This window comes from Adiantum capillus-veneris, chromosome 25 (assembly GCF_014529385.1).
Source record: "Adiantum capillus-veneris isolate H3 chromosome 25, ASM1452938v2, whole genome shotgun sequence".
Taxonomy (NCBI): Eukaryota; Viridiplantae; Streptophyta; class Polypodiopsida; order Polypodiales; family Pteridaceae; genus Adiantum; species Adiantum capillus-veneris.
Window position 1 is genome coordinate 43,217,963 of NC_140955.1, and position 144,179 is coordinate 43,362,141.

Sequence of the window (144,179 nt, forward strand, 5' to 3'; positions counted from 1 at the left end):
CCCAAATGAGCTCCTTTATTTTGACCTGCATAAAAGATATGAAACATCAAAATTGAAATTGATTATACTTTACCTTGACAATTTAATGTGCAGAAGATCAACTATTTAAAAAAGTTACAAATAAAATGAAAATAGTTGTATATACATTGTGCCACATTGGGACTTTATGAGAGTTTTGACAAATAAAATTCTATCTAATCCTCCTCCTCCTCATCGTCGTCCACATGCACGTACGTTTGATCACCCTGATTCTACATAAACCCAAACCAAAATAAACAAATATCAATAGCTCAAAACAATTGATACAATATTATTTGTTTAAACGTACCACTTGTAGTGATCCAACCACTGCGTCGAATTGCAGCTCGTGAGAGATGTGTTTGTTCTCCAACAACCATCGCCAAGTTTCAAATTTTGTATGTCACTTCCAAAACTTGACTATCTCTCTGGTTGGTTGACCAAGAGTGATATTTTTCTAAGTTAGCAATAACAAAAACAAATCATCAACTAAAATCTTTATAATCATCGATTTAGGTTGTAATTTACCCAATCTTACATATTTGTCCTTCCATGCTGCTTTGCCTTCCAAGCCATAGTGCGTGGGAGTTTGCCTAGTCCAAGCTTCGCGTTGTTGTCTGTAGGATGAGCCCGTTGCAGCCTGATTGCTCTTTTCTTGGATTGCCCACTCCCACTCCACATATGCTATGTTGCCACTGCGATAGCTCCTATCTGGACCTCTAACTTGGTTGGCTGATGCACGCCGTACACTGGACTGCTTGTTTTTCAAAAATATTTTTATGTAGCCCTCCAACCATTGTTGTGAAAAATGTTGATCAGAGGCATTTGAAAATCTAGCATGCAACACGTCCTTAATGCAGTGTGCATGATCAGACAATTGGTCTCTAAACTTTACAAAACAATTCTTATACATCGAATGTATAAGAATCTGAAGATGGCATCAAAACGCCCTGCCTTGTGCTGTACCGAAGTCCACCTCCCCGCCATACTTTACCCTATAGTAGCGTCTATGCGTGTCTGGCACGGGTGCATTAGTATCCTTGTCCTCTGTATCTGGGGCGTCACACTCTCAAATAGGAAACCCTCCCTCCCTCCCTCCCCCCCCCCCCCCCCCCCCCCCCCCCCCCCCCCCTTTTCCAACTACCAAAACAAGCGAAGCCACAAGATCCCCCACCACTCCATCTCTCTCGGCGCTCGCTGCACTGAGACGAGCGTCAACAGTGCTCGGGCAAAGCAGGAGCGGAATGGAGTGGCGTGGGACCTTGCGATGCCATGGGAGTGGGATCCTGCGATGGAAGGGGAGTAGGATGGTAAGAAGGGGCAGTAGACTGTGGTGCCATTGGTGCGAGGCTCTAAATGTAAGGAGTCCTTCCTTGACTCCCCCATGGTGTGGACTATGGAGAAAGACCATAGCTCGCACGCTGTTGCGGAGTGTACCAGCCAAACAATCCCTCCGTCAAACAAAGGTATCGGTCTTGTAAAGAGAGTGTTTGTTGTAGGTCTGGATCTGCCACCGGTGGAGGAATCTGAGTAGAATAGGTGTAGAATGGCCATGCCTGCAAATAACAAAGAGAAACCTATAACGCTCATGGTCACAAAAAACTAGCCACAAATAGTCTTAATTTCTTTTCTTGGTCTCACTGCCTGAAGACTCGGGTCCACTAGAGGCGATATTCACCCCGGATGGGAGCCCATCTGGGATGTGAACCAACCAGAAGAAGAACCAGATGGCTACTCCCCACCAGGTGGTCTCTCGTCTGGCATCTACATTACAGAGAGCAATATGAGATTTGGCTTTCTCCCCCTACTCACTCATCTATATATATGTACGCAAGTATATATGCACACAAGCATGTAGATACATATACATACCAGTAGACCATAGGAGGGGCTAGTAGTATCAAAGGTCATTTGGCATCTCTTTAGATATCATCACAGTTTCAACAGTGGTAAAACCAAAGGTACGTTGCAGTAATCCATGCATGAGTGGATCAATGACCGCAACGCCACAATTAAAAAAGGAGTATACCCAAGAGGAAGCATCTAACCTTTGGGTGCTATGGTCCCGTACTTAGTGCCCACATACATTCATATACAAATATATACGTACATCCCCCCTATAATTTAAGTATATACAATTACATAAATGTAGCCATTGGTTTGAGTAGAGTTAAAGAGCTGTGGTTGTAAATGTAGCTATTGTTTTGTGTTGTGCGCAATTCAAGAGTGATTTTGCCTCTGTAGAGTGCTTTGAAGAAGAGCTTCTATATTGTGCTTCTTGCGCAACATCTCTTCACAGCAGCTCCTTGTTCGAAGGATTACTGTGCACATTACATGCATGCCTCCATTCTGAGGTACTGTGCCGTTGAAAGCTTTCCAACCTAATGCCGCATGAGTAGAGAGAAAGAGAGGGAGAAAGAGAGAGATAGACAAACAGAGAGAGAGAGAGAGAGAGAGAGAGAGAGAGAGAGAGAGAGAAAGATAGAGAAGGTAGGGATAAGAGAGTAGAAAGTCATTTCTGAACTCCATCTTGGGCACGTAAAAAATATATTTTTCAAAACACCGTATAGAAGCCTCTGCACTCTCGCATGGAGCGCCCCACAAAATGGTGGCCATCACTTACAATCAATGCTCTTTACTTACTTGCAAGCTCACATGCGCAAACGGCTTGTCCATGAGCCGTTTGCACATGTGAGCTTGCAAACAACTACATACCTAAACTCATTTAAGCTACATGCAAACTAATGCGAAAATAACCATAAACCTAATGCTAAATTTAAACCATAATAATCCCTCTTTTTCTCTATCTCTATATATATATCTCTCTCTCTCTTTCCCTCTCTATCTCTCTCTCCCTCTCATTCTATCTCCCTCTCTCTCTCTCTTTCTCTATCTCTCTATCTCATTCTATCTCCCTCTCATTCTCTATTCTCTCCCTCCCTCTCTATCTCTCTCTCTCCCTCTCCCTCTCTATCTCATTCTATCTCCCTCTCATTCTCTATTCTCTCCCTCCCTCTCTATCTCTCTCTCTCTCTCCCTCTCCCTCTCTTTCTCTTTCTCTATCTCTCTATCCCTCTTTTTTCCTCTATCTCTCTCTCTCTCTCTCTCTCTCTCTCTCTCGCTCTCTCTCTCATTTTTTTAAACTCTATTTCTTTCTCTACTCCCCCTCTTTTTCATTTCTCCAGTTTTTTCCTCTTTTATTTACTTTAACCTATTTCTTTTTCTATTCTAATCACAATCCATTTGCAAACAAATCTACTCTTACATCCATTTGCAAACTAAGCTACTCGAGTATCCATTTGGAAACAAAGCAAACAAGTTTACAACAACATGCGAGAAGATTTATCTACTCCACTAAGCAACCTACATCAAAAAATCATTAATGACAATCCTTATTTAATCAATTGGTCAAATGAATGAGATATGTACACTTCTTAATCTCCTATTGTTTCTATCTTTATACATAGGTGTGTGTGCACACGGGTGTGTGTGTGTGTGTGTGCGCGCGCGTATGTGTGTGTGTGGAGTAGAATACAATAGGAAAAGAGGGGGGGAGGTTATGTGGTTACCTTAAGTCATAGAGACGGTTGACCTTTAAGTTGAGTGTCCTATGTCGATCATGGTAAGCCCCTTTGAAAGACTCCTTCCCAAACGATCCGAAATGTGTGTGTGTGTGTGTGTGAGAGAGAGAGAGAGAGAGAGAGAGAGAGAGAGAGAGAAGGAGGGGAGAGATGGGCAAGGGAGACAGAGGTAGAGGGTGTGGGAGGTAGAGTAGGGAGGGTTGGGCAAGTTGCAGGTGCGATAGCGGAGAAGAGGAGGACAAAGTATGCAGCAAATACGTGGCATACTCTGTCCTTCTTTCTTTTTTAGGCACGAGTGATTCCTGCAGATATTACCGTGTCTATTACCACATGCATTACCACATCTATTACTATGTAACGTCATTTCAAACAGATACAAATGTATGCGAGTTAGCGGGGGGGGGGGTACAAACCACCCCTCTCTACCCTTAGATAGACATAGGTTCATACATAGCCTTTTGAATTTTTTTTTAAATCTTTTCTTTTTTTAAATTATGCCTATTGAATATTTTATACTAACATGTACTTAATTAATTAGCATATGTTTATTTGTAACACTTTTAGATGTTTTTTATATGAATTTTTTAATCCTTTTGTATCATTTACAATTCAAAATTAAGCCATTTAGTATGCACTTTGTTTAAAAAATTTATAGCATTCATTGCACTTTATTCTCTTTGTATTTTTAATAATTTCTCTCTTTTTATTGAAATATGTAATTGACACTATTTTCTCTAGTTAATTGTTTATTTTTTAGGACACATATGGCTAAATTTATTTTTTTGAATTATAATCTCTCTTCTGCGCGTGTGTCTCTCGCTTGAGGAGGTGTCCCATTGGTTTTTGTTTGGTGGTGGTGCGTCGGTGCGCAAGGCCAAACGATAGAGACAAGAGCTATTGGACGAATTAGGTGTGGTGCATGATGACCCTCCTACTAGCTCTACTTCAACACATCCTCCGCCGTCTCAGAAGCACTTTGAGGTAGAGGATGAGCACATATTAAACATGTGTGACGAGTTATTGGCTCATGAATGCAACGTGTGCGAGGAGGATTGTTAGCCATGCACTCGACGGGCAAGTAGAATGAAGGACAGATTGCTGATGAGTGCCCGAACACCTCTTTACGATGGTGCATAGTACTTGATGCTCCGGGCATCGTTGGAAGGTCTCAACTTGCAAGCAAAATTTGGTTGGAGCAATGCAATTGTCGATGCACTCCTTGGATAAGTTCATTATATGGCTTTTTATACATCTCTCTCGCTTCATGGTGCCTCCTTGCAATTGTATTAATTTGTTTGTTTGTTGTAGTTTGATGGGTGCCAAAAGATTACCACATGCCTCCAGATCGTCGACAAGCTAGATCATATGTCACTACACTTAGCATGGAGTATGAGTGCATCCACGCGTGCACCAACGATTGCATACTATACCGCAATGAGCATGCACATGCTACTCATGTCCCTTGTACGGGGAAGCACGCTACAAGACCGGAGTGAGCGGAAGGCACCTACCCCCCAAGGTATTGAGACATTTTCCATTAATCCCTTGCATTCAACACATGTTTAAAAGCAGGTCTATCGTGGAGCTTCTCACATGACACGCCAACCACCGCTCAAATGATGGAATGATGCGTGTCTCTGCCAATTCACCTACATGGAGGCACATTGAAACTCAATGGCCAGAGTTTGGGTTGAAGCCTCGACACTTGAGACTTGGGCTAGCAAGTGATGGTGCTAACCCCTTTGGCACTAAGTCTACTTTATGGAGCACTTGGCCTGTGGTGATCGTCAACTACAGTTTTCCACCATGGGAGACAACCAAGAAGGGCGATATACTTCTTTCCTTGCTTGTGACAAGAAATTACAAAGTGGAAAATATTGATATCTACCTCGAGCCCCTCATTGAGGAGTTTGAGGAGTTATGCAGAGGCATCCGTGTTGTAGATGTCTCACTTACAAAGGGGGGGAGAGAAGCCATTGTGAGGGGAATCCTTATGTGGACTATGCACAACTATCTTGGTATCTCCCTTTCCCTTCTCTCTCTGTTTCTCTCCCTTTAGTTTGAAGCTTCTCTCTAACGATATGATATGTATGCAGGGTTGTCCACATTGGGCCACAATGAATGTCCTATTTGCGGGTCATCATTGGTGACACAAGGCCGGATGCCTTGTGCAAGGTAATCTATCCAAACAACCATTGTTTCTTACCCCAAGGTCATAGCAAACACAAGGCTCCAACAAATGGGAAGACGCCTCTAAAGCTCACGATGGCAAATTGGGCAACTATTTGAGAAGAGCACTCTAACAACAATCTGGCTCCAAGTACTCCACCAAAAGGTATGTCAAGGTATTCCATATTTTTAAGGCTTCCATATTGGAAGGACTTAAAAATACAACACCTCTTGGATCCCATGCACATATTCAAGAATTTAGCCCATACTTTGTGGGACCACATTATTGGCAAAAAGAACTCATTGGGAGCAAGGGAGGATTTGAGGGTCTTGAAACGTCTCACCACCTCTGCTACTCCAGGCGTCGTGACTTCAATGGGAAGATTGTGCTTCCAAAACCGCCATGGATGCTAGCCGAAGAAGAATTGGACGAAGTGAAGGGTACCATTGCGTCTATTCGCACACCAACATGTACATGAGGTTACTAAAGGGAGCTTTTACAAAATCAAAGAGAGGTGGAAGCGTTCAATTGTATGGGTTGAAGTCCCATGATTGGCACAAGATGCTTCAGGTAATGTCTCTTTCTCTATACACATATGATTTGCTTGTATGAATTTCTCTCACTTTCCCTTCCTATAATTTACATTGTAGTTCATTCTGCCGGTGAGTATGTGTATATGCCGGGACAAGAAAGTCAGGGATGCTATTTTTAAACTTGGAGAGTTAGTAAGATACACCACAAGACTCCACTCAACTACACTTTTTTATGTACACAATAACCTCAACTAGCACTTAGTGTATTCTTGTGTGTTTTCTTGCAAATTTGTGAGCTCCAAGGAAATTAAAATAGATGCTATCCTTATTGCTCAAACACTTGCAGCAAAAACTATGTGTGCCATTGAGGATGCATTTCCTCGATCTTAATCAAATCCACCTCTTGTTTCACGTGGTTAAGGAGATCGCTATATGTGGAGTAGTACATACACGATGGATGTTCTTTCTAGAGAGGTTTTTAAAGACTCTCGAAGATTTTGTGCAGCTACGGTCTCAACCAAAGGCATGTATGGCCAAGGGTGGATCGTGCAAGAGGCATTTGTTTACATCTCAGAGTATTTGGCACAAGTTGATCCTTCAATGCCTCACATGTGGTTAGACAAGGAGAATGGAAGGATGAATTCATACTTGCCGAGTGGAATGGGAAAATTATTTAACATGGATATGAATCTATCATGAGTGGTCAATAACTTTTGTATTCTCAATGCAAAGGTTATGACTAAGTGGCCGGACTTGTAGACAATGGCAAAGGCAAGGCATTTGCAAGAGAGAGAAGCATGGAAACAAGTACATGGAGGAAGGAGAGCACCCCCAATGCCTAGACACCTAGCATGTTTCCTAGATCTTATTGGTGCAGAGTGGATTCATGAAAGAATGACCGAAGCAAAAGCCCGAGGAGAAGACATCACCGACAAAGAATGGGAATATGTACGAGGCTACGTACCAAAGGTAGAGTACTCATAGACCTAAACCATATTGTATAATTTTTTCTTGATTTTATTTTTGTAATTGATAAAATATATTTTTTTATTTTGTAGTGCCTTTCCTTTAACTCTATGTGGTCAAAGGGTCGTCACTTTCATACGCGCCATGGACTGTGGCATCATGGGCAATTTTGACACGGACGGTGAATGAGCCAAGTACTATGGAACTATTGAAAGGATACTAAAGGTTGATTTTAGAACCTTTCATACCTTCATCTTCGAGTGCAAGTGGTTTGAAAATATGTCTAGACGGCATGAGAATGGCCTCTACATGTTGGACTCTAGTGTGCATCACACAAGAAGGTATGACAATTTAGTTTTTTCGTGAGTGACTATCTTTTTTATTCTTATTTGCTTGTAACATTAATTATACCAATGTTACTCACTTTGAGCTTCTCTTCTATAGGTCATCTATATCCCAACAATCCACCAACCAAAACCTTGGTTCGTAATTCCCATAACACCTCGAGGGAGAACCATTTTGGCTACTAATGAAGTGGAGACCACTTTCGACCCTCTTCCACCTCTTACTTTGGATGGGGGGGAGACAGAAGAGAGGGGGATCAATGATTTAAGTCCAGCAACCGCAAGTCTTAGCGAGGATGATTGTCATGATGATGATGATGATGAGATGGAGGATGACAAATTCGAAGATGATGAAGCCAACGCATCCACAAACGACAATTCCATTTCTTTCTTTATTTATTTAGGAGCCACGGGCTTACAATTGGATGACGCTTCTTGTAGAGATCTTTTGGAAGATGATTCATAAACATTTTGTATACTTTAATTAGTTATGAATTTTTTTGGTCGTGTCATCCATTCATCTCTCCCCCCCCCCCTCTTTAATCTCTCTAATTTTGTGAAGCATGCTAAATTATGTTAATCAAGTGATAGTGATTAGTTTAGCTATAATCAAGTGTAATCCCACATAGCTAACTATTGTTCCATGTTTTCATATCTTTCTTTTATCATTTAAAATCTCATATAATGTTCTTTAATTTTTATTAAGGGGAAGGGAAACACCAAAATTTGAGAGGGGGGGGGGGGGGGAATGCTTAAATCAAAATTTGAAAGTTTAGGCGCTAAATTGGGCTTCAAGAATAAACATGGTAGTTTTTGCGGCAATAACAAAGGTAACTATCATGATAATAAGCGCGAAAATAAACTTGGTAATATTTGAAATGAAAAAAAGCCCTCCCCCACCCCCCCCCCTCTTCATTCTCTAGATGATTTTGGACCCTCTCTCTACAAACCGCAGTAAAAGGCCGCGATAAACAATTAGAGATTTTCATAGTGTCAGAAACACCATGATCAGTACTCCAAACACACTCTTAGGTGAGAAAATCTAAACACACTTTGATAAAAAAGAATCTCTCTCTCTCTCTCTCTATCTCTCTCTTACGCCTAATTTTAATGTCTCTCTCACCCGCTCCCTTTTCCTCCCTTTGTTAATAAATATCTTAAGACATAAATAATAGCATCTTAGACAAGCATAGTGACTTGAGAGATCATTTGGCAAATATCTGCTCATTTGGCATATAATACTCTACTAGCTCCTACTGGCTCTACTTTAAATAAAATCCCTTGTTTCATTGGAATATTCCCCCTATCGTGTACTCCTGTCTCCCTCTCTTCATCTCACCCGTGTCCTCCCTCCTCCTCCTAGGACCTAGCCACGGCTCTCCCCTCCAGTCCCCTCACAGACCTGCTCTTCCTCCTCTCTTGCTTGCCCTTCTCCTGCTGCTCCTCCCTCAAGAGGCATCTTCTTCCCCTCTGCCCTGCTCTCTTAAGTATTGACCAATCCACCGTCCAACAAGACATGTTTCTCTAGCAGTCCATGACCGGCAATCTCATCGTGAATACTTCCACCCATATTAGTGTCTGTACATCGAAAGCATAGGGGATTGCATTTGGAGTGAGACAACTGGAAGGAGAGCACCATCTGCCGTTAGATGAATGCAAAAAGAGCGAAATTGATGCATGTGTATACACATACACATGTCATTTTCATCAGTGGCTTACTATTTTGAGAATAGATACTTGCTGATATTTAACACTGCATGGATGATAGGTATAAGTTAAAAAGGTTTTAAGTAAAACATAGATAACAACTAATAGGTTTGTTGACACCTGTAATACATATTCAAAGCTAACAAATGTGTTGTTTTGTTTATATGGATATAGGTGAAGACTCTATCTTTACTTTGGATCTTTTTGGTTTTGTTGCTGTCCATCATTATTGAACATGGCCTCTTTCATTTAAGAATAAATTGTTCTTGACTATATTATGTACAAAACACTAAAATGATACCTGATGATGTACAAAAATGAATCAAAGTTTGAGTTATTTTTGTGCTAATCATTGTCCTTTGTTGAAAACCAACTGTCTTTTAAATTTTTATGTTCTTTTGTATATAAGTATAAGTCTAAAAACATCAACACACACGTTCTAAACACAAAGTTATCTCAGAAAGATGAAAAACCAAAACATTGACTTTGAAGATTTTTGTTTACACACACGTGTGCGCACACACACACAAGGAGAGAAAGAGAAAAGCGAACCACTTGTAGTTCTACACATGCAACAAGAAAGGCGGCATGCACAAACTCATGGAGGAATTTCTTGCTTGAAATCACTCACCCATGCAGAGATTCTACCTATTGTTGACTTTTCCATTCGCGAAGTGTTGAAATGGCACATACAGCTAACGAAGCACTGAGATAGTGGACAGGAGTCGGGACCAATTTACAGGCACACATGATTCTCTAGAGGTCTAGAACATCCTGGTGCGAACTGTGGGTCGGCTCACTGCTTACAGCACACATATACACGCCTACCACACACACACACACACACACACACACACACAAACAAAATGAGCTGGGACGGGGGCGATGAGTGGAAGAAGCGACCGACTACTCCCTTCTTTCGACTGGTCAACCCAGAACTATATGCAACACCCAACTTGAAAATTGGTATTCTGGGCACATGCGCCTTCCTTTTTGTGATAGGGGGGCTCTTGTGGCAGAGGCACACCTATGAGCTGCAGCAGGCTCCCTTTCGCAGCGCTCCCAAAGCTTCTGATGATCGTCTCAAGGAAAATCACTAGGTTTTTGTCACTGTAAGTTACACCTTCCTCATAGCCAAATATCTTTGCGTGCCTGGAACATCAGTTGCTTGTTTATACATGAAAATAAAATTTTTGCCCTATTCGGTACTCCCACCTTGGTGTAACGATGTCTATAGTGGGTGAAACACGGATAATCTTTGTGGATTTTGTGCTATCATTTTGCCGAGCTTTGAGTCGACCATATCGTTTTCATGTACACGCCCATGTGCGAGTGCATGTGCACACACAAGGCAACACCCATTACGATGTTTTCATCAAGGGGCGCCCTCCCATTTCTCTTGGGTAATGAATTTGTGATTTTTGCTTCATAGGAACTTCAGTCAAGTGTCATGATATCAGGATCAAGGTTGTGTGTCCAACAACTCTTCCTCTTCTCCATTTGGCTAGGGCTCACTCGTTGTGGTTGAGGCCAAGTCATAGAATAGTAAGGTAATTATTGAAGCCTACATGATTAATCACCTTAGGATGGTAGTAGATTTGATAGGGGCTCTTAATCAAGCTGTCCATATAAGTAGTCAATGATGTCGAGTTTCAGCGTAGCTTTGGCATGTGAGCTGCAACATAGCTGCAGCACAATAGTCACGCCATATGCAAAATGAAAAGCAGTGAAACCCTTGACTTTGAACAAAAAAGCCAAAGTGTTGATACGAAGCTGAGAAAGAGGACTGAATCTCTAGAGAGAGAGAGAGAGAGAGAGAGAGAGAGAGAGAGAGAGAGAGAGAGAGAGAGAGATTTACTTTGTTTTAGAGAGAGGAAATTGGCCTGCATGTAGAGAGAATCTGCTAGGTGAGAAAATTCAACGTTGCGCTTTTTAAAGGAGATATTTTAGGGAGAGTCACCACGTAGCAGGAGAGAACTGGTACTTTGACTATAGTTTTCAGAGGGTTGGATAATCATAGATAGCCAGAAAGAGCAATAACCAATTTCTTTTTGGCCTAGTTCCTCACACACAATGCACCCATTGAATAAATAATTTGAGGTTCACTTTTCTTACACATAACTTAGGTGGTGACTTCTGGAATTCAAGGAGTTGTGCTCACTTACAAGGTTGCACTGCCAGTGGCCACCTTTTTGCCACCTTTAAACCTTTGAATTCTATCACATTGCATGTGCAAATCGGCCCTAGGTCTTCACCGTGGTGGCCACAGCAGCCCACATTCGGTCGATTCAGATCGTGGATAATATCAGCCTTGGAGGTGCTTCATGTTGAAGAGTATTTGGGGGAATATTTTCTCTAGAGTCGAGATGAGGTATATCATTTGCTGTACTTGCCATTATGCAATGAAAAGCAAATACCTCTCCGGTCTTCTCCCCAAGTTAAGTGGATGTCCACTCAAGATGGTGGTGTCTTTTCTGGGAATGTCAGAATCCCATATGCCATGAGCATGGCCATATCTCGTGTGAACTCCTCTAATGAGTGCATAGGTGTGTCCATAGCAAACCACAAGTCACCACCCCCTCTGGAGTGCGCAACCGCCAAATGATGGCTGGAATGAATGGATCTCCCAAGGATCGTACACCCGTAGATGATCAAGCCAATGTCAAAGATACCGTGTACTGCAGCAGTCACTGAGAGATCGCACGGACCACCACCGGATGGTGTCCTGGCAGGAGATTACTTCTTCCTCTCTGAAAAACACAAGCCAACGCACTTGCGATGTGATGAAAACGCTCTCTTCATCTACTACAAATTTCAGCCATAAACACCTGCTGTTTTCTCTGTTTCCAACCCTCCGACGGCTGTGCACACAGAGATAAACTGTAACAGACTTGGACACTCCCAAGTCAAGAATCAACCGCGACAGCACCAAATAACCACTTCAAAACAATTCACAGATCACAATAGATTTGCACTGGCCCGGCGGAGTTCCGTGCCTAGAGATATTGGCCCCAAAGACTGGCGCCCCTTTCGGTATTTCTTTTTGTATTAATCAATCATCAAAGTACAAGAGAGCGGTTAGGGTTTCACTCTCAGACTCTGCGTCCAGATGCTCTGAGAAGTGAGGCCCTCACCACTAATTTAAAGGTTACAAGGGATGCCCAAAAGCAGAGCCCCAAAAGCTTTCAAAATCAAAAGCATCAGTTCTCTCTCTCTCTTAGAGAGTCTTTTCTCTTTTTTTTTTTATAAAAAAAAAGCAAAAGCAAAATTCGCGTCGCTCATCATTTTCCATTTTTTTTTTTTTAATAATCCGCCTCCACGATTTCCGGAATTTAGGGTTTTTGGCAAAAATTAGGGTTTGCAGGAATTTTAGGGTTTCTGGCAGAAATTAGGGTTTCTGTTGTCCGCCACGTCATCACTTTGTGACATACCCCCCTCTTGAAAGCATTGTAATCGACCGCGATTACGCCTGCAAAACCGACAAAAGCCATAAACCGTCTTAGCAGACACTGACTGTTAGTACCTACGTACTAGGAACGCACATCTAGCACATGTACAAAATCGACAGTCACATCACACGACATCACAGGACATCACCAGACATCACAGGACATCACATGACATTCAACATTCATTCGGATCTTAGACCATGATTTATCGGCAATGTAGCTAGCAATCACATCTAGGTCCAATCGGGACCTCATCGATGTCCGATTGACTAACCCCTATTGCAACCATGTCTATTCGAGATCAATCAGACCAAAATGCTGCAGTCATTTCGGCTATCAGTTCCTGCACTCACAAGAAGTCAAGAACAAATCAGTATCATAATCAGGAATTCCATTTCATAAAGTCATCCAGCAGAATACTGTCAGCTCTCAGTATCCCTGAAGCTCAAAGAGACATCAGTGACTTTAGTATCAAAATCGAGGCATCTGTTGACAAAGGAGTGGAGTGACTCCCCTCTTGTGCATCCCACTGCACCAGATCTCCGGCCAAGCTGAATTCTGGGTTCCGTTTGGAGTAGACTATGCTAAACCAAAACATCGAGGTAAAGTTTCACAATCCGAGGAGTATCTGCTAGGTCCTCCTCCTCCATCCACTTCGCATCAAATGCAGGAAAGTTCTTGAACTTAACCAAGAACCGCCTTCGGACTTTACCTTTCTTCGTATCATTATGTGCCAAAATCTGTTAAGGAACAAGGATCTCCTCGTTTTCTTTCACTTTGGGTTGCTCATCAGGCTCCCCATCATCAGGCACATCACCCTTAACAGGTTTCAAGAGACTCACATGCAATGCATTGTGAATCCTCCAAGTATCTGGCAGTTTCAGTCGGAAGGAGACTTCATTTATCTTTTCAGTAATCTGGAAAGGGCCGTAGTATCGCATACTAAGCTTTGGAAAAAGCCTCTCCTTTCCCTTGTTCTTTCGTAGGCGTGCCTTCTCAAAATGTAAGAGCACCCAATCATCCTCCTTCAATTTCATGTCGCGACGATGGCGATCCGCTGCCTTTTTCTGTCGTTCTTGAGACTCCTGCAAAGTCTCGCAAACCTTGGCAAAAGCCGTATCCAAATCTCGCGAATATTCATCCGCTTCAAATTTCTAATCTTTCGTGCTCAGGAAGGATGGAACCTTCGCAGCAGTTTCAACGATCTCTCATGGCGTCTTCCCCGTCGAAGAGTGTATCGTGTTATTGTAGGCAAATTCCACCAAAGGTAAGTTCTTTTCCCATTGAGTCTTCTGATGCGAGATACAAGACTTCAATAAATCTAAAATCACTGAATTGGCAATCTCAGATTGCCCGTCAGTCTGCAAGTGGAACGATGACGAGAACTGCAACCGCGTGCCAATGTTCTCCCAAATTGCCTTCCAAAACAAACTCATAAATCTGGGGTCTCTGTCGGAGACAATCGTCTCAGGCGTGCCATGTAATCGGAAAATCATCGTGATCATTCTGTATTCTCGGGAGATAAAAAAAAATGAAATCCATTTCAATATTTTCCCAGGGGCGGGTGGGTATGGGTAAAGGCTGTAACAATCCCTGTGCCTTATGCCTGTCAAACTTGACCTTCTGGCATACCAAGCAACTGCGCACAAACTCTTCCACATCCTTCTTCAGTCTCCGCCAAAAGAAATCTCTCTCTACCCCTTTCATGGTGGTAGCAATGCCGCGGTGACCCGTAAAAGGTGGACAGTGGCAATCAGTCATAACCTTTTCCCTCAACGGCTGTGAAACTCACAACATAGTCTTTTTTATCAAGTAGCCTTCCCGAAGGGTGTATCCAGCTACTGTCTCCCCATCCCGTATCCGTGTGAAAATATCTGCAAAATCTGTATCTGTGGCATACTGATCGACCATATCCTCGAAGCTCCTATGATGTATCGCGGAAATAGCCAGAACCAACGGTTTTCGAGACAAAGCATCTGCCACCACATTCTTCTGTCCCTGCACATGGACAATCTGGAAGTGGAACTGTGACAAGATGTTCACCCACCGCATCTGTTTTTCCGAAAGCTGCTTCTGTGACAAGAAGTAGCGCAAACTCTGATGGTCTGTAAAGACAGTAAAATCCGCTCCGTGTAGGTAATGCCGCCACTGAGTAAGAGCGTGGATAACCGCCAAAAGCTCTTTCCCATAGATCTGTGCTGTCATCTCCGGCCTAGAGAACAAACGGCTCTCGTAAGCTATGACATGGCCTTCTTGCATCAAGACCGCACCCAAACTACGACCACAAGCATCACAAAATACTTCAAATGACTTCTGCAAGTCCGGCAAAGTCAAATCTGGTCCTGTAGTGAATTTCTCTTTCAATGTCTGAAAGGCAGTCACCTCTGTGGGTCCCCACGAAAAAGGTACTCCTTTCTGTGTCAAGGTATGCAAAGGGGAAGCAACCTCTGCAAACTTTCGTATGAACCGCCTGTAGTACAAACAGAGTCCCAAGAAGCTTCTAGCTTCATGGACATTCCTCAAATCGGGCCAATCACGGATAGTCTCTATCTTGGCCGGGTTCATTTGCACTCCTGCGGCTGACACAATGTGTCCCAAAAAGTGTATCTCTGGTAGGAAAAATTCACTTTTCTTTGCATTAATCACTAACTTGTGATCTCGTAATGCCTGAAAGACCTGAAGCAGATGATCTCTGTGTTCTGCCTCATTCTTGGAGAAAACAATGATGTCGTCAAAGAAAGTGCCAACAAATAGCCTGTACTCTCGAAAAATCCTATCCATCATCCGGTTAAATGTCGCAGGAGCATTGGTTAAGCCAAAAGGCATCACCAAAAACTCAAATAACCCAAAAGTCGTCCGAAAAGCTGTCTTGTAGACATCTCCTGGCGCTATCCTGATCTGATGATATCCACTCTTCAAGTCAATCCTGCTAAAGCATGAGGATCCCTGTAACCTGTCGAGTATATCATCGATCCTAGGAATCGGAAATCTGTTCTTGATGGTGATTTTGTTGAGAGCTCTATAATCGATGCACATTCTCCAAGATCCGTCTTTCTTCAAAACCAACAACACTGGAGAGCAATACGGTGAAGTACTAGGCTGGACAAGACCCTTTTCCAAGAGGTCTTTCACTTGGTTCATAATCTCTTCGTTCTGTGCTCGGCTGACACGGTAGGGTGGCCGGTTCGGTGGTGTACTACCAGGTATCAGATCAATGGTATGATCTTCAGGACGAGCAGGTGGTAACTCTCGTGGCAGGCCTTCGGAGAAGCAATCGGCGTGAGAGTGTAGAAAATCTTGGCGTTCTTTATCAAGTTTAGACATATTTGTCCTATCATCACCACTCAACTCTTTCATAAAGATCGAGTAAACAAACAGACTGGATTTCATTAATTTTGAAATGGCCGAAGCCGATACAATAGGGATAGACTCGCCCTTCAGTTTAATATCAAGTACAATTGTTCTGCCCTTTTCTGTAGTCAAAGTCGCTTTTCTCGCCCGATAATCGACCACGGCGTTGTTCTTGTGGTACCAGGGAATCCCTAAGAGAACATCACAACCCTCCAAAGGCATTATGAAGAAGTCCTCATGCCCCAAATACCCCTGACAATGCAATCGAAGTTTGCCAATGACAGGTGTAATGGCTACGTCCCTGCCGGGTGCCGCTAGAACTGCCTCTGCAAGTGGTCCCATCCGATCGGGAGTAATCTCGAGCCGCGCCGCCAATTCCGGTGAAATGAAGTTGGCCTTGGCTCCTCCATCAAAGAAAATCAAGGCCTCTTGATCTTTCACTTTGCCCCAAGCTCGGCAAAGTTCTGTACTCTCATCCATGGTGTCGGGATCAGTACCCACACAATCTGGAACCAGTCCTGTTTTCATCTTGCCTTTTCGTACACGGTCCTCAGCTGCTCTCGAACTCTCAGGCCTTTCGTCGTCCTTGTCATTCTGTTCTTTCTGTGCCTTTTTAGGGCACTTCGCGGAGATATGTCCAGTTTCCCCGCATCCAAAGCACTTCCCCTCCCTGATGTAGCGAGTCCGCTCCTGAGGAGTAAGTCTGGGTCGTGCATCCTTTTTCTCTGGGTTGCTCTTTCTTTTTCTACTTTCATTCCCAGAAGTCTGTCCGGTTCGTTGTGTTGTGACCTCATCTGTGGGGTAGGTCAGACTGCCAGAGTGAATTGCAAAGCCCCGCTTCGCATGACTCATCAACTCCTGAATAGAAGCTGACTTCTGTTCCAAGCAGTGGTCTCGGATCTCTGTAGGTAGACCCAATGTAAACCGCTCAATCTGTTCTCTGAACAAGATCTTCTTGAATGAAGAGGCAGGTAGAAAAGAGTTCCAGAATCTTTCACAATAAGAATTCACTGTATCGCTCTTGGTCATCCGGAGATGGTTCCAAGCAGCTCGTATATCTCGCTCAAACTCTTGAGTCAACCAAGAAGAAATAAAAAGCCTCTTGAATTTCAGCCATGTAATTGGCACAGTCTTGCTTAATAGAAGCGTGGACCACCAAGTGCGAGCATTCCCCTTAAAGTAAGAGGCAGCTCTCCGAATCTTGGAGTGCTCTGAATAGCGTCCTCCCGCGAAAGCGATAACTGCTGTATAAAAGACAAAGCCTTCGAAGCATCGGAGTATCCCGAAAAAGTATCAAACTTAAGTGCTTGGCCACCTTCCTTAAACTCTCGAACTTTCTTGCTTTTATCTTCGAGAAAGTCATACTGGTTGGCTTTGTAAAAATTCCTCTTGTTCGCATAAAAGTTTCCGTTGTCAGAGTCTGAACTGTCCGTAGACGAGTCCTCTGTAGAAGTGTCAGTCTCTGGGCGAGATTTAGCCTTCTTTGCCTTTCTCTTGCCCTTTCCAAAGCGTTGCTTCTTGCTTCGCTTTTTACCTTTTCTGTCTTCTTCGCTCGAATCTGAGCTGCTAGAAGAACTGTCAGAAGAAGAAGAAGAAGAAGAACTGGGTAGGTCTTTAAACTTGACACGCTTCTTCAATTTCTTTGCCTTGTCGAATGTCGACTGACGACCCAAATATCTCGGGAAGTCAGTACCTTTGTTCTGCTTTTTGCCGTGCTTTTTGCCTTTCTTTTGCACGTCGAAAAGCTGAGCAATCCGTGCATCAACCACGTTCTCCAGTTCCTTCTCCGTATATTTCTTGGAGGCAGAAGGTTTCTTGAGAGCGGGTTTCGGGAGTGGTGTTGTGGTTCTCTGCAACTCCATCTGTACCTCTTTCAAAGAGGTCTGGTTCATATATTTTGCCATCTTTGGGTCCTTGGCAAAATTGAGCATCATCTTTGTTGCATCGCCAATCAATTGACGACGGTCCATCTCTCTTTGCTCCGCCTGAGTAGGCCGAGGCGGGCCATACTCTGTGTCTGAATCTTCGTTGTGATCCCAGCCCGCATCTCCAGATGCAGAGGGAGTCGACTGATCATTGCCTGAAGCCATAGGTGCCGCGGAAAAAAATTCGGGAATCGGATTTCCCGTAGAAGAGAAATCGGCCGTGCTCTGATACCACTGTAACAGACTTGGACACTCCAAGTCAAGAATCAACCGCGACAGCACCAAATAACCACTTCAAAACAATTCACAGATCACAATAGATTTGCACTGGCCCGGCGGAGTTCCGTGCCTAGAGATATTGGCCCCAAAGACTGGCGCCCCTTTCGGTATTTCTTTTTGTATTAATCAATCATCAAAGTACAAGAGAGCGGTTAGGGTTTCACTCTCAGACTCTGCGTCCAGATGCTCTGAGAAGTGAGGCCCTCACCACTAATTTAAAGGTTACAAGGGATGCCCAAAAGCAGAGCCCCAAAAGCTTTCAAAATCAAAAGCATCAGTTCTCTCTCTCTCTTAGAGAGTCTTTTCTCTTTTTTTTTATAAAAAAAAAGCAAAAGCAAAATTCACGTCGCTCATCATTTTCCAAATTTTTTTTTTTTTTTTAATAATCCGCCTCCGCGATTTACGGAATTTAGGGTTTTTGGCAAAAATTAGGGTTTGCAGGAATTTTAGGGTTTCTGGCAGAAATTAGGGTTTCTGCTGTCCGCCACGTCATCACTTTGTGACATAAACCCTCCCGCCACCCTCTGCACCGCTCTGGACCATGCAGGGAGCGTACGAGCAGCTGACAATCACTGGACAGCGGCAAGGCACCGGATGCCAAGCCGGTGTGGAAGGCAAGATCTCTCGGAGTTTGGATAGCATTGCCCCCCTCTTGCAAAAACGCTGACCTGCTTGGCAATTCAGCCCTAAAATGTAGATCTGGTGCCCTCCAGCAAAAACACAAGGGTCTTCCTATGCATGTGGTGCGAAAACAATGATGTTCTTGCCCTGCACTTGCTGAAAACGCTGGTGGTTTCTTGCTGGACAGCTCCACCAAAAATGCAAGTGATTGCTGAAAACACAGGTAGAAGAGGAGGCATTTTTGGCGAGAAAACTGCCTCAGAATAGTAGCGCTGGCAGCCAGAAGCAAAAACGCAAGCAAAGCTGATGAGATCTTGCAAAAACGCAGGTGGCAGAGCATTCCTTCGCGAGAAAGGCTGTCCAATATGATGGCACCACCCCCTCTTGCAAAGATCGTTGGCTGTTTTGCAGAAACGTTGGCCCTTGGGAGGAGTACCCGATGCGGATGATGCGCCTTGGACTCAACTGGCAACTGATACCATGTGAGTGCGCGTGCGGAAGAGAGAGAGAGAGAGAGAGAGAGAGAGAGAGAGAGAGAGAGAGAGAGAGAGAGAGAGAGAGAGAGAGAGAGAGAGAGAGAGAGAGAGAGAGAAGACAAAACGTTGTGTAGGAAGAGGGGGTGATCAGGCCCCCATGACTACCACAAGCAGAAGACCTTGAGTACAATAAGTATATGATAGAAGTGGGTACCCCTGTGGCCCTATAAATAGGTGCCCAAGGGGAGGTAGGGCAAGGCTTATAAAAATCCCCACGACCCAACAGAAATATGAGATATGGAAATATATGTGGGCAGCCGGCCCCAAACTCGGGCAGCTAGACTAGGTACAACCTAGACTATGGGTTCTAGTTGGAAGAATACTAGCTGTACAAGTATGCCCTAGACCTGTGAAGTAGCAGAGTGGTGTAAGTCTAACAGAACCAACCAATCTAGGCAATGAAATGATGATAATACAATGGGGGCTAGGTGTGCTTATATAGCCACCTAAGTAAATGGCCCTACCTAGATTTTGACAAATAAGTAAAATAAATACCTAAAGGCCAAAATAAATATTGGGATCACAGTGGGCAGTTCACTTGAGATGCCATAAATTTAGCACCCTCTCTGCAACTCATAGTGGACATAAATAGTGAGACCAAGTCGATGAAGAAGCTATTATGGACACCCCAGCAGCTATACACTCCACTGTAGACACCTCGGATTTGCTACCCTCGACTTTGTTCCTTAGAAGAATGCTATCTTGAGCATCGGGTGCCTTTTAGAAAGTTGAACAGTAGACCACGCTACGCCCAAGAATCTCCATTCGTGAACTGTGAACACATCACGTCCAAAATACTCCAAGATAATGAACTTTGAAACACATCCTGTCCATAATCCGGCCAACAACAATGGATTGGTGCGCACGCATCCATAGCGTTTTAGATACGTCTGATTGGTTCCCTGCTAGATGCATGGGCCTTGAACTTCGACCCACAGGTTCAAACATCGGTAACTTGAACTTCAACACAAGGGTCCAAATTATTTATAGTGAGCACTACTTGCCCCTCTCTGCCATTTACAAGCCTCTCTCTGGATGAAGCTAGTGGTGGCAACTACCTCTTGACAGAAATCTGGTGTTGTGGCTACTGTGGTCACCACCACGTGTGCCATGCCAATCTCCTCTGTCAAATCTTTATCACCGTTATCTCTGTCCAGCTTGCCTTTGCCTTTGTCTCTTTGTGAGTTCTTGCTTTTTTCTTTGGCTTCAAACTCTCGAGGCAAACAAAGCTTTGTGTCACAATTATAACAGTGGTTTTCGAATCTCGTGGGTACCAAGGCAGCTAACTGAGTATTGGTATTGCCATCCTTGTCAAGCTTGCCTTTATAGAGATTTCAAACGGAGATTGATTTACTTATCTAGTGCCATGGAATTGGGTTCTTTTTCTTATAAAATATTTGAAAGGTATAATATAAGGATCCTATTTAAGCTCTTGTATACCCTTGAGAACTACTCTTATGAAGATTTGGAGCTAAGAGAGTCTCACAGTACTCAACTTCGAGTACTGTTAGGCAAATTTCTGAAGTCCAAATGTCCTAGTCTGAAAAATCCCTTGGTTGGAAAGAAAGATTTGTTGATAACTATCTTTACCTCCCCTGACTTAGACAAGATTGGATTAAGCTCTATTTTGAGATCTCAAGAAGCTTTGGATGCTCTCTCTCCTTGTGTGAGAAAGGTATGGAACCATCCTGTCGTAGCATTCAAATATGTGAAAACATTAGGACAAAAAGCTTTCAACTATAGTGACATAGGACGTAATCTTAAAAAGCAAGAGAGGCTTGCAATCTCAAGTATTGATTGCCCTTGTAGTAAAACTGCCTTTTCTTCTTACGTAAATGGAGCTTTGGGTCACGTAGTTACTGCCGATTGTTCTATCCTTCCTTCGGATTCTTTGAAAGACCTTTTCTCAAGAGGTACTAGATATAGGCTCCCTTCCTCAAACGACTCTTGCCTTCTCAAAGCCATAGAAAAAGGAATTTCTAGTTTCGTAGTAAAGTTTGAGGAGTCTTTAGGAGTTCAAGGTATTTTTACCCATTGGAAGTCTGTAATCCTCAAGAAAGCTTCTTTGAAATTAGCATCTTGCTCTCGGAACGTTTCTTCAGGAAGGAATAGCTTATCTTCTTCTGAACGTGATGCTCTTAGGAAGTTTCATCGTGATTTTGTAATCTCTTATGTAGATAAGTGCTCTAATAACTTTGTTGTTACGTGCAAAAAGTTCTATTTAGAATGCTTGTTAGGTGAAGTAAATTCTCAGACTTACAGTGATTGTGATCTTTCAATGCAAGAGGTTATCTTGAAACATGAAGACTTTTGTAAGTCTTTTGGTTTTAAGTGCCAGCCTAAATTACCTTTTTTATATACCGTTTGGAAGTTCCACAAGAACCCTATAAAGCCTAGATTTATAGCTGCTTCTTGTAACACCTCTTTGACTGAGGTTTCCAAATGGCTTAGTTATTGTTTCAAAGCCATTTTACCTAGCGTAAATGAATTGTGGAATAATATGCTAAAGGAAGCAGACGTACCTACCGATTCAAGTTGGATTTTAAATGATTCAGTAGGTGTGATTCCTGTTTTAAAGTTTTTGAACTCTTCAAGAAGCCTTAAGGAGAAATCTTCTCCTTTATGTCTCCAAACTTTTGACTTTACAACGCTATACACGAAGCTAAATTTGGAGGACCTTAAATTTAGAGTCAAGTCTCTTATTTCAAAAGTTTTTGCATTCAAGCTTGAGAAGGATAGGTACAAGGCATTGCTAGTAGAAAAGTCAGCCTTGAACTTTGACTTCTTATGGCTGAAAAATAAGAATGTAGATGTAGACAAAGGAAGAAAGAGATTCACCAGGATTGTAGATGACATTGACATCATATCTTGGTTAGATTTTCTTTTGGACAATTTATATATAACCATCGGCGACTCTCTTTTCAAGCAAACAATTGGTATCCCTATGGGTACCAATTGTGCTGTTTTTCTTGCTAATTTCTATCTTTTTACTTATGAGTAGGATTTTATGGAGCGTCTTGTCCTTGCTAACACTTGCCCAATATTTTTGCACAAGTTATGCAATGTAAGACGCTTTGTAGATGATCTTTTTGTCGCTGACGTTCCTTCTTTTCAAGATTTTATGTACTTGAATTCGAGTTCTGTAGGCGGAGGGATTTATCCCAAGGAGTTTTGTGAACTTAACTGTACCACAAATAGTGATTGTTGTGCGTTTTTAGACCTTAAGATTTTTCAGACTCCCTTGGGATTAGAAGTAGATATCTATGATAAGCGCCTTGAACCAGAATATGCCAATCTAAAAATCATCCGCATGCCTCACATTTCTTCGAACATTTCTCTTTTAGCTAAGTACGGTGTCATTTGCTCTCAACTATTTAGATTTTCTCGTCTTTGTTCTAGTAAATCTACTTTTGTTGTTCAATCTTGCCATCTTATTTCTTTACTAGTTGAAAAAGGATACTCATTCAAAAGAATCATGAAAAAAGTTCGTTCATTTTTGCATCGTAGTAAGTTTATTTTTAGTGTTTCTTCCTTGGAATGTTCAAGATAATCAGTAGTAAATTCAATAGAAGTGGGGAGCTAAAAAGCCAACTTATTGTTTGACTTAATAACACCTTATGTTGTTGTTTTGATCTTTAGCGTTTCTAGTATTTTCACTATAGCTTGACAATTGCTAGCCTTTATCATGGCTGAGTATGCCCATCACCTCTGGAGGGTGATAGAAACTCAGCTCGTTGGTTTTGTAGAGTACGTTCAAAGCATGAATGACCTCTATATAAACCTGCACCTACTCTTGGGCACTGACGACGTGAGTAGGGATGTCATAGCTGTTGTCCAAGCTATGCATGATAAAGGTGATAATCTTATTCTTCCTGTTTGGACAAGCAGTGAAGTTGAGATCACATATTGTCAAGTTTGGTTCTTTGCTCTTCGTAGGTTTGTAGTAGTATTCATTTTTCGATTTCATATTTAGCTTACCTGAGGACTTAAGAATGTGTTCCGTTATAGGTTGTTGTGTGAAGTTTGATTTCGAGGATTAAGTTTTTAAGATGTCTTATCCTTTTTTTTTTTTTTTTTTGCTTAAAGTTGAGTACTTGTTTTAAGCCAAGTAAGTTGCGTCAACTTATTTTACACATACCTTTTTTGAAAACATTTTTAAGTTAATAATGTTTTGTTTTATCTAGTTTTGTTTCGAAGCAATCAAAGTGATTTAGTTAGTTAGTTTGTTTGTTTTTGTTTTTCTTTTCTTTTCGTGTGTCCCTTGCTTTTATAGTTTTATGAGTGCTTTATTCCCTCTTATAATTCGTGAGTTCAGACTATTTTGAACTTATGAAGGTATATGTGTCCTCTAGCAGGCTCATCCATTTGCTTTTGGCTTCACAATCCCGAGCCAAACAAATCCACGAATTCCTTGAGAGCTGCGGTTGAGCATAGGCTGCTAACTGAGTACTGATCGATACACTTTCCATAGCTTTTAGTTGGTCTTGGTTCTTGTTGATGTCGAGGCTACTCGAGAGCAGTTCCCTTGCTATGCTTTTACTGCCAAATGCATGGCCATTGGAGCCTCTTTGGACCTTGCCGAAATGGGGCATCTCAAGATGCCGCTGCCAAGAGTGTAGGTGAAACACTCACCTTGCAAGACACTGCCGAAAAGCTTGCATCTGAAAAGGGTGCCAATCTGGCTCCTGTGACCCTGCATTTCAAGTAGCATATAAAAATGCTCAAGGGCCAAGTAGTCAAGTGCATACAGCGTTTCAAAATGCTCATCCTGTAGCCCACAAAAAAAGCTAGTAGAAGGTCTCTTACATTGCAGCACTTCAAAACACTTATCGAAATGAAGTCGGCAAGTGGCAAGTTGTCCCACGGCCTAGCATCTGAGCACGCTATTGCAATGTGCCCCGTTGCCTAGCGTTTCAAAACGCAATGCTAGATGGGGACTTCTGCTGCTACTGTGTGCGTCTCAAAACGCAACACGAGGGGGTCTTCCTCTTCCATGCCTTTCAAAATGCCATGCCTAAAGCTCAAAACGCTGGTCACAATGTCAGCAAAAACCGTCGTCTTTTGAAATGCTACAAAAAACGCTAGCGTTTTTGAAGACAATTCACCAGCGTCCGGCTTCTCTGAGAGCTTCTCTTCTTCGTGCCGATCCTCTCCCTCCTTGTGATCACTGAGCACAAAGCTCTGATACTATGCCAAAGTTGACGATGTGGAAGCGTAGAGCAATGGGGAGAATACACGAGAGAGAGAAAGAGAGAGAGATACTATTGAACCAACCAACCTAGGCAATGAATTGATGATAATACAATGGGGGCCAAGTGTGCTTATATAGCCACCTAAGTAAATTGCCCTACCCAGACTTCGACAAATAAGTAAAATAATTACCTAAAAGCCAAAATAAATATTGGGATCACATTGGGCAGCTCACTTGAGATGCCATAACTTTAACACGGTCTGCGTCGTTCAGAAGTTCTACATGAACAGTCATTTCAGGAAAGCGTGAGCCGAAGATATTCTAACATTATTGAGAGCAGCATCAAAACCAAGCAATCTCAAATCGGCACCAAAACAAGTTCAAAAAAGATAAAAATCCATTCCAAACAAATTCCAAACAGTATTTTCAAACAATTTCTCAAGAAAGATGGTTTTCCTAGCTTGTTGCAATAGAATGGATGTCCAACTTCATGCTTCCAAATGCTTATTCCTCGTTCCTAAAACCTGTTATCTGCACACAAATAACAAGAGCTTTTAAAACATTAATTTTACACTTGCTGAATTTTTTTAGGAGAAACCCTAATTTGTTGCTGGAAACCTTAGCTTTTCAAAATTGTTGGAATTAAAATCCACTCACGTCTGGCATAGGGCTCGTCGAGAGGATCAATGTTGACGTCTACTACACAACCGTTGAAGAGATTTTTAGAGACCTCTGCAAAACAGAAAAGCATCAAAAAGCATGTTTTTTTGTGCTTTTTAGGGCAAAAACGAACTCTTGTTTCTTCATCTCCTCCTTGTCTTGTCGTTTCTTCTTTATCCAACCCCATAGCTCATAGTTACATGGGACGACGGGTCGAGGTCAGGAACGGGGACGGGACGGCAAAAGTCAGGAAACGGGGACGGGTGTTAGGTGCAACGGAATGAATGTTTGCGCTTTGCTCAAGATGAGTGCTCCGAACTGTGCTCAAGGTTCCTTTTCATTCTTATGGAAGGGAGAGCCTTCCGTTCTTAATGAGAGAATGCTATGATCACAAACAAAGTGAATGGACACTGTGCGTGCAAGTGTTTGAGACTGAGAGATAGAGAGAGAAGAGAGATACGACACCAGAGACGACGTAGAACCCTCCTTCGAAGGCCCCACTCTCGTCGGCGAGAGTGGTCTACTTATGATTGCACAAACTGGTACAAACTGAATGCATAGGACTGATGCAAGTCTAGGCTATGTCGACGACGACGACGACGACGACGACGACGGGGATGACGACACCGACCTAAGGGCTGAAATCTGCAAGTTTAGGGCTGAAAACTGACATTCTTAAGGGCTGAATCTGCTACTCTTTAGGGGCTGAAAACTGCAGGTTCTTCATGGCTGAAAAAACGCTGCATGTTGAGGTTGCAAAAGCTGGAAATCTGCAAACGCTGTGGTCTGCAAAAACGCTAGGTTGATGTGTCTCCAAAAACGCTAGCTTGCTGGTCTTTCCGGGATGATACAAAACGCTAGGGCAAGGGGGTACTGTGGCTTGTGTTTGATGAAAAACGCCAAGGCTGATGCAGGCTTGGGCGATGATGCTTGATGCAAAAGGCTAGGTGAGGGGTGGTCTTTGCTTGGAGGAAATCCACCAAGTTCTTGCTTGAGAAGTTGCCTGCTGAGCTTGGTTCCTGTTGCCTCTTCTGCCATTTAGTGCTAGTGTAGGTTTGCTTATATACAAACTTACTCAATTTGCCCTACCTACTTTCTAACAAAAGTCACGTAAAAATAATAAGTGAAAAATATCAAAAATAGGTAAAATAGGCTAAATGCACTGGAAAATTCCCCTGAAGGATTCTGTTGGGAATGCTTATGATCATGGTGTGTGCAACCAGAGGATATGCATCTACACTAAGTGACTGGGCATGCACGGTCTACGAATAGACTGACAAAAGTGCCAGATCACTTCTATTCTAGGCTGATCGGACTGACTGAACCCTGATCATGTTGTAGCTTGTCCACGGACACAGGGTTGGATGTGTCACGTGACATCCCCTCCTTTTCAAAGTGAGGTACTGGTACCGAACTGTATGCGGTCGAGGGAGATCACCACTAGCATCTGGAATCTTGGAAGGGACTCTTCGCCGGCATCTTGTCTTCCTCGAAGACTGTGCATGCAATGTAGATGAACAAAGAGACGGAGTGCCAAACCGTTCACCACACACACGCAAACAATGAGATCGAATCTTTCTCTTATGATCTAGAGCAATCAAGTGTGGCAATTCACAACGGAAATGCTCATGCTTGGTGTTTATACTTTCATGTGCTCTGTCTACAACTGTGTCGTGCCAAGGAAGAGACATGAAATGTGACTTCTTTACATACATACTTTTCAGCTTTTCATGAACAATCCGCATACATTCGTGCTCATTCATGAGTGAAACGTGCTCAACGTACAATATGTCATGCCTAGGAAAAGGGATCACAGAAAGACGCTGACTGAACTACAAGAAATGATCATGAATGAAACACTCGAACAATGCGTGCGTATCAATCATGCGAACACATAATACTTCTTGTAAGGGCTCGTTGGACCTAGGCTTGAGAGCCAAGATCGGTTCTTCTTGAGGGGGTTCTTTGGACCTAGGCTCGAGAGCCAAGAGCGATCCTTCGTGATTGATCGAATCTACAACGAGGTTAGCTTCGCTAGAAAAAGCATCCACTAACACATCATCCTTGTGAACAATCACATCATCTTCATGCAACTCATCATGCTTGTGAGAAATCACATCTTGATCATGCATGTCAGTGTCATCCAAATCATCATGCAAATCATTGTCATTCAAATCATCATGCTTATCATTGTCATTCAAATCCTGTGTGTCATGCTTGGGAAAAGAAGAGACTGAGAGAGTCTCCTTTCCCCAAATCTCTTGCATCTGTGCCTGAACTTGAGAAAAGAGTCGCCAAAACTCTTTGTTGTGTCAGTCGCTCTGTTCTTGTCTTGCTTTGGCTTCCTTTCTTTGTGCTTCTCTTTCTGCTCTTCTTTCTGCGTTTCTGCGTTCCATTTCTGCCATTCTTTCTGCATGTCTTGCTTCGCGTTCTAACTTCCTTTCCATAAACATCTGGTCCAAGGCCTCCATAGGAGTTAGTGCAATCCTTGACGTAGATGGGGAAGGGGGAGGGTCGGAAAAACCTCCTGGTGGGGAAAATTCTACTTTGCCTCTCATGCTCATCACCTCCAAGCGAAGTATCCATTCCGCTTCGAGTGATGACCATTCTGAAGTCGTGGGTTCTTGTGGGTTCGTGTGGTCTGGGTTCTTAAGTTCACGAGGAACTTGGGTTCGTGGGTTCTTGGGTTCTGAAGTTCACGAGGAACTTGGGTTCTTGTGGGTCTTGGGGTTCTTGAGGTTTTCTTTCGCTTGCAAACCGTGTTCGAGAAGGATCTTCTCTTCACCCGAGTTTTGCTCTTTTCCGCGGGCGCACCCCTTGGCGGCCTTGCGCTCACACCAAGGTTGCTTTTTTCCACCTCACGTCGAGTGGCTGGCCGTTAAGTGCACGGTCCGCTCTCAATGAGTGAAAAGAGGCACAAGGGGAGGCTAGACAAGCCCTTGTTTCTTGGGATTCCTGTCACTCTTCAAAAACACGATTAGGAATCGACACGCCCAAGTGAACTTGGGGTCGTGCGACCGCAACAAGCAAAAAAAAATTCTTGTGATTCTTTCCTTGAGTGATACAGAGTACTGCCAGAGCTCTGATACCAATGTTAGGTGCAGCGGAATGAATGTTTGCGCTTTGCTCAAGATGAGTGCTCCGAACTGTGCTCAAGGTTCCTTTTCATTCTTATGGAAGGGAGAGCCTTCCGTTCTTAATGAGAGAATGCTATGATCACAAACAAGTGAATGGACACTATGCATGCAAGTGTATGAGACTGAAAGATAGAGAGAGAAGAGAGATACGACACCAGAGACGTTGTAAAACCCTCCTCCGAAGGCCCCACTCTCCTCGGCGAGAGTGTTCTACTTATGATTGCACAAATTGGTACAAACTGAATGCATAGGACTGATGCAAGTCTAGGCTATGTCGATGACGACGACGGGGATGACGACACCGACCTAAGGGCTGAAATCTGCAAGTTTAGGGCTGAAAACTGAGGTTCTTAAGGACTGAATCTAATATGCATCTATGCTAAGTGACTGGGCATGCACAGTCTACGAATAGACTCACAAAAGTGCCAGATCACTGCTGATCTAAACTGACTGGACTGATTGAACCCTGCTGTGGTGTAGCTTGTCCACGGACACATAGGGTTGGGATGTGTCACGTGACAACTTCGGAAAGGGCAAGAAAAAGACAAAGAAGGCTAAATCTCGCCCAGAGACTGACATTTCTACTGAGGACTCGTCTACAGACAGCTTAGATTCCGATGACGAAAACTTTTATGCGAATAAGAAGAATTTTTACAAAGCCAACCAGTATGACTTTCTCGAAGATAAAAGCAAGAAAGTCCGAGAGTTTAAGGAAGGTGGCCACTCGATTAAGTTTGATACTTTTTCAGGATACTCAGATGCTTCAAAGGCTTTGTCTTTTATACAGTAGTTTGACATCGCTTTCGCGGGAGGACGCTATTCAAAGCACTCCAAGATTCGGAGAGCTACCTCTTACTTTAAGGGGAATGCTCGTACTTGGTGGTCCACGCTTCTTTTAAACAAGACTGCGCCAGTTAAATGGCTGAAATTTAAAAAGATTTCTTCTTGGTTGACGCAAGAATATGAACGAGATATAGGAGCTGCTTGGAACCATCTTCGGATGACCAAGAAAGATACAATTAATGCTTACCGTGAAAGATTCTAGAGCTCTTTTCTACCCCCGCCTCTTCATTCAAGAAGATCTCGTTCAGAGAACAGATTGAGCGGTTCACCTTGGGTCTACCTACAAAGATCCGAGATCACTGCTTGGAGCAGAAGTCAGCTTCTATTCAAGAGTTGATGAGTCATGCGAAGCGGGGCTTTGCCATTCACTCTGGCAGTCTGACCTACCCCACAGATGAGAACATGACACAATGAGCCGAACCGACTTCTGGGAATGAAAGTAGAAAGAAAAAGAGCAACCCAGAGAAAAAGGATGCACGACCCAAGCTTACTCCTCAGGAGCGAGCTCGATTCATCAAGGAGGGGAAGTGCTTTGGATGCGGGGAACATGGACACATCTCTGCGAAGTGCCCTCAAAAGGCACAGAAAGAACAAAATGATAAAGACGACGACAGGCCTGAGAGTTCGACAACAGCTGAGGAACGTGGCTAGAAAGGCAGATTGAAAAGCAGAACGGGTACCACATGGCGTGGGACTTGCACCGAATCAAATGTCTGAAAGTACAAACTTTGCCGCTTTTGGGGCAAAGTGAAGGATCAGGAAGCTCTTTTGAAGGAGCCAAGGCCAACTTCTTTTCACTTGGAATTGGCGGCTCGATTTGGAATTACGCCCGACAGACTGACGCCACATGCGGAGGTAGTTTGACTGGCACCCGGATGGGATGTTGCCATTACACCGAGCATTGGCAAAACTTCGTTTGCAATGACAGGGGTGTTCAGGGCATGCGAGTGACGTTCTACTCAAGATCCCTTGGTACCACAAGAACTACGCCGTGGTTGACTACCAGGCCGAGAAAGAGACTTTGATAAATGAAGGGCTCACAGATTGTACTTGATGAACTTCAGTTTCTTTACTCATTCTTCTGGGGGAGAACTGAACAATGGATAAAGGTTGAATATGTTTTGACCTGATCATAAGAACGCCAAGATTTTTCTCCACACTCATGCCAATTGCTTTTCAGAGGGCCTGAAGATCAAACCATTGACCTGATACCTGGAAGCACGCCACCGAACCGGCCACCTTACTGTGTGACCCGAGTACAGAATGAAAAGATTATGAACCCAGTGAAAGACCTCTTGGAAAAGGGTCTTGTCCAGCATAGTACTTCACCGTATTGCTCTCCACTGTTGTTGGATTTGAAGAATGACGAATCTTGGAGAATGTGCATCGATTATAGAAGCTCTCAACAAAATCACCATCAAGAACAGATTTCCAATTCCTAGGATCGATGATATACTCGACAGGTTACAAGGATCCTCGTGCTTTAGCAGGATTGATCCGAAGAGTGGATATCATCAGATCCGAATCGCGACGGGAGAAGTCTACAAGACAGCCTTCCGGACTACCTTTTGGATTATTTGAGTTTTTGGTGATGCCTTTTGGCTTAACCAATGCTCCTGCGACATTTAACCAGATGATGGACATGATTTTTCGAGAGTATAGGCTATTTGTTGGCACTTTCTTTGATGATATCATTGTTTTCTCCAACAATGAAGCAAAACACAGAGATCATATGCTTCAGAGATACATTTTTTTTGGGACACTTTGTCTCAGTAGCAAGAGTGCAAATGGATCCGGCCAAGATAGACACTACCCGTTATTGGCCCGATTCGAAGAAAGTCCATGAAGTTGGAAGCTTCTTGGGACTGTGTTCGTACTATAGACGGTTCATTTGAAAGTTTGTAGAGGTTGCTTCCCCTTTGCATATCTTGATACAGAAAGGAGTCCCTTTTCTCGTGGGGATCCACAGAGGTGACTGCCTTTCAGACATTGAAAGAGAAATTGACTACAAGACCATATTTGACTTTGCCGGACTTGCAGAAGTCATTTGAAGTATTTTGTGATGGTTGTGGTCGTAGTCTGGGTGCGGTCTTAAAGCAAGAAGGCCATGTCATTGCTTACGAGAGCCGATTGTTCTCTAGGCCGAGATGACAGCACAGATTTATGAGAGAGCTTTTGGCGGTTATCTATGCTCTTACTCAGTGGCGGAATTACCTACCCGGAGCGGATTTTACCGTCTTTACAGACCATCAGAGTTTGCGCTACTTCTTGTCACAGAAGCAGTTTTCGGAAAAGCAGAAGCGGTGGGCGAACATCTTGTCACAGTTTCACTTCCAGATTGTCCATGAGCAGGGACAGAAGAATGTGGTGGCAGATGCTTTGTCTCGGAAGCCGTTGGTTGTGGCTATTTCCGCGATACATCATAGGAGCTTTGAGGATATGGTCGATCAGCATGCCACAGATACAGATTTTGCAGATTTTTTTTTTCACACGGATACAGGATGGGGCGAAAGTAGCAGGATACTCTATTCAAGAAGGCTACTTGATGAGAAAAACCATGTTGTGCGTTACACAACCGTTGAGGGAAAAAGTTATGACTAAATGCCATTGTCAACCTTTTACGGGTCACCGCGGCATTGCTACCACCATGAAAGGGGTAGAGAGATACTTCTTTTGGCCAAGACTCAAAAAGGATGTGGAAGAGTTGTGCGCAGTATGCCAGAAGGTCAAGTTTGACAGGCATAAGGGATAGGGATTGTTACAGCTTTTACCCATACCCACCCGCCCCTGGGAAAGTATTGAAATGGATTTCATTTTTGATCTCCCGAGAACAAAGAATGATCACGATGATTTTCCGATTACATGGCACGTCTGAGACGATTGTCTCCGATAGAGACCCGAGATTTATGAGTTTGTTTTGGAAGGCACTTTGGGAGAACATTGGCACGTAGTTGCAGTTCTCGTCATCGTTCCACTTGCAGACTGATGGGCAATCTGAGATTGCCAAATTCCGTGGTTTTAGATTTATCGAAGTCTTGTATCTCGGATCAGAAGACTCAATGGTAAGAACTTATCTTTGGTGGAATTTGCCTACAATAACACAATACACTCTTCGACGGGAAAGACGCCATTTGAGATTGTTGAAAGTGTTGCGAAGGTTCCATCCTTCCTGAGCACGAAAGATTAGATATTTGAAGCGGATGAATATTCGCGAGATTTGGATACGGCTTTTGCCAAGGTTCGCGAGACTTTGCAGGAGTCTCAACTTTCAAGAACGACAGAAAAAGGCAGCGGATCGCCATTGTCGCGACTTAAATTGAAGGAGGATGATTGGGTGCTCTTACGTTTTGAGAAGGCACGCCTAAGAAAGAAAAAGGGAAAGGAGAGTGTCACAAAGTGATGACGTGGCTACGGACAGCAGAAACCCTAATTTCTGCCAGAAACCCTAAAATTCCTGCAAACCCTAATTTTTACCAAAAACCCTAATTTCCGGAAATCGCGGAGGCTGAATTTAAAAAAATAAAATAAAAATTGAGCGACGCAAATCTTGCTTTTTCTCTACGCAATGAGAAAAAGAGAGAGAATGCTTTTGCTTTCAAGTTTTGACTCTCTGTGAGAGAGAGAGAGAGAGCAATTGCTTTTGCTTTTAAGCTTTTGGGCATCCCTTGTAACCTTTAAATTGGTGGTGAGGGCCTCACTTCTCAGAGCATCTGGACGCAGAGTCTGAGAGTGAAACCCTAGCCACTCTCTTGTACTTTGATCTGATTAATATAAAAAGAAATACCGAAAGGGGCGCTAGTCTTTGGGGCCAATATCTCTAGGCACGGAACTCCGCCGGGCCAGTGCAAATCTATTGTGATCTGTGAATTGTTTTGAAGTGGTTATTTGCTGTTGTCGCGGTTGATTCTTGACTTGGAGTGTCCAAGTCTGTTACAGTGGTATCAGAGCACGGCCGATTTCTCTTCTACGGGAAATCCGATCCCCAATTTTTTCTGCGGCACCTATGGCTTCACGCAAGGATCAGTCAATCCCTCTACATCTGGAGATGCGGGCTGGGATCACAACGAAGATTCAGACAGAGAGTATGGCCTGCCTCGGCCTACTCAGGCGGAGCAGAGAGAGATGAAGCGTCGTCAATTGATCGGCGATGCAACAAAGATGATATGCTCAGTTTTGCGAAGGATCCGAAATTGGCAAAATATATGAGCGAGACTTCTTTTCAGGAAGTGCATGCACAGTGGCAGAAGACCACTACACCACCCCCGAAATCTGCTTTCAAGAAACCTTCTGATCCCAAACAATATTCAGAGAAGGAACTAGACGAGGTGGTTGATGCACGGATTGCTCAGCTTTTTGACGCACAGAAGAAAGCCAAAAAGCACGGCAAAAAACAGAAGAAAAGCACTGACTTTCCAGGTTATTTGGGTCGTCAGTCGACTTTTGACAAGGCAAAGAAGCAGAAGAAGTGTGTTCGATTTGAAGGAGTACCCAGTTCTTCTTCTTCTTCTTCTTTTGACAATTCTCTAGCTCCTCGGATTTGAGCGAAGAAGACAGGAAAGGTAAAAAGCGAAGCAAGAAGCAACGCTTCGGAAAGGGCAAGAGAAAGGCAAAGAAGGCTAAATCTCGCCCAGAGACTGACAGTTCTATTGAGGACTCGTTTACAGACAGCTCAGATTCCGATGACGGAAACTTTTATGCGAACAAGAAGAATTTTTACAAAGCCAACCAGTATGACTTTCTCGAAGATAAAAGCAAGAAAGTCCGAGAGTTTAAGGAAGGTGGCCACTCGATCAAGTTTGATACTTTTTCAGGATACTCAGATGCTTCGAAGGCTTTGTCTTTTATACAACAGTTTGACATCGCTTTCGCGGGAGGACGCTATTGAGAGCACTCCAAGATTTGGAGAGCTGCCTCTTACTTTAAGAGGAATGCTCGTACTTGGTGGTCCACGCTTCTTTTAAACAAGACTGCGCCAGTTAAATGGCTGAAATTTAAGAAGCTTTTTATTTCTTCTTGGTTAACGCAAGAATATGAATGAGATATACGAGCTGCTTGGAACCATCTTCGGATGACCAAGAAAGACATAATCAATGCTTATTGTGAAAGATTCTGGAGCTCTTTTCTACCCGCCTCTTCATTCAAGAAGATCTCATTCAGAGAACAGATTTGAGCGGTTTACCTTGGGTCTACCTTTAGAGATCCGAGATCACTGCTTGGAAGAGAAGTCAGCTTCTATTCAGGAGTTGATGAGTCATGCGAAGCGAGGCTTTGCCATTCACTCTGGCAGTCTGACCTACCCCACAGATGAGGCCATGACACAACGAGCCGAACAAACTTCTGGGAATGAAAGTAGAAAGAAAAAGAGCAACCCAGAGAAAAAGGATGCACGACCCAAGCTTACTCCTGAGGAGAAAGCTCGCTTCATCAGAGAGGGGAAGTGCTTTGGATGCGGGGAACATGGACATATCTCCGCGAAGTGCCCTAAAAAGGCACAAAAAGAACAGAATGATAAAGACGACGACAGGCTAGAGAGTTCGAGAGCAGCTGAGGAATGTGGCAGAAAAGGCAGATAGAACAGTAGAACTGGTACCACATGGCGTGGGACCTACACCGAATCTAATGAATGAAAGTACAAACTTTGCCGCTTTTGGGGCAAAGTGAAGGATCAGGAAGCTCTTTTGAAGGAGCCAAGGCCAACTTCTTTTCACTTGGAATTGGCGGCTCGATGTGGAATTACGTCCGACAGACTGACGCCACAGGTAGAGGTAGTTCGACTGGCACCCGGATGGGATGTTGTCATTACACCGAGCATTGGCAAACTTCGTTTGCAATGACAGGGGTGTTCAAGGCACGCGAGTGACGTTCTACTCAAGATCCCTTGGTACCACAAGAACTACGCCGTGGTTGACTATCGGGCCGAGAAATCGACTTTGATAAATGAAGGGCTTAGAGATTGTAATTGATGAACTTCGGTTTCTTACTTCTTCTTTTGGGAGAGAACTGAACGATGGATAAAGGTTGAATATGTTTTGACCTGATCTAAAGAACGCCAAGATTTTTCTCCACACTCATGCCGATTGCTTTTCAGAGGGCCTGAAGATCATACCATTGATCTCATACCTGGAAGCATGTCACCGAACCGGCCACCCTACCGTGTGAGCCGAGCATAGAATGAAGAGATTATTAACCAAGTGAAAGACCTCTTGAAAAAGGGTCTTGTCTAGCCTAGTACTTCACCGTATTGCTCTCCAGTGTTGTTGGTTTTAAAGAAAGACGGATCTTGGAGAATGTGCATCGATTATAGCACTCTCAACGAAATCACCATCAAGAACAGATTTCCGATTCCTAGGATCGATGATATACTCGACAGGTTACAGGGATCCTCGTGCTTTAGCAGGATTGACTTGAAGAGTGGATATCATCAGATCAAGATAGCGTCGAGAGATGTCTACAAGACAGCTTTTCGGACGACTTTTGGGTTACTTGAGTTTTTGGTGATGCCTTTTGGCTTAACCAATGCTCCTACGACATTTAACCGGATGATGGACATGATTTTTCAAGAGTACAGGCTATTTGTTGGCACTTTCTTTGACGACATCATTGTTTTCTCCAAGAATGAGGCAGAACACAGAGATCATCTGCTTCAAGTCTTTCAGGCATTACGAGATCACACGTTAGTGATTAATGCAAAGAAAAGTGAATTTTTCCTCCCAGAGATACACTTTTTGGGACACATTGTGTCAGCAGCAGGAGTGCAAATGGACCCGGCCAAGATAGAGACTATCCGTGATTGGCCCGATTTGAGGAATGTCCATGAAGTTAGAAGCTTCTTGGGACTGTGTTCGTACTACAGGCAGTTCATACGAAAGTTTGCAGAGGTTGCTTCCCCTTTGCATACCTTGACATAGAAAGGAGTGGGGACCCACAGAGGTGACTGCCTTTCAGACATTGAAAGAGAAATTCACTACAGGACCAGATTTGACTTTGCCGGACTTGCAGAAGTCATTTGAAGTATTTTGTGATGCTTGTGGTCGTAGTCTGGGTGCGGTCTTGATGCAAGAAGGCCATGTCATAGCTTACGAGAGCCGTTTGTTCTCTAGGCCGGAGATGACAGCACAGATCTATGGGAAAGAGCTTTTGGCGGTTATCCACGCTCTTACTCAGTGGCGGCATTACGTACTCGGAGCGGATTTTACCTACTTTACAGACCATCAGAGTTTGCGCTACTTCTTCTCACGAAAGCAGCTTTCGGAACAGCAGATGCGGTGGGTGAACATCTTGTCATAGTTCCACTTCTAGAGTGTCCATGTGCACGGACAGAAGAATGTGGTGGCAGATGCTTTGTCTCGGAAACCGTTGGTTCTGGCTATTTCCACGATACATCATAGGAGCTTCGAGGATATGGTCGATCAGTATGCCACAGATACAGATTTTGCAGATATTTTCACACGGATACGGGATGGGGAGACAGTAGCAGGATACTCCCTTCGGGAAGGCTACTTGATGAGAAAGACTATGTTGTGCGTTACACAGCCATTGAGGGATAAGGTTATGACTGAATGCCACTGTCCACCTTTCACGGGTCACCGCGGCATTGCTACCACCATGAAAGGGGTAGAGAGATACTTCTCTTGGCCGTGACTCAAAAAGGACGTGGAAGAGTTGTGCGCCGTATGCCAGAAGGTCAAGTTTGACAGACATAATACACAGAGATTGTTACACCCTTTTACCCATACCCACCCGCCCCTGGGAAAGTATTGAAATGGATTTCATTTTTGATCTCCCTATTACACAGAATGATCACGATGATTTTTCGATTACATGGCACGTCTGAGACGATTGTCTCAAACAGAGACCCCAGATTTATGAGTTTGTTTTGGAAGGCAATTTGGGAGAACATTGGCACGCGGTTGCAGTTCTTGTCAGCGTTCCACTTGCAGACTGACGGGCAATCTGAGATTGCCAATTCAGTGGTTTTAGATTTATTGAAGTCCTGTATCTCGGATCAGAAGACTCAATGGGAAAAGAACTTACCTTTGGTGGAATTTGCCTACAATAACACGATACACTCTTCGACGGGGAAGACGCCATGTGAGATTGTTGAAAGTGCTGCGAAGGTTCCATCCTTCTTGAGCACGAAAGATTAGATATTTGAAGCGGATGAATATTCGCGCGATTTGGATACAGCTTTTGCCAAGGTTCGCGAGACTTTGCATGAGTCTCAAGAACGACAGAAAAAGGCAGCGGATCGCCATCGTCGCGACTTGAAATAGTAGGAGGATGATTGGGTGCTCTTACGTTTTGGGAAGGCACCCCTACGAAAGAAAAAAGGGAAAGGAGAGGCTTTTTCCAAAGCTTAGTATGCGATACTACGGACCTTTCCAGATCACTGACAAGATAAATGATGTCTCCTTCCGATTGAAACTGCTAGATACTTGGAGGATTCACAATGCATTGCATGTGAGTCTCTTGAAACCTGTTAAGGGTGATGTGCCTGATGATGGGGAGCTTAATGAGCAACCCGAAGTAGAAGAAAACAAGGAGACCCTTGTTCCTGAACAAATTTTGGCACATAACGATACGAAGAAAGGTAAAGTGTGAAGGCGGTTCTTGGTTAAGTTCAAGAACTTTCCTGCATTTGATGCAAAGTGGATGGAGGAGGAGGACCTAGCAGATATTCCTTGGATTGTGAAACTTTACCTCGATGTTTTGGTTTAGCATAGTCTACTCCAAACGGAACCCAGAATTCAACTTGGCCGGAGATCTGGTGCAGTGGGATACACAAGAGGGGAGTCACTCCGCTCCCTTGTCAACAGATGCCTTGATTTTGATACTAAAGTCACTGATGTCTCTGTGAGCTTCAGGGATATTGAGAGCTGACAGTATTCTGCTGGATGACTTTATGAAATGGAATTCCTAATAATGATACTGATTTGTTCTTGACTTCTTTTGAGTGCAGGAACTAATAGCCAAAATGACTGCAACATTTTGGTCTGATTGATCTCGAATAGACATGGTTGCAATAGGGGTTAGTCAATCGGACATTGATGAGGTCCCGATTGGACCTAGATGTGATTGCTAGCTACATTGCCGATAAATCATGCTCTAAGATCCGAATGAATGTTGAATGTCATGTGATGTCCTGTGATGTCTTGTGATGTTGTGTGATGTGACTCGATTTTGTACATGTGCTAGATGTGTGTTCCTAGTACGTAGGTACTAACAGTGTCTGCTAAGACGGTTTATGGCTTTTGTCAGTTTTGCAGGCGTAATCGCGGTTGATTACAATGCTTTCAAGAGGGGGGTATGTCACAAAGTGATGACGTGGCTACGGACAGCAGAAACCCTAATTTCTGCCAAAATTCTTGCAAACCCTAATTTTTGCCAAAAACCCTAATTTCCGAAAATCGTGGAGACTGTTTTTTTTTTTTTGTTGAAAATTGAGCGACGCAAATCTTGCTTTTTCTCTACGCAATGAGAAAAAGAGAGAATGCTTTTGCTTTCAAGTTTTGACTCTCTGTGAGAGAGAGCAATTGCTTTTGCTTTTAAGCTTTTGGGGCTCTGCTTTTGGGCATCCCTCGTAACCTTTAAATTGGTGGTGAGGGCCTCACTTCTCAGAGCATCTGGACGCAGAGTCTGAGAGTGAAACCCTAGCCACTCTCTTGTACTTTGATTAATATAAAAAGAAATACCGAAAGGGGTGCCAGTCTTTGGGGCCAATATCTCTAGGCACGGAACTCCGCCGGGCCAATGCAAATCTATTGTGATCTGTGAGATTGTTTGAAGTGGTTATTTGGTGCTCTCGCGGTTGATTCTTGACTTGGAGTGTCCAAGTCTGTTACGGAGAGGCTTTTTCCAAAGCTTAGTATGCGATACTACGGACCTTTCCAGATTACTGAAAAGATAAATGATGTCTCCTTCTGATTGAAACTGCCAGATACTTGGAGGATTCACAATGCATTACATGTGGGTCTCTTCAAACCTTTTAGGGGTGATGTGCCTAATGATGGGGAGCCTGATGAGCAACCCGAAGTAGAAGAAAACAAGGAGACCCTTGTTCCTGAACAGATTTTGGCACATAGGGATATGAAGAAAGGTAAAGTCCGAAGGCGGTTCTTGGTTAAGTTCAAGAACTATCCTGCATTTGATGCAAAGTGGATGGAGGAGGAGGACCTAGCAGATACTCCTCGGATTGTGAAACTTTACCTTGATGCTTTGGTTTAGCATAGTCTACTCCAAACGGAACCCAGAAATTCAGCTTGGCCGCAGATCTGGTGCAGTGGGATGCACAAGAGGGGAGTTACTCCACTCCTTTGTCAACAAATGCCTTGATTTTGATAAAGTCATTGATGTCTCTTTGAGCTTCAGGGATACTGAGAGCTGACAATATTCTGCTGGACGACTTTATGAAATGGAATTCTTGATAAAGATACTGATTTGTTCTTGACTTCTTCTGAGTGCAGGAACTGATAGACGAAATGACTGCAGCATTTTGGTCTGATTGATCTCGAATAGACATGGTTGCAATAGGAGTTAGTCAATCGGACATCAATAAGGTCTCGATTGGACCTAGATGTGATTGCTAGCTACATTGTCGATAAATCATGGTCTAAGATCCGAATGAATCTTGAATGTCATGTGATGTCCTGTGATGTGACTGTCAATTTGGCACATGTGCTAGATGTGTGTTCCTAGTACGTAGGTACTAACAGTCAGTGTCTGCTAAGACGGTTTATGGCTTTTGTCAGTTTTGTAGGCGTAATCGCGGTCGATTACAATGCTTTCAAGAGGGGGGTATGTCACAAAGTGATGACGTGGCTACCGACAGCAGAAACCCTAATTTCTGCCAGAAACCCTACTTTTGCAAAAACCCTAACCCTAACTGCTAGCTGAAACCCTAAGTGGTTGGAAACCCTAAAATCTAGCAGCAGGTACGGAATCCCGGATTTTGCGGAGGCTAAAAAAAAGCACTAGCGACGCAAATTGCTGATTTTTGGCTACGCAAGTGATTTTGAGAGAGAAATTGCTTTTGTTCTGAAGCTTTTGGGGCTCTGCTTTTGGGCATCCCTTGTAACATTTAAATACACGGATTAGGGCTCACTTCTCAGAGCATCTAGACGCAGACTCTGAGAGTGAAACCCTAACCGCTCTTTGTACTTTGACATTGATTAATACATAAAGAAATACCGAAAGGGGCGCTGGTCAATATCTCTAGGCACAGAACTCCGCCGGGCAGTGCAAATCTATTGTGATCTGTGAATTGTTTTGAAGGGGTTATTTGATGCTGTCGCGATTGATTCTTGACTTGGAGTGTCCAAGTCTGTTAGAGCAATGTTGTCAGCCTTAGTCCAAACCTCAAAAGGCTCCTCTCAAGAGACAAGGACGAGGGATGGTGCCTCCATGAGTGATACTTTGAGCGCTTCAAAAGCATTCTTAGCTGCATCGGTCATAACTACGCGCGAGTCTTGACACCTTTTGACAAATCAAACAATGGCGCGGCAATATGTGTGTAACAGACTTGGATACTCCAAGTCAAGAATCTACCACGACAGCACAAATAACCACTACAAAAACAGTTCACAGTTCACAATTGATTCAACATTGGCCTGACGGAGTTCCGTGCCTAGAGATATTGGCCCCATAGACTGGCGCCCCTTTCGCTATTTCTTTTTGTATTAATCTGAGTTCAAAGTACAAGAGTGCGGGCAGGCGCTCACATTCAGACTCTGCGTCCCGAATGCTCTCAGTTGTGAGAAGTCTGCTCACATTTTTAAAGTTACAAGGGATGCAAAAAGCAAAGCCCCAAAAACTGAAAATCAAAAGCCCATAAATAAAGCAATGGCTCTTTCTCTCTCTTGCTTATAAAATAAAGCAAGTTCCAAAAAGCTGTCCAATCAAAAGCTTTTAAAATAAAGCAGAAGCTTTTTCTCTCCCATTCTTCTATGCTTTTATAAAACAAAAGCAAAAGCTTCTCTCTTTCTCATCTCTTGCGTTGTGTAAAGCAAAAGCCAAACGGCTATCCAAAATTGCCGTTGCTTTAATTCCCAGCGCTGGCATCTGTACACAGTGCCACATGTCAGCGTGAGATGTGCCGTAAATCACGAAAGCCGTTTCAAGAATTTCAGCCACGTCAGCATTTAGGGTTTCGGGTTTCTGCAAAATTAGGGTTTTTGATTTTAGGGTTAGGGTTTTCTATAGAGCGGACATCCACGTCATCATTTTGTGGCATACCCCCCTCTTGAAAGCATTGTAATCGCCCTCGTTTACGCCTGCAAAACAGATGGAGGCCATAAAGTGTCTTAGCAGACACTGACTGTTAGTACCTACGTACTAGGAACACACATCTAGAACATGTACCAATCGACAATCCCATCACACGACATCACAGGACATCACTCGACATCACACGACATCACATGACATTCAACATTCATTCGGATCTTAGACCATGATTTATCGGCAATGTAGCTAGCAATTGCATCTAGATCTCATAGATGCCCGATTGACTAACCCCTATTGCAACCATGTCTATTCGAGATCATTTAGACCGAAATGCTTCAGTCATTTCGTCTATCAATTCCTGCACTTACAAAAAAGTCAAGAATAAATCAGTTTCATATTCAGGAATTCCATTTCATAAAGTCATCCAGTAGAATACTGTCAGCTCTCAGTATCCCTGAAGCTCAAAGAGACATAAGTGACTCTAGTATTCAAAAATCGAGGCATCTGTTGACAAAGGAGCGGAGTAACTCCTCTTTTGTACAAACCCATTGCACCAAATCTCCGGCCAAGCTGAATTCTGGGTTCCTTCTGGAGTAGACTATGCTAAACCAAAAGCTTCAAGGTAAAGATTCACATTCCGGAATATCTGCTAGGTCTTCCTCCTCCATTCGCTTCGCATGTCATAAAATCTAATATCTAATATCTAACCAACCCAAATGATTTTCTCATATTAAATTGATCACTTAATGTGGGAGAATAAACGGGAACAAGGGTTAAGATATAGACATGTGCTTATAGATCTATCTCAACACGGGGCCAATGGTAAAGGGGCCCAAATGAGAGGCGGTCTATCAAAGAGCAAGGCTAACCAATGGAGCATAAGACCTTAGGGTTAGCTTCATTGAAGACCTCCAATAATGTGTGTAAAATTCCTTTGACCTTAGGTAAGCTAGGGCTGACCTTGAGGCGCGGGAACCCGACCCAGCTTGAGGTGCTTGTTCTGCTTGTCATGCTTGATGACTAAGGTGCTTAAGGTGCTTAATGATTGAGATGCTTGAGGTGCTTGACATGCTTGAGATGCTAGGGTTGCACTTGAGGTGAGAACCTAGCCCAAGCTTAAAGTGCTTAACGGCCAAGCTTGTGGTGGGAACTGGGCCGATGTATGAGGGGCTTGAGGTGTCAAAAAGTCAAATATTCAATCCCTACAAGGAGGGGGCGAGCCTTACATGAGGGGAGATGAGAGAGAACACCCACACACTCACACAAGGCATGCATGGTACAAAGAAAGCAGAAGGGACACTTGTCAAGTTCCTCCTCATGTTGCCCTCATGGTGTGCCTGAAGCCTATTGGTTGGCCACCCAAGGGGTCCAATAATTATTTAGGAGATTTAATTAATTGATTTAGCATTTATCTAGCCCTCTCTCTCAAAGGGGAAAAGAGGATACTTGTCTCAAGGCTACCCTTGCTGCTTGTAATGCCTCCTGCTTATGATTGGCTAATCCTGGAGGGGTCCAATGATCTTCAAGCATGAGCTACAAGGGGGGATCGACCCAAGCAAGCTAGGGGGTTGCTTAGGGGGTATACTCACCCACACACACACTCACAAACACTCTCATTGTGTACTATGCAAAGTGCAAGAGCTCCCTCTCCTTCTCCAAGCAAGTAGAGGTTGAGAGCCTACACCAACACTCTTGGATATGGAGTGCAAATCCAACCAAGAGCCATGCTTCAATGCTTAAGCTTGCCATCTCCTTCTTCTTCATTACTATGCTATTATGTATACTAGCAACAAGAGTTATGATAAGTGAGGAACTAATTCTTTCTCCTACGAAATGTTTCTTCTTCCTCTTCCCTACGCTCATTCCCTGCTAGCTCTCTCCACCTTCGAAGGTGTTTGAGGTCTTGGGACTGAGGCTTGGGATAGTTAAAGCTTTCTTCAAGTTTATGTTATGTTTGTGATGCATGAAGCTTTCCATCTTCATTGCATCACCTAGGTCACAAGGAACACAAAGATTGTATTGTAACAAGTCTCTCTTAATGAGAGAAATCATAATACAAATGCCTATTGGAGGGGGGACCGGCTCCACATAAATCCAGTCCTCAATTGTTGTCATGTTCTCTAAATTCTCTCTCTTGCAAAAGTATTGTTCATGCCAAGTTAACTAATTGCTATGATTATGTTGCTATCTTCAATTATGTTCACCCGCTATGCTTAGTCATTTCTCAAAAGTACTCTCATTAATTTCCGCTACTCTCAAGTTAAATAGGCCAATTCCATTACATTGCATCCCATGCGAAGTAGGTCTTGAATTTAACCAAGAACCATCAGTGCGCTTTACCTTCTTTCTTTCTTTCTGCGCCAATTTCTGTTCTCGAACGAGTATCTGCTCGTTTTCGTCCAATTCGAGTTATTCATCATCAGGCACATCGCCTTCAAAAGGCTTCAAGAGATTCACATGAAAAACATTGTGAATCCTCCAAGTATTCTGGCAGCTTCAGTCGAAAGGAGATATCATTCATCTTTTCGGAAAATCTGGGAAGGTCCACACCATTTCATGTTAAGCTTTTAAAGAAGCAACTCCTTTCCCTTTTTTTTTCTTTCTCGGGCGTGCCTTCCCATAATGTAAGAGCACCCAATTCTTCTCCTTCAATTTCAAATCGCGACAATGGCGATCTGCTACCTTTTTCTGTCTTTCCTGAAATTTCTACAAAGCCTTCCAGACCAAGTCTCTCATGAAATGGTCGGCTTCAAAGAAAAATCTTATCTTTCGCGCTAAGGAAGGGTAGAACCTTCGTAGCAAATTCAAAAATCTCAAATGGCATCTTCCCCATCAAAGAGTCAAATGTGTTTCACTGAATTAGCAATCTCTGATTGCCTGTCAGTCTGTAGGTGGAACGATGACGAGAACTGCAATCGCGTGCCTATGTTCTCCCCAAATAGCCGTCCGAAAACAAACTCGTAAACTTGGGGTCCCTGTCAGAGACAATCGTCTCAGGCATGCCATGTAATCTAAAGACCTGGGCAATAAACAGTCGTGCCCATGCTGTGTTCTCGGGAGATAAAATCCATTGCAATACTTTCCCAGGGGCGGGTGGGTATTGGGTAAAAGCTGTAACAATCTTGTGCTTTATGCCTGTCAAACTTGACCTTCTGGCATACCAAGCAACTGCGCACAAACTCGTCCACATCCTTCTTGAGTCTTGGCCAAAAGAAGTATCTCTCTACCCCTTTCAGGGTGGTAGCAATGCCGCGGTGACCCGTAAGAGGCGGACAGTGGCATTCGGTCATAACATTTTCCCTCAATGGCTGTATAACGCACAACATGGTTTTCTTCATCAAGTAGCCATCCCGAATGGAATAATCCGCTACTATCTCCCCTTTCTGTATTCAACTAGATACATCTTCAAAATGTGTTCTGTGGCGTACTGAACGACCATATCCGCGAAGTTCCTATGATCTATTGCGGAAATAGCCAGAACCAACGGCTTTCGGGACAAAGTATTTGCCACCAATTTCTTCTGTCCTTGCACATGGACAATCCGGAAGTAAATTGTGACAAGATGTTTGCCCACCGCATCCGCTTTTTCCAATAGTTGCTTCCGTGACAAGAAGTAGCGTAAACTCACATCATCTATGAAAACAATAAAATCGGCTCCTAGTAGGTAATGTCGCCACTGAATAAGAGCGTGGATAGCCGCCAAAAGCTCTTTCTCACAAATCTGTGTTGTCAATTCCGGCCTTGAGAACAATCGGCTCTCGTAGGCAATGACATTGGCCTTCTTGCATTAAGACCGCATCCAGACTACGACCACAAGTATCACAATATACTTCAAACGACTTCTGCAAATCCGACAAAGTCAAAACTGGTCCCGTAGTCAATTTCTCTTTCAAAGTCTGAAAGGCAGTCACCTCTGTGGGTCCCCACGAGAAAGGGACTCCTTTCTGTGTCAAGATATGCAAAGGGGAAGCAACCTCTGCAAACTTTCGAATGAACCGCCTGTAGTACGAACACAATCCCAAGAAGCTTCTAACTTCATGGACATTCTTCAAATCGGGCCAATCACAGATAGGCTCTATCTTGGCCGGATCCATTTGCACTCCTGCTGCTGACACAATGTGTCCCAAAAAGTGTATCTCTGGTAGATAAAAAAAATCACTTTTCTTCGCATTTTCTACTAATTTGTGATCTCGTAATGCCTGAAAGACCTGAAGCAGATGATCTCTATGTTTTGCCTCATCCTTGGAGAAAAAAAAGATATCGTCAAAGAAAGTGCCAACAAATAGCGTGTACTCTCGAAAAATCCTATCCATCATCCGGTTAAATGTCGCAGGAGCATTGGTTAGGCCAAAAGGCATCACCAAAAGCTCAAATAACCCAAAAATCGTCCGAAAGGCTGTCTTGTAGACGTCTCCCGGCACGGTTCGGATCTGATGATATCCACTCTTCAAATCAATCCTGCTAAAACACGAGGATCCCTGTAATGTGTCGAGTATATCATCGATCCTAGAAATCGGAAATCTGTTCTTGATGGTGATTTTGTTGAGAGCTCTATAATCGATGCATATTCTCCAAGATCCGTCTTTTTTTTAATTTCAAAACCAACAACACTAGAGAGTAATACGGTGAAGTACTAAGCTGGACAAGACCCTTTTCCAAGAGGTCTTTCATTTGGTTCATAATCTCTTCGTTCTGGGCTCGGCTCACACGATAAGATGGCCGGTTCGGTGGCGTGCTTCCAGGTATCAGATCAATGGTATGATCCCTAGGACGAGTGGGTGGTAACTCGCCTAACAGGCCCTCTGAAAAGCAATCGGCATTAGTGTGGAGAAAATCTTGGCGTTCCTTTGTTCAGGTCAAAACATATTCAACCTTCATCCATCGTTCAGTTCTCTCCCCAAAAAAAGTGAGTACAGAAACTGAAGTTCATCAAGTACAATCTCTGAGCCCTTCATTTGTCAAAGTCGCAATCTCGGCCCGGTAGTCAACCACGACGTTGTTCTCGTGGTACCAAGGGATTTTGAGTAGAACGTCACAAACTTCCAAGGCAATTACATAAAACTCCGTGTGCCCTAAACACCCCTGTCATTGCAAACGAAGTTTGCCAATGCTTAGTGTAATGGCAACTATCTGGGTGCCACTCGAACTATCTCCGCCTGTGGCCTCAGCCTGTCGGGCGTAATTCCAAATCGAGTCGCCAATTCAAGAAGTTGGCCTTGGCTCCTTCAAAAGAGCTTCCTGATCTTTCCCTTTGCCCGGCAAAGTTTGTACTTTCATTCATTTGATTCGGTTTAGGCCCCACGCAATGTGGTACTAGTTCTGCTTTTTATCTGCCTTTTCTGCCACGTTCCTCAGCTGCTTTAGAACTTTCTGGCCTTTCTTCATCCTGTTCATTCGGTGCCTTTTTAGGGCACTTCGCGAAGATATGTCTAATTTCCCCGCATCCAAAGCACTTCCCCTCTATGTAGAGAGCCCTTTCTTGAAGAGTAAGCTTGGGTCGTGCATCCTTTTCTTTCTGTTCTGGGTTGCTCTTTCTTTTTCTACTTTCATTTTTCGAAGTCTGTTTGGCTCTTTGTGTCATGATCTCATCTGTGGGGTAGGTCAGACTGCCAGAGTAAATGGCAAAACCCCGCTTCGAATGACTCAAACTCTTGAATGGAAGCTGACTTTTGTTCTAAGCAGTGATCTCGGATCTCTGTAGGTAGACCCAAGGTAAACCGCTCAATCTATTCCTTGAACGAGATCTTCTTAAATGAAGAGGCGGGTAGAAAAGAGCTCCAGAATCTCTCGCAATAAGCGTCCACTGTATCCTTCTTGGTCATCCGAAGATGGTTCCAAGCAATTCGTATATCGCGTTCATACTCTCGAGTCAGCCAAGAAGAAATAAAAAGCCTCTTGAATTTCAGTCATTTAACTAGCGCAATCTTGTTTAATAGAAGCATGGACCACCAAGTTCGAGAATTGCCCTTAAAGTAAGAGGCAGCTCTCTGAATCTTACAGTGCTCTGACTAACGCCCTCCCGCGAAAGCGATGTCAAACTGCTGTACAAGAGACAAAGCCTTTGAAGCATCTCTATAACCAGAAAACGTGTCAAATTTAATTGATTGTCTACCTTCCTTAAACTCTCAGACTTTCTTGCTTTTGTCTTCTTGAAAGTCATACTGGTTGGCTTTGTAAAAATTCTTCTTCTTTGCATAAAAGTTGTTGTCATCAGAGTCCGAACTGTCTGTGGACGAGTCCTCTGTAGAACTGTCAATCACGGGGCGAAATTTAGACTTCTTTGCCTTTTTCTTACCCTTTCCGAAGCGATGCTTCTTGCTTCGCTTTTTGCAAATTTAATTGATTGTCTACCTTCCTTAAACTCTCAGACTTTCTTGCTTTTGTCTTCTTGAAAGTCATACTGGTTGGCTTTGTAAAAATTCTTCTTCTTTGCATAAAAGTTGCTGTCATCAGAGTCCGAACTGTCTGTAGACGAGTCCTCTGTAGAACTGTCAATCACGGGGTGAGATTTAGACTTCTTTGCCTTTTTCTTGCCCTTTCCGAAGCGATGCTTCTTGCTTCGCTTTTTGCCTTTTCTATCTTCTTCACTCGAGTCAGATGAGCTAGAAGAACTATAAGAAGAAGAAGAAGAAGAAGAACTGGGTACTCCTTCGAATCGAACATGCTTCTTTTGTTTCTTTGCCTTTTCAAATGTCGTTTGATGACCCAAATAGCCCCAGAAGTCAGTGCCTTTCTTCTGCTTTTTGCCGTGCTTTTCAGCTTTGTTTTGCGCGTCAAAAAGCTGAGCAATTTCAACCACCTCTTCTAATTCCTTCTCTGTGTACATCCTGGGAGTAGGAGGTTTGTTGGGTGGTTCTATGGTCTGCCGCCACTACGTCTGCACCTCCTCGAAAGAGGTCTCGCTCATATATTTTTGCAAATTTTGGGTTCTTCGTAAAATTGAGCATCATCTTTGTTGCGTCGCCGATCAATCGTTGACGCTCCATCTCTTTGAGCTCCGCCTAAGTAGGCTGAGGCGGGCCATACTCCTCGCGTGAATCTTCGTTGTGCGTGAATCTTCGTTGTGATCCCTTCCAGCATCTCCGGATGCAGAGGGAGTTGACTGATCTTTGCCTCAAGCCATAGGTGCTGCGGAAAAAAAAAATTAGGGATCGGATTTCCCGTAGAAGAGAAATCGGCCGTGCTCTGATACCACTGTAACAAACTTGGTAACTCCAAGTCAAGAATCTACCACGACAACATAAATAACCACTTCAAAAACAGTTCACAGTTCACAATTGATTCAACACTGGCCCGGCGGAGTTCCGTGCCTAGAGATGTTGGCCCCATAGACTGGCGCCCCTTTCGGTATTTCTTTTTGTATTGATCCGAGTTCAAAGTACAAGAGTGCGGGCAGGCTCTCACACTCAGACTTTGCGTCCAGATGCTATCAGTTGTGAGAGGCTTGCTCACATATTTAAAGTTAGAAGAGATGCCAAAAGCAAGCCCCAAAAGCTAAAAAGCAAAAGCCCATAAATAAAGCAAAGGCTTTGAAACCGGTCCGTAGGGCGGTAGGCGTTGGCTTTCACCCGAAATTCTTTACTTTAGACACACACATAAATAACGTGCAAAGAAAACCTGTGACGGGAATTAACACTTAAACACACACAGCTCGGAAGCTAGAATGCTCCGAGCAGACGCCGACAACCTGTAGACCCCAAAATTGGAGCCCCTTTCGGTATTTCTTTATTCTTTAACAGAGGGAATAAAACCTGTGATCTCCTACGAGCTGCATAATCCGGGCTGAAATACACCTGTTCTGGCCCGATTTCGGCAACATAATTGTACTAGGACGCTTCACAGTCAGTATCCCCACGCAATAGATGACTTTCCCGACGCATATGGACACTTTGCAAAACCTGGCGAGAATCTACAGCACGCTGAATTCTCTGTTTTCTGCCCCGAAAATGCGCTAGATCACCTCTACAGTGGTCCCCTCGCGTCCCCGAATCTCTTGGGGGTATTAGGGACCGTTTAGGGCCGAAAACCTAAACCTGCAAAAATACACAGCAGGCTGTAATTCCCTGTTTTGGGCTCCGTTTCGCATGCCGGTCGCATCTGTAGCAAGACCTCGAGCTCCCGCACCTGTAGGGCTACTTGCCCTTTGAATTGACGAGATTTCTCACGTGAAACCTCTCCGAATTCACATGTACCTGTGGGGGATAAGCCACTAGCTAACCCAGTACCTGTGCAAGAGGCTCTTGCCTCGGCAATCGCGCATGAACCCACACAATTGTACATCAGTCAAATGAAAAGCCCTCTTGTGGGTCATCACATAACTGCACGTAAGGGGGAGAGAGAGCAATGTGTAGCGTGCAGGGTATCACTCCTGACACCACACTGTACATAGAGGGAAAGGAAGCACTCCATAGCTCTTAACCTATGGCAGTTCTTCAAAAATGAGGCCTCCCAGCTTATAATTCAGCGCTACCTCTTCCTTTGTGAGGCAAGTTCACAGAAATGTGCCACTTGGTGCATTTACAAGCATTTTCCCGTTTCGGGTTTGCCACCTAAAAATCTCCCGACTGGTTGCTCAGTTGACTTTGCGGCAGAGTTGTAAAATGTTCCCCTAGTCATACCGGAGGTAACGACGTGAACACATTTCACGGCCCAAAATAGCAGTTCCCTAAATTTTAGGAAATGATTCCGTTGGGCTCTCACTGGTCATCTGACCATCTATCCTCATTGGGACCGCATCCAAAAGTGCAATGTGGCCCACTGTCGGATACTATCTGTTGGTAGTCCCGCCTTGACTTTGTTCCTTTATTGAGTTCACTTCCTAATATCCACCAACTTGCTAAGTGCGACGGGGGGACCTACATGATCTTGCTCTGAGCCTAGACATCCTCTTACTATACGAATTCCAGTGCCGATCGCTTCCCGTCTGCGGGTGAAACTATTGTTCACATTGGCCATACAATGTCCGACCGTTTGCTACTTCAAAAAGAGGGTCTCAAAAATAAAACAAATATCATTGGAAAGAAACCAACAAATAAGGTTAGCAGTTGCCACATCATCGTGACATGGTTAACAGCTGTCACGTCCTCGTGACATACCCCCCTCTTGAAATCGCAAACGTCCTCGATTGCATACCATAAATACACACCACTGATGATCTTGTGCTATTAACACTCTTTTATCATCGCATGTATCTGCAAGAAAGGTCGTAACACATAGATACAAATGACATGATGAGGCCTTCATACTTTTTGTCATTTCTATTTATTACAGTGAATTCATATGTACATTAGATGTACTAGCTCTATCATTACCCCTCCTTTGCACACGTTGGGTTGGGGCATAGGTAGGTTGTAACCCAAAGGCTTCAAGGTAAAGCTGCAATACATTTGGTGACTCTGACAGTTCATTCTCTTCCAACCACTTTGCATCCATAGGCGGATAGTTCTTGAACTTCACCAAATAATGTCTTGCAACTTGTCCTTTAACTTTTCTGTCCTTATGTGCCAAAACTTGCTCAGGTACTAGGATCTCATCAAGTTCCTCAACTTCTGGTTGATCCTCATCCGACATACCTTCTGGCACATCACCCACGAAGAGTCTTAGAAGACTCACGTGAAACGCATTATGAATCTTCCACGCATCAGGCAATTTCAGCCTGTAAGCCACATCGTTGATCTTGTCAAGTACTTGAAAATGCCCATAGTAACGCATGCTGAGCTTCGGAAACAACCGTTCCTTGCCCTTCATCTTCTTTAACCTTGCCTTTTCGAACCTAAACAATACCTGGTCACCAGGTGATAACAGCAATTCACGACGGTGACGATCTGCAGCCTTTTTCTGTTTTGTTTGAGTCTTCTCCAAGGCAACTTTAATTTTCTTGTACATTTCATCCATGTTCTCAACATATCGATCTGCCTCAAAGATCTTGTCCTTTGTATGCAAAATGGGAGGAACCTTTTTGCCGCCTTCAACAATCTCAAAAGGTGCTTTGCCAATAGACGAATGCACCGTATTATTGTATGCATATTCAAGCATAGGCAAATATTGTTCCCACTTGCCCTTATTATCTGACACATAGCATTTCAGTAGATCTAAGACATTAGAATTAGCTTCTTCTGACTGTCCATCAGTTTGTGGATGAAACGAAGACGAGAACTTGAGCGTAGTGCCCATGTTCTCAAATAATCCTCTCCAGAACAAACTGGTCATGCGAGGATCACGATCACTAAAAATCGATTGTGGCATACCATGGTACTTAAACACATTGTACATGAACAAGCGTGCCATCTGACCAAATTTTATCTTCTTCTTGACAGGGATAAAATGGGCATGCTTGCTGAACCTGCAGATAATGGTCCATAAACCATCATTCCCTATTGGCGTTCTTGGAAGATCAAAGATAAAGTCCATAGCAATGCTTTCCCATGGCTTATCCGGAATTGGCAGTGGTTGTAACAACCCTGGTGCCTTTTGCCTGTCAAACTTGACCTTTTGGCAAATTATGCATGCTCGCACAAAGGCATCCACATCTCTCCTCAAGGTAGGCCAATAGAACTATGTCTCTACCGCTTTAACTGGCGCATCAATACCACGATGCCCTGCATACGGTGGGACATGACTCTCTTCCATGACCTTATGTCACAATGGCCTAGTGACACAAAGTCTGCCATGCATCATCATAAAACCATCTCTGAGGAGATAGTGCTCATGATGTAGCCCCTCTTGTACGCATTCATTAGCGTTTAGCTGAGCCTTCTTTATCACTTCTTCATAGTAGCTCAAAGCTAAAACTCTGTCCACTTGCAAACATTGTAAATCCAACAACCTTTTCTGACAAGCATTTGTTTGCTCTTCATCTCTCAATGACAACAATTTGAGTGCAGGAATTTCTACTTCGATTGGCAATAAAGCTTCCTTGCCATAAACCAAGTGATAAGAAGAAAATCCTCCGCTAGTTTTGATAGCAGTTCTGTAGGCCCATAATTTTTCATTTTGTTTTCGGAGTTGGGTAGGGCACGCCCGGCCGCTCCCCTCATACACCAGAAAAGTATACAAGAAGAACGACCAAGACTATGCACCCAGAAACCGAAGGCAGACGCAGACGCTTTTGTCACTAGTTTCCTCGAGACTACGAGAGGCCAGAATTATCTACACTCTTAGGGCCATGACTATTCCCTTGAGAGACCCATTTCGCCAACTTGATTTGGGTGCGACAGCGACCAAGTACCTTTGTTCAGAAGCCCAGGTACTGCGGGACTTGCTTCGGTCTTCCCTTTGGAGTTGCCTCCTCCAGGTAACTTATCGCTCACCTCACTAAACTGCCTTTGTAACCCGACGGTTTTCCCCTAGGAAATGCCATATCCGCTTGGAAGGGCGTCAGCTCACAGGTGGCGTCCGTTGAGGTTGGTGGTGTCTCCCTTTCGCACCTCCCAACCCCTTGTAGGCCCATAATGCACAGGGCAACTTTGAATCCCAAGTCTTTCCATGTGTTTGGGTTATCTTTGTTAAGATTTTCACCAACTCTCCATTGAACCTCTCATTGAGACCATTGCATTGTGGATAATAAGGAGACTTGTACCTATGCTGTATATTGAGCTTCTCGCATAAGAAATCAAACAGCTCCCCTCTAAATCCTGGTCCTCTATCAGAAAGTAGCTCTAGTGGCACACCAAATTTGCAACATATATGCTCATAAACAAATTTCTCCATTTCTTTAGTGGTAATCTGTTTGACAGCCTTGGCTTCTGCACATCGTGACAAATAATCTACTGCTGTCAAAATGTAAGCATTTCTTTTGCTAGTCATAGATAAGGGTCCAATAGCATCAAGACCCCATTTTTCAAGCACATCAAAAGCTAGAATTGTCTTTCGCAATTCGGGTTTCAAAATTCTCTTTGCCATCTTCTGGCAAGGCAGACACGACTTGCACCAATGGTTACCATCCCGCTGAATGCTTGGCCATACATAGCCTTCTTGTAGAATTTTATGCAACATGATCTTCATGCCAAAATGGCCTCCACAAGATCCCTCATAGATTTCCTCTTTCCAGGGCACACGACGCAAAACTAAATCCATAGTTACCCGGAACGGGATTTCGGAATGGGGGACAGGGAATGGCAACTGGCATGAAGCGCCATTCCCTGTTACGGATACTCACGTTTTCAAACACGGAACGAGCACTCGGAACGAAAAGTTGAAAGGGGAACGGGGAACGGAGACCTGGAAATGGCCATTCCCTGTAACTATGACTAAATCGCTTCCTTTCATGTAAAGCACATCATCAAGCATTTTATATTTCCTGGCTTTTCTTATAACCACATACTTTTTGGAGAATGGTAAACCTTCAGGTAGGACACCTGTCAACAGAAAATCCATCTCCTTTGATAACACTTCCCTCCCATGATATAAAGGGGCATTTGCCTTCAGCACAAACACACAAGAGATCATTTCTTGGGCAGCATCATGAGGAGCTTCATTTTGAGACCTCGCCGCACACACACATCTATGATTCTGTTTGTTATTTATGTGATTGAAACAGAAGGATTTATGTTACCTTATACGCGTATGCGTGTGTGCACCATCTTTCTTCTGCTTCCATGTAACTCCGGGAAGGAGGTAGAGGGTAGCAGGCTCAATACCTTCGGGTCCCGGGAAAAAAATTTGCTTTGATACCACTATAAGATTCTAGGTACTAATACTTAATTAAGCACTTAAACTCATGATTAAGACTTACGAAACTTGAACTGTACTCAGAGACAAGACTCATAAGACTCTGTGTTTGATTGCTTGAATGAATGCTTGAAACTGAGTACAATAGGCTCTTTATATATGAGATGAAGAGACACAAATGAAAAGACGCGTCTCCTAGAGAAGAGACATGACTTTAAATGTAAAGACACATCCTTTCGACGAAGAGCTGCAACCATTGGGCGAAGAGTCGCACCCGTAGAGTGAAGGGGTGTGACCAGTCGTCGAAGGAGTGTGGCTTTTGGCGAAGAGGCACGTCTCTTGAGCGAAGAGTCGTGACCATCCAAGTGTAGGAATTCTCCTTGGCATGGCACTTTGCATATCTGCAACTAGGAGTAGATGAAATATTGCAACATAGTCACAATCGTGACAACGACGACGACGACGACGACGACGACATTGTGGGCTGATCTACTATAGCCGGGGACGGCGATGGGCTGAAAACTGAAATCGTTGAAGAGGCTATGGGCTGAAAACTGAAAACACTGAGGGTACTGCGACGACGAGGCTGTGGGCTGATCTGCTTTCAACTGGGACGGCGATGGGCTGAAAACTGAAATCGCTGAAGAAAACGCCAAGGGTACTGCGACGACGACGACGACGAGGTTGTTGGCTGATCTGCTATCGCCAAGGACAACGATGGCTGACATCTTAAAACGTTGAAGATGAAGATGGCTGAAATCTGAAAACGCTGGTGGTAATGTAGCAAGGGCTGCAGCCGCGACGAGGCTATGCTGAAAACGCTGAGGGTGAAACCAGCCCGTAGGACGGTAGACTTTAGCTTTCACACGATTTTTTACTCGACAAACTTAACTTGACTTTACGACACAGAGGAAAAACTTCACAAATAAACCTGTGACTGGAATTAACACTTCAAACAAAGCACGGCCTAGGAGTTAAGAGTGCTTCCAAGCATACAACGACACCTTGTAGGCCCCAAAGACAGGTGTCCCTTTTGGTATTTCTTTATTCTTATAAACTTGGGAGAAAACCTGCAAATTCCTACGAGCTATCCCGCTTTTACCGGGCTGAAAATGGCCTACTCTAGCCCGATTTTGGCAACATAACCGCAGTAGGAGGCTTCACAAACAAAAACCCCATGCCAAAGGTGACTTTCCCGGCGCATACGGACACTTTCCCAAACCTGGCGAGAATCTGCAGCACGCTGAATTCTGTGTTTTCTGCCCTGAAATGCACGAGTGATCCCAATACTTCCCCAAAGCTCCTGGGGGTATTAGGGATCAATTAGGGTCAAAACCCTAAACCTGTAAAAATACACAGCAGGCTGTAATTCACAGTTTCGGACTCCGTTTCGCGTGCCGGTCGCATCCGTAGCAAGCCCTCGAGCTCCCACACCTGTAGGGCTACTTGGCCTTTGAATCAAACAAGATTTTTCGCGTGAAATCTCTTCGAATTCACGTGTATCTGCGGGGGATTAGCCACTAGCTAATCCAGTACCTATGCAAGAGGCTCTTGCCTGGAATTAACACTTCAAACAAAGCACGGCCTGGGAGCTAGAGTGCTTCCAAGCAGACAAACGACACCCTGTAGGCCCCAAAGACTGGTGCCCCTTTCGGTATTTCTTTATTCTTATAAAACTTGGGAGAAAACCTGCGAATTCCTATGAGCTATTCCGCTATTACCGAGCTGAAAATGGCCTACTCTAGCCCGACTTCAGCAACATAACCACAGCAGGAGGCTTCACAAACAAAATCCCCATGCCAAAGGTGACTTTCCCGGTGCATATAGACACTTTCCCAACCCTAATGAGAATCTACAACACACTGAATTCTCTATTTTCTGCCCTGAAATGCATCAGATCACCTGTATAGTGATCCCAACGCTTCCCCAAAGCTCCTGGGGGTATTAAGGGCAATCAGGGCCAAAACCCTAAACCTGTAAAAATACACAGAAGGTTGTAAATTGTAATTCACAATTTCGGGCTCCGTTTCGCGTGTCGGTCGCATCTGTAGCAAGCCCTCGAGCTCCCACACTTGTAGGGCTACTTGCCCTTTGAATCGAACAAGATTTCTCGCGTAAAATCTCTCTAAATTCACGTGTATCTGCGGGGGATTAGCCACTAGCTAATCCAGTACCTATGCAAGAGGCTCTTGCCTCGACAATCGTGCCATGAACCCACACAATTGTACATACAGATGAAAATCCCTCGAGCGGGGCATCACGTTTTCGTATTCAAAGGGGAGAGAGATGCACGAGCGGAATCATCGTGCTACATAGAGCAAGGAAGAAGACAAGCTTTCCATTAAATCTGTGATCACTTGCCCCCATACTCACACACACATTGTAGTCACTTAATAAGTCAAATCAGCCTCCTCTCTCATTTTGGGCGCCCCCTCTTGTTGCTAGACTGGGAAAATTGCGTTGGAGCCGCCATGTGTCCAGTTTGCCTCTTTTGAGTTAATTTCCTAGTACCTACCAACTTATAACGTGTAGCGAGGGGCCTAAATGACTTTGAATTGAGCCTAGACACCCTTTTACTGCTCGGATTCTAGTGCCGATTGGCTTGACCATCTCGTGGCGACCTCCGCTTCCCGACTGCGGATGAGACTCTCGGCCGTCGATCGTTTCACACTAGCCACACAATGCCCATCCATTTGTGACTTCAAAAAGAGGGTCCCAAAAAAAATCAAGCGAAAGAAACCAACAACTAAGGTTAGTGGTTGCCACAACCTTGTGACAGAGGGCTCAAAACCTAGAACACTGGAACTGTTGGATACTTCTAAGAAGAGGTCTGTTGTGAACGCTACTCCTCCTTCTGCCTTCTCTAGCGCCCAAAGGCTTATACCTATAAGTGCACAAAGCTGGGTCGGCAGGCATAAATCAGCCCCCACGATTTGGAAGTTGGAAGGGTCATTTATTAATTAATGCAAGCTAAGAGGCGATTCACACGCGGTAAATGCCTATATGCCAAAATGATGTACTGTGCGAGAGGGTATGCAACTATGACCGGCCTGGACATGCACGTCCTGCTAGAGGCTCACAAAGTGCCAGGCTAGGTCCTATGCTAGACTACGTGTCATAATAATCAATATCTAATTCTCCTAAATGATTTTCTCATGTTAAACTGATCATTTAATATGGGGAAGTGCCAGGGGAGAAAAAGCTAAAATATTGGTTAAGCTAGCAGACCGGCCATAGTAGGGATCCAAAGGAGGGAAAATAGGGATCCAAAGGGGGGACCATCTGCAAAAGATCCATGTGCAACAATGGGCTTAAAAGACCCTAAGGTTCAGCCCATTAAGACTTCCAAAATGCTAAGGTTCCAAAATTCAAAGGTTGTGTCCAAAGGTCAAGCATGGGGGGAATTGGATGCTTTGTGTGTGACCTAAAAGTCTTTATCAATCCCTACATAGGAGGGGGTGAGCCTTGGGAGTAGGGGATGAGAGAGAAACTCACACACACACAAGCTCCCTTTACACAAAGGGAATGAGGGACACATGTCAGCTCCCTAGCCCAGATGCCCATAAGGTGTAGCCAATTCCTATTGGATGGCCTTGAAGGTGGACCAATGAGAATTAGGCTAGAGTAAATCTAGTTTAATTAAATTAAAAACACTTAATAAGCGAACCAATGAGAATTAAGCTCTCTAGAAAACTATTGGACAGTCTCCCAGGGGGTCCAATGAGCATTCAGCAGCCCAATGGCTTGCCTGATTCCTATTGGCCAGGAGGCAAAGGGGTCCAATGAGAGTTTAGTTGCATTTATTAATTACATAAAGCTCTCACAAAAGGGGAAAGGGGGACACATGTCAGAAGGCTATCACTTATACTGCTTAATTATCATTGGCTAGCCCTAGGGAGGTCCAATGAGACTGTAGCATGAGCAAATAGCAAGAGGGGTCGACCAAGAGAGAGAGGGGGCTGATTTTTGGAAGGCATTATCACACACACTCACACAATCTCATGTGTGAAGTAAAGAAGACTCTCTCTCCTTCTCAAGCTTTAATGGAAAGCTTACCACCTACTCCAAGCTTGTGAGAAGGGAGGCCTACACCAACAACTCTTGGTTTTGTGATGCAAATCCAACCAAGAGCCAAGCTTCAATGCATGCTCATCTCCTCTACCATGCTAATTACTAAGCTAAGCTATGCTAATATGAGTGATTATGTGAGGAGATGTACATCTTTCTCGTAAGAATACTCCTTCCTCTCAATCTACTCTCATACCCCGCTAGCTCTCACCATCTTCGAAGGTGTGTGAGGTCTTGGGTCTGAGACCGAAGAGAATTGATGTTGTGTTTGATAAGTGTTTTGCTTAGTGCATGAAGCTTTCATCTTCATTGCACTAGCTAGTCTTGAAGGAACACAAAGAATTGTGTTGTACAATGTCTCTCTTGATGGGAGAAACCATAATACAAAGCCTTTTGGAGGGGGGACCGGCTCCATGTAAATCCGGTCCTCAACTGTTGTCAATAGCTTAATTTCTCTCTCTTTTGAAAGTATTGTTCATGCTATCTAACTAGGTGTTATGCTTTTTGTTGCTCTCTCCACCCAAGCACTCTTGTAATTCTCATTAGGAATCTATTCTAATGAAATGCCCACTATGTTCATATTAATTTCCGCTACACACAAGTTACTAGGCCATTAAATGTTACACTACGACTGACGCTAGACAGTAGCCTATTTTCCTATTTTTGGTTATTTTCACTTATTATTTTTAAGTGACTTTCCAACAAAAGTAGGTAGGGCAATTTTGCTAAGTTAATATATAAGCAAACCAAAGTTCACACTTTCTAGCAGAAGAGGCAGCAGGAGCACCCTGCTCAACAGGCAACTTCTCACCAAGACCAACCCCCGCGACTACTCTGGCGTTTTCTCCACAGAAGACCTAGCGTTTTTGCATCAGATCAGCCTTGGCGATTTGTGCACAGCAGATCAGCCCCGGTGTCATCACGACACAGTAGATCAGTCTAGCGTTTTTGCATTTGCAGAACCCCGGCGACAGAAGGACCAATTTCAGCCCCTGGCGTTTTTGGATTTCAGCAACAAATTAAGACCGCCATTATTCACCTAAATTGTAGCAGATTCAGCCCGTAAAGACCATCAGTTTTCAGCCCTAAGAAACCTCATTTTTCAGCCAAGAAAACGCAGCCAAAACAGTCATTTTCAGCACCGAAACAGTCCCGGAATTCAGCGATTAGAAGATCCCAGATTTCAGCCATCAAGTCGCCGTCGTCATCGGCATAGACCCATTGCATCAGTCCATTGCATACGCATTGTACACCTTGTGCAATCAAAGAATAGACCACTCTCCGGCCTTCGGAGGAGGGTTTTACAACCTCTCGGGTGTCGTATCTCTTCTCTCTCCTTCTCTCAGTCTCATTCACTTGCACGCACAATATCCACTCACTTTGTTCGTGATCATAGCACTCTCCATAAGACGGAAAGCTCTCTCTTTCCCTAAGAACTAAAAGGAACCTTGAGCAATAAAGATCACTAATCTTGAGAAAATACAACATTCATTCCGCTGCACCTAACATTGGTATCAGAGCTTTGGAAGTGTTCTGCATTACTCAAGGAAAGAACCACAAGAACCACAAGAATTTTTTTGCTTCTTGTGATTGCACGAACCCGAGTTTACTTGGGCGTGGCGATTCCTAATCGTGTTTTGTTCAAGAGTGACAGGAATCCCAAGAAAGAAGGGCTTGTCCAGCCTTCCCTTGTGTCTCTTTTCACTCATTGAGAGCGGACCGTGCACTTAGCGGCCGGCCAATCGATGTGAGGTGGGAAAAAGCAACCTTGGTGTGAGCGCAAGGCCGCCAAGGGGTGCGCCCACAGAAAGGAGTAGAACTCGGGTGAAGAGAAGATCCTTCTCCAACGCGATTTGCAAGCGAAAGAAAACCTCAAGAACCCAAGAGACCCTCAAGACGCAAGAACCTGAAGAACCTCAAGAACCCTAGATTCTCACGAATCAAGGCCCTCAAGAACCTCAAGACCCCCAAGAACCCAAGTTCCTCGTGAACTTCAGAACCCAAGACCCGCAAGAACCCAAGTTCCTCGTGGACTTAAGAACCCAAAACCCACAAGAACCCACAAGAACCCACGATTGCAGAATGATCATCACTCGAAGTGGATTGGATACTTCGCTTGGAAGTGATGAGCATGAGAGAGGCGAAGAAGAATTTTCCCCACCAGGAGGTTTTTCCGACCCTTCCCCATTTACGACAAAGATTGCACTAACTCCTATGGAGGCTTTGCGGCAATTTTTTCTGAAACAGAAGTTAGAACGAGAAGCAAGAAATGCAGAAAGAAAAGCAGAAAGAAAAGCAGAAAGAGAGCGTGAACACGAAGAAAGAATGACAGCCATAAAGCATGAGTACAAAGAAAGGAAAGCCGCCTTGTTGCAACTCTTTTCTCAAGTGCCGGCACCGATGCACGAAATTCGGGAAAAGGAGACTCTCTCCGTTTCTTCTTCTCCAAAGCAAGATACACAGGATTTGCATGATTGTTTGAAGCATGATGATGATTTGAATGATATTGCTAAGCATGATGATTTGAATGACAATGATAAGCGTGATGATTTGGATGCCAATGATTTGCATAATGATTTGGATGACAATGACAAGCATGATGATTTGCATGATCAAGATGTGATTTCTCACAAGCATGATGAGTTGCATGACGAAGATGTGATTGTTCACAAGGATGATGTGTTAGTTGATGCTTTTTCTAGCGAAGCTAACCTCGTTGTCGATTCGATCAATCACCAAGAATCGATCTTGGATTTCGAGTCGAGGTCCACAGACCCCCCACAAGAAGATTCGATAGATCCCGAAGAAGCGATCTTGGCTCTCGAGCCTTGGTCCAAAGAGCCCTCACAGGAAGTATTATGTGTTCGCATGATTCATACGCACGCATTGTTCGAGTGTTTCATTCGTGAAGGTTTCCTGTATTTTAGTCAGCATCGTTATGTGATCCCTTTTTCTAGGCATGACATATTGTATGTTGAGCACGTTTCTCTCATGGATGAGCATGAATGTATGCGGATTGTGCATGAAAAGTTGAAAAGTTTGTATGTCAGGAAGTCACATTCCATGTCTCTTCCTTGGCATGACACAGTTTCCGAACGAGCACATGATAGTATGAGCACCAAGCATGGGCATTTCCATTGTGATTTGCCACAGTTGATTGATTTCGATCAAACAGAAAAGATTCGACCGCATTGTTTGCATGTGTTTAATGAACGGGTTGTCACTCCGTCTCTATGTTCATCTACATTGCATACACAGTCTTTGAGGAAGACAATATTTTTTTCCTTCACTTTACATGGAATGGGTATGTTCATGGTTTTGTGTTGGAGATTGTTTTAGGAATTTTCAGCCATGGAGATTCTTGAAGATGGAAGAAGCAGGACTTTAGACGAAGTTGAAGCAAGAAAGGAGATTCAGAAGACTTTGTGTCGCTTTCGGCGCGGCCCAAAGAAGCAAGCGTTGCAGACCTTTATGAAGTTAAAGTACCGCGTGACCCACACATGAGAGTGGGCCGGCGAAGAGTCCCTTCCAGGATTCCGGATGCTTTTGGCGATCTCCCTTGACGCCATACAGTTCGGTACCAGTACCTCACTTTGAAAAGGAGGGGATGTCACGTGACACATCCCAACCCTATGTGTCCGTGGACAAGCTACACCACAGCAGGGTTCAATCAGTCCAGTCAGTTTAGATTAGCAGTGATCTGACACTTTTGTGAGTCTATTCGTAGACCGTGCATGCCCAGTCACTTAGCATAGATGCATATCCTCCGGTTGCACACAGCATGATCATCGGAATTCCCATCGGAATCCATTAGCATATGTAGGGGAATTTTCCAGTGCATTTAGCCTATTTTCCTATTTTTGGTTATTTTCACTTATTATTTTTAAGTGACTTTCCAACAAAAGTAGGTAGGGCAATTTTGCTAAGTTAATATATAAGCAAACCAAAGTTCACACTTTCTGGCAGAAGAGGCAGTAGGAGCACCTTGCTCAACAAGCAACTTCTCACCAAGACCAACCCCCGCGACTACTCTGGCGTTTTCTCCACAGAAGACCTAGCGTTTTTGCATCAGATCAGCCTTGGCGATTTGTGCACAGCAGATCAGCCCCGGCGTCATCACGACACAGCAGATCAGCCTAGCGTTTTTGCATTTGCAGAACCCCGGCGACAGAAGGACCAATTTCAGCCCCCGGCGTTTTTGGATTTCAGCAACAAATTAAGACCGGCATTATTCACCTAAAGTGTAGCAGATTCAGCCCGTAAAGACCATCAGGTTTCAGTCCTAAGAAACCTCATTTTTCAGCCAAGAAAACGCAGCCAAAACAGTCATTTTCAGCCACCAAAACAGTCCCGGAATTCAGCGATTAGAAGATCCCAGATTTCAGCCATCAAGTTGCCGTCATCATCATCGTCGTTGTCATCGGCATAGACCCATTGCATCAGTCCATTGCATACGCATTGTACACCTTGTGCAATCAAAGAATAGACCAATCTCCCCAACGAGAGTGGGGCCTTCGGAGGAGGGTTTTATAACCTCTCGGGTGTCGTATCTCTTCTCTCTCCTTCTCTCAGTCTCATTCACTTGCATGCACAATATTCACTCACTTTGTTCGTGATCATAGCACTCTCCATAAGACGGAAAGCTCTCTCTTTGCCTAAGAACTAAAAGGAACCTTGAGCAATAAAGATCACTAATCTTGAGAAAATACAACATTCATTCCGCTGCACCTAACAAAAGCTTTGTTTCTTGCTTCGCTTTTTACCTTTTCCGTCTCTTCACTCGAATCTGAAGAGCTAGAAGAAATGTCAGAAGAAGAAGAAGAAGAAGAAGAAGAAGAAGAAGAAGAAGAACTGGGTACTCCTTCAAATCGAACACGCTTCTTCTGTTTCTTTGCCTTGTCAAATGTCGACTGACGACCCAAATATCCCGAAAAGTCAATGCCTTTCTTCTGCTTTTTGCCGTGCTTTTTGAATTTCTTCTGCGCATCAAAAAGCTGAGCAATCCGTGCATCAACCACCTCTTGTAATTCCTTCTCAGAATATTGTTTGTGATCAGAAGGTTTCTTGAGAGCGGCTTTCAGGGGTGGTGTAATGGTTTTCTGCCACTGCGCATCCACTTCCTGAAAAGAAGTCTCGCTCATATATTTTGCCAATTTCGGATCCTTCGCAAAACTGAGCATTATCTTTGTTGCATCGCCGATCAATTGACGACGCTTCATCTCTCTTTGCTCCACCTGAGTAGGCCGAGGCGGGCCATACTCTCTGCAAGAATCTTCGTTGTGATCCCTGCCCGCATCTCCAGATGCGGAGGAGTTGATTGATCCTTGCGTGAAGCCATAGGTGCTGCGGAAAAAAAATTGGGGATCGGATTTCCCGTCGAAGAGAAATCGGCCGTGCTCTGATACCACTGTAACAGACTTGGACACTCCAAGTCAAGAATCAATCGCGACAGCACCAAATAACCACTTCAAAACAATTCACAGATCATAATAGATTTGCAATGGCCCGGCGGAGTTCCGTGCCTAGAGATATTGGCCCCAAAGACTGGCGCCCCTTTCGGTATTTCTTTATGTATTAATCAATGTCAAAGTACAAAGAGCGGTTAGGGTTTCACTCTTAGACTCTGCGTCCAGATGCTCTGAGAAGTGAGCCCTAATCCGCGTATTTAAATGTTACAAGGGATGCCCAAAAGCAGAGCCCCAAAAGCTTCAGAACAAAAGCAATTTCTCTCTCAAAATCATTTGTGTAGCCAAAAATCAGCAATTTGCGTCGCTAGTGCTTTTTTTTTTTTCAGCCTACACAAAATCCGGGATTCCGTACCTGTTGCCACGTGGCACTGGCACCAGATTTTAGGATTTCCAGCCACTTAGGGTTTCAGCCAGCAATTAGGGTTAGGGTTTCTAGAAATTAGGGTTTTTGCAAAATTAGGGTTTCTGACAGAAATTAGGGTTTGAGGATTTTTAGGGTTTCTGCTGTCGGTAGCCACGTCATCGCTTTGTGACAATTGCCATTGGCGCAATGTTAGAACGAAATAATCATCTAGCGGCATTTCCCTCTCGTAAATTAATTAGTGATGATTTTCGTTTTTAGTTTATGATAAGAAACTTCCCTCTGTCATTCATGCATTAAAACATTGGAAGCATTTCATTTATGGAACGTGAGTTTGTCGTTTGCACAAATCACCAAGCCCTTAGGTGGCTTCAATCCATGCCGAGTACACATTGGAGTGATAGACAAGCATGATGGTCTCAATATTTTGAGCAATTTGGTGGTATGATTTGAGTATGTTCCTGGCAAAACTAACCTTGTTGCTGATGCATTGAGTGGGAAAGGTAAAGTTCTCTCATTACAAACTCATTCTCTCTATTCAAGGTGTTGGTTTTGATGATTTAAAAGATAATTACATGGGTTGAAAATTTGAAAAGCACTGGTTGTCACAAACTGCTGATGTGTGTCACAAAAATACGGAAGCGTAAACTGACTTTAATTGTATTTCAAATACTCACGAGAATTAGAGAGAGTGAGGAAAAGCTTGACACTTCATTGGGGACGAGAAGATGGGCTGGTCCCCCCCCAATAAAGAGATTATCCTTATTATCTTTACAAGCACAGGAACGAGGCAATAGTCCGTCCTCTATTCTTTCTTTTTTGCTTCTGACTGAGAGAGTGCGAAAGCTACTCTCTGAATACTGAGAGGATTTTCCCTCTGCTATGAGATTTTGGGAAGCTCTCCGAAACGAGAATCTATCTTCCACAAAACCCAACGGAAGCTCTCGAAAATGAGTCTACCTTCTGTTAACTGTGTCCCTTTATGCATAATCATTAAAAGTCCCTAGGCTATTAATGAAATGTGCAAATTAACTCACAACTGCACACACAGATGCTACTAATGAAATGTTAGCTGCTCCCCAGCGCAATGCCGTACCGACACTGCTCTGGCATTACCTGTTCGCACTTGTCCGGCCGTTTGGTCCAGCACAGGTCATTCAAAATAATTTAATTGACTTATCCTAAGGCCGTAAAAATAATTCAGACCTTAGGGTTACTGTTGTTCTAAGGACACCCCATCTCATTCCTGTGCTTGCACTAGCGCTCGTAATTTTCTGAGCCTGAAATCTGAGGCTACTATCTACCCCTTCATTGAAGACCCGATTTCCCAATCAATAGGGCTTCAAGGTATTTTCTGTTAGGGTCTCCCTGAGGTGCTCTGGCCCAAACTTGGGCGCACCTAAGGCCCCAGAACTGCTAGATCTATTCTGATGTGCACAAAACTAATTAGATAATTCTTTTCTCGTAAATGGATTAATTATTTACAAAGCCTGACATACTTACATCTTTTAAAAGTCCCTAGGCTATTAATGAAATGTGCAAATTAACTCTCAACTGAACACACAGATGCTATTAATGAAATGGTAGCTGCTCCCCAACACAATGCCGTACCGACACTGCTCTCGCATTACCTGTTCGCACTTGTCCGGCCATTTGGTCCAGCACAGATCATTTAAAATAATTTAATTGACTTATCCTAAGACCGTAAAAATAATTCAGGCCTTAGGGTTATTGTTGTTCTAAGGACTCCATCTCATTCCTGTGGTTGCAGTAGCGCGCGTAATTTTCTGAGCGTGAAATCTGAGGCTACTATCTACCCCTTCATTGAAGATCCGATTTTCCAATCACTAGGGCTTCATGGTATTTTTGCTAGGGTCTCCCTGAGGTGCTCTGGTCCAAACTTGGGAGCACCTGAGGCCCGAGAACTGCTAGATCTATTTTGATGTGCACAAAACTAATTAGATAATTCTTTTCTCGTAATTAATTATTTACAAATTCTGACATAGTTACATCCCTCTTGGTTCTAAACAGTTGACCTCAACTGTAGAGCGTCAACATAACTGTGCAAGATGTCTGAGTAGTACGTGAGATCGGACTCAGTCATCCACTTTGCATCTAAAGGGATGTAATTCTTGAACTTGACTAAATACTTTTGATGTAGGCTCCCGGACTTTAGTTGTCTCTCAGAGTGGTGTATTATCTGTTCAGGTTGAAGGATTTTCTCAGTCTCTTCGACTTGTAGAGGATCTTCTTGTACTGGCGCCGCTGGAGGAGGTCCAACATATGCTCCGAGGAGACTTACATGAAAAGCATTATGGATGCGCCAATGAGAAGGCAAATCCAATCTAAAAGTCACGTCATTGACTTTATCTGTATTCTTGGAAGGGCGGTAAAATCTATGGGAAAGTTTAACAACTTTCCCTTTTCCGACCCGCTTTTTCAATCTAGCTTTCTCAAACTTTAGTAGGACATATTGTCCTTTTTCAAGATTGAGATTCCTTCTGTGCTTGTTTGCTTTTCTCTTTTGTTGCTCTTGAGTACGAAGGATTGCTTGCTTTACTTGTTGATAGGCAGTATCAATATTGCGCACAAATTCATCTGCAACAAAGACGTTTTCTTTGTGACCATAATAGGAAGTAAGAGTGGCTTCCTATAAATAATGTCGAAGGGAGCTTTACCAGTTGAGGAATGTATGGTATTATTATACGCAAACTCAACTAATGGTAAGTACCGTTGCCATTCGGATTGTCTTTCCAAAACATAACACTTGAGGAGGTCTAAAACAGTGGCATTAGCGATTTCGCTTTGACCATCTGTTTGAGGATGATAAGCTGATGAAAAATCAAGCTTAGTTCCCAAGTTCTCGAACAATGCTTGCCAAAATAGACTAGTCATGCGAGGATCCCTATCACTGACAAGTCTTTGGCAATCCATGGTGTTAAAAAATCTGAGCTAGTAATATTCTAGTCATGTGATCAGTCTTGATCGTCTTCTTAACTGGAATGAAATGTGCTTGCTTATTGAATCTGTGTACTATAGTCCAGATTGTATCATTTCCATTCTTGGATCTAGGTTGGATCTAGGAAGATCCGTAATAAAATCCATGGCAATACTTTCCCAGGGCGTGTTAGGCACAAGGAGTGGCTGAAGCTTACCATAAACTTTATGTCTGTCATATTTCACTTTTTGGCAGACTAAACACTCACGTACATATTTTTCAATGTCCGCATGGAGTGTTGGCCAAAAGAAATATCTTTCGAGGGTACTAGTGGTAGCGGCAATTCCCCGATGCCCGGCATAAGGAGAGTTATGGGCTTCATCCATCACCTTGTGTCTTAAGGGCTGAGCTATGCATATTGCTTGTTGACGATATAGCGTATTATCCCTAATGGAGTAAGGTGGCTTTGAGTGACCAGCTTGAAGATCTGCCCAAATTGTAGCGAAGTCTGGATCTTGAGGATACATCTCACTGAGAGATTCTAGTTCCTCATGATAGATAGTGGTCATTGCATTGATCTTTGGATACCTGGAGAGAGCATCTACAACCGCATTCTTTGTTCCAGAAGTATGTAAAATCTGAAAATGGAACATTGAAAGAAAGTTGGCCCATCTCATCTGCATTTTTGATAACTTTCTCTGTGTGAGAAAGTAGCGAAGACTCTGATGATCTATCTTGATTATAAAATCAGCTCCTAACAGCTAATGTTTCTAAATGGAAAGAGCATGAATTACTGCCATTAGCTCTTTCTCATATATAGAAGCATGCAACTCTGCATCTTTAAGGCGCGACTTTCGTAGGCTATGGCTGGTTCAAAATTGCTCCTACACAATCTCCAGATGCATCGCAGTATACCTCGAAAGGTTTGCGAAGATCAGGGACGGTGAGAACAGGTCCATGACTAAGTAGATACTTAAGCTTTTCAAAAGCTTGTTTCTGTCCAAGATCCCAATGGAATGGAATCCGCTTCTTTGTCAGATCATGGAGAGGACCCGCTATGGCGGCAAAGGTGTGAATGAAACGCCGATAATAGGAACAGAGGCCGAGAAAACTTCGTACATCATGTACTGTAGTTGGCGTAGGCCATTCTACAACTGCTTGAATCTTATCAGGGTCCATTCTCACCTGGTTGTGAGATACTATATGGCCCAAATAGTGGATTTCTTTTAGAAAGAACTCACTCTTCTTAGCATTCACAAATAATTTGTGTTTGCGTAATTCTTCAAATACTAATGCGAGATGCTTATAGTGTTCGTCTTCCGTCTCTGAGAAGATTAAGACGTCATCGAAGAAAACGCTTGTAAATCTTTTATATGAATGAAAGATTCTATCCATCATTCTGTTGAATGTGGCTGGTGCATTAGTGAGTCCAAAAGGCATCACTAAATACAACCCGAAGGTTGTTCTAAATGAAGTCTTATGCACATCCTGAGGAGCTATGCGGATTTGATGATACCCGCTCTTCAAGCCTATACGACTAAAGACACTTGCTCCTTGTAACTTATCAAGAATGTCATCAATCCGAGGGATTGGAAATCGATTCTTGATTGTGATCTTGTTTAGAGATCTATAGTCTATGCACATGCGGAATGTGCCATCCTTTTTCTGTACTAGTAAGACATGCGAACAATATCCCGCTTCAAACTTGCGCATCTTCTCCGAATCTTCAATCTTCTTGAATGGAGTGACTTTCAAGAGAACGTCCCAAAACCTATCCACATAGCGTGGAACAGTTTCGTTCCCTGACTGTGAGAGTCGATCCCATTCTTTCTTTATCTCTTCCTCATAGTCTGGAGGAAGGAACTGTGCGTAGAACTCCTTGAAAGCAGTCCAATCTTGGGGTTTGCGTTTTTCTAGGATCAGGGTTAACCACCAACTGTTGGCTGTGTCTTTCAGGTACATATTGACATGGAAGCTTGGATTTTTCTTTAAAGTTCCCTTCTACAAATGCAACTTCAAATTGGCGGATGAAAGCCAAAGCTTTGTCATTATCACACCATCCATTGTAGGTGTCGAATTTTACATCTTTGTCTCTTGACTTGAATGTTTTCTGCTTGTGGTGCTTCCTCTTATGGTGCTCCTTCTTTCTATGCTTAGACTCCTTGTGGACAGGAGTCCTTTCCCTTGAATGCACTTCTTGCTGCGATGGATCGTTAAGAAACATGTCTTCTGGAGCGACTATGTCATCCATATCCTTAATGAAAGAAAACTGAGGAGAATTAGGAGGATCCTGCTCTTGAACCTTTGGATTAAACCGCACATGACGTTCTGGAGGTTTCCTCTGCCTCTCGTGCATGCGGGAGGTCCAATTAAAGGATCTTTCTTTGGTTCTTGCGTCTTTGGATTCTGCGGGATTTCTCTCGACCCCATCGGCACTTTCTTCTTCCCTTTCTCAAGAGTATGGAGAATCTTTTGGACTCCTGGATGGGAGAGAGTTTTTTGCAACTCTGCCACCTGCTGTTGAACGAGAGAGAACTCTCTCGCGTCCTCCCATTTCTGCAGTTTGCCAAGAGTCGTCAATCCCTTAAGAAAGAGAGAGATGACCTTGCTCTGATACCACTGTCACAAAAATACAGAAGCGTAAATTGACTTTAATTGTATTTCAAATACTCAAGAGAATTAGAGAGAGAGAGGAAAAGCTTGACACTTCATTGGGGACCAGAAGATGGGCTGGCACCCCCAATAAAGAGATTATCTTTATTACTAAGGGAGAATCTTTACAAGCACAGGAACGGGGCATAGCTTTTCCTCTATTCTTTCTTTTCTGCTTTTGACTGAGAGAGTGCGAAAGCTACTCTCTGAATACTGAGAGGATTTTCCCTCTTCTATGAGATTTTGGGAAGGTCTCGAAACGAGAGTCTATCTTCCACAAAACCCAACGGAAGCTCTCGAAAATGAGAGTCTACCTTCTGCTAACTATGTCCCTTTATGCATAATCATCTTTTAAAAGTCCCTAGGCTATTAATGGAATGTGCAAATTAACTCACAACTGCACACACATATGCTACTAATGAAATGTTAGCTGCTCCCTAGCTTAATGCCGTACCGACACTGCTCTGGCATTACCTGTTTACACTTGTCCGGCCATTTGGTCCAGCACAGATCATTTAAAATAATTCAATTGACTTATCCTAAGGCCGTAAAAATAATTCAGACCTTAGGGTTACTGTTGTTCTAAGGACCCCATCTCATTCTTGTGCTTGCACTAGCGCGCGTAATTTTCTGAGCTTGAAATCTGAGGCTACTATCTATCCCTTCATTGAAGGCCCGATTTCTCAATCACTAGGGCTTCAGGGTATTTTCTGCTAGGGTCTCCCTGAGGTGCTCTGGCCCAAACTCGGGCGCACTTGAGGCCCCAGAACTACTAGATCTATTCTGATGTGCACAAAACTAATTAGATAATTCTCTTCTCGTAAATAGATTAATTATTTACAAAGTCTGACATAGTTACATTGTGTCAAGCCGTTGAAGACCCGGCGGGTTGGGGTTTCCCAGGCCCAACGCTAGCCAACCTGCAGATCCGAGCCGAGGGGCTTAAATCCTAAGAGAACAAGCAGTAGCAGAAGTAGAAGCAGCAGAAGAAGTTTTGATAACTTGTAAAATCTTGCCAAGTGGCCTAATTTTTAAAGAAGAGTTCCCACCAACTTATGGGACCTTGTTGGATGGGCCCAAGTGCCTAGCACTTATAATAAAATAAAGATAGATCCACATACACAAAAACTTGGCGCCAACGATTGATGACGTGGCATGATTGTACGTACAGTCCGTAATTTGCATTGACAGGATGGCGTGACATTGTACGGCAATCCGCATTTTGCCTTGCAGCTTGCTGACATGACAGTGTACGGATTTCGTGGTTTTTTGCATTGACAGATTTTTTGGACTAGATGCTTTTGAGTTTGAATTGTAAACTGCTTTTCATGGCCTAGGGCCTTTAAATATGTGCCAAGGCCTCATTCTCTGGCATGTTTCCCCGCGTGGAAGTGCAGAGCAAGGAGTATCGGCTTGTACTGAGTTGAAGCAATATAAAAAAATATCGGAAGGGACACTAGGGTTTGGGGCTTGTGCTCTCTTGGGGTGGAACTCCTCCACTCTGTGTCTCGTGTGCCGTGCATCTCTTTCTGTTCTGTTGTCTTGAAGTGCTTAAAGTTGTCTCCTTTACTATCTTGCATCGGCACATGGTGGTGCCTTCCTGTTACAGTGGTATCAGAGCTCCAAGTGTGTGCTTTTCTAAAAGTATACCAAGAACAGGCAAAGCACAATGGCGTTTATGGATTGGCAGAGTACCTGCAATTTCTTCTCAACAAGCTTTGTGGCATACTTTCGCGTCATTCGCAACATAATCTCCCGATGCTGCAAAGTTTCCAACAGTTTTTGAACTACATGTTGCCCCCTTTGATGCCCCAGGTGGAACCCCCTCCTTCGGCACTAGAAAGTGCAAGAGCCTCTAACTTGCAACCTTCTCAGCCGTTTGCTCCGATAAGGGGAGTCTTTAGGAACATGGTGCAACCATCTGACCGTGATCTAGTGCATCCGCCTTTGCCGTTGCCGTTGTCACCCCCCCTCCCCCCCCCCCCCCCCCCCCCCCCCCCCCCCCCCCCCCAACCTTCCTACCGCCACCTGGATACAATGGTTGGAGCCCGTATGGATAATCTTATTATCCATATCCGGGGTTTGCGCCTAACCAATTGAAGGATTTCAAGGATGGTGGCATGACTATCAAATTTTTCACTTTTTCTAGAGTGCAAGAGCGGAAGAAAGCATTGCAATTCCTCCAACAATTCAACAATATGTATGCTTTGGGGAACTATATAAAAGAATCAAAGATTTCTCGAGCGGCGGGATTTATAAAGATAATGCCATGCAGTGGTGGAGTTCAATCGTGACATAACCGCATGCTCCAAGGACGTGGCAAGTTGTCAAGACAATGTTTGCATGTAGTTATATGACTTCCCTATTCGAAGTCAAGATCTTGTGGAAATGGGGCAATGTAAAATTGCTTGCCAGGGAGACCTTGGACGACTATAACCAAAGGTTTCTCGACGTTTACCTTCCGGTATCTTTCTTCAAGTTAACTCTCTCTGAGGACGAGTGCGAGCGATACATAGTTGGACTGCCATCATCGTTGCAGGAGTATTGTCTGTCCAAGCAAGTATCAACCATGGAAGAGCTTATGGACCATGTTGCGGTCGGCTACAAACTTATGAGAGGAAAGCTAGAGTTTACTACGGAACAAACCGCATCAAGCAATCCGAAAACAACGAACAAATCCCTGGGAATCACGTGAAAGACAACCTCAAAGGCCTTGTTTGACACAGCGTCAACGAGAAACCGTGTTACAAGAAGGCCGATGCTTTGAATGTTGTTTGAAACATGACATACTTTCAGTACATGTCCTCAAAGAGCGTCGATGTCTTTAGAGCAACCTTTCGCTCCGACTGCAGATAGGTCCCCAGGGTCACCTCCGGCTAAGAGAGCTTGACCTGCCATTGGTGGATATTTATGGCATTAACCTAGAAAGCTCAAATGAACTATGTAGAGTATATGGAAAAATCAATGGCTTGAAAGTCTCAATCTTCTTTGACCGAGGAGCTGCAGGGAATTTCATCTATCCCGATTTTCTCAAGTAGATGAATCTTGATTACGAGTCCCAAGGGCATGAAATTGAAGCCAAGTTAGCCACTGGGCAAACTCAAAAAGTGGTACCTCTTATTGGTGATCCTCCAGTGACTATCCAAGGATACCATGGAAAAGCCGATTTCCACATCATGAAGTTGGGCAATTGCTGTTAGATTTCAGATTCCTATCCGGTGGTGGTTCCAATATTTCCTAGGAGCAGTTTAGGGAGTGAGGGCTGTTTGGTGGTTGTGCCCTGCCGTATTTGAGGTAGACGTATGTCACGAGGACGTAGCAACTGTTAACTACGTCACGGGGACGTGGCGACTGCTAACCTTAGTTGTTCGTTTCTTTCCAATGAATTTTGTCTTATTTTTGGGACCCTCTTTTTGAAGTTGCAAATGGTCGGACATTGTATGGCCAATGTGAACGGTAATTTCACCCGCAGACGGGAAGTTGGTCGGCATTGGAATTCGTATAGTAAGAGGATGCATAGGCTCACTTCAAGGTCATGTATGTTCCCCCCTCACACTTAGTAAGTTGGTGGATACTAGGAAGTGAACTCAATAAAGGCACAAAGGCAAGGTGGAGTCACAAAAAGAAAGTACCCGACAGTTGGGCCACATTGCATTTTTGGATGCGGTCCCAATGGGGATAGATGGTCAGAAGACCAGTGGGAGCCCAACGGAAGCATCTCCTAAAAATTAGGGAATTGCTATTTTGGGCCATGAAATCTGTTCGCGTCATTACCTCGGGAATGACAAGGGGAACATTTTAGAACTCTGTTGCAGAGTCAATTGGGCAACCAATCGGGAGATTTTAAGTGGCAACCCCGAAACGGGAAATTGCTTGTAAACGTGCCAAGTGGCACATTTTGGTTCACTTTCCTCTTGTAGAAGAAGTAGCGCTGAATTTTAAGCTGGGAGAGCTCATTTGAGAGTTTTTGTCATAGGTTAAGAGCTATTGATTGCAAGCTTTCCCTCTTATGTACAGTGTGGTGCAAGAAGTCATGTCCTGCACACCTCACACTGTTCTCTCTCTTCCCTACATGCAGTAATGTGATGCGACTTATGTACAGCTGTGTGGTTACATGCGTTTTTGTTGAGGCAAGAGCCTCCCTGAGCAGTTGATTGCTGCTTCAAAAGCAGGCATCGGTGAGGGTGATAACCTCACTGTAGAGGGGTGTTTTCAGCGCTGGTTATGTGCTGAATTTTGACTGTTTTTCAGCCATACAGACGCCAAAACCATTGGGAACAGTGCCCCACTGTTAGACGACAGTTTGGGGACTGTTTAGGGTTGAAAACAGGGCAAAAACCAGTAAATACGGGGTGCTGAATTTACTGTTTTTGGGCAGAAATCAGAGGGCTTATGCCAATGGAAGTGAGTTCCAACAGGGGAATTAGTTTCGGGCAAGTTTTGGGGTTGTTATGTTGCCGAAATTTTGCCAAAACAAGTGGTATCTAGCTGGATACAAGTAAAAAATTCCGAGGACTCTTCTTGTAATCTACCCTCTTAAAAGTATAAAGAAATACCGAAAGGGGCTCCAATTTTGGGGCCTACAGGTTGTCGGCGTCTGCTCGGAGCATTCTAGCTTCAGAGCCGTGTGTGTGCTTAAGTGTTAATTCCCGTCGTAGGTTTCCTTTCAAAAGTGCTCTGTGTGTGTCTAAAGTAAAGAATTCGGATGAAAGTCAAAGCCTACCGCCCCATGAGCCGGTTTCAAGGTTCCGTTGCCGGGACATCAATCACTTTTTCCTCAAGAAGTGAGCCTCGGTTGTTTTGGGTAAAGACAGAGTACAAGAACGCGGGATTACACTATGGCCGACAAAGGGAAGGGCATTATGGAAGAGGGTTCCTCTTCGAAGGATAGACAGGAAGTTTCTATGGTGTTCGAGATTGGCGAGAACTCACGGCCACGCTTGTCTGTACCTCCTGTTGATGTGAATGTCCCTCCAGTACAAGGCTTTATGACTGAGCAACTTGAGGATGATGCGTTCAGGACTCAGTTAGTTGCCGCGGTGAATGTGTTTTCGCAACTGGTGCTGAACCCAAGGTTTATGGAGTTCTTGCAAGTGCCACCAGTGCCACAACAAAATAGACAACCTACACCGCGAACAGAGCTTGTTGAGGCTCAAGCCCAAGTACTTCATGCGTCTCAGCAGGATAGGGAACACTCGTATGTTGCGAGTCAGGGGCTCCAAAACAGGTTCCTTCCATCCTTGAACAGGTGGTTAGGACGCCTATTTCACAGGCTATGCCAGTTCAGCCCGCCACCTTTCAGAGCCCGCATGCTGTCCTGAATGGACAGGGAACTGGTTACCAGGCAATGCATCCAGTTTTTCCACCACCCGTGGTACATCTTGGGTATTTCGGGGGTGGATTTGTGTTCTAGAGAATGGCTGGTCAGCCGTACATGCCAGGAACAGTGTTTGGGAGTATGCAAGGCATGATGCCAAACCCCATGTATGGTAGCATTGGCATGCAGCAAGGTTTTCAGAGCATCCAGGGCCAGTTTGGGGTGCCACAGGCTCATTTCAGCATGGCTGGTTTTTCTGGACAACAGCCAGATATGGCACCTTTGACGCAAAAGGTTGATGGCCAAGATGTGCCGATGATGCCTACTACAGTGCCCATGTTGCAGACTATTCCTTATGACAATCTGGGGGCACTGGAAAAGCCAAAAGATTACAAAGAAGGTGTAGCTGTAAAGTTTAGCACTTTCAGCGGCTTCGAGGATAAGGCAAAGGCTCTCACTTTCCTCCAGCAGTTTGATACAGCTTATACAACTCCAAGGGCCCCCCTCTCTATTGCTAGAGAGGTATTTGCTTTAGATTGCAGAAATGCTGATACAAAGGTCCTAGATGTTGAGAGCTGATGGGATCTTGCTGTAGGTGCTTGGATCTGCAAGGCGAATGGCTGAAAATGTAAAACGCTAGGGATGTTGAATGGGATATGCAAGCTCGACGAGGCTATGGGCTGATTTGTGATTTGAGGGCTGAATCTGAAAACGTTGATACTGATGGCAGGAGCTGCGAAGGTGCAGCGAGGTTATGGCTAAAAACTGAAAACGCTGGTGCTGATGGGGTACCGGCTGATCTGGTGCAAAAACGCAAGAGATGGTGAGGTACTGTGGGTGCTTGGTGGTATTGACTTATCTGGAGAAGTGACCCCTAGGGTCATTTATATATGGAATTAAAGCTAGGTCGGGCAATGCCAATAAAAATCCCACTATTTCTTAAAATGTCACTTATTAATGAGTTAATAAACTCACTCATAAGAGGTGTTGCACATGCAAATAAATATCTAGGCTGGATACTATGGGAACACTCCTCAGTGCCTACACCTAGTAGACACTGGCTATGCTCATTTGCAATCAGAGGGTATGCAAATAATTTAAAGTGCTTGGATATGCATGTCCTGCGTACAGGCTCACGAGGGTGCCAAAACACTCCCTAGGCTGTCCTAAACCCTAGAAGTAGGAGTTACAGCTTGTCCGCATGCATGTAGGGTTAGATGTGCACGTGACAAATATGTTTGTTCTTACCACAAATGCGACAAAGATTCGCAATCTGTTGAAAGATGATTTATATTTTAAATTCCTTTTGGTGCTTCTATTGTAGTGAGTTTTGGTAACAATTAGAGCTCCTCCAATATCTTTGGCTGCAAGCTTCTTCTCGTGCTCTTGAAGAGAGTTTGTAACTAAGTCAGACTTTGTAAATAATTAATTTATTTACGAGAAAATAATTATCTAATTAGTTGTGTGCACACCAGAATAGACCTAGCAGTTCTAAGGCCTCAGGTGAGCCTAAATGCGGGCCACAACACCTCAGAGGGACCTTAGCAGAAATTACCCTGAAGCCCTAGTGATTGGGAAATCGGGTCTTGAGAAAGGGGTAAGCAGTAGCCTCAGATTTTAGGCTCAGAAAAATACACGCGTCAGTACAAGCACATGAATGAGATGGGGTCCTTAGAACAGTGACCCTAAGGCTAATAAAGCTAATAAAGCCTTAGGGTAAGTTTCGTGAAATTAAATTTAACGGTCCGTGCCCGGGCTGGCGGCCGGACAAGTGTGAACAGGTAAAGGCGGTGCAATGCCAGTGCGGCATTGCGCCGGCAGACCTTTGGTGTTCTCATAAAAGAATCATTGGTAGCAGTTGTTAGTTAGTTGCACATTTTTTTTAATTAATGAGCTAGAAGTTTTTAAAGTCAAAAGTTGAATGGTTTTTAAGTTTTTAAAGTAAGTGTGCCAAGTGGCACACTTACCAATGCAAACTAACTCTCTCTCACTCTCACTCTCACCCTCTCTCTCTTCTTAGCGCCCCCTCTCCCTGATGGCTATTTAGGAGCCCCCCCTCCCCCATTTTTAGGGCTGGCAGTGCACCTACCCCCCCTAATGTGAGCGTGCTCTACGCGGTGGAGCCCTCCATTGAAGCTTGAGAGCAGCCCCTTGCGACATATGTGGTAGCCTTGTGCTCCCATTGTCAAGAACAAGGGATCTCACAGACATAGACACCTTCTGGTGAAGTTTCATCGCGAGAAGCTGCCGTAGACGCTCTCTTAGCAGAGTGCGGTTGCTGTAATTCTCTGTTTTCAGCCCCTAATCACCTCGATTAGGGCTGTTTTCAGCAGATCAACCATAGAAATTCTCTTCTCTCTCCTTGTCCTAAGCCTACATCAAGTTTGGTGCGATTCCATCGCGAAGAAGACCTCTGTTTCAACGTAGGGGTGTGCACAGGTAAGAATTTCAGGTTATGTGCAGAAAATTACAGCAAGCATGTGCGTGTGCATTTTGCTTGTTTCTCTTTTGTGTTCGATGCATGAATGAATGAGCATGAAGGCAACACATAACGGAAGATGGACTCTCCTCTGCGAGAGCTTCCGATGAGCTGTTTTGGAAGATAGACTCTCTTTTCGAGAGCTTCCAACCAGTCTCGCAGAATAGGGAAAATCCCCTAAGCAGAAAGAAAGTGGAAACACTTTCTCAGTCAGTAGTCAGAACAGAACAGAAGAAAGAATAGAGGACGGGCGTATGCCCCGTTCCTGTGCTTGTAAAGATTCTCCCTTTGTAATAAAGATATTCTCTTTATGGGGGGGGACCAGCCCATCTTCTGGTCCCCAATGAAGTGTCAAGTTTTCTCGCTCCCTCTAATTCTCTTGAGTATTTGAAGTGCAATTAAACGTCAGTTTACGCTTCCGTATTTTTATGACAGAGTTGATGATATATTCAATTTTGGGCATAGGGTCTTTTTCTTTGAGCACTATCACAATTTGTCCAAATCTGCATCAGGAACAGCTTTTAAAAGCATAGCTTAGGGTGCTCCGATACTCATATGCTAGCTGCAATATCAGAGTTTGGCTATGAGCATCATATGATCATGTGCAATGGATTGTTGAGGTTTAGTGTATTCCCACTCTTGAAGTGAGGTTTTTTGGCTTTTGCTGGTGAAAATTTGTTGGCATTCTTTTTCTCCACCTCCTTCAAAAGCTTTTTGCTGAGCATGTGCCAGTGAACTACACTTGCCCATTGCTGTGTATTTACTTTCATTGTTGAGGTCACTGTGTTTCCTCTTTCTTGAAGGTATTTCCTCCACTTGCTTGAAAGGAAAATATTTGCTTTGTGGTAAAATTTGCTGGCCTTGGTCTCTCAGAGATTCACTAAGATGCTCTAGATGTTAGTTTAAGCAATTTCACTGTGTAAAATATGCAGGTGGATCACAAAGCGGGGCGTCAATTTGATACTGATTTAGTAAGTTAACTGCCCATTAATGGTTTTCTTATTTTGAACTTAACAGCCGGGTGGTATTACCATGGGGGATGAATTTTGTGCTACTTCCTAAATTAACTCCTCAGCGATGGTTCCTTTTTTTAAAATTGGAAAATCAGGTGGTATTACCAAGAAGGGGAGTGCATGCTTGCCTTAATTTTGCTGTGGTTGAAAATTATTTCAATGAGAAAGAGTCAATCACTCAGATGCCATCTTACCATGTGCCGTATGCCTAGGTCATGAGGCTCAAATTTTCTGCACTGTCTTTTCTGCTTGCTCAAGTGTGCTAATTCTGTTCTTTGTGACAGTTGGAAGATATTTTCGTCACCATCTCGAGCACCACGTGGGTGCAGACAACAGGGCACAATCTCGAGTTCTTTTTCTTGGAAAAGATCACAGACTATCTGGTTGTTTTAGGATAACAATGCTGTAGGCCTGGCGTTTTATGCCTTTCCTCATTATGGTATAGTTACTTGATTATTAGGGACTTAATAGTGTAGATAAAAATTTCATTGTTCTATGAGTTTTATGTTCTTGAGTTTATAGCGGCAGCACACAAAGGCATCTTGAGCAGCTGTGTATGTTGTGTATGTGGCTTCAGTTTGTTATTTGTTGTGGCTTGTCAAATGTCAAGTATGCTGGTTCATTCTCAGTGTGATCTCTCACAAAAATTGCCATACTGGAGATCAATATCTACGCCTCCCAAAACTCCTGGGGTGGGATGGGGAGCGCGGGGGGGGGGCCCTTTACACTCGCTTTCTTCCCTTGATCTTCTTGCTGCTCAGAGCTCCTTGACCACAAATAAGCTTCGATACAAGTTGAACCATAAAAGAAAGGACATTAATCATCATATAGTGAAAGCACATCGTTGGTGCCTTCGTAGGCACTTGAACTGAATCTTGAAGTCCGCGAGAGAGAGAGAGAGAGAGAGAGAGAGAGAGAGAGAGAGAGAGAGAGAGAGAGAGTTGGTTGGACAAGGTGTGAGAGAGGTACCCACAAACCTGGGACTTACATTGACAGCTATGATAACTTGACTCGGCACAAAGAGGTGCATCAGACATGCTTGAAACTCCGTGATGAGATGCATGCATGGATGCAAAGACGGAGATTGCCATAAAGGCTCGAGAAAAAGAGGGTTCAACTCCAACAACCTATCTCTAGCATTCTTTTGTTAACTGCCCTTCCCTCAACTAGAAGGTGAGCAAAACATGAGGATGAATGTATTGATGACATGAATGCTATCCAAGACCATGTGCTACTTTGAGAACGATGGAAGGTAGACTACACGCCGGCCTTCATAAGATATGGCTTTCATCATCACTTCCATAAATATATTTTTAAGGGCTCTTTAACATGGAGTTCTCTCTTATCCTTCAAATAGCATTTAGATCATGGGTGGTTTGTCTTGCCTCAATGGGTGCAAGGGTTTCTTGTGGTGAAGCTATCTTTGGCTAAATGTCCAGCCTTGTCATGTTCATAACACTTATCGAGTTTGCGAAAATAAGCTCCTTCGCCTTCATGGTCTTTCTTGATGGTTGCATTCTTATTCCTCCTCATCTCATGAAGAGAATTGGTGGTGTCTTTTAGCCTTATCATGTTCCTTTATCATAGTGGCAATTTCTTGGTAGTCTTCTTGATCATGCTTCTACTCAATGTGCATCAAGTAAATGGATATAGACTTGAGCTTATTAGTCGGGTTAGATATGTCTTGACTTCTTGCAATATCAAACTAAATGCAACAATTTTAAAGAAAATTTTAGATATCTTAGTCCTTGCCCCGAAAGCCCTTCAAAACTTTGTGAGGTTTCAATGATGTGGTAGCACCATATGTACGGTGGATGAAATTATCATCCAATGCCCTTAGAATCACTCCCAATTCTAGCTCATCCTTTTGCTAAAAATTGCCAAGGCCTATTGTTGGTCTCATCACAATCCTAAAATTCCTCCTCAAGGAATCATCTTGTCTTTACTTGCGGTTGTGGAATTCAAAGCTTTGAATTTGTCCAATCCTTTTTTTATGAAGGAGATGTAGAATTAGCGATGGGAAATGTCTTTGTTGAGTATAAGGTAGTGTCTAATGTTGAAGGATAAAAGAAGATGGTCAAAACAACACCTCTAAAAGACGCAATGATAACATACATGCAAGTTTGCTTGGAAGTAACCATGTTTGGGAATGTTGAAACGTTGCATGCCAAAAATGAATGCTTTGGTAGTCGGTTGAGTAAGCTATAGACAATGATAAAGCTATTTAAGTGTTGAGGACCTCTTGTTCTAAGCTAAACTATGTCACAGAATTGGGCTAGAGCGGAGCTTCTTGTTCTGCACAATTGAGTACTTAGTGGATAATCACATAAAATCAAATTGAAGATGTTTGAGTCCACTCAATTATTGGTATTGGATGGGCGGTCAAATGCTAAGATGAGACTTTTCTCCAATATTGCGCCTCTTTCTTCTTGTGGGCATGGAATGACATGACAATGCGAGTCTCAGCATCGCACCCCACTTGAGTGCTTAGAGTTTGATTAGATTAGATATTTCTTTATCTACAAATACAACCATGAGCTTTCCTTGTACACATTCCTCTTCCAACCACAATGTGGACACTCGATTGCGGTGCCCATTTTCACAATTCTTGAGCATCGAGTCACTGTGCCTCGTGCACATTTCACAATAAAAAATAGCAAGCAAGAGATGGAAAAAAGATGATATGAGACATACAGGTAGAGGAATTTAACACCTTCATCCACTACCTTAAAGAAAAAAAAGTAGATTAATGTCAAATGTTTGTCTCGCATCAACCAACATGGATTCTTTGTGTCAACCAAAACTTCACTGACGTTAACAAATATAACCTTTCTTGAAGATCACAAAGGATATCATGGAGGCAATTATGCAAGAGGGTATGCCTAAAATAGCACAAATATGGAGGGGCATTAAAATTTAGAGGATTAAAAATATAGTGATATAGATGCACCCTTTAGTATCATGTTAGGCTTGGGAAGTTTTTCACTTGTTTTTGCTTTCATGCATCTCATTAACACAAATCCTTACGATTTGATAACGTTTAAGCCTACATAAGGCTTTATAAGAAAGCATATATAGAACTCTTGGGAGCAATTACTGGCTGTTGGAATATAAAGCTTGCACATTAGTTCCAAATAGCAAGTTAATGATGGTACACCATTTTACTTCCTCTTTCTTGTTATAAAAGTACCCAAGGGAATCAATTAAGAACCATCTTTTGTTAACTAAGCATTAACTAAAATTTTCTAGCGGACTTTGCATGAAGTAGTGTTAAGTGTCTCATGGTGTGACCATACACACTGTTAACCTTAGGGCTCCATGCAAATATTGTCGCACCCACCTACGACTTTGTATCCTTAGTCTGAAAGTCTCGACGAGCTTAAACAAATGTCAAGGATTCTCCATTTGTTTTGTTGAAGCTAGTTAATTAGTACTACCAAATAAGGAAGACCCTTTAGAGGGAGCATTATAGGTTTTATGTTTTTGTCAAGGAGGAGGAGGAGGAGAAGAAGAAAATCACCTTCCCAACCTCAAATATATATCCTATCCAAGGAAGAAGAAACTTTACCAAATGAGTCACTGTAAAAGGATAACGATTTTTCCTTATTAGACTAGGTAGGACTCTTATTAGTTCTCATGTAATGGTTAAAAGCAATGGTGACCTAGCTTTCATTTATGGGAACTCATGCTTTGTTTAGACTTTAGAAGGCCTTGGTACAGTATAAAACGACCACTGTTCGAGAATAGTGTGTCTCAGCTTACAATCATGCCACTATGAAATTAAAAAATGCCCGTTGAGACCTTGACAATGTGAAAAGTTCATAAAACACTAAAAAGTATCTCATTCAACATGAAAATTTCCTTTTTGAAAATTCATGAAAAATGATTTTTAGAAATGTTTTTTTTTTTCATAACTAGATGGAACTCTTGGGAGCAGTTGTGGAGTATTAAATAAGAAAGCTTGCAAATCAGTGCCACCTTGCAAGTTAATGATCTAAAATCAGTAAATAGTTTATCACGGACACGAGAGATTATCTAAGCTCTAGTGCCTTCTATTGAAGGCCATGTTTTCCACTTGTGAATACTTTTCTCCCACATATATAAATCAAAGTATACACCATTTTGCATCCTTTCTAAGTTGTTTTATCACAAAATGCATGTAAACTAGAACCATAGAAAGGATCATAGTACCTTACGGCCTTTTAAATGCGCTCCATTTGGAGCATTTAGGTCTTCATACACATTATGTAGCTGCAAGGTTTTTGGTAAGCAAAAAAAATCATACCCTGACACACCGAGATTCATTGAGCACATATAATTTGGTGATCTTGTAGCGCTAATTAATTTCGGACGCAAAAGACTCGATTGAAAAAGTTTGAAAAAATAATCAAGGACAAATGAGGTTGACGGGCTTCCGGTTGTGCCGACTGTAATTATGATCGGCATAAGGTGGTGTCTTGTAATTCAAACCTATCATATCCCCCAATTTTATATCAATGTAAAAAGATAATCCCTTCCCTCTCTCTAATTAATTCAAAATGCGGTTATGGTAAAAAGAAAAAAAATTAATTCGCAAACATGGCCAGCACAAAATTATGGTGTTGTACAGACTCCATAAACAATCACGATCAGAGAAAAATTACTCATATTGCATGATGAGTCATGTGGCATTAAAACCTCCTGCAATAAACTGCATTACACTCGAGTATACTAAGCAAGGGCAATAATCACAATGTCATTGAATTGCAGGCAAAGAACAAAAGGTCCCGCATCAGCTGTTCATAAACCCATGTATATAACAGAAGGCTTGAAAACGTTGTGGTGGAGTCTCAACAATAATATTAGGTTATGATCCATATGACTTTGGTGTGATTTAAGTTATATTCAAGAATCAAGGCCTGAACCTCCATGCAAGCAAGGCAGCTACGTGAGCGTGCATGACTGCCCCCTAATTGACTAATGTGCGGGTGGCAGATGTGTGTGCACGGGCAGAGTAAGCGCAATTCCGTCCATTTCCCAAGCGTTTGCTCATGCTATTAATGCTAGCACCATGAGCTGCCCTAATTGCACGAGCTCCAGATGTAGTGGCCATGGGCGGGAGCTGGGAAGGGGCCAGCACTCGGATTGTATGCTGGCGCTTCGCTGCCTGCTCCTGCGCATAGGCTCTGTGGAGCTTTCGCTTGGACGCCTCCAACTTCTCCTCGTAGGTCAATTGAGAATTAGATGTCGATGATGGCATCGATATTGACGTGGTGCCCATCGAGGGCGCTGCACCCATGTTTTCCTTAGGCATAGGCGCTGGTTTGGGTGCCCTCTTCACCTTCTCGATCTTCTGTATCGCCTGCTCCTTGTTGATCACGCTATCTTTTTTCTGGCGGACGATCACGTCCTTCCATGCCGCCACGATGCCCTGCGCTCGGGCGGCCACGCGGGAAGAAGGGTGCTTACGTAGGTCGTTCACCAGCTTCCCAAGCTGGGTTTCCTGCAGCAGAGGCAGAACGTGCTGGTCCTGGATTCGAGCCACCACCACCGCCATCATCTCCTCCAGCATATGCTCGATCGCCATGGCGTCATCCTCCTCTCCTTCAGTCCCGAAAGCACGCAGCTCTTGCAGCCTGGCCTTCTGTCCAGCATCTCTGCGCGCACCACGTCCAGGCTGGGGTATCTTAAGCTAGCCATTTCTTTCTCTTGGACTCTACAAAATGCCGCTTTTATGTCGGATTAACATACGCCGCGCCTGATCTGCTTTTTGCTTTAGCGTCAGGGCCATGCTTTTCTGCTTTTCGCTGACGCGGCTTCTTCACGCTTCGGCCTTAGGCGGCACGCAAGCCGAAATAATTAAGCACATAAACCTTTGTTTTCAAAACAGAATTTACACACACGACTGTGTCTAAATATCGGACTCTTAAGGGATGTGGCACACCCTAAATTGTCGATCATTTTTTATGCCTTAGAAATTTTTCAAGGCGGCAAGGAAGGGGGAGTGCTTAAACAAAAGGGTAATTGAACAAGCGGGGGTTGGAACCCAGGTGCGTGCGTTCAATCACAATGCTCAACCACTAAACCAAGACTGCTCAGTGCTCGAACGCCGCCTGCCAGCGACTATATCTTAAACTCCTCTTAAGGCTGTGCCCAAGTGCGTTTTTTGGGCGGGGGAGGGAGACTTTATTTGTACAGGCGGCCCCGGTTATCGGTTGCGCTATGTATACATAGAGTCCGTTTATTAGCCCCAACCCACAAAAACAAACACACACACACACACACACACACACACAGAGTAAATGACCATTTATCTTAATTACTACAATGAATATATATGATCTTATGCTATGGATAGACCACATGAAGTAAGACCTAGCAAAATTTTGGATAAATTTTCTTCCAAATATTGGGCAAATCATGGTCCTTCATTAAATAAAGGCGATGTCTTAGCCTTATGCGCCAACAATCCACGCGGGAATATATTGGTTTGAATGTTCTCAAGCTCATGTGCATTGATGGACCATGCAATAGGAGAGAGTCCTTTCCTCCACCTACATACTATGACCACACCAACACGAGCTATCACACAAGTAGAACATGAACACAAGCCATGGACACATTTTGCATTGAAAAGCATAAAAGCATGGTAAGTATTTAGTTGTGCTTCAGCAAATGTTTATACCTCTAAGTAGATGATGTCGCAAGCTGATAATGTGGCATAATCCATCTGAGGGAGCGCGAAGGAATGAACCCAAAAAAATTGAAATACTCTAATGTCGAAATCGAAACACGGAATAACCAAAGTTGCATCCCAAAATCCACCTGCAATGTGGAGGATGTGCAAAGTTTTGCTAATGTAGTAGTTGTACGAACAATCCTAACATAGAAAAAAATTTATGCAAGGAGCTTTTCAGAGGGGAAAATGATAACAACATATGCTTTTAGTCATTGGATTTTTATAAGAAATCTCTTAAAGTGCTTTTGGGCCATATTATTGTTTTTACAAATTAGAATGGTCACACTCTAAATAGTAATACTTATTTGACACGCAGAGAAGTGAATTGGAGCAAGGATGCAAAAATAGCAAGAAGATTGAAGTAATTAACTTATTGGCCAAGGTTGGTATTAAAATTCTAGTTCAATTGTAAACCCTCAAGAAATTTTTTACAAAGCGAGATTGTATGAAACTGTCGGGCTCAATTATAAGAGAACTTCCAGCTTGTAGTGGATTCAAAGATGATTAGCTTATCACAAGAAGTTTTGGACAAATTCTCACAACAATTCCCACATTGTGACTTACCTCAACATCATGAGCTTCTGTGAGGGAGGCACTGCATACCTAGCTAGGTACGATTGGGGGCAGGGGACCGCCGTCCGGGTGGGGGGTGTAAAAGTAACTTATGATTTTAATAAGTGTGGACTTCCTTTCCACCTACCTCTATTTCCTAATTCCCACATGGACCCCTTTTACCTATGCAAGTCTCAACATGTGTCTATTCCCACCTACCTATAATTCCCATGTGATGGATAATCCTCACTTCCTCAACTTGTATATAAATCCCATTAGCTGCCCTCATTTGTAACAAGGTCTTCACTCTTCATTCAAATGCAATCTATTGTCATTGCTCTATTTCTATCTTGCACTCTCTTATGTATTGACATTAGCATATTAATTAATAGTGATATTAATCACATTTAAGTTAATCTCTAAGTTCTCACATGGTATCAGAGCAATAGAACTTAAGATTAATTTTTTTAATTAGCGTTAAGAGTATTCCATCTCTCTAGCCCACACTCGAAGCCTCACTCTCCATTCTTTTCAAGGAACCCGAAACCTTGAAAGATGGCCGAGTTAGCTTCTTCATCTTCCGCATCCACCTACAAGCCCCACTACATTATCGACAAGCTTAATGGAACTAGCTACCAAGTGTGGAAGATTCGGATGGAACTCTACCTCACGCAGCTGCAACTTTGGGACATCACGTCAGGAGTCGAAGAGCAACCTGACCACCCCGAAGACAAAGATTCAACATACTTCATCGACACCTATAATACTTGGCATAGTAGAAATAATAGTGCCAAGATCGGCAAGTCCAAATGGTGAAAAAGCTAACTACTGCTAGCGCCATTTAGAAGTTCTTCGAGAAGAACTACGAGCATATTGACCTCGTCTACCAAGTTTCCTTGATCAAGAAATTGGTAAACACTACCATGCCAGAGGGTCAGTCATCCTCCAAGTTTTTGGAGACGTGGCAAATACTTCTAGATGAAGTACTTATCTCAGGGCTTGCCATCCCTGAAGAGCTTCAAAGTATGCTCTTATTGGCTTGTCTACCTGCATCATGGAGAGCCTTTATCACTACACAAGCCACTACGGCTAACTTGCAGCTACAAAATCTTGTAGCCAAGATCCATCAGGAGGAAACGCTTCGCGACCACACTAGCAACTCGTAGAAGTCCACAGCACTTGTCACTATGACAAGAAACTCACGCCCTTACAACGGCAAGAAGCCTCAACATTCGGGCCCTCCTCGACAACACAATAATTCTGGAAGAAAGTCGCAATTTCAAAGCCACCACAATCACCAAAATTTAAAGCAATGCACCAACTGTCATCGCTTTGGACACCTCACAAAGGACTGTCGGCAACCACGCAATCAAGGTAATCGTCCTATCTCTCACCCTAACCTATATCCTTCTTACCCTCAAGGGGGGACACGCCATGGCCAACCATCTCCTTTTATTTATGGTCAAGCTCATTATGCTGACATATCTACTTATGATAGCCCATCTTATCCTTTGCAACTATATGCCATCATTATAGCTACTTCATATCCCAATATCTGGCTACTTGATATAGGCGCCACCCATCATATGACATATCACCTACACTGGCTATCCAACATCACTTATCTAGAACACCCTCTAGAAGTATGCCTCGGTGATAACAACATCCAGCTCGCCAAAGCTTATGGAGATGTTGTCATTAACCTACCTAATGGCCTACACACCACTATTTCTCACGTATATTATGTCCCTGGTCTCAAGAAAAATCTCATCTCTGTCAGCGAGCTAATCGACAACGGCATCATCATCAAATTCGTGTGAGAAGGCTGCCACATTTCGACACTAAACAAAGATGGTCAGTATGTCACACTTTTGGTCCCCAAAACTGGGGTCTTTATCCATTGGGTGACTCATTGCCTGCACATGCATCTGCATCATCCATAAAAACACAAGAAAACACACTCAAATGGCATTATAGACTAGGACATATTTCTCAACATGTTTTGCACCAACTCACTCATCGCCAACTTGCACTAGGTCTTCCCAAGCACCTCACTCACGTCACACTTTGTGAGGGCTGCATTCTTGCTAAAGCACATCATGTCCCATTCCCCACTTCATCATCACGAGACACTACACCTCTCGACCTCATCCACTCTGATGTTTGTGACCCATTGCCCGTCAACTCCCTCACTGGCAATAAGTATATGCTTACTTTTATAGATGATACACAACTACTTACTACATGGCCGAGAAATCCTCAACCTTCTCTCATTTTTGCACCTTCAAGGCATTAGTTGAGACTAAACATGGCTGTCACATTAAAACTCTCCGCACAGATCATGGTGGGGAATACACTTCTCATGCATTCAAAGATCTATGTCTTTCTGCTGGTATTCGACATGAATTCTCCATCACCGACCACCCACAACAAAACGGTCATGCCGAGTGCAAGAATCGCACACTATTTGAAGCTGCTCGTGCCATGCTTCTTCAAGCTAGACTCCAAGACACCTATTGGGAAGAAGCTACCGCCACTGCGTGCTACATTCAAAACCGCATTCCATCCACCCGCAATCCTATTACTACACCCTACACCCTCTGGCACGGTCACCCACCTCATCTTGGTCACCTTCGCATCTTTGGAAGCATTGCATACCCACTTGTGACGCAACCTTTATCAAAACTATCACCACGTGCTCAACGCACAACTTTTGTCGGCTATGGTGATCGCTTTGGCATCAAGGCATACCGCCTCTATATCCCAGACCATCACAAGTTTATCTTTGCCCGCACTGTCGTCTTTGATGAAGAATTCATCATCTCAGGCAAATCTTCTCCACCATTGGACCCTACATTCTCATCACCAGTCCACTCTTCTCATCAATCTTTGTTGACGGCCTCACCCACACACACACCCATGCAAATTTCCCACCCTTCTAGGCACAACCTTGAGCCTCCCTTAACCATCCAAAGGCCTTTCCTCATCGCCCATCCACCTCCTCGTGTCTCGCATTCTCATGCACAGCCAATCGGCAACACTCCTGCACCACCTCTTTCACCCATCTCCTCACAGTTGACACCATCACCAACACCATCCATCCCGATTGCCGCTACTTCCATCACACTGCAGACACTCGGTGCTCCACCTCATGAGCTCCCATCACCTTCGCTACCGGTCTCACCTTCACAATTGCTATCTTTTTTTCGCAACTCCCACAAAACCTTGCCAGTTACTCCCATCCCAGCAGATGTTGACGAAGTCGAGCCTCATAGCTCTACTTCTGCCACCTCGCCATCGAAACACACTTCTGCTATACACTTGGACCAAGCCGCCTCTAGCTCGCATGGTCGCACCCGCTCTCTTCGCGAGATCTATGAAGCCACCAATTTCTCTGCTGTCCTCAGTGATGAAATGATTCTTGAACATCCACCAAAGCCTCTTGAAGATGCCCTTCCCCTCTCTGTTCTCGATGCCCTTGATTCTAGTGAGAGCAAGGAGTGGCATGCTGCTATATTGGATGAACTCCAAGCCCTCAAAGAAGCTAACACTTGGGAGCTAGTGCCACCTCCTAAGAATCATAACATTGTCTCTTGCAAATGGCTATTAAAGAAGAAATACCACCCCAACAGCTCAATTGATCGCTATAAGGTACGCCTTGTCGCTCGCGGCTTCACTCAACAACAAGGTGTGGATTACTTCGACACCTATTCACCAGTACTGGGTATGATTGCATTTCGGCTTCTTATTGCACTTGCTGCTAAATTTAATCTTCTTTTACATCATCTTGATATAAAAACTGCCTTCTTACATGGCTTGCTCCAAGAGCTCATCTATATGCTACAACCTCCTCATTTTGAAGACCCTGACCACCCTGATTATGTATGTAAATTGCATAAGCCCATTTATGGCTTAAAACAATCTGCACGAGAGTGGTACATTCGCATGAACCACTACTTGCTCAAATGTGGTTGGGAACGTCTTATGGTAGACTACAATATCTACATATGGCAGACATCTAAAGGCATGGCTATCTTAGGCCTCTTTGTGGATGACATTCCTCTTCTTGGCACATCAGAGTACATGTTGCTACAAGCAATTGATTGCATCTCTCATGAATTCGCAGTAACCGACAAAGGACCTATAAATATTTTCTCGGCATTGAAGTCATAAGAGATCCAGCAGGTAAATTTATCCAATTATCCCAATCCAAATACATTGAAGAACTCCTCCTCTTCTATGGTATGTCTGCTTCAACCCCTGAGTTTACCCCTTTGCCTGTTAAGCACAAGCTTGCTCCTAAATTTCATGATTACACTCACATTGATGCACTCTACTACCCATCCTTTCATTTCCCAAAATTCTGCGGACAATTACGTTATCTTATCTCTTGCACCCGTTTCGATCTTTCCTACACAGACCATATCCTCTCTCGCTCTATGTCAAAGCCCTGTAAAGTGCACAAGCAAGCTGCAAAGCGCACCCTTCGCTACTTACGCACCACTCAACACTATGCCCTCACTTACTATTACGACCCCTCTAGCCCCATCTCTATTTCAGGATATGTTGATGCCAACTGGGCTGGCGACGACCCTCGATGTTTTTCTACAGGAGGCTATGTATTCACTTTGGCTGGTAGTCCTATCTCTTGGAAAACCAAATGACAATGTTCTATTGCAAGTTCTTCTACTGAAGCTGAATACGTTGCTACTGCTCTTGCCTCCCGCAAGGCTCTTTGGATCTCTGAGTTGATCATCGAATTGAAGCTACCCTTCAATATGTCGACTGATCCAATCACTCTTTTTTGTGATAATCAGTCTACCATCGCACTTACAGAATCACCTTCCTTCTCATCCAAGCTCAAACACATTAAGATAAGCTTCCATCTCTTGAAAGAATTAGTCACAAATGGCTTCATCAAGCTAGTGTATGTTCCATTTGCAGAAAATTGGGCAGACTTTCTCACCAAGTGTGCGCCCGCCTCTAAACAAACAGCCTCATCGCGTAATTTGAGTTTGATCCCTACTGGCTGAACTTCTCATTGAGGGGGGATAGCATGTATCTACGACATGGCTTCTTCACAAAGCTTTTTTGTATCTACGACATGGCTACTTCACAAAGTTTTTTTTTCATCAATCTCAATGCGCTACAACGAGAAGTCCACTCTTAAGGGGGGATGTAAAAGTAACTTATGATTTTATAAGTGTGGACTTCCTTTCCACCTACCTCTATTCCCTAATTCCCACATGGACCCCTTTTACCTATGCAAGTCTCAACATGTGTTTATTCCCACCTACCTATAATTCCCATGTGATGGATAATCCTCACTCCCTCAACTTGTATATAAATCCCATTAGCTGCCCTCATTTGTAACAAGGTCTTCACTCTCCATTCAAGTGCAATCTATTGTCATTGCTCTATTTCTATCTTGCACTCTCTTATGTATTGACATTAGCATATTAATTGATAGTGATATTAATCACATTTAAGTTAATCTCTAAGTTATCATAGGGGGGCCGACGGTCCCCTGCCCCCGATCGTACCTAGCTAGGTTTGCGGTGCCTCTTGAGCAGAAGCTCATGATGTTATGCATCGTATGAAAAACACTAAAAAAGACTCCGTTTTCTTACATGAGAAAATTTCTAAATGTATGTGAGTAGATTGTAAGAAGAACTTGCTCACCTACACCCTCATGTCTCAAAGGTTGAACCATAGTGGGTGCGCTCAAAGCCCTCACCTTGACCACTAGGCCAACTTCCTTTCGACATCTTTTATCAAGAATCCTAATCAAGGTTTCTTGTGTTCATTGTGTTCGTTTGCAAATCCGATATACAATGGTGACCTCCTATTTGTGCTCTTCAATTTAACGGCTTTCATTGCATGAATTATGTTGGCTAGAGACAAGCTATCTACAACTGAAATATGTTGCTCAAATAAGGAAAAATGATCAAAACACTCCTTAAATTTGTTGAAATTCTCAAAATACCCCTGTACTTTCTGTACTTAGATTGCTTTCTTTTTAAATGCTACATACTTGCTTCTTTATAGGGAATCTTCAAAGATCCCGTTTGCTCTAGAGTACATCTTCCCTCGTTCATACCTATTAAAAATTCCCAGGGCAGCACATCCAACACAGGTCTCGAGCTCGCACGACCGTAGCTTAGGTTTCAAACGGATTGATCTAACCAACTTGCCATGTGCTTTCTGTTGTTTGTTGTGCAACTCTATCTAAAAAAAAAAACACACTCCACTGCCTCTCCCCTCCTGTCTTGTCCCTTATGTGGCTCATGTAGCTTTGCTCCACATCATGTGCAGTGAAAGACACCACCTGTGTCTTCCCCCACGCACGTGCGCTTCTACTACCAAATGGACCGCCACCCATCCTGCTCTATCCCCGCCTACCTTGCACTCGGCTCTTCAATTTTCCTCAGGACATCCCCCCGCCTTTATCTTTTTCCACTCATTCACAGCACGGTCGAAAAGCATCTATTTTGATTTGGCACAAACAAATCACCTCAAAATTGAACCGACATACTTGATTTTTTGCACTACTAATAATATATCCATCATCCTATTTTTAGAAAAATTATGACCAGCGGACTAAGAAATATAGTGTTTTTCATGTGAAACTCTTGAGTTTTTCATCTCTTGTGTCCAAAAGATCCTTAAAAAGCCTCATTCTAACATGCCAAATCACTAGAGCACAATATTTTATCAAAATTTCTAAAACATAACGTATTGAGAGATGTCTTTGTCTTTCAAAAAGTTGGGGTAGGACTCTAATACTCTAATCCAAACATGGAACAACTAAAATTTGTATCCCAAAATCCAGTGGCAATGTGCGAGGTACACATTTTTGGTAATGTAGCAGTAAAAAAATTGCCAATGTAGAAACTAAGTTGTATTATACGTTATACAAAAAACATATAATACGTTATATACGAGCGTATTTTACATGATCTCATATTATATGGTGCCACATCAGCAAAAACGGGCAATCGATTTTTTTCCTAGTTTTTCGATCGAAAGAAACTTCGATTAAAAAATACTTTGAATGTAGTAGTAAAAAAATTGCCAATGTAGAAACTAAGTTGTATTATACGTTATACGAGAACTGTATAATACGTCATATACAAACATATTTTACATGACCTCATATTATACGGACACATTATATGGTGCCACGTCAGCAAAAACGGGCAACCGATTTTTTTCCTAGTTTTTCGATCGAAAATACTTTGGACAAAGTATTTTTCATCAAAGAATATATTGATAACAAAAAAAGTATATACATTATAAGAGAAGTAATCTATAACCACTAGCATTGCCGCGAAAAAACAAAGGAAAAAGGAGAGAGAAAAATTTACGGGAGCGGCAATAACCGCGGCTATGGACGCAGTAGTGGTTCCTCAACAATAAGCACGATAATAGTCGCGGCAATATACCCGCTGCTATTACCGCGACAGTTGCCGCTTCTATTACCGCGCTTATTGCCGCTACACGCCCATTCAAAAATAAAGGTGCTCATTTGGACCACCCAAAATTGGGTGACGCAAATGAACACCTTTATTTTTGACCTGCATAAAACAATGAAACACCAATTATTTTTTGGAAGACTATAAAAAAAACCAAAAAATTGAAATTGAATTTACTTTACCTTGACATTTTAATATGGAGAAGATCAACTATTTAAAAAAGTTACAATAAAAAGTAAATAGTTGTATATATATTGTGTCAAATTGGGACTTTACGAAATTTTGGATAAAATATTGTACTATCTAATTCTCCTCTATCTCGTCGTCGTCCACAGGCACATACGTTTGATCACCTTGACTCTACAGAAATCCAAACCAAATTAAACAATTAACAACAGTTTAAAACAATTGATACAAAATTACTTGTTTAAACTTACCACTTGTAGTGATCCAACCACTGCGTCGAATTGCTCGCAAGAGATGTGGTTGTTTTCGAACAACTATCGCCAAGTATCAAATTTTGTATGTCGCTCCTGATACTTGACCATCTCTCTGGTTGGTCGAGAAAGAGTGATATTTTCCTAAGTCAGCAATAACAATAACAAATCATCAACTACAATCTTAATAATCACCGATCGATGTTATAATTTAATTAACCTTACATATTTGTCCTTTCAAGATCCCTTGCCTCTGAGCCATAGTGCGTGGGAGTTTGTCTGGTGCGAGCCTCACATTGTTGTTTGTATGATGAGCCCATCGCATCTTGATCGCTCTTTTCTTGAATTGCTCACTCCCACTCCGCGTCTGCCATGTTGCCACCACGGTAGCTCCTGTCTCGATCTCTGCCCTGGACTGATTTTTTAAAAGAAATTTCTTTATGTAGCCCTCCAGCCATTGTTGTGAAAAACGTTGATCGGGGACATTTGAAATCTAGCTAACAACGTGTCCTCAATGTACTATGCATGATCGGGCAGTTAGTCTCTAAACTTTATAAAACAGTTCTTATACGTTGAATGTATAATAATTTGTAGATGGCGTCGAAATGCTTTGCCCTGTGTTGTGCCGAAGTCCACCTCCACGCCATATTTAACCCTGTAGTGGCGCCCATGCGTGTCTGACATAGATGCGTCAGTATCCTCATCCTCTGTGTTAGGGGCGGTACGCTCTGAAAGTGGGGACTCTGCTCCCTCGCCACTACCAAAACAGGAAAAACCACAAGACCTGCCGCCGCTTCGTCTCTCACGGTGCTCGCTGCCCTAAGATGAGCGTCAACACGTGCTGCTAGAGGAAGTTCGTCGACGGTGTTCTGGCGATGCAGGAGTGGGATGGAGTGGCGTAGGACCCTGTGATGTGATGGGAGTGGGACCCTGTGATGGAAGGGGAGTAGGACCCTGCAATGGAAGGGGAGTAGGACGATAAGAAGGGGCTGTAGACTGAGGTGCCGTTGATGCGAGTCTCTGTAGGTAAGGAGTCCCTCTCTGATCGACTCCCCAATGGTGTAGTCTGTGGAGAAATACCGTAGCTCGCAAGCTGTTGTGGAGTGTAGCGACCAAACAAATTCTCTATCTCTTGGAGGTACTGGTCTCGTAAAGAGAGAGCCCGCTGTAGGTATGGATCTACGACCGGTGGAGGAACCTGAGAAGGGTCGCTGTAGGATGGCCATGCTTGCAAATAACAAAAATAAACCTATGACACTTATGATTTAGGGTTAACTAGCCAAAGACATTCTTTATTTCTTTGCTTATTCTCACCGACTCAAGACTCTGGTCCAATGGAGGCGATGTCCACTCCGGGTGGGAGCCCACCTGGATGTGAACCAACCAAAAGAAGAGCCAGCTGACTGCTCCCCACCAGGTTGTCTCTCATTGTCTGACATCTACATTACAAAGAGAAATATAACATTAAGCTTTCTCCCCTACTCACTCATCTATGAACACGTACACAAGTATATTAGCACACAAACATGTAGATACATATACATACTAGTAGACCTAAGTAGAGGCTAGTAGTGCCAAAGGTCAAGTGGCATCTCTTTAGATATCATCACGGTCTCAACCTCTTTCTCTATCTCTATCTATTTCTCTCTCTCTCTCTCTCTCTCTCTCTCTCTCTCTCTCTCTCTGTGTGTCTCTGTATTCCTTTCTTTCCCTCTCTCTCTATTCCTCTATTGCTCTCTCTCTCTCTCTCTCTCTCTCTCTCTCTCTCTCTCTCTTCCTCTCTTTCCCTCTCTCTCTCTCTCTCTCTCTCTCTATATATATATATATATATATATATATATATATTTTTAAAGTATGGAGCCTGATTTACCCTTGTAATTTTCTGTGGTAAAAGTGCACATTTGTAAAGCCCCCATTATGAGGAGAAGCCATCGTGCGTGAAGGAAAATCACTCACCGGAAACCAAAATTTTCACGGACAAGAATCAGGGGCAACTTTAAAAGCCCCCGAGACTTTTTTTTTCGCTGGAATATTCTTTTTCGTTGGAATATTATGGCCGGACGGCGGCCGGAAAGTGGTCGGAAAACAACCGGTCGGTTGGCCGGTGGCCGGTAGTCAATGGCCGATGGCCGGTGGTCGGAAGTCAATGGCCGGTGGCCGGTGGTCGGAAGTCAATGGCCAGTGGCCGGTGGCCGAATTCAATGGCCGGTGGCCGAATTCAAAAGCGGACTTGTCTTCTCAAGGGCGGCCACACATGGGCGGATTGGAGGGTCCGATTTGGACTTATTCGCACAAGGGCGGCTACACATGGCTGTCTCTCATAAGAGAGGGCAGCCCTTTTGGCCTATAAAAGGAGGCCATTTCTACACACATTTCATAGTGTGAAGTTGATGCAACAAGGTGAGTGTGAGGTGGTGAGAGTGAAGCAAGGCGGGAGCTCCATGAAGGGTATAATCCCTTTGTAAACTACTTCTTGTTTTGAAGTACTACAGCCATTGAGTGGCTGCTTTCCCGTGGATGTAGCCCACATTGGGTGAACCACGTATATCGTGTGTACTCTCTCTCTCTCTCTCTCTCTCTCTCTCTCTCTCTCTCTCTCTCTACTCTATAATCTCGTGTATATAAATCTGTCTCTCTCCATTAAGTAATCTACTCAATTATCTATTTAGCTACGTCTTATTTCCTAACATATATATATATATATATATATCCCTCTCCCCCCCCCCCCCCTCTCTCTCTCTCTCTCTCTCTTTCTCTCCTCTATTTCTCTCTCCCTCCCTCTCTCTCTCTCTCTCTCTCTCTCTCTCTCTCTCTCTCAAATCCCATAAGATGTGGGAGCAGCACCAATTTGATTGAAACTTCTTATAGCCCAAGCCCTATCGAATACACAACACTGGTTTTTTAACCTCGCTCTCATGTTTTACCCTCTGGGAATCCGATCTCACTCAATAAATATCTCTTGCATATAAGGGAACTTATCGCTTTGACAAATATTAACTGCACCAAATAAGGCAAGCCTAAACATGGCCCATACAACTGGCAAAAACACTGAGGCACCGTAAAGACTTCGCGGCGGGCTGCATATAAAAAAAACGCAGAGGGCATGCGAGGAGAGTACCCTTCTGTGCACCAACACACAACTCTGAGCATTCTTTCACACACACACACACACACACACACACACACACATCGTAGGAAGCACTACTCGTTTCTTCTTCCAGCTTTGCAAAAACGACGCATGCGTACTTGAAGGAGGGATGCCCTGGTCGATCATACACAAGCGGCTCACACACATACATCTCAACAAGTGATTCCCACTCAAGAACAATCGTTCATCCGGGAGCACAATCGGAGGAGTCTTTGACAGCATTGGGAATACGGCACGGTAAGGGAAACTCGTGATTCTTTCAGTAATGTGGATCTTGTTACATTATGGCAAAGTTAAGCTAGTTGATTGATTTACATAAACAAGGTATACATAGCTGTTGCTTGTCATGTAAAAAGGAGTCTTTTTTTATAAAAAAGAAAGCGTTTTTTGCAAAGAAACACTCTCTACTATTCAATTGAAGAATGTAAAGTAAACATGGGGAAACGGGGAGCGTATAGTTTCTCTACATAACGTGCTGTATACTTATGTGTGTAAAGGCATAAGAAGGGGGAATGTTTGAAAATTAGCATGGTATAAACACTGTTCGCATAGTCTGGAACACTATTTTATTTGATTCGTTTGGAACATGGGGTATCTCATATACAAACAAAGGATGCTGTCTCGGGATACATGGTTGATAAGAAAAAAATGACCAAACTAGGTCTTAACTCGCCTTGCAATAAGATAGAATACACTCTAAATGGTAAAAAAAAGGGTGTTATGAAAATGTAGTTAACATGGTGTAGCATATAGGGTCGAAAATACATGAGTAGACGTCTGATATACCATGGTCTAACTTTATCTGTTATCAAAATCAGAAAATAGTAAGATAATGGTTGAGAAGAACGTAGCAAAGAAAAAAGTTTTTTTGAACAATGATTGACTGAATAATGGTAAACATCTACTCATGAATAGCATTCTGTATGTGTTTTGCTTGGCAGCCTCATATCGAAAATCATTTGAAACAGTTTTAGCATGAAGCATACAAATGACGACCCCGAGTTCTCAAGTAGACTTTCGGTCTACTGAGAGGGTGTTTAACTAGAGTTGAATAAGTGGTAAGGAGAATGAACCAAGGCTATAGATGAACTTGAATATATGACAACAACCAATGAGGAGATGTGACATGTGTGGAGGGGATCATCCCACTCCATGGTGTAACACTTAGCCAAGATCAACAATAGTAAATGTGCAATGTATTTTGATGTGGTGTGCTATTGAGAAGAAACGGACCAACCACAAAATGAGTGAGTGTTTTTATAACAAAAATTATGTAATAAGGGAAGGCAAACTCTGTTCGTTGCACCTATTCGCTTGGTACTGACCATCGTCTTTATTAATGATGTTTGCTATTATACTTTTCTGAGGTTGGTACCAAGTGAATAAGGGAAGGCAAACTCTATTCGTTGCACCTATTCACTTGGTACTGACCATTGTTGCACGTGTTCGCTTGGTACTGAGGAGCGTTGCACCTGTTCGCTTGGTACTGACCATCATCTTTATTAATGATGTTTGCTATTGTACTTTTTTGAGGTCAGTACCAAGCGAGTAGAGGCAATACAACCTGTTTGATTTTGTTGTTTTTAATTGTCCATTTGAAATTATATACTAGCTAATCATATTCAAAAGAATACTTTATTCATCAATCATCGCTATTTTAAATGTTCCATTTATATAAATTACATGGAAAAAAGTATTTGCACACAAATTGCATGTTTAATATTCTTTTTTAATCTTTTTAAAGGACTCTCAAGCATTATCGCTATTTTTAATGCTTCATTTACATAAATTCTCTGTAAAAAATCTAAAAAATGCAAACAATTTGCATGTTAAATATTCTTTTGTATCTTTTTCTTCAAAGTATAAACAAGTACATAATCACCTGTTTTGAACTCTTTAGTGCGCACATGTTTGTCAAAAAACTCTTTTTGTCTTCTCTTTTTAGCATAGATTGAAGCTACAACTCTCAAGGGGAGTTCATCTAGCTTTTCAAGATCATATATTCTTGAAGAGAGTTCATGCCCTGTCCATTCTAAGCGTTTTGCTACTTGTAGAGTTGGAATTAAAAACTCTATGGGTAGTATAGCATTTAGGCTAAACACCATGTTGTACGGTGTTGTTCCTATCGATGTTTTATAAGCTACCCTGTATGCCCATAGTGTTGAGTGTAGCTGCTGATCCCAATCTGTTCCTGACTCTGACACTATTTTAGTGAGAACCGTGCATAGTGTTTTATTTGTGGCCTCAGCTTGTCCATTTGCCTGTGGATGGTATGGAGCAGATTTCCTATGTATGACCATGAATTCCTCTAGCACATATTCAATGACTTCATTAAGAAAATGTGTCCCACGGTCACTGACAATTTCTATAGGTAACCCGTATCGTACAAAAACATTCTCATACAAACATTGTGCAGTGGTCCGTGCATCTGCTTTTTGCGTTGCCTTGGCTTCCACCCATTTTGTGAGATAGTCCGTAGCCACAATGATATATTGGGTATGGGTGCGATATACAGGGGGTGAGATAGGTCCCACAAAATCAATGCCCCATTTTGCAAATGCTCTTGCTCCCATCATAAGCCGAAGTGGCATCTCATCTCTCTTTATCGGCACCTTGGTGCACTGACATGCGTCACAACGCTTTACAAACTCTTCAGCATCCATGTGCAATGTAGGCCACCATATACCTACGGTTAAGACTATTTTTGCCGTCTTATCGCCCGAAAAATGGCCTCCACTTATTCCGCTATGTGCATGTTCTAGAATCAGCAGGTATTCGCTTTCACTTGTCGATCCAATGCACATATTGGGTAATCTATTGTGGGATGATCTGACCGGCAAGAAAGATACTTTGGGAGCCAGGGTTGGCCTTAGAAATGTGGATCGTATGGAGCAATATTGGCCACAGACAGCAACCGATGGATCGATAAAACTCTCTAAAGAAAATTTGATAGGAGCCTAAGAACACAAAGTAAAAGAGACCATTCGCTCTGTGGGGACCCCCACTGGCGTAATGCACTCACTTCGAACGTGTTTCACCAAAGAAGGGAAGCTTACCGATTTGAAGTCACACGACTGGCATAAAATGTATTATATGTTTGAAGTGGAATATGTCATAGTGGGAATTGTGTAACAAATTCATGTGTGGACTTTAATATCATTGCTAGACGTGTTTTGTAGTTTATTTTACCGGTGGCCATTGAGGGATGTTTGTCTCCTGACATCCGTAACACAATCTACAAACTTGCGAAGTTGGTGCAATGGATCTCACAAAAGGAGATCAATGTAGACTCCATACCATTCGTGAAACTAAACGTTGTTTAGGTTGTGTGCATGTTTGAGAAACACTTTCGTACTGCCATGCTAACCATTCAGGTGCATCTTTTTGTTCACATAGTTGATGAGGTGGAAATAGCTAGCACAATACATTCCAGATGGATGTTATTTTTAGAACGTTTCATGAAAACGCTAAAGGGATATGTGCGTCAGAAGGCACGTCCAGAGGGTAGCATGGTAGAAGGTTGGCGGTATCAGAGTCCCTAGTTTACATTGGAGAGTGGTTAGACAGATTTGATAAAGCCCGGGATACGCTATGGTGAACCATAGATGATGAGCGCATATCTGGGATTGTCATGTGCAATCTCGGTGTTGAGAAGAAGATGACGGAAGATCTAGAGACTAAAATCAATCAATTTTGCATGCTTCACAATCCAGTAATGCAAAAGTGGATTTCACAATACGAGGATGCAAAGCAAGAGCGACGAAGGACACGAATTGAGTGGAGACGGGGAAGACGACCGATGATGCATTATCCGGCGGGTCTAGAGAGCCTACCAACATTCATGAGCTTAAGATGGTTGCACAACCAATTGAAAAGTGCACAACAGTGCAGTGAAGAAGTGACTAAGGAGGAGTGGGAGTACTCTCGGGGTTGCGCGACCAAGGTAAGTTTGCAATGTACGACTAGCGACTTTCTAGATGTTTGAACGGCCACTCATAATCTTTGTTGGTTGTAGTATAAGTCATACACATCAGCATGGTGTAAAGGTCAACATTTTAGGGTGGAACGGATCGACAAAAAGCGTTTTACTCAAGATTGTGGAATCATGGCAAAATTTGAACAGTCTAGTTGACGACGGTCCTCTGATGCAGATCTTGTGGTGGTCGAATTCACTTGCTTTGGCACGCTACAAGGGATTTTGACGATCGATTATAGAGGATTTTTTGTTGACTTGTTTGACGTGCCATGGTTCAAGATAAACATGGAGGGTCGCAATGCTACTGTGTGTAGAGGAGAATCTGGTTTCCGTGAGGTGGATTCAACTAAAAAATGGACCTACCTAAGAGACACTTTCGTACTACCCGAGCATTGTGAACAAGTAAGTCTGTAAATAGTTAACATCCAATTTTAGAAGTTATGTGCTTGGAAGCTCTCATATAAGTTATGTGGCTTTGGCAAGTGATATTTCATCCTACAAAGTCTGCATCAAACTAGTGATACGTCATAGAGGTAGCCCCTTGTAGTGCACGGACGTACGAAAGCTACCGTGTGCCAACCACAGCGGCATCAATGGAGGAGATGGGAGAAGATGCTCAGTTAGAAGCCGCTGAGGTGGTGTCAGACGAGCATCAAGCTGCTACTCTCTATGGGGTGCATGCAGAGGATCTACAAAATGAAACGGAGGACATCTGCCTAACCAAATGCTCTGATACCAATGTAATGGAATTGGCATATTTAACCTGAGAGTAGCGGAAATTAATGAGAGTACTTTTGAGAAATGACTTTGTGAGCATAGCGGGTGGACATAATTGAAGATAGCAACATAATCATAGAAATTAGTTAACTTGGCATGAACAATACTTTTGCAAGAGAGACCGGATTTATGTGGACCGGTCCTCCTCCAATAGGCATTTGTATTATGATTTCTCCCATTAAGAGAGACTTGTTACAATACAATCTTTGTGCTCCTTTTGAGCTAGGTGATGGACGATGGAAAGCTTCATGCATCACAAGCATAACATAAACTTGAAGAATGCTTTAACTATCCAAGCCTCAGTCCCAAGACCTCAAACACCTTCGAAGGTGGAGAGAGCTAGCAGGGAATGAGGGTAGGGAAGAGGAAGAAGAAACATTTCATAGGGGAAAGAATTAGTTCCTCACTTGTCATAACTCTTCTTGCTAGCATACATAATAGCATAGTAATGAAGATGGAGAAGATGGCAAGCTCAAGCATTGAAGCATGGCTCTTGGTTGGATTTGCACTCCATAGCCAAGAGTGTTGGTGTAGGCTCTCAACTTCTCAAGGAGCTTGGAGAAGGAGATGGAGCTCTTGCAGTTTGCATAGCACATCATGAGAGTGTTTGTGAGCGTGTGTGGGTGAGTATACCCCCTAAGAATCCCCCTAGCTTGCTTGGGTCGACCCCCCCCTTGTAGCTCATGCTTGAAGCTCATTGGACCCCTCCAAGCCTACCCAATCACAAGCAGGAGACATTACAAGCAACAAGGGTAGCCTTGGGACAAGTGTCCCCCTTTCCCTTTTGAGAGAGAGGACTTGATAAATGAAAAATCAATTAATTAAATCTCCTAGATTAACATTGGACCTCTTGGGTGGCCAAACAATAGGATTCAGGCACATTATGAGGGCAACATGAGGAGGAACTTGACAAGTGTTCCTTTTGCTTTCTTTGTACCATGCATGCCTTGTGTGAGTGTAGTGGGTGTTCTCTCTCATCCCCCCTCTTGTAGGGCTCGCCCCCTCCTTGTAGGGATTGAATCTTGACCTTTTGACACCTCAAGCCCCTCATGCATAGGCCCATTTCCCACCACAAGCTTAGCCCTTAAGCACTTTAAGCTTGGGCTGGGTTCTCACCTCAAGTGCAACCCTAGCATCTCAAGCATGACAAGCACCTCAAGCATCTCAATCATCAAGCACCTCAAGCATCTCAAGAACCTCAATCATCAAGCACCTTAAGCACCTCAAGCTTGGGCCGGGTTCCCGCCTCAAGCAACTCAAGCTTGGGTCGGGGTTCCCACCTCAAGCTCAGCCCTAGCTTACCTAAGGTCAAAGGACTTTTACACTAACTAGGAGGTCTTCAATGAAGCTAACCCTAAGGTCTTATGCTCCATTGGTTAGCCTTGCTCTTTGATAGACCATCTCTCATTTGGGCCCCTTTACCATTGGCCCTGTGTTGAGATAGATCTATAAGCACATCTCAAGATCTTAACCCTTGTTCCGGTTTATTCTCCCAGATTAAGTGATCAATTTAATATTAGAAAATCATTTGGTTGGTTAGATATTACTTTTTATGACATTACCTATCTCTTGAAATCATAGTCGTCCTCGACTATGAGGGAGAAGAGATAAAGCCTTAGTCATTAGTCAATCTTACTTAGTGGGTAGAGGATCCCTTTTTACCCTATGACATCTTTCCAAGATGGATGACTAATCCATTTGGTGCTTGGGAAACATAGCTACCGCAAGCATGTCTGCTCTTTAGTCCATTTCATTCTCCCAAAGTAGAGTGACAAATTCTACTTGGTGGTTGAGACACGTCGTCATCACAAACATGATTCTAAGCATGCATACTATTTAAATTTGTGCACATTAAAAAGAGAACTAGTCTTATAAGACATAAACATGAGTCATTTAAAAGAAATTTGTACATTTGCTTACTCTAATGTAGCATTGTATGATTTGACAAGGTTCATTCTATCCTTAAGCTGTATTCCTAGCATCCATCTAGCATCTTCAAAAGGATAATTTTTGAACTTTATAAGATATCGTCGGATAATCTTACCATGTCGTAGTACCTTATCTTCATGCCAGAGGATAGCTTCGGGTTGTAGCACCTCTTCTTGGTCTTCAACTTCGGGAGGGTCTTCAATAATTGGTTCACTTGGTGGCTCTCCTTTGTAGGGCTTGAGTAGGCTCACATCAAAAGCATTGTGTATGAGCCAATGGTTGGGCAATTTGAGTTGGTAAGACATCTCATTGATGGGATTCAAGATTTGGAAAGGAACATAGTTTGCTAGCTTAGTAATACTTTTGATGGCCCATAGGATTTTTTCCCGTCGTTTTCCTTAATTGAGCCTTAGGAAACTTAAGTAAGACCCAATCATTTTCTTTGAATGTTAAGGCCCTTCTGTGCTTGTCAACAACAGCTTTTTGCCTTTGTTGAGAGATGGATATAGCCTCCTTCATCTTTTGAAAAGATTCTTGTAGGTCACGGCTATACTCATCGGCGGTGAAGATCTTCCCATGTACTTTGAGTAGCAAGGGACTCTTAGGTCTTCCCTCAATGATCGCAAAAGGCGCTTTTCCCGTAGAAGTATGTACAGTATTATTGTAGGCATACTCTACAAGAGGTAAGTACTTTTCCCATTGTGAGCGTTGATCTACTTCGGTAACATAAGTCTTGAGTAGATCGAGTATCGTAAGATTGGCTATCTCACTTTGGCCATCCGTTTGTGGGTGATAGGCCGAAGAGAAATTCAATCTTGTTCCTAGATTTTCAAAGAGACCTTTCCAGAAATTACTGGTCATTCTAAGATCTCTATCTGACACGATGGATGTTGGTAATCCATGATTTTTGAAAATATGAGATATGAAGAGAGTTGCCATTTGGTGTGCCTTAATAGTCTTTTTGATAGGAATAAAGTGTGCTTGCTTGCTAAACCTGTCGACTATTGTCCATATTCCCGTATTCCCATGGATAGACTTGGGTAATCCAAAGATGAAATCCATAGATATACTCTCCCATGATGAATTTGGGATAGGTAATGGTTGGAGTAGTTCACGTTGCTTCCCTCCATCATATTTGGTCTTTCGGCATACTACACATTTTGAAACATACTCTTGTATGTCCACTTTCATGGTAGTCCAATAGAAAACGTCTCTACTCCTCGGAGAGTAGGTTGAATACCTCTATGCCCCGCATAGGGAGGAGAATGGGATTCATACATAACTTTCTCACGAAGGGAATGGGTAACACATAGCCTATTGCCATGGAGAAGATAACCATCCTACAAGGTGAATGGTTCCTCTTTCTTTCCGAAATCAAGGGTTGACATCATGTCTCTAAAGTCAGGGTCAGTAGCATCCTCATCTATTATAGAAGATAGATCATTGTGAGTAGTTATAGACACCACATTAACTTTTGGTCGTCCTGAAAGTGAATCGGCCATTTGATTGTGCTTACCAGCAATGTGAGCAATATGAAAATTAAATTGAGAAAGAAAATTTGCCCACCTCATTTGTTTGTCGGAAAGCTTGGTTTGCGTCATGAAATACTTGAAACTTTGGTGGTCGGTTCGTAGGATAAATGGAGTCCCCAATAGGTAGTGCTTCCATGTGTGTAGGGCATGTAGAATAGCTAAAAGCTCTTTCTCATAAATGCCCAAGACTCGTTCATCCGTATTGAGCCTTCGCCTCTCATATGCTATGGCATGCCCTTCTTGAAGCAAAACTGCTCCAAGGCAATTACCACAAGCATCACATTGGACCTCAAATGGCTTTGAGAGATCGGGAAGCATGAGGACTGGTTGAGAGGTAAGCTTCTCCTTGAGCTTGTCAAAAGCATTTTGCTCCTTAGCAGTCCATACATACTTAACGTTCTTCTTAGTTAAGTCATGTAGTGGTCCTGCTACTTGGGAGAATTTTGCTATGAAGCGTCTATAGTATGCGCACATACCAATGAAGCTTCTTAGATCATGTAGATTCCTTGGTTAGGCCATGCTTTTATTACCTCTAACTTCGATGGATCCATACGGATACCATCTTGAGAGATAATATGACCTAAGTGTTGAATATCTTGAAGGAAAAATTCACTTTTCTTTTGGTTGAGAAAAAGCTTATTCTCCCTCAATGCTTGAAAAATCACTTGGAGATTTTGCTTATGTTCCTCCAAAGACTTGGAGTAGATGATGATATCATCAAAGAACACTCCAATGAATTTACGATAAGGTCTAAAAATTTTCTCCATTAGATGATTGAACTTAGCTGGTGCATTAGTCAAGCCAAAAGGAATTACTAGATATTCATAAAGACCAAATGTTGTGCAAAACACGGTCTTTAGGATATTTTCATTCACTATCCTTATTTGATGATAGCCACTTTTAAGGTCAATCCTACTAAAGTAGGTAGAGACTTGTAGATTATCAAACAGATCTTCTACTCGAGGCATGGAAATCTGTTTTTGAAAGTGATATGGTTTAGTGCTCTAGTCCACACACATACGGTATGTACCATCTTTCTTTTGCACTAAAAGGACTGGAGAACAAAAGGGAGAGGAACTAGGCCTCACCGTCCCTTTGTCTACCAATTCCTGTACTTGCCTCATGATCTCCTCTTGTTGAGCTTGTGAGACTCGATAAGGAGGCTTGTTAGGCGGTGAGCTTCTTGGAAGGAGCTCAATGCGATGGTCATCATCCCCTCGTTTTGGAGGTAAGTCCATAGGGATATCATCGATGAACACATCTTGGAATCCTTTTAGAAAATTAGACAAGTCTAACTCTTCTTGATTCCTACCATTTACGTTTGATGAAACATTAGGATCTTTTAGAGACTCTTTGACAAAAATCATGTACGCAGAAACTGAGCTCTTCATTGACTTATCAAAAGCAGGAGGATTTACAAGTGGAATAGTGCGACCACGCTCACTAGCATCTATATACATGTTCTTTCCCCTATAGGTGAAGTAGATTCTCCTTTCAGGGAACTTCATATTAGCAGCCATGCGATCAAACCATGGCACCCCTAGGATAGCATCCTCATGTTGGAGAGGAGAGATGAAGAAGTCTTCTTTGTCGACATAGCTTTGGACATGAAGCCTCAACTTCCCAATCAAGGGAGTAATGGAGGTTTGCTGTACCTTGAAAGCTGCGTCAGCCCCGTTACCATATCTCCCATCTTGAAAGCTCGAATGTCCAACTTGGTGGCCAACTCCGTTGATATGAAGTCGTGAGTAGAGCCAGGGTCAAACAAGATGAAGGCATCATGCTCTCTTACCTTTCCCCAAGCATAGGAAAGTGATGATCCTTTGCAATGAGCATCCTCTTTTGGAGCTTCGATGGTGGAAGCCCTAGGAATCTCATTGCGAGTATTCTTCTTGGGGCAAAAACGATAGCCATGTCCTTGCTCCCCACACTTGAAACACTTATGGTCCTTGCAAAAAGCTTCAAGCTCTTCAGGAGAGAGTTTGTTTTTACCTTTGTAAACTCCCTTCTCCTTGGACCGATTGTTGTTGTTGTTGTTGTTGGAAGTGCCTTGGGAAGAACTTTGAACATTGGTTTTCCCCTTTGCATCATTTTTGCCTTTGTGTTCATGGGATTGACATTAAGTCTAGCCCCTTGATGGAAATTGGCGTGAAGCAACCATGGTGTGATATATTAATTCACTAATAGTGCCATTGAGAGTTGATGTATTCGTCCATCTCTTCAGGTAATCCCGCACAGAATTGCTGCCTTTGCTCGGCAAAGTCTATCTTTTGAAAGACAGTAGCCTTGAGATGTAAATCCAAAAACTTTTCTACATACTTGTGGATAGACGCATGAGAGAGAAGCTTCAAGCTGTGCCATTTGGTAAGCAGTTTATCCTTTGCATCGCTTGCAAGGAATTTCTTCATGATGGAAACTCGTAGAGTTTTCCATGTCTTTGGGGCTTCGCCATTGCCACAAAGGCTAGCCCACCATTGATGAGTTGAATTTTGAAAGTGCATAGCTACTTGGCGTAGCATGGAGGACTCCGTAAAGCCCTCGTCTCCAAAGCCGCATCAAATTGCTGGATGAAGGCCAACACTTTGTCGGTAGCACCAAAGGTGCCATCATAGGTGAGAAAAGAGATACTCTTTCCCCCCTCCTTGGACTTCTTTAGCTTTTGTGACCTTCGCCATGCGGGGAATAATTTGCGATGTCCTCCCCTCTTGTATTCTCTAGGAAAATAGCCATAGCTTTCGTCGGAAGAGGAGGAAGGTGAAGAAGAAGGAGAAGAGGGTGACCTCTTCCTAGCCCTTTTCTTCCTTTGTTTCCTCTCTTCCCTTTTGGGGTGACAAGGAGAAGGACTATGTGTTGATCTTTTCCTCTTGGGAGGAGTGGGTGATGGTCTAGACCGTCGTCTTCGGGGAGCCACATCTTCAGAGGAACTTAATGTTTCATTGCTTTCTTGCTCTTTGGATTCCTTCTCTCAAATGGGAGAGAGTCTTCTTTTGGGGGTCTCTTCAAGAGGCCTCCTAAGCTCTCTCTCCTCTTGGAGAGGAAGGGAATTCCATAACCACGAAGTTGTTGAGTAGCTTCGGCTTGCAAAGCATGGTTGCCCATAGCTTTCTACAACCTAGTGATGAGATAATTCACAACCATGGGAGCATCATCATTAGCGCCTTCATGTGAAAAATCAAAGCTATCAATGTTCATTCTACTCTCTTGATTATTGTGAGCCATGTACTTAGTGTATGCTTTGGCAATTCAAAACCTTAGTTGCCACTCCTCTTAGCCTTTGAAAATCGGCTCTTAAGTATCTACACCCACGACTCAAAATGGTTAATTATAGAGAGTAGAGGAGTAGGTCTAACATAACAAAGTTGCCGAGGGCTAGCTCCTTTCGGACTTCTTATGGCTCAATAATGGTAAAGCCATAGGAAAGTCTAAAAGGACTCCATTATTAAGTCTAAAGCTCCCGAGGTGTGCACCATATCCCACATAGTGGGGTCAACAGAATCGATAATAGATCCCAGTTTCAGTTACCCTAATATAATTAACAACATCAACCATTTATAGGCTACTTAAGGACCTCTCTTCTTAAGCAAGAAAAGAGAAACCAAATGCTCTGATACCAATGTAATGGAATTGGCCTATTTAACTTGAGAGTAGCGGAAATTAATGATAGTACTTTTGAGAAATGACTTTGCGAGCATAGCGGGTGGACATAATTGAAGATAGCAACATAATCATAGCAATTATTTAACTTGGCATGAACAATACTTTTGCAAGAGAGAGAATTTAGAGAACATGACAATAGTTGAGGACCGGATTTATGTGGATCCGGTCCCCCCTCCAATAGGCATTTGTATTATGATTTCTCCCATTAAGAGAGACTTGTTACAATACAATCTTTGTGTTCCTTTTGACCTAGGTGATGCAATGAAGATGGAAAGCTTCATGCATCACAAGCATAACATAAAATTGAAGAAAGCTTTAACTATCCCAAGCCTCAGTCCCAAGACCTCAAACACCTTCGAAGGTGGAGAGAGCTAACTGGGAATGAGGGTAGGGAAGAGGAAGAAGAAACATTTCATAGGGGAAAGAACTAGTTCCTCACTTATCATAACTCTTCTTGCTAGCATACATAATAGCATAGTAATGAAGATGGAGAAGATGGCAAGCTCAAGCATTGAAGCATGGCTCTTGGTTGGATTTGCACTCCATAGCCAAGAGTGTTGGTGTAGGCTCTCAACTTCTCAAGGAGCTTGGAGAAGGAGATGGAGCTCTTGCACTTTGCATAGCACACCATGAGAATGTTTGTGAGTGTGTGTGGGTGAGTATACCCCCTAAGCAACCCCCTAGCTTACTTGGGTTGATACCCCCCTTGTAGCTCATGCTTGAAGCTCATTGGACCCCTCCAAGCCTAGCCAATCACAAGCAGGGGGCATTACAAGCAACAAGGGTATCCTTGGGACAAGTGTCCCCCTTTTCCTTTTGAGAGAGGGGACTTGATAAATTCAAAATCAATTAATCAAATCTCCTAAATTATCATTGGACCTCTTGGGTGGCCAACCAATAGGCTTCAGGCACACCATGAGGACAACATGAGGAGGAACTTGACAAGTGTCCCTTTTGCTTTCTTTGTACCATGCATGCCTTCTGTGAGTGGGTGGGTGTTTCTCTCATCCCCCCTCTTGTAGGGATCGCCCCCTCCTTGTATGGATTGAATCTTGACCTTTTGACACCTCAAGCCCCTCATGCATAGGCCCAGTTCCCAGCACAAGCTTGGTCCATAATCACTTTAAGCTTGGGCTGGGTTCTCACCTCAAGTGCAACCCTAGCATCTCAAGCATGACAAGCACCTCAAGCATCTCAAGCACCTCAATCATCAAGCACCTCAAGCACCTCAAGCTTGGGTCGGGTTCCCAGCCCTAGCTTACCTAAGGTCAAAGGATTTTTACACTAACTAGGAGGTCTTCAATGAAGCTAACCCTAAGGTCTTACGCTCCATTGGTTAGCCTTGCTCTTTGATAGACCATCTCTCATTTGGGCCCCTTTACCATTGGCCTGTGTTGAGATAGATCTATAAGCACATCTCAATATCTTAACCCTTGTTCCCGTTTATTCTCCCACATTAAGTGATCAGTTTAATATGAGAAAATCATTTGGGTTGGTTAGATGTTAGTTTTAATGGACCCGAAGAAAATTTGTTTATGTAGTAGCCTAGGCCATTATTAAGCGTTGGAGCCTAACATGGCTATGGCTAGGAAGCTCTAAGATGTTTTCAATGCGTATGGAGCTCTTCTGGATCGGGACATATTCCCTTGGAGCGAGCTTTTTGTAGGGTATGGACAACATAAATACAGTAAGGAAACTCTATGCTACTTTCTTTTGATGCAAATGCATGTCTTCTCTTGAGAATGGAAACACTTATGCTTAGCAATTGAACTTAGGGACCATGTTGGTCAACATGTATGTAATATGTGGTGCAACACAATAAGACATTGATGAGCTTCTGGTGCGGGATATCTATGCTTGCATGTTAAAGGTATTGTGTAAGAAGTTGTCAAATGTTGACATTGGTAAATATGTAGCCAAGTCGGTACACTTTTTAGAGCTAAACAAGTCATTGACCACCTTTTTAGTCAGGATGTCATCTCTTGGGTTTTCCTTGGATCTAAAATGAGGTGCACTCTCCAGACGTTATCACCTATGCCTGCACATTCAAGTGATGTGGTGTCATGGAAAGGGAAGAAGTCTCTCAATCATAGGTATATAAGTAGGACCATACATAAGTCCTCTCTCTCTCTCTCTCTCTCTCTCTCTCTGTGTGTGTCTCTGTTGTGTGTCTTCAACAATGACACCTCTTGCTCCACCTCGCTCATGTGGGTTGTCGTACTAAGGCCATCACAATGCACTCGAGTGACCACTTGAATATAGAAGCTATGCTTGATATATACTTTCATGTAGTCTCTCTCTCTCTCTCTCTCAAGGTCTCCATGCATGTAGTTAGTTAAGTCTCTTAATGATATACTTTTACAAAAGGTAGGTTTAGTTCACTTTTGGTTCTCTTTCCAAGTTTTTACTTTGTAGTTTCATTTGATTACTTAGCTCAAGTTGTACGATTCTTACAAGTTCTGCTTGCTCAAGTTGTAAGGATTTATTGCACATGGCATGACCATTGTGCACACATGCTCCTTATTTCCTTCATGTTGTATGTTGCTAGTTGTCATCAAACAAACAAGTGTTAAAAGTATATGTCACAATGGCCTACAAAAGACGATGCATAGTTAAGCCCCCTCTTAGACCACTATCACATGAACGACCAGGCAACATTCTACTTACGTCATAGAGCTTGCCAAATTTTGTAGCTTTACAACATATCATATGTCTTTTTTCTTTTCGCAATTCTTCTGATTTAAAAGACCTTGCCTCTCAAAGTTTCACAGAAGCACACAAAACAAGTGTGAGGTGACGGTAACACAACTAGAGGCTACGTGCGAAAGGTACCTTACAAGAAATACGAAGAAAGAAAGTTTTCCATTATTACATTGCCGTGTGGCATTGATTGACAAGCTTTATCCATCAGTACACAATTGCTCCAAAGAGTTCATTTAGTTCAAACGCTCTAAACCAAGAGTGTAAGTGCTCGACCTAGGAATTGCATACCTTCTTGCAATGCAATATGGTAAGCTCCTGTTTTAGAACAATGTTTGCTGTACTACTATATCATTCGCTCTGAGAAAACATGCATAGCCTATGGAGTTGCGAGCTTTACTGCAGGCAAAGCCTGTATCGCGCGATCAATTCTTCCATCTCCTGCAGCAATGTGTTAAACACAAGGATCTACTCTCAGGAAAGCAAGCTCATTGCCTCATGCTCTCCAACAATCTCCACGTTATCGCCGCTCTTGGAGATGTTGTCATCAGGTTTTTTGCGGCTTGCGATTGCCTTCTCGATGCCTGCCTGGTATTTTGCAGTGTTTCGGAGCCCAGCCTATACACATGGCACGCCATCATCTCTGCACATGTGACGCTTGGACATTATCATCAGGCTCTTGAATTGTGGAGAGAAATGCAAGAAGATCATGGCATCCAGCCTGACAAGGTTGCTTTTCTCTGCATTCTGAAAGTGTGTGGCTGCCTGCAGGCCATCTGGCAAGGTAGCTTGGTTTACAAACAGCTTGTCATTGCTGGTCATATAGGGAATGCTCCCATTCAAAGTGCCCTTATCCTCATGTATGCAAAATGTGGTAGCTTGGATGATGCACGTAGAGTCTTTGATGTATATTCAAGTCAAGATGCAGTCATCTGGGGTACCATGCTTGCAGCATATGCACAGCATGGTGATGGTCTTACTGCTCTAGCATTGTATACAAAGATGCATCAACAGGGCATTCAACCTGACAAAGTTACTTTTCTTTGCATATTGAAAGCAGTTGGCAGTATAGAGGATATTTTTGCAGGGGCAGCAGTACACCATGAGATAATCATGAGGGAAGTTGAACTTGATGTGGTTCTTGGAAGTGCCCTTATAGACATGTATGCCAAATGTGGCCGTATGGAAGATGCACAGGTTTATTTTGATTGCCTATCAAATAGGAACACAATCACTTGGAATGCAATTATTGCTGGTTATGTCCAGCATGGACATGGTTACCCTGCACTTGAGTCTTATGCTAGAATGCAAGGACAGAGCATTCATAAACCAGAAAAAGTAACCTTCTTATGCACATTGAAGGCATGTGGCCTCATTGGAGCAGTCATGGAGGGCAAGTTATTGCATGACCAAATCCTAAGATTCGGGTTGGAGAAAGACCAGACACTTGATAACTCTCTCATCAACATGTATGCTAAGTGTGGAAGTCTTGATGAGGCAGGTAACATGTTCAAGAAAGTCTCTTATCGAGAAGTGGTATCATGGAATTCCTTAATGGGAGGGTACACTCAACAGGGACAGGCTCTACAGGCTTTGAGGCTCTTTGAGAGCATGAAAACTGTAGGTGTGCCATATGACATGGTCACATTTGCATGTGTTTTAAAAGCATGCGCTAGTATCGAGGCGCTAGATTTTGGTCAGCTAGTACATGACCACATGCTTCGATCAAACATTGAAATTGATGTAGTTGTTGGAAGTGCTCTTATTGATATGTATTGCAAATGCAAACATCTAAAAGAAGGTCTTAGAACGTTTGAAAAACTGCGATATGCAAATGTAGTCTCTTGGAATGCGATCATTTCTGGTCATGTACAGCTTGACCATGAGCACAAAGCTCTTGAATTGTTCCACCAAATGCTATATAAAGGCCTAGTGCCAAACGATGCAACATTTTCATCCATTTTGAAAGCTTGCAGTAACTTGGGTGACATGGAGGAGGTCAAGCTGGCACATCATGGAATTATAATCTATGGATTAGAAGCTGATGCAATCCTTGTTTGTACCTTGGTGGACACATATGCCAAGTGTGGCAGTTCAAAGGATTCTTGCTGGGTGTTCGATAGATTGCCTAATCGCAATATTGCAGCTTGGGCAGCTTTGATTGGAGGCTATGTACAAAACAAGAGTGGTCTTAGTGCCCTTGAATTGTTTGAAAGGATGCAACGACAAGGTGTAAAGCCCGACAAAGTGACATTTCTCAGCGCACTGAAAGCATCGACTATGTCAAATGCCATTCAACAAGGAATGCTGATACATGATCAGATCTTAAGGGAACTGCATAGCTTTGATGTAGCCCTAGGGAACACCCTTGTGGACATGTATGCTAAATGTGGCAGGCTTAATGAAGCTTGCAAGATTTTTGATGAGCTGCCAATGAGAGATGTTGTTTCTTGGGGTGCGATAATAACAGGGTATACACAGCAGGGAGATGGTTTTGCTGCTCTGGAGCTTTATGAAAAAATGGAGAATGATGGTAAGGACCCAGAGAAGGCTACTCTTGCAAGCATTTTGAAAGCATGCGGTACTGTAGGGGCCTTTGAGCAGGGCAAAGCTCTTCATGACAAGATTGTGAGACAGGTATTTGATGATGATTCGATTGTTGGAAATGCTCTTGTTGACATGTATGCTAAATGTGGGAGAATGAAAGATGCGAGCAAGGTCATGCTGAAGTTGTCCTCTAAAGACAGAGTGTCTTGGAATGCCATGATTGCTGGCTATTCTATGCAGGGAAATTTTGATTTGGCTCGACTATGCTTGAAGGACATGCAGCAGCATGGCTTGGAGCCTGATAGCTATACGTATACAATTATCATCACCGCCTGCAGTCACGCAGGCGATATCCAAGCATGCCTCACAATGTTCAAAGGCATAATGAAAAGGCAACAAGCTGAAGATCTGAACCTAGAAGAATTCAACTGTATGATTGATGCTCTCGGGCGGTCAGGATTCTTGGGCAATGCAAAAGAGCTACTTTACAGCATGCCCAGCCTCCCAGATAAAACTGGATGGGTGTCCTTGCTTGCTTCTTCCAAGGCACATGGCAGCATAACTTTAGGAGGGGAATGCTTGAATGGGATTATTGACACCGATGATGATAAATCTAAGTATGAATGTATCCCTTGTGGCTTCTCCAACTTCAACAGGATGGACGTACATTGTGAACGGCATGACTTAAGAGGACGAATTGATGAACTTGAAAGAGGGCCTTATCTTGGCATTTGTAGCCCAGAAAAGCCAGTGAGGAAGGCAGGGCGCTTGAATGCTTTTGATACAAATACAAATCTTGCAAAAAGGAATCACTGCAAAGAGAACCGTTTTGTAGCGTTGGGACTTACTAGCAGGGACGAGTGTGCTAGTATTAGGTTAACAAGAATACCAAGATTGCTTGTCCAATGCAGGAGAGTTGTGAAAACCAAGTCTGCTAGGAGCAATATACTTTTACTAAGACGCTATACAATCAAGAGTTTTTTCAAGTCTCTATTGATGGTATCAAATCTTTTACCATGCTTACTTTTAAATTGTGATAAAGCTATAATTTACAGAAGTCTTATAGATTTGAGAAGAAAGTCTTTGTCAATATGTAGGGGGAGAAGGAAAATATTACTCTACTAAGAGATATTACAAGCATTAAGCTTGTTGACTCTACTATTTGTGGCCAAAGAAATGTATCTATTCATGATTCTTTCAAAAATGATATGTACAAGTGCAAAGATTCTATAGGTACATGTAGCAAATGGATGTGAAAAGTCAGAATGGCCTACATAAGGGGATGAGAAAGGGACTAGTGTGTGACCCATTACTTATTTTCCCTCTCTACACAAAGATGGAAAACAAATGATCAACCATCTATCACATTGCCTACGTATATATAAGACAATGCACAGTTAATGCCCCTCTTACAAGAAAGAGGAAGAAAAAAAGTTTGTCATTATTAACTTGTCATGTGGCACTAATTGACAAGTTTTATCCAACGGTCTACAATTGCTCCTAGGAATTCCATCCTTTACTAAACCTTATGTGGGCAAGCAAGAAATTGAGAATAGAGCAAATCACTATGAAGAAGCATCACCCTCTTTACTAAAACTCTATTGTGATCTCAACTTGGAAAAGTGGGAGTTGTTCGCTCGTTGGTGTTGAGTCCATGCCACCATTTCACATCTCAGCTACAACTCATCACTTCTAATAAGTGTAATATGAGTTAGAACTAACATATGCAGAGAATTTGTAGATTAATCGAGTGTAAATGATTGTATGTGATATGAGAAAGAATGGACCATAAAGTAACAAGCATGAAGTGTTAAATGGTGTAAACCTTAGGTGCTCCATAAGCGGTAGGTGCTCTTCAAAGGTCCATATTTTGAGTTGTCTCCTCATGGTGAAGAGGTAAGAGTGGTTACCTACTCTTAGGCATATTCCATGCCTCAATTCCGGCAAGGTTTCTTTATCCCATCCCATTTTCTAGGTGTGGGGAGGACAACATTAACTCCACTCTAAATGGTCCTATGGGTGTTGCTGTGACTCATCCCCGTTTGGGCTTTCACTTGCGTGGTTCTCTCCTCGTCAGATAGATCTTTAAAGTCGCTTGGGATAGTTTCCTACGACGTTAAAATTCTCTTCTTCTTCTTCTTCTTTTCTTCTTCTCACCTTCCGATGACCCACAATGGAATCCCTCAATTGGGTTAAGCCTCATATGTTCACTATGGAATCCCTCAATTGGTTTAAGCCTCATATGGGAGTGTGGCTTTTTATGCCTTTATGCCTCATTGGGAAATAACTTACTAGTTGCTTAGGAAATAACCTCTTTTAACCTCCTTGGTGTCTTGTTGGGAAACTAAAAGGATATTGCCTACATAGGGATATCCCATGTGTAGCATTGAAACAAGACATGATTAGTATGCTACCCGCATATGATGCTATGAGGAACATGCATACATCAATGGTGAGCATGCAATCAAGAGGATTTGCTATCACTAGGTGATCCCAATATCAGGATATAAATATGAAAAAATGAAGATTTTATAGTAAAATTTGCAAGTGATTGTGTCTAAGTAAAAAAGGCACACATGATCAGTGATTTTTTTTGGTAACTATATCAGTTGGGTAAGAGATTATGGAGGGGTGAGAGGTGATTGTATCTAAGTAAAAAAGGCACACATGATTAGTGATATTTTTTGGTAGCTATATCAGTTGGGTAAGAGATTATGGAGGGGTTAGTTTGGGCAAAAGTAGTGGCGTTGTTAATATGTTCATGAAGGAGGGTGGCCAATCCACAACAACAAGGGGAATGCTTCCATATTGGCCATCTCTTTTGGTTTATACACTGGATTTTTTGTGGTGATCTTGTAGATCATACCATTGACCCTCTCTACCAGACTATTGTGTTGAGACAAGTAGGGAGTGGAATGTCTCCTTGATATTCCTAAATTCTTCATTAATTCTTCCACTAGGTCACCTCTAAAACTTGGACCCCCATTTGATTTTTTTTTTTGAAAGGCACCCCATACTGGCAGCAAATGTGCTTAAGAATAAACTTTGTGACTCTGCTATGCAATCCTACAAGTGGTAGTTGCTTTCACCCATCTTGTCCTATAGGGTAGTAGGGAGTGGATTACCTCGTTGATATTCCTAGCATTGGTTCTCCCAATAAGTCAAGTCTAAAACTTGGAACTCAATTAGAGGCACCCTAAACTTTCAAAAAATGTGCTCAAAATAGACTTATTGAACTTCAGTTGTTGTGATCCTATTAGTAGTAGTTGCTTCCACACATCTAGCCATATAGTTTACCTACATGTTCTAGGGAGAGGGCCTATCGCATCTATTCCTCATTTGTCAAAAGGCTCACATGGAAGAATAGATGTCTGTGGCTCATATGCTAGCCATCTATTTCCTACTAGTTGACACCTGTGATAACTTCGACACTAGTGTTGTACATCTTGATGTGGGCTAGGCCAAACAAACCCTACTTGAAGTGCTTGTGATGTATTGCAAAAAATGACCACCACAAATTCCTGAATGGCAGCTGAAAAAAATTTCTTGAATCTCATTGGACAAGCATACTCTCCTAAGAACTTGATCCTTCTCCTTGTAGTACAGATTGTAGTTTATCACCCTGAACCTCTTGGCCTTACAAACCATTTCCACTGGCCTTTACGTTCTTTGGGACATTGTCCTATCTCAATGAGTACAAAATGACATGTATGCAATCATGCCTTTGGAATAATGTCTTCTGTAGAGCTACATTAGGAGATTTCGGAGGTCTTTTGGAGGGCCTTTTGGTAGAGAGAGGAAAATAAGCTCCTCCAATGAGAGAAGAGGCTACGTTACGTAGAAAAATAGATTGATATTAACAAAAATATAAAAGGTGTCCCTCTCCTCATTTAATAATCTAGTGGTCCTTGAAGACGAGCACTCTCTTTTATTTAATGCGAGCACCTTTTTCAGAAGGTAGATGCGGTGCATTTGATACGGGATACGTCATCACTAGAACTCAAAAAGTCACAAAACTATCAAGTGGTGGAAGATTTTGAAACTTTTGATACTGCCAATGCGTCCGGAACACACATATCTCCTAGAAATGAATGTCCAATTGCCTCGCTTAGACATCCAAAGAGGCCAAAAATGTCAAACACCCCTAAAAGAACATTTTACTAACGGCGCGCGAGGGGGCATTTCCGCCGTTAGTAAAAAGCCCCTTTTTCCCTCTTTTTAGGGAGCTTTTTGACAGGAAAATGTCCAAACACCTCTAAAAAGGGGCTTTTTGGAAAGATAAGTGTCCAAAAATCACTAAAAAGAGCTTTGTACTAACGGCACGCGAGGGGGCATTCCAAAATTTTGGAATGCCTCCTCGCGCGCCGTTAGTAAAAAGGCCCTTTTTTCCTCTTTTTAGAGAGCTTTTTGAGAGGAAAATGTCCAAAAACCTCTAAAAAGGGGCTTTTTGGAAAAATAAGTGTCCAAAAATCACTAAAAAAAGCTTTGTACTAATGGCACGCGAGGGGGCATTCCAAAATTTTGGAATGCCTCCTCGCGCGCCGTTAGTAAAAAGGCCTTTTTTTCTTTTTTTTAGGGAGCTTTTGAGAGGAAAATGTCCAAAAACCTCTAAAAAGGGGCTTTTTGGAAAGATAAGTGTCCAAAACCCCCCAAAAATGGGATTTGTACTAACGGCGCGCAGAGGGGCATTCTAAAATTTTAAAATGCCTGCTCGCGCGCCTTTCGTAAAAAGCCCATTTTTTGGGGTTTTTTGACATTTTTTACCTCTCCGGATGTCGGAATGAGACAAGTAGACATTCGTTTTTAAGGTATTTTGGCGTTCCGGATGCATCGGTGGTGTCAAAATCCTCAAAATCTATCACTATTTTACAGTTTGTGACATTTCAACTTTCAGTGATGACGTAAGCTGCATTGAATGCGCCGCACCTGCCTCCTGAAAAAGACGCTCGCATTAAATAAAAAAGTGACCGTTTTCAAGGACGATTGAGAATATAAATCTACTTTTCAGAGTGTCTGGTTGTCCTTTTGGACGTACTCACAAGGTGCAAGTGCATTTTAAAAAAAGTTTCTAGAGAGAGAAATACAATTTCTTACAAGGCCCTCCAAATGACCTCCGAAATTTTCTAATGCATCACCCCAATGGTTTCATGTAAATGCTCATTGGCCAACACATTAGTCTCCTAAGTTTTCTTCCTACACACATGAAGCAATTGAATTGTTTCAAACGTCTTTAGCAATTCTAGTACCCTTCATAGTAGCCCAACCAATCCTTCTTTCCATATAGGCCCAAGTGCCATACATTTGGTTGATTAGTAGAAGAGTATCTACATATAGCTTAATTCCCAAATGTTAACACCTTGGTTGTCTTCATCTTTGGATTCTTTTTGTAGCACTTGTGCATGAGCATAATTGCTAGACTAACTCGTGTTGACTCTCCACCTGCACAATGTATTCAAACTTTTTTAAACATACTAATTGTTTTGAAGTTCGTGCACACATAGCCATGTGTTGTAGAACAAAAGGAAAGTTTTCTTTCATAGGTAAAATGATACATTTTAGGCAAGAGAGAAGATCTAGATTTCCCCACTTTCAAACACGATAGCCATCACCATATGTAGTCTTGTTTAGTCATGGTCATCATCCTACTAATGAAGTAGATAGACCGCATTCCTTCTCATGTTTACTTAATCTTCTGATGTCTCCTCTTGCCTTGCCCTTTTGATGGGCATGAAATTTTCTTCTCCCTACTCCTTAGCTTTTCCCTTGCCCTTGTGTAGGGACTCCCCTTCTTTGTCTACCTTTGGGTTTTGTTTTGCATCCAGACTGAATATTCCTATTCCCAGGTACAAATAGCAATGTTGGAATGGGTGTAGGTGGCAATCGTGGCACCTACACCAATGGCTTCAGTATTTGCATAGACGATGCTTGCTGAATCAATAGGGGTGGTTGATATTGCTAATATCTTTCTCCTGGTGGGGTGACGTCTGTTTTGCCTTATTCCTCTATAATTTTTGTTCTTGCTTTGATAGGGGCAATAATACATTTGATGGCCATTCTCATTGCAATTATAATAGTGAAAATCTTAGTTCTTCCTTGACCTCCATGCTCTTGCAATAGTTTTCTTATCAAGTGTATTGACATGCCCTCGAACGAACTAATAATCCTCTTTTTTTTTGGGTTGTGCCTCCCTTCCATGGCTCCTTCCCCCTTCAGAGGCACAACCATGTTAGTAATTTAGGGCTAGCCGCTTAGGGTTAACCACTCAAAGATGGCTGTTTAAAACCACTTAGAGTTAGAGTTAAGTCGCCTAGGGTTAGCGGTTTAGAGAAGTTTATGGTAACTTTGCTTAGGGTTAGTAGATTAGGCTATCTAGTGTCACTTGAGAAAAGTGGATCAATGTCATTTGACACTTTATGGCCGCTTGGGATTGGCAGTGTAAAGTGACTTAGGGTTAAATTGAAGCGACTTAAGGTTAACCATTTTGGATTAATCCATTTAAGGCTAGCTGTTTAGAGTTATCCATTTAGGGTAAAGCTGCTTAAGGTGAACTGCTCATGAATGGCCATTTGAATTGCTTACGATTAGAGTTAAGTCACTTAGGGATAGCAACTTAGACCAGTTTAGGGTTACTTGGATTAGTGGTAGCAGTTTGGGGCCACTTGGGGAAGCGAATTAGAGCCGTTCACACCACTTGGGGCTAGCAAATAACGTTCATTTACGGCGGCTTAGATCCAGTTTGGGTTGGTCGTTTCAAATCTTTTAGAGCCACTTAGGGTTAGTTGCTTAGAATTATCAGCTAGATTCTAATGGTGCCCTCTATTTTTTATTTCAATGGGTTCCACCGATGGATCAAGAGGCTATCATTGATGCTTTTATATCAGAGAGTTACACCTATGGGAAGGCACTCTATCCTTACAAGTCTAGCATACTATTTGCAGGGCTATAAGCCCACAATAAGCATACTTCACTACTTTTCTCTACACTATGATGAATTAGCTAGTTAACATGCTCTCCTCTTTTTAGACATCCCTTGCAGCTTCTTAACCAGCCTTCCTCTCCTTTTAGCCACACATCTCCTTCACCCAATCCATGACCAGGTATGATGCACCCTCTAATGCCACTAGGGAGGCTTGGGAAAGGTTCACAAAGGCCTCACAACATCTCACAGACTTGGGGTACAACATGCCCTCTCCCTATGGAACACCTTATGTCAGTAGCATCCCACTAACCGCACCCTCTATGACATTAGTAACCCCTCTAACTTCAAACCCAACCTACCCGAGAAACTAGCCCTCTGTCCACCCCTAATCATACACCCTTGCACACGACATCTAGACCTCTAGCAAGATAGTTTCAAGATCTCATAGTCACCCCCCTTATTTTCCTAATAGCAAGCTTTAGGTTCACAAGGTTATAGCTCAGCTTGACAATCCACATAGGCTGGAGGGAGTGGGTGCATACAATTTTTGGTAATGCGCATAGTAAAAAGGACGATTGGGTAGAGCTAGATGAGAATGGACTTTGGTACAGTTTTTTGGAGCAAGGGATTGCACTTATGTACATACACATGCATGGTGCATCGAATAAAGGATTGCCCATTTTCTAGAGCCAGGTGGTTATGTTGGGCCCACATGTGTACAGGTAGGACAACATGTACATAGTGCATCGATTTTCACTATCACCAATACCAGTATGTTTTTTCTACAATAATGAGGAGTTTATAGCACGTAAAACTTCTCAAGGAAGCTATCCGCGGGCCGACGACATGAGGTAAGCAGGTGCGTCAGATGGCATCGAGTGGCGTCAGGAGGCTGAACGGGGTCAATATTTGCACGTGGATGAATACAGACACAAAGTGGTGTTTTCTTGTGAGAGTTATGCAGAAAGGTCATCATTAGGACCACTTTTTGGGGCCACTTCACGTGGTGGTGAGATGCATTATTGGAAAAAAGCTGAGTGCCAGGTGTGCGAATGATGCAAAAAGGTGACAACTATGCACTGCGAGGTCAGTTTTTGGCCTGTTCGGGGTCCGTTTGAGGTCATCTAAAAGGCCAAGGGTGCCCAAGTAATAAAGCTAAGTGTGGGAACTGAAAAAACAGAGAGGAGACCAGAAAAAATGTGGAGAAGAGAGGAGGAACAACCGCAGGTGTGTTTTTTGGGTTTTTGGAGCCTGTTTTGGCCGTAAACTGCTCATCCGAGGTCGGATTTGAGCACTTTGACATTGTAGACTAGGTTTTGGGCCGTTCCGGACGCGATGGCGCTGTCCATTTTGCCAAATTCCTCACTCTTTTTCTGCTGTTTTTCTGTGTAAGTTTCTCCTATGAGCGACGTTTCTGCTCCAGTTTGTGATTATATCTGGCTTATTTTACCCATATTGTGTGAGCTATTTGCCCCATTGGTGTTGGCCCAAGCTCAATTGTATCTAAACATCAGAAATTCTCCTCTTTTGAGATGAGTTTTTTGGGTGTGTGTGTGTGTGTGTCTGTGTGGAGTGGGCAAGTGGATAGTCTCTCTCCTCTCACTCCAGAGGTGTGTTCCCTGTCTCGGCCAGGTGTGTTGTGTAAGCCGAGTGGTGCCCCATAGTGTGTGTGTGTATCTTCCCAAGAGTGTGTGTCGGGTCGTTATAGAGGCGCTGTGTGTGTTTTCATCCCGCTCACATTCTTTTGGCGCCCCCACGGAGGATCTTCTTCGAGTACCTTCTGCTTCGAGCTTCGAGCTTCGGGATTACAGGTTGCAGGTTGCAGATTATAGGTTACAGGGACAGGTGATTCACACAGGTACAGGTAGCTGGAGTACAGTGATATACTAGCAGTGATGTCACTTGCAGTTGTTGTGGGTATGCATGACTTGGCGCCTATTTGAGCGCATTGTCTGCTGGATTGTACGTTACTTGTGGAAACTGCCATTGTACGCATTTGTGGAGCCATACTTGGTTGTATTTGGCAGTCCTAGCCATTTTTGAGACTTGGTCTGGAAGATAGCCATTTCTGAGACTTGACTATATGCGCTTTGCATTAGCCTTCGTGTGAGGGTCGATAGCGTGAGGTTTTTATTGAGCTGGGGGATTCTCAAATGTGGAGATCCTTTCGGTGATACAGGTAGCTGGAGCACCCTTTTTGTGACCTCGCCATAGGCTATGTACTAGTGAGTCCTACTTGATGCTCGGGTTCTATTGTTGAGAGTTTATGCATACATAGACAGTCTATATTTTGGGTTCCTACTGCTCTACTTCTGGGGAAACTCTGTCGAAATTTTCCCAAGTTATGATGGCTGGTTTTTTGGTATTTTGAGCCATTTATGCTGTTATGCTGCTGAAATTTTGGCAAAATCAGAGGTTGAGTCAGGTGTGCCTTCTTGGGAGCTTCATGGTTGGCTTTAATGGATGATCAAAATGGCCCTCAGTTCACTCCTTTTCATTTAACTCAAAGAATTCAGATTAATGTTCATGTGTCCAGGAAGATCTTTTTCCAGCAGCGTATAGTCTTTATGTTTGGGCCAAGAAGATTGAGAGAGATCTTGGAATGTCCTTTGCCTGTTGTAATTCCAATGATCAACTATGAAAACTCATTTGATGTGCATGTGTTTGTCCTTATCTAAAGCTGAGCTCCATTGAAGTTTCTAGGGATTGGGTAGTGAAAAGTTTTGGGTTCTTGCACGTGTGTTCGAAGGGGTTCTCAAAGCATCATAATTTGGGTAGCCATGGCTTTCTCTTATCCCGAGTTTCATGGAAGAAGTGATGAAGATGTGGAAGAATTTTTGGAAAAGATGGAGGTTGCTTGCATTAGCAACCAGATTCATGACCCTACGCAAATGTTACGTCTTCTCCAAATTTTTTTGAAGAGTGATGCACGAGTTTGGTCTAAAGCATTTGAAGAGGAGTTGCGTGTGGCTGATCCACCTGTAAGGTTGAGTTGGGACAATCTACGACATGGGTTGGAAGTGGAGTTTGTGAAGATAGAAGATCCTGACAAGGTGTGGCAAGAAGTACAGGCTTTGGTGCAAAAGGAAGGTGAGCCAGTAGATGCGTACATACGTAAGTTTTCATTGGCATGGGAGCGAATGTGCAAGGCTTTAGCACCACAGGTACCCCCGCCTGACATGATGAAGAAGGACAAGTTCTTGGCTGGTCTTTGGGAGAATATACGTTGGAGAGTGGAGCTAAAGAAGCCTAGGACATATGAGGATGCACTAGAGGTAGCAAGGAACAAAGAGTGGAAGCTCAGGAAAATGATCCAGTTAAGGGTGGAGTCTTTGCCAATGAGGTCTGAATTTCAGCCTATAGAGTCTTTACAAGGGCGCATGTCAGGGGTTCATCATGAACCAGTAGTTCCTGTTACTACTCAGGTTATGCCAGCAGTGGTCACTACAACAGTGCAAGATGATGGGCTAAGGCAAGATATGAGGCAAATGGTAGATTTGATGAAGAATCTCAGCCTAAACATGCTAGGTCAAGTGGAAAATAATCGAGGTCGAGGGAGGTTTGCAAATCAGCAAGAAGGTGAAGAAAGGCCTAGGAATGGTGTTGGACAAAGCAATGGTAGGTTTTGGAGGCAGACGCCCACATGTTATAATTGTGGAGAGTTGGGTCACATCAGCCCGCAATGTGATAAGCCACCAAGGATGGGGGGAGACATGTATCCATTGCCAAGACAGGTGCTAACTAGGTCAAATGATTATGGCATCGAAATTAAGGGAGACGAAGGAACCAGTGGACTGACCCAGGAGGAAAAGGGAAAGACAAAAGTGCTAAGTGTAGTCACCTTGGAGAAGGCATCAAAGCTAGAGGATACATTAGTGATGCCTATTGGGAAGAGGACCACAGAGGATAAGGAAGGAAGAAAGTGCCCCAGGTCCTAGTAAGAAGAAAGGAAAGAGCCATGAAGGCGAGGATGTCAAGGCCAAGAGGAAAAGGAGAGCTCGTCGAAAGTTTCATGTTTCAGATTTTCCACTAGGGGATGGGCAATTAAGCTATGACTTGAAGGAGGATCTAACAAGCAGGAAGGCAGATGTTACTTTTGGGTAGCTTATAGAGATGGTGCCTAAGCTAAAGCGACAGTGGAAGAGGATGGTTAACCCAATGGAGAAAGAGCCACAGAGAGGTTCAGTGAAGGTGTTGGCAATGGACGAGCTACCAGATATTTGTCCAATAGTAGATGTGTGGCATAATAGGAAAAATTTGGGACAAGGTTATGTGGATGGCGGAGCCCAAATATGCGTCATAACACACTCATGCGTTGAGAAGATGGGTCTCACAGTGGCTGGGGTGTCAGGTTTTCGGATCAGATTGGCAAACCATCAAAAAGTAAAATACTTAGGTGTTGTAAAGAGCTTAGAACTGGAGGCATATGATGCAAAGGCAGTGGTTGATTTTCATGTGATGCCAGCAGGGTTGGGAGCATATCCTATTATACTGGGAAGACCATGGTTACGTGCAGTGGGAGCTGTTCAAGATTGGCGACATGGTACGATTAGCCTCTATGGAAAGACAGTTACCAAGAAGCTTTATAATATGGACACAAGGAAACGATTAGAGGAACTTTATGAAGATGAGGATGAGTCTAGTGATGAAGACTCTTCCACGGTGACAGATGAGGACAGTGATAGCACTACCAGCAGTGATGAGGATGCTGATGTTGCATTTCTTTTGATGGATAAAGAAATCCAGGAGTGTGGTTTAGTCGCATTTGCGAAGGAAGTTGAAGATGAAAGTGAAGGGCCTTATGAAGTGATTGAAGGGCTGATGCAAACCAAAGTTGAGTTGTCAAAGAAGCAGGAATTAATGACGCAAATGATTAGTGGAGACCTCTCAGCTATGGAGAAGGATATATTTTTGCATATGCTGGCTAGTTTTCCTGATTTGTTCATTACTTCATATGAAGAGATCAGAGGGTTCAAGGGTGAAGAGATGCATATAGAGCTGAAAGAAGGTGCTAAGCCAGTGCGGCAAAGGCTAAGAAGGATGGGTCAAGAGCAAATGGAAGCCTTGCGGGTAGAGGTGGACAAGTTATTGAAGGCAGGGTTCATAGTTCCAGTGGAGACCACAGAATGGGTGAGTCCAGTTGTAGTCAGTCCAAAGAAGGATGGGAAGTGGAGAATTTGTGTGGATTTTAAACCCTTAAACGCAGCCACTAAGAAGAACCCATATCCTCTTCCATTCATGGATCAGATCTTGGATTCAGTGGCAGGTTATGAGAGGTACAATGTGTGTGATGGTTTTTCAAGCTATTTTCAATTGAAGATTGCTCTTAAAGACCGCACAAAGACAACTTTCATTACGCCATGGGGCTGCTATTGCTACACAGTGTTGCCGTTTGGGTTGTCAAATGGACCATCTTTCTATCAAGAGAGAGCGAATTGGGTGTTGGGACCATTCATTGGTAGTTGTGTTAAAGCTTTTATGGATGACTTCTGTGTTTATAGCAGTAGGGCTGAACACCATGAGAAGCTACAGATGGCATTGGCTCGATATGATGAATGTGGAGGACAACTAAATCCAAAGAAATGCCATCTAGCACAGCCAAGGGTGAAGTTATTGGGCCACATGGTGTCAGAAAATGGCATTGAGGCTGATCCAGACAAGGTTAAGTCTATTATTCTTCTTCCATCACCTACGAGTACGAAGCAATTGGCAACCTTTATACACAAGTGAAGTACATGGCACGGTTTATTCCATTGTCTTCGCAGCTTCTTTATCCATTACAGCAAGTGGCAAGGCATGATCCATTGCAATGGGATGACAAGTGTGAAGAAGTGTTTCAAGAGGTGAAAGAGGTGTTAGGGGGGTTGTCAGCCATGCAGGCTCCTCATTGGGAGAAATTTTTTTATGTAAATCCATCAGTAGGGGATGATGTCATTGGAGCCATGCTATTGCAAAAGGGGAAGGGCAGCCAATATATGAGGCCAGTGTATTGTGCAAGCCGAGTGAAGTTGGTAGCGGAGAGAAAGTTATCGGAAGTAGAGCTAGTGATGGCCAGTGTAATATTTGCTTGTCGACGATTTCGTCATTACTTGCTACCACGGCCTTTTGTTTTCTTGACGAGTTATGCTTTTTTGCCACAGTTAATTAATGGTACTAGCATGTCAAATGTGGTGAAGAAATGGGTAATTGAGCTGCAAGAGTTTGAGTTCTCTTTTCTAGTGGAAGATAGTACAAGGGCTACCCTAGCTGATTTGTTGACCTACAAGGAGAATCCCCTTATTGTTAAGGAAGAGGTGGTGAGAAAGGTAGTTGAAGGAGTGCCACATATCAGCAATGCACATGTGTTGTTCTTTGATGGTTCATACAGAAAGAGCCACGATGCAGCTTCAGGGGGTATAGCACTTTATGATCCAGAGGGTATGCTAGTATGCAAGAGAGGGTTCAAATTGGATGCTCATAGTAACAATGAGGCTGAATATGCTACTCTGGAATCCGGATTACACATTTGTTTGAAGCATGGGGTTCGAAGGTTGAGCATAAAAGGTGATGCCTTGTTAGTGGTGAAGCAAGTGCTGGGTGTGTGGAAGAGCAAGAACACCTCATTGAAGGAAATGTGCTTCAGAATTAAAGGCCTGTTAAAAAAGTTTGAAGCATGGATCATCAGACACATTGAACGTGCTCTAAATGGAGAGGCACATGAAGCAGCTCAAGGCATGATTGGGGAGCTATTCGTGTTGAGGACCACTTTACCTCTTTATCATGGCCGGGAAAGTTTGGCTCAAGAAGAGGAGTTTTTGCTAACAGGAATCATTCCAAAGGAGATTCAGAAGTCTAAGAAGTATGGCTTTGTGCGTAGAGTACACAGGTACAAATTGATTGGTGATGTCTTATACATGAAAGGGGCTGATCTCGTGTTGAGACGTGTACCTTGGCGGGAGGAGCTTTACAGAGTGTTGGAAGAGAATCATGAAGGCCCATGTGGTGGCCATTTTTCTCTAAAGATCACCTTGCATAAGATTTTGCAAGAGGGGTATGTATGGCCTAGTTTGCACAAGGATGTTCACCATTGGTGTAGGTCTTGCAATAGGTGTCAAGCATTTGGGAAGAGAGTGTTGAAGCCAGAGCTACGAAAAACCATTATGGCGTTTGATGTGTTTGAAAAGTGGGGAATTGATGCAATAGGCCCGTTACCTATCACAAGCAGGGGCAAAAGCTATATCTTGACAGCAGTGGACTATCTCTCTAGATGGGCAGAGGCTATAGCAGTAAAACAGATCACTGCAAAGGATGTGGCAAAATTTGTGTATGATGAAATATGTTGCAAGTTTGGGGTGCCATTATAGCTACTTTCAGATAAGGGGCCATGATTTAGAGCTAAAATGCTAGACTTCTTATGCACAAAGATGAAGATTAGGCACCAACATACCACTCCTTATTACCCGCAGTGTAATGGCTTAAATGAAAGATTCAATGGTGAGTTGGTACAAATTCTTTCTAAAGTGACAGAGCACCAAGGAAAGAATTGGGATTTGGAATTGCCTAGTGCATTATGGGCTTACCGTACTTCGGTGAAGACAGGTACAGGGTTTACTCCATTTCATTTGGTGTATGGAAAGGAAGCACTATTGCCTGTGGAGGTAGAGTTGCCTGCGGTCAAGATGTTAGAGAAGTTGCTTGGGTCGCCTAGTGATGCATTCAAAGAGAGGCTCTTGCAGTTACAAGAGGTCCAGTTGGATAGGATGAGCGCATTGGAGCATTATGGGCAGATGCAGGATAAGGCTTTGGCAAAGATAAATGAAAAGGTTAAAAGTAAGGGTATCAAGAAACATGACTTGGTTTTGTGCTACAATAGTAAGCTGGAAAACACCTTCCAAAAGAAGTTTCAAATTAAGTGGGAAGGCCCTTTCAAGGTAGTGGAGTGTTTTCCAAATGGCACATATCAGCTGGCTAACCTGGATGGTGTTATACATAAGTCAAGGGTAAATGGGTTGCGTCTTAAATTGTATCATGCTAGATTGATGATGGTGGAGCAAGATGAGCTGTCTGTGGATCAAGCAGTGTTGGTGAGGGATGAGGAGACCTGTGATGCGGCGAGTCTCATATCTCTCTTTGCTGCTGCTGATCATGAATGATCTAGCAGGCTAGGGGATGGGCAAATTATGTCAGGAGTTTTTTGGAGCAAGGGATTTCACTTATGTACATACACATGCATGGTGCATCGAATAAAGGATTGCCCATTTTCTAGACCCAGGTGGTTATGTGGGGCCCACATGTGTACAGGTAGGACAGCATGTACATACTGCATCGATTTTCACTATCACCAGTACTAGTATGTTTTTTCTACAATAATGAGGAGTTTATAGTGCGTAAGACTTCTCGAGGAAGCTATCCGCGGGCCGACGACATGAGGTAAGCAGGTGCGTCAGATGGCATCGAGTGGCGTCAGGAGGCCGAACGGGGTCAATATTTGCACGTGGATGAATACAGACACAAAGTGGTGTTTACTTGTGAGAGTTATGCAGAAAGGTCATCATTAGGATCACTTTTTGGGGCCACTTCACGTGGTGGCGAGATGCATTATTGGAAAAAAGCTGAGTGCCAGGTGTGCGAATGATGCAAAAAGGTGACAACTATGCACTGCGAGGTCAGTTTTTGGCCTGTTCGGGGTCCGTTTGAGGTCATCTAAAAGGCCAAGGGTGCCCAAGTAATAAAGCTAAGTGTGGGAACTGAAAAAACAGAGAGGAGACCAGAAAAAACATGGAGAAGAGAGGAGGAACAACCGCAGGTGTGTTTTTTGGGTTTTTGGAGCCTGTTTTGGCCGTAAACTGCTCATCCGAGGTCGGATTTGAGCACTTTGACATTGTAGACTGGGGTTTTGGGCCGTTCCGGACGCGATGGCGCTGTCCATTTTGCCAAATTCCTCACTCTTTTTCTGCTGTTTTTCTGTGTAAGTTTCTCCTATGAGCGAAGTTTCTGCTCCAATTTGTGATTATATCTGGCTTATTTTACCCATATTGTGTGAGCTATTTGCCCCATTGGTGTTGGCCCAAGCTCAATTGTATCTAAACATCAGAAATTCTCCTCTTTTGAGCTGAGTTTTTTGGGTGTGTGTGTGTGTGTGTGTTTGTGTGGAGTGAGCAAGTGGATAGTCTCTCTCCTCTCACTCCAGAGGTGTGTTCCCTGTCTCGGCCAGGTGTGTTGTGTAAGCCGAGTGGTGCCCCATAGTGTGTGTGTGTATCTTCCCAAGAGTGTGTGTCGGGTCGTTATAGAGGCGCTGTGTGTGCTTTCATCCCGCTCACAACGCTAGGTGATGAGACGGGGGGGGGGGGGGGGGGGGGGGGGGGGGGACGGGGGGTGAGGGGCATACTTAGATGCACTCAACTATGCCAATTGGTAAACTCTACCTACAAGAATTGCTTCCTTTCTTCGGATTAACAAAAAAGAAAGAACTTTGAATATGTGCACAATGTTCTAAATGTTTTATTTTGCAATCCAATGACTATTGCTTTTTGGATGATACAAATGGCACTTACCACCGGGTGGCATGAACAGAAAGGAGTGGGTACTAGTAATCAAGGAGATGCGGGATGGTGTAGAATCTTCAAGACAAAGAGCAATGAACCAAGCCCAACTACAAAAAATTGGAGCAACACATCGAGGATCGGGAGGGAGGGATGCTTGAAAGACCCACTATGTAAGTATTTATTGTTTAGCATTGATTGTAGTGTATTACATTAGCCAAGAAGAGTACAATAGCATGCAATGGAATGTTACAACAAAATGATGAAGAAGTAATGTTTCTAATCTTGGCCGTTTTAGTTGTACACCAACTTTACTAAAGTGTTTGAATGTCTTTGTGCTAACTAAAGCTTGTTTAGGAGAAGGGTGAAGAGGATGCAAGAAGGGGGGATGAGGAGGATAAAAAATGCTCTACACTCAAGGTGAAGATGAGGAGAATGCATAGGATGTCATAGTTTTTGCACCATTTCTCTCTTTTGTGCACTCAATTACATGAGATACAATATTTATGTCGCTTTTGAAAGTGTGTGTGTGCGTGTGTGTATATGATTGTTTGTTTTTCAAAGTGTATTCAAAGTCTTAGCTTTGTTTATTCCAACTTGTCTTAAGGATGCATACAAAAATTGGCGTGCATATGCAAAAAAACCAGTCACCAAGTGACTAGTTTTTGTGGCAAAGAGTTTCTTTTGCAAGAGTTCTCCTTGCATAGGCAGCTCTTTGTTTTCTTTAAAACTATCTATGTGATTATAGTGGTAGTTATAGGTGCTGCAAAGGTCAAGGTTGTGTGTGTTGCAAAGCTTCTGGTGGCTATATGTGCAACTCTAATGGTGCGGTGCCCATAGTAGATCAAGGCAAAAGTTGATAAAGACCATATTTTGGCGAAAAAGACCATAACTCTGAAATTTAGAAAAATTTGATGGGAAGAGCCTAAAGTTTGATCAAAAGTCAAAAAGTTGCCGCTCAAGGGTATCACTAAACTCATAGGAAGCAATCTAAAAAATTTCATCCAGTTTTGTGTTGGGACATGGATCACGATCCACGTACCCCTGAGACTGTTTGAGTAGGAACATATACCATCAGGTAGATACTACTTCCAAGCAACTAAAACCAAAATTTGGGGACAAATTGAAATAAAAAACACACTCAAATCAAAGAAATTGGGCAAAAATTTTAAAAGCTAATCAAATTGACACAAAATTGGGGCTTTTCAATGTTTAGTAATCCAAACTCAAATTTTTTTGGGGAATAACATTAGAATATCACTGACAACTAACTGACCAAGTTTCATGTCAAAACGAGGTCAAACATGGATCGCGATCCATGTATCTTATCCATGATTTTTGACTAAGATTTATATAGTAGGTAGCAGAGACTATTTGAAACACTTTTTCCAAAAGACACATTTGCAAAAAAGCTGAAAACTTTAGTCAATAGAGAAAAAGTCAGAATCTAGTCAAAAATCACAACGCAGACACAAAATTTCACTTTTAATTAGCAAAGAGTGATCCACATCCAAAAATTTCTTGGGGGTAGGCTATAAACATCATAACTAACCAGCAGGCCCAATTTTAGGTCTAGAAGTGATTAAACATGGATCACGATCCATATACCTCATCTGCATTTTTGGATAAAGACTATACCACCTTGTAATAGAGACCACTACAAGCAATAATTCCTAAAACAAGGTAGCCAAAGAGTTCAAAAAGTGGGTCAAAAGGACCAAAACACTTTTAGGGTAAAAAACCACCAAGGCAGACCTAGGGTTTGACTTTTGACTGACCTAACCAAGTCTAAACTACACAAAAATCATATAGCTAATGTCAGGGTACCAAGGGCAAGTTGTGTGTCAAGCTTTATCACATTCTACCACTAAGGTACATGGATCCCGATCCATATCTTTGGAATGTGGCAGGTGCATTTGTGAGACCAAATGGCATAACTCTCTATGCAAAACAACAAATTGGATTTTGCATGATAAATTGGATTTTTGCACCCAAAGTGCGATAATTTTGTCAATTCAAGATTTTTGATTAACAGAGCGGCTATAAACTCATAGCCACCAAGTGTTTTTGTACATGTTACAAGGGCTAGAGCATTGCAGCTTGAAGTGATTTCAGTTCAAGGTTTGGAAGCAATCTATGAGGTAACATGTTAGGATTTTGTAATAGTGCTTTTTCTTGATGTATTGGGGATCAAGTAGATTATACCAGAGTAGAAACCCTGCTACAGGAGACAAAAGAGAGTGTGACTCAGAGACCATTGCCTATCTTAGCGTCAATTCTTTCGGAGAGTATGTTTGATACTTCATCAGAGAGATCATATACCTACATGACTAAGGGATTCAAAAGTGTGAGTTTCAAAGAGGGAACAAACATGGGAGCAGGACCGCCCCAACCGGCATCAACCATGAATCTGTTGCACTCAAAATACCAGTTTAAAAATGAGGAGTGCAAAAATTTACAAAGATGGTATGGATGGCTAGTGTGTGTGGAAGAAATTGGGAGGAATTCAAGCTTGCTCTAAAAGAAGACTACTTTATGGAGGACTCCGAGAGGGTGACCAAAAGAACTTTCTTAGATTGGGTTGCAAAGCCTAAAGAAGGGATTTTTGCTACATAGATTCTCAAAGAGTTTGAGCGACCCTATGCTCAACTATCACAAACTGAACGAGCTTCCTTGGATAGGGAGAAGCTAGAACTTTTCCTACAAGCAACGGGAAAAGAAATCGAAGAAAAGTTAGAGCTTCTCTTGGAAGACAAATATACAGAGCAAGGTTTGAAGACAAGGTGGAATGATGTACAAGATGCAGTCTCGCTATTGGCAAAACAGCAACGCATAAGAAGACAAGATGGTGGTGAATAATAGTGTTCTAGTTTTTTCTATTTCTGAGAAGCAATCGAAACGTGCTATCGTAGCTTCTAGGGATGATGGATCTATGCTTGAAGAGCTTGTGAAGGGCATACATGAGCTGAAACTAAAGCTAACAAGGCTTGAAGAAAAAGGGGAAAAATCTGGATAGTTGTCAAGTCAAAGACCTCAAAATAGAGAGGGGTTTGTAAATAGGTGCATATGGTGTGACAACCCAGACCATCCAATAAGGGACTATGAAAGCTTCAAAGATGCCTTGGGCAAAGATCTTGTCTTCTTCAAAGAGGGAAAAATAATGTTAGGAGTCGACTACGGTGGGTGCCAACAAGGGCAAGCCATGGCTTAGGAGATTGTGCAGCTGAAGGGATTGAATGAGAGAGGAGAGAGAGAGAGAGAGAGAGAGAGAGAGAGAGAGAGAGAGAGAGAGAGAGAGAGAGAGAGAGAGAGAGAGAGAGAGAGAGTTCGATACTGCACTAAAAACACGCTATTGTGTTCAATTGTATATTTTTTATATGAAGCTTTAATACATAAATATAGCTTGCCATGCAATGCCCATGCAGTCTGGAACTGTAATTGCATGCTTATCTGCATGCCATAAGGGCATGTGCCCACGGATTTGACAAATTAGCCAAACTCGGGCTTGAATACCCAACAATCCCCCCTCAAGCCCGAACTACACAAGCAACTCATGGTACCTCGAGTTTTTGGTGTACTCGTCAACTGTGAGTTTTAGGTTTTCTCACAACCAAGGATTTCTGGTGTATCCATAACCTTGTGCTATGATAGTAGAACCCCCCCTTGAACAAATAGGGTGTAGGTCAAAAAATTAGCCACCAATAGATGGAGATTTTAGTTCACTGCCAAACCTTGGGTTTCAGGTGTACCCAGTAGCCTCACAAGAAGTGGAAAAAAATGGGCTGAGAACAAATAGTTTTGGGAGGTCTTACCACTCATGTGTGACAGTGTCTATAACCCCGTACAAAATTTGGACATGGCTGTAACTAACATTTGATAAGCTAGAAACAAGGCTTTTACAGAAAATATGCTTTTATTGAAGACAGATAATGATGTTGACTGTAGAAAAAAAAACATAATAAAACTATGACACTAGAGAGGTAACAACAATTTTGAAGTATTTTACCACGGTTTTGAAGAAGATCTTCATGTTCTTCATCACTTTGCCTCATTGCTAGCTGTATTGCAACCAGTGAACGGACAGATTTGGCATTCATGTCTTTCTGCTATTGTTGGGAATCATTCCCAGCTTTCCTAAGATCCTCCAACCTTTTGAGAAGTTTGGTGATCACATCGGCTCTAAGCTCCTCCATCTGCTCATTACCCAATAAACCTACTGGTGACTCCCTTCGTATTTGTTGGACCCTTTTCACCAAATCAACAGGCTGTTGCCTCTTGCAATGGTGTTTTGAAAGGTTTGGTCTATAGCCCTGGAACACAAGCCCTAAGGTAGTGTTTTAATATTCTACTATAGAGGGGTGCGTTTTGGTAGGCGTTTCAAAATGCAAGTCTGCCGGCTAACTCTGCATGTGCCACCTTGCAAATCTGACAGCGTCTTGAGAAGCTACAAGTAGCACCTTTTGATATGCTCGCAGATTGGCCTACTTGGAGCACGTCTTGCCTGTCCGCCTGCGAAGATCTTAACCTTCTCAGGGGCAACGTTTCAAGATGCTTCTTGGAGCGCTTGTCTGCCTGCAAAACTGGCCCTTGCCCACAGCGTCTTGAGAGGTGCTACTGCCTTGCAACACTAAGAGCACCAAGCCTGTGGCTTGATACCAGGTGTTAGGAGTCGACTATGGTGGGTTCCAACGAGCGCAAGCCATGGCTTAGGAGAGCGTGCAATAGAAGGGATTGAATGAGAGAGAGAGAGAGAGAGAGAGAGAGAGAGAGAGAGAGAGAGAGAGAGAGAGAGAGAGAGAGAGAGAGAGAGAGAGAGAGAGAGAGAGAGAGAGAGAGAGAGAGAGTTTGACACTGCAGTAAAAAGACGTTTATTGTGTTAAATTGTATATGTTGTATATGAAGCCTTAATACATAAATATAGCTTGCCATGCTTGCCATGCAATGGTCATGTAGACTGGAACTGTAATTGCATGCTTATCTACATGCCATAAGGGCATGTGCCCACGGGTATGAAAAATTAGCCAAACTCAGGCTTAAATACCCAACAAATACATCTTAGTGAAATAGGAGAGCCCTTGGCAACCAACTTCAACAAAGGAGGGAGGAGAAAGCTAGTAGAGGACATGGAAACGTTTGGCTTGAAGACTGGCCAAGTCATGCTCCAAGGATCAAAATTTATTGAAGACGTGAGTGAGGGTGGTGAAGATGTCTGGTCATCTGCGATGGATTTAGCTATAAAGGGAAAGTTGACTAAAAAATCCTACATGAAGCTGGAGATTGTATCTGTCTTGAGACTGGGTGGAATGAACAAGTGTAGATACCTTTTCAGGTGTATGCCTATATTGCAAAGTGTCAAGCCAACAAGGCACTTGTTGAAGAAAAGTGCAGGAGAGAAAATGGGAATGAAGGCCCCTCAAAGAGGGCTACTAGAGGTGGAGGAAGAAAGGATCCGAGTCCCTCTCAAGAGCCCATGGCAAGGGAATTTCCATAACAGGAAGTACCAATGAGAAATGTTTCACCAAAAGAAAAGCAAGTAAATAAAAGAGCAAAGGAAAAAGCTCATCATACAAGCTACAATCAGATATAGAAGCTGCCACAGATTTAAAGAAAGTTTTAGAGGAAAGGATCTCAAATAGCAAGGTGGAGTTTACATTGCGAGAAGTCCTTGGCATTGCAAAAAGAGAGTTCCACGAGGAAATATGTGATATCATAAGAAGAAAGCGACAAGATTTAACAAATATCCAATTAGAGGCTGAAGAGAGTGCTTCAAAGACACATGTGATGTAAGTACAACAAAGGATGAAGATGAGAATGCTATAAGCTACTACCAATCTTTGGGCGACATAAATAGGCATGTTAAATTTGAAGATGAAGATGAGAAGAAAGCCACTCATAAGAGCCACTATTCTAGAAACCATTGGGTAAGGGCTACAACAAAAACCCTGGTTAAAGTTTGAGATCCCGTGGAGCCTTATGTGGCCTTGAAAGACCATGGTTTGGAGATTAACCTCATGTCCAAGAGTCTCTGTATGAAGGGAAAGTGGCCGATTGATACTGACCACGGGTGGATGATTAGGAATGCAAACAACTCATGTAGAGATCTCTATGGTGCTTGTCCAAATGATAATGTAACCATAGGGGATGTGAAATGTGAGCAAAATCTCTTTGTTCAAGAGATGTCAAGCTATCCTCTAATCCTAAGACAACAATACATCACCGCAGTGCGAATGGAGAAAAAAGTATTAGATGATGGATCTTCTTATGCCAAGGTCAAAAGCAAAGATGGAAAACGAGTTGTTCAATTCTTGACAGTTTGTGTTGACCATGAGAAAAATCGTGACAACTTAAAGGACCATTTTCTACCAAAACAAAGCAAGGAGTTTTGAAATCAAAGGGAAATGAGGGGTTTTGGCCGAGTACCATTGTAAAGCAAGAGCGCAATGGTACATGAAGAAAAAGGTTCTCGCCTATCCAAAAGGAGATGAAGCTTTTTCTACACGTGCCCTTGTAGAAAAGGATGGATAAGTATCTTTTACAATGCTTCGAGATTTAAATAAAGGACAAAAACAATATGTAAATAGTGTACATAGAAAAAACAAAAACCATGAATTGCTAAATGAGGACGAGTATATTTCAAGTGTTTTTGAAGGGGTTTGTTTTGTAGATACTATGGGTGATCTCAACGCTATTGCAGGTTTTAGGTTTCAACATGAAAATGACTTGGTAAAAGTAGCTTCTATGGATATGTATAGAATCATTGAGTCTTTCAAAGATGAGGAGTCATTCAATGCGCAAAAAGATCTGGAAGTGCGAGTGGAGACAAAGTACAAGACTGTAGCAAAGAAGGTGACTTGGTAAAAGTAGCTTTTATGGATATTTATGGAATCATTGAGTCTTTCAAAGATGAGGAGTGCTTCAATGTGCAAAAGGATCTAGAAGTGAGAGTGGAGACAAAGTACAAGATTGTAGCAAATAAGATAAAACCAGTGGCATTGCTGTTGCCTCTATATTGCAAGGAAAAGATGGATCGGGCTTCTTTGCAACCTAGCCTCCGAGATCCAAAAGGAATTGGGCACAAGTTTATGCAAGATTCATTGAAGATGTTAAAAGTTGAAAGCAATGATTCCTTGACAGAGTTTGAAAGAAAATGATTTGAACATACACTCTCCAAACATGGAAAAGCTTTTGCATTTGAGCCGCATGAGATAGGGTGTGTGGATCCTTTTATTGTCAAACCAATGGTAATATTTACTATACCTCGTGTACCTTGGAATCTATGATCAATTCCAATGCCAAAAGCGCTCTTGCCAAAGTTTATAGACTTACTCAATGAAAAGAAAAGATGGGGATTTTGGAGCCGTCATGTGCCCCCTATGCAAGAAGATGGTTCACAGTACCAAAAAAAATGAAGGTCTATGCTTCATTTAAGACATGTAGCCTATCAACAAAGTCACAATCATGAATATGGGTACATAGCCAATTGTAGATGAGTTTGCAGAGGCATTTGTAGGAAGGGTGATATATTCTATGGGGGATTTGTACTCAGGGTATGATTCTTTCCAACTAGCAATGGAAATCAAGACTTGACTACCATGAGAACACCCTTGGGTTTGGTAAGGATGTGCACCTTACCGCCGCAGGGAGCAACCAAATTGGTTGTGCACATGATGAAGGGTATGAAAAAATTCCTACGTGACTTCATACCTCAAATTACAATGCCATTTCTTGATGACGTGCCAATCAAAGGATGCAACTTAGCTATAAAAGATGAGGCTCTTGATCTGAGGGGGTGCCGTAAATATGTGGCAAACCACATCAATGATTGTGACAGAATTTTAACAAGCCTGGAAGAAGTGAACCTTACATTATATGGGCAAAAGTCATTGTTTAGGGTTGAAGAAATATTCATAGTGAGAAATCGTTGTTATCCTCATGGCCACCGACCTTGTCCAACTAAAGTGGCTGCAATACAGAGGATGAAAGAATTATGTGTAAATATCACGGAGGTGAGAAGATGTCTAGGCGTATGTGTCTTGTATCTCATATGGATTCCACATTATGCACATGTCACAAATACTCTTTATCAATTGCTAAGGAAAAACCAAAAGTTTCAATGGAATGATTTACATGTAAAATCTATGAGAAGGTTGAAGAAATTGCTACTGTCTTCACCAACTTTGAGGAAGGTCGACTATGAGTTTGGAAGACCGGTGATTGTGATAGTGGACACTAGTCCACTAGCGAGGATTGGATGGGAAATAGGACAAGATGATGAATAGAAACACAGGTATGTCATGAGGTTTGGGGCCAAGGTTCTAAGCTTACACCAAAGAGCATATCCACAGGTAAAAAGGGAGTTATGGGGAGTGGTTTCAACATTAAAGTGTGACAATGAGTAGTTCATTGCAGCATCCGTAGTTGTGGAGACTGATTGCTTACCACTTCTAGGGATGATTGCAAGTTTCTCTACTCCTGACATTACTATGCTTAGGTGGATTGATTATATAAAGTACTTGAACCCAAAATTGAATCACATTGCAGGAAAATATAATTCAATGGAAGTTATGCTTTCAAGGGCAAGGCATGAAGATGAGGACAATATTGATTGATGAGGAAGAAGATGTGGACACAAAATTCTAAACTTCTCATGCAAAGTGTGATGATATATGCATTGTATTTTCACCCAAGTCCTTCTCAGAGGAGTTTTATGAGAATGAGTGGTTTCTTATAGGTCGCTACCTGAGTACTTTACAAAAGAAAGATTATTGGACTGAAGAAAAATTCAAAAGGTTTAGAAATAAAGCATATGGATTCTTCTTGAGGGATGGTTACTTATGGAAACATCCTAAAAGAAGAGATGGGACTCCATTGAGAGTAGTATGTGATAATTCTAGTCAGCTCAAAATTATCAAAGAGCTTCATGAAGGCCTATATGCTGGACATCAAGGTGTATGGGATACTTTTTCCAAAGTGAAAGAAAGATATTGGTGGAAATGCATGTATAACAATGTAGTAGATTTTGTGGAGTCTTGTGTCACATGCCAAATGTATTCTAATGTACGCCATTGTGATGGATCGCATCCTACATACCCATTAGCCATGCACTATAAATGGGTTGTTGATCTAGTCACAGTGCCTTTAGGACTTTGGCAAATGAGATACTTGGTACTTGCACGAGAAGAATTGACAAATCAAGTGGAAGTGTGTGCATTGAGGTCAAAAACTACAGAAGCTGTTTGTAAATGTTTGCTTGAAGATGTGATATGTTGCTATGGATGTGTGGGAAAGATAACTGCAGATACAGGAGAGTTGGATGTTGATGAAGCAAGGGAATTCTTCTCTAGGATGGGCATCAAACTAGCTTTAACTTGTGCTTATAACCCAGAGGGAAATGTCAAAAGTGAAAGAGGAATCCTCCAATAATCAAAGATTTAGCTAAGTCTTGTGAAGGCAAGCTTGGAGAGTGGTCAAGGTTACTACCACTTGCATTATGGGCTGATCGTACGACACATAGTTCAGTCACTAGCTATACGCCTATCGAATTGATGTATGGTCAAAAACATGTGATGCCAACTGAAGATGTAGTTCTTACATGGAATGTATTGCCATGGAAAGAAGGAATGATTAGAGAAGGCTTATTGCATTGCGCATGCAGAAATTGGAAAGAAGGCCTACAGACATTGAGCTTGTAAAGGCTCGATTAAAGGTTGAAAAACAAAGACAGATTTGACAAGAGGCATAGGCTCAAACCAAAGGCCATTGAAGAAGGTGATTGGGTGTTGGTGTATGATAGTAGCCTTGAAAACCATCATCTACAATAAGGAATCTTGCAAAGAGATGATTTGGTCCTTATATTGTTTTACATGTGCACGGAAATGCAACTTACACCTTGCGTGAACTCGATGGGACAAAAATGGAAATTCCCATTGCAAGAAAAAGAATTAAATTGTTCAAAAGAAGATTGGATGTTGATCCATTTGATACACTACCAAGTGAAGAGGACGATGGATCCAACTATATGCAAACTGAGGATGAAAGTGAAGATATGGTGTTTGACCATGAGTTTGGATGCTAAACAAATGTTGTTGTGGCACATATCGGAGGATGTATAGGTTCAAAGGGGGTGGATGTCATGCCGTGAAACATACATAGTGTGAACAAAACATTCACCTCACTTTTGACACTTCATGATGCATGGAAAGAGAAGCAATAATGTACATATTGTGATATATGCTAAAGCGGCTACTACGGTTGCTATACAAACCTATTTGGAGAGTAATGGCCCCGGATATGCATTATTACATGTTTTTCCACTTGATGACATGCTTAATTTGTTTTGACAATGTACATACTCCATGAGTTTTATAGTGGCACACTCATCTCGCCTACAAAGATTGATGCGAATAAAAACTGCCAAAAATAGCAGCTCACAGACGTCATTGCAAGATTGCATGGAAAGTGACCCAAAATAGAATAATGATGAAAAATGATGCATATCTATACTTTTTATGCTTATACAAGAGATCCCACAAATTTAGGGATTTTTTTGACTCTGTTTGGGATTTTTCATATTAAAAATGGCCTTTTTTGGGTCAAAATGACCTGAAAATGACATAGGTTTCGTCCAAAGTGGAAAAATGGCCCAAAAATTGACATATTAGGTCATATTTCCATGGGGAAGAGAGGGAGGTCTTCTTTTTATTGAAAAACCTGCAATTTTTTTCTACTATGCAATAGCTTCCATGGTTGCCCAATCTATGTGTGTTGTAGTCGTGCCTCTTCGCAATCTTGTATCTGAGCTTGTAAGGGAGTGAATTAGGGTTTTCCCTTATCAAAATGGTGTGTAAGATTAATTTAGAAGCTCTCTATGAAAAATCAGAAAGTGCTCGCCATGAAGGTAAAAGCTCGTGTATTCCTTTCAACCATTTGATGTTACGACTATGTAATTGGGGGCGAGGCTACATGATACCATGAAAAGGGTTTGGGTTTTGATTGTGATTTACGCTTGTATGAGCATTGAGGTTTCGTGGCTGAAGGTTTAGTGTTCTTAATTGCTCTTTTTAAGTGAACTGAATGTGAATTGGTGAACCTTTCATCAGGAACTCGCCTACGGAAACAAGTAAACTCCAAGCACAATAGGGGAGAGGGTTTGTGACTTTCTTGTCATGAACGCTCTTAGATTTTAATTCATCTTTAGAAAGAGAGTGGTTATTTTCCATAAATGATTTTTCTTAAAGTTTTTTTTGACTCTCATCACGAGCTCTCACAGCCAGAGGTTTTACACCTTCCCAACAAGACCGCACACATCCCGACAACGTACTTATGTTTGGTACATCTAAAATTTGGCTAACAAGGATCAGAGCATTCATACACGTATGCCAGCCACCACAGCTGTAGTCATCAACTTGCGTGGGCACGCTGACCCATTGGTGCTAAGTGACAGTCCCTAGATCATGTTCAAACAAAATGTGCTCTACACAACATACAAATTTTTTTGCTGCACTACATACATAAGCGCTTGCTTCAGTAAGGCATTACTAACAGATACTACTAGAAAACACATAAAGATGTGCCTTACGTCTTTACATGCCCATGGAACCCCCTGATTTTCTTGGAGTTTCCATAGTAGACCATCTTATCTTCGACATTGAATAACAACAAAATCCAATGCTCACTACACAAAAACACCAAAACCATCAAGGATGAGGAAAAAGAAGATCCTAAATCCAACATATTTTTACTTTTCAAGACAAAACTCATGATTGATTGTATGTAGTGACCAAAAAGCACACTAAATCCCAATTTAATGTGCTAAACGAGCCATCAACGCCAAAAAGGAAACTGCATTGTTCTAAAGCATAGGCAAGATAAGTGGATCTTTTGTTCTAAATGTCCACATGCAGAAGTGAGATAGCATGCCTAACATGAGTAAATGCTACTGATTAGATTGCTTAGTGGATGTAGATCCAAACTAAGAAAAACGGGGCCTTGAGAGTTTCATGAGGGTCCCTATTTGCTTGGTTCTGGACCTCACTGCCAAAAAGACATGGTCAATACCAAGCGAATCGGGGACTTGAAAAATTTATCAGGATCCCTATTCGCTTGGTTTTGAACCTCATTGCCGCAAAGACATGGGTCAATACCAAGCAAACCGGGGACTTAAAAAATTCATCAAGGTCCCCACTCGCTTGGTTACCGACCCTCACTGCCACAAAAACATGGGTCAATACCAAGCGAATAGGGGCCTTCAAAATTTCCAAGGACCCCTATTTGCTTGGTTATGACCCCAACAACATGACTAATAATGAACTTGAGACGTACCACATAGCAATGTTGACAACTGAATCCATTCCATTAGTGTTGAAAAAATTGCACAAGCATAGGAAATCTTGTTGATCAAGGTTGAAAATGCAAACCTCCAGTGACCTTCTAGGACAGATAAATTTGTGAATGAAGAGGTGCTAAAATAACAAGAGCTTGTAGTTCCTCTTTGTTTTCTTTGTTGATTTTTTGTACAATATTCTAGTCTTTTGGTAGAGGCTCTTGCTTTGTGTTGGCTAGTTGTTGCTCTACGTTGGCCGACCCTCACAAAGAAGAGGCTTTCCCTAGCTTTTTTGAGGTGTCTCTAGATCTTCCTATATGGGCGTCTTCCTAGATGGCTCAATCTCATCCCTAACCGGCATAGTCTCCTCCCTTACCGGCTTGGCCCCTCTCTAGCTAGATCCTACTCCTTCCTAACTAGCTCCATCTCCTCCCTCGCTGGCTTCGGCTCCTCCCTCGCTGGCTCAGGCCCCTCCTTGAATCGCTCAGACTGCTAGAGTGGATTTGTGTCTGGCTCGGGTACTCTCGAGTTCCGCACGCTTGGGATTTACCTTCCACCTATCTAGGCCAAGGAGTGATCATTCCTCACAGCTCGTGATCAAGTTCTTTTGATGCTTTCAACCCTTGAAGGCTCTGTCTGTCACACACAAGAATGGAGAGGGGATTATAAAGAATATTCATGGTTTTACTATCCCTAATAGGTATCAGCTGAAGCAGTCCATCGTAGCAGAAAGGAAACCTCCACAGTGTGTCAAAATCCCATGGCATAATTGTAACGCGCTTTGATATATCCATTGCTAAAGAATTCAATGAGGTAGTCTTTTGAAAACTCTTGCATGCATAGAAGTGCATTGTTGGACCATTGCATGCCCACTCTCCAATGCTCACAAATCTCTCGCACCACTCGCTACAATGGAAGTTGTAGGATGGTCGGTTGCATGTGCCTTTCGATTCTTCACAGCTCCTATGGGACGCATTTGTGTCCCTCATATTGGTGTCTTCTTGCTTGAGCATGCAAGGACTCACGTGTTGCTCTTCTAAGCCTAGCCTTTTCAAGATCCAACTCTACTAACAACATAAAATAAAATCGCACCACATTCTGAGTGAATGTTCCTTTCGCACAAGGGGCCCCAAGTGACAATGGTCAGTACCAAGCAAAAAAGAGCACCACATGGTTCTCCCATCCTTATTTGCTTGGTATAGACCTCAAAATATAACACTGCAGAAAAGTATAATAGCATACTGCTTTAGTGTGTGTAGAGATTTGTGTCACGGGGTCTTCTAGTTTGCTCACTATTTCTCTCCTAGGCTTGGCCTTTTCACGAGCTATCTCTACAAAAAACATTAAGAAAACCCTCACCACATTCTATGAGCAAATGCCTCTTGCATGGAAGGGGCTCCAAGCGATGATAGTAAGTACCAAGCAAAGAGGAGCACCAAACACAGCTCTCTCATCCCTATTCGCTTGGTAC

General features: G+C 42.9%; 2 protein-coding genes and 1 long non-coding RNA gene across 3 annotated transcripts; 2 read left to right on the top strand and 1 right to left on the bottom strand.

The window, feature by feature from the left end:
- Positions 1–9,952: 9,952 nt before the first annotated feature.
- Positions 9,953–79,047, top strand: LOC147424786 (uncharacterized). Its single transcript, XR_015186407.1, has 3 exons — positions 9,953–10,431; positions 78,418–78,456; positions 78,783–79,047. It is a non-coding gene; the product is annotated as an uncharacterized LOC147424786 (long non-coding RNA).
- A 4,075-nt stretch (positions 79,048–83,122) lies between these two features.
- LOC147424787 (uncharacterized) lies at positions 83,123–84,269 on the bottom strand. The gene has a single exon (XM_086500307.1). The coding sequence runs from the start codon at positions 84,062–84,064 to the stop codon at positions 83,447–83,449; it is 618 nt and encodes a 205-aa protein (XP_086356433.1). The 5' UTR covers positions 84,065–84,269; the 3' UTR covers positions 83,123–83,446.
- Positions 84,270–111,645: 27,376 nt separating this feature from the next.
- On the top strand, positions 111,646–115,104 carry LOC147424788 (pentatricopeptide repeat-containing protein At5g27110-like). Its single transcript, XM_086500432.1, has one exon. It carries the CDS (start codon positions 111,781–111,783, stop codon positions 115,069–115,071), a length of 3,291 nt encoding a protein of 1,096 aa, XP_086356558.1. The 5' UTR covers positions 111,646–111,780; the 3' UTR covers positions 115,072–115,104.
- Positions 115,105–144,179: the final 29,075 nt, after the last annotated feature.

Bases quoted from the DNA above. Each gene is read 5' to 3' on its own strand.
- LOC147424788 (XM_086500432.1), top strand. From the start codon at position 111,781: ATGGAGTTGCGAGCTTTACTGCAGGCAAAGCCTGTATCGCGCGATCAA.
- LOC147424787 (XM_086500307.1), bottom strand. From the start codon at position 84,064: ATGGCGATCGAGCATATGCTGGAGGAGATGATGGCGGTGGTGGTGGCT.